This window comes from Leptopilina boulardi, unplaced genomic scaffold (assembly GCF_019393585.1).
Source record: "Leptopilina boulardi isolate dan_hultmark-lab unplaced genomic scaffold, ZJU_Lbou_2.1 LbouV2_169, whole genome shotgun sequence".
In the NCBI taxonomy this organism is placed as follows: Eukaryota; Metazoa; Arthropoda; class Insecta; order Hymenoptera; family Figitidae; genus Leptopilina; species Leptopilina boulardi.
Genome location: NW_026137717.1, coordinates 1,340,179 through 1,483,484, shown reverse-complemented (window position 1 = coordinate 1,483,484; position 143,306 = coordinate 1,340,179). Strand labels below are relative to the sequence as shown.

Genomic DNA, 143,306 nt, shown 5'->3' with positions numbered 1-143,306 from the left:
GTAGTCACCCATACCTGGACTGATTCTACTAACTTGGACAGGGTTGGGTAGGTCGTTTCACTAATAAAAATAATTTATTCCAGTAAAACGAAGAAAAAAAAATAATTCTATAACAGAAAAAGAGAACAAAAAAAGCGATGATCAATTGATGGGAGTATAAAACTTTTTGAATGATAGAATAAGATAATGTTACATCCCTTTTGTAAGGCATTCTTTCCAAGTTGTCAAGTAGTGGGGTACAAGGGTTTGGATGAGACCACTACAAGAGAGTCGAGGGTAAATGGTCTCCATTGTACTTTTAAACGCTCCCTCAAGTCTCCGTTTTCAGAAACCAGCACGATTATTCGACGATGATAAACGACTACCTCCTTCCCCCAAACCCCATCTCTCGTGCTCTTTTGCATCTTTTCCCACCTTCACGCTGCAAAACCAAGTTCCTATTACCTTCTACAATTCCGGTTATAGCCAAATGCTTTCATTGTCTTTTTTTTATTTTCTCTTTATTTTTTTCTCCCTAGCCAGCACTTTTCAACACTGATATAATATCCCTCTCTCTCTCTCACTCTCTTTTTCTGCTTTCATCTCCTTATATATTTTTGCTGCTAGAAGACAAATTGTCGAGGTCCTCTGTTCTAGTTGAGGCAAAAAGCAACCCCTTCAAGAAACTCCTAGAAAGAGAGAGAGAGAGAGAGAAAGACGGCTGAGGCAAATCGGCTTATTGCGTTAGGAGTTCTTTTACTGCGAAGTGGTGTAGAAAGTTGAACAACAAACGAAAAAAAAAATGAAGAAAGAGTTGTTGTTCTTTAAACAAGCATGTTTGAAGAAGTTCAAATCAATTCGAACAGTTTTTTTTGCTTAAATCGAATTTATTATCCGATAAAAAAAATTATACACTATTAGTTTAGATTCTGGTAACTATTGTAATACTTATGATTGCATTCCCTTTTAAGAATCCATTGTAGAGTGGGCTTAAACTATTGCCTAGTAAGCAGAGATGGGTAGCCAGGTATTGAGCCTTCACTTTGAGACATGATTTTTTTTCTATGCATATCTTACGTTTCCTTTTTTCCTTTCAAAAATTTATTGTAACCTGGACTTAAACTCGTGCCTAGTAAGATGGGAAGCCCATAGTTGGTTGCCATTAATCTCATCAACTACCGCACTCTGCTCTAGTAAAAATTTAGTAACTTTATAGTAACTTTTAATTTTAACAATAAAGTCACTAAACTTTCATTAGAGCAGGGTGCGGTAGTTGACAAGAATTATGACCAATGGCGAGTGGGGACTTTTTAAAATGGCGTCAAACCGAAAGCACAGCTAATTCTTTATTTAATCTACTCTTTTAAAGTTTGTCTTTTGAGGTTTTCTAAAAATACTTGGTTCCAGGTTCTAATTAAATTCGAGTTTAAGGTTTTCGAAAAACTCCCTGGTCACCGATACGTTTTTTTTAAACGTACTTTTGTAAAATTGTCTTTTGAGGTTTTCAAAGAAAAAATTGATTCCTGATTTCAGCGACTCAACCCTGCTAACTAATCTTCAATAATTAATTCAACTTCCATTTTATGTCTCCCAAATGTGACATAACCTCAAAAAAAACAAACACGCAAAGATAAAAGAAAAAACAACTCCCAACCTCATAAAGAATGTAAATCGTGTAAATCGGATTTGATTCATAAAGAGAGAGAAGAGAGTTTCTTGCGTCACAAATTTACGTTTTATTCGCGTCTGTTAAAATATAGTGGTAGTGTGTTGTAAAAGGTAAACGTGGAACAGACAGCTGGCTGAGCTCTCACGTATCGTCGCATTTACGAGTCCCCGAGTCATGCAACAGGGATTATCTCATCGCAGAGTAAAGGGTATATATATATATATATATATATATATATATATATATACATAAAGATATATATATATATATAGTGAAACGTGAATGATAGTTGGTGGGGTACGAGAGGATGACGCTTTGTGATAACATTCAGGGTTGGGAGTCACGATAACGTAATGTTGATGGCATATGGGAGTTGGGTTAGTCCTGAAAGAGTGGAAAAGCGTGAAGTAAAAAGGTGGGGGGGGGGTAAAAAACGAACTCCCTTTAAGAAACGATACTTACGATTTAGTCTATGCCATATAATTTATCTTCTTATCAAAGTCAAAATATCAGAGATTCTATTCATCAATCATGACTAAAGATGATGCTATTCAATATATATATATAAAATAATAATAATATTGGCTATAAAATATCATGATCTTTTTTCAAATATATAATAAAAATGAAATCTCTTTTTAGATTTTTACTTTTTTAAACTCGATTTCTGATTTTTTTTATCGCAAAAGAGCGATGCTTGAAGAAGAAAACTTGTATAGATAGGAAACTTGTCGAATCGATCGACGACTAGTCTTCCTCTCGTATTGAATCATTCAAAAGTGCTTGGAGGAATAGAGAAACGATTCATCCTTCACCCAACAAGCAACTAAAACAGAAAAAGAAAATTTTAAATAGAGGAAAAGACGTTAAAAAAGGGATTAAAAAAAATAATAATAATATAAAATCTTGAAGAGCCTTTAAATATGTAAATTCTTGTTTTAAAAATAAAATATGTATTTCTTTAAATCAAAGAAATCTTTTCGTATATATGTTTTTTTTTTTGATAATACAGGATTGTAGAAGGAACTTTAGGTTCCTTTATGATGAAAATGGTATATTGTAACATAGTGGGCAGCACTTTAAGCTCACTTAATCGAATATTAACCCTAATGCACACGACTAATTGTAAGTACAATTCAAACAGGAGCGAGAGAGAGAGAGAGAGATAGAGATGGGAATGGACCAAACTATTTCCACAACAGGTGTGAACATGAAGATCTAAAGTGGTATGATCAGAGATGCTAATTGTACCAACCTGTATACGTTTCTATGCTTTGGAAGAGGCTACACACTTTACTTTAAGGAGAAGGAGCAAAATGTACTTAAGACGAAATTCAGTCCACTCACCATTCTCTCCCTTACTCTCTTAGTTTCTCCCTCTCCCCCCTCTCACTCACTTTCTGTTTCTCCCCTATCTTGCCTCTACCATCTAAGACCCCGAACATTTCCGAGCATCGTGCTTCTCAGTGTGACGTGTTGAATTTACATCTTATTTCAAAACTTCCTCTCTCACTCTTTCCCTATGTTCGTCTCGTGCTTCTCCTCGAGAATTTAATTTACCTTCCACTACAAATTGAACCATTTTTTGTACTGCACAAAACTAAGTTCAACTACTTTTAAATTCAAGAAAATTCTACTGCTTGAATCCTTAAAAATATGTCCGTCATTAAAGATGGGAATAAATAAAGAGAGAAAAGGTAAATCAGTTAAGGCTGGGTCAATCGAATTTAGCGATCAAATGAAGGAAAAAGTATTTAAGAAAAATGTTTTATAGTTAATTTTTCAGTTTGAATTGGTAGTTTTGTTATTAAGATTGGAAACGATAGGCAGTGTCCGTAACTGGTCTATTGTAGACACGGTCTTAAAATTACAAAACAGGGTTGGGTAAACAACGTATTTTTGACAGTACAGTACTGGAACTTCTTAAATGTGAAGATAGTGACTTTTGGTACCCTAGTAACATTATACATTGAAAATTTTATTGAAAACCTCAAAAGACAATTTTACAAAAAAGTACGTTTAACAAAAAAAACGTAGTGGTGACCAGGGAGTTTTCAGAAAACCTTAAACTCAAACAAGATTTGGAACCTGGAACCAAGGATTTTTAGAAACCCTCAAAAGACAATTTTAGCATTTAAAAAAATGGTGACCAGGGAGTTTGCAGATTACTTTGAACTCATACCACATTTGAACCTGGAACCAAGGATTTTTAGAAACCCTCAAAAGACAATTTTATGATTTAAGAAAATGGTAATTGCTAAGTATTCAATAAGTCCATTGTTTTTATTGAAAAATAGAAATGTTTTTTAGAAAATCACAAAAGACAAATTTTAGAAAAGTAGATTCAATGAAAAGTCTGCTCTGTCCTTCCGGTTTGACGCCTTTTGAAAAAATCGTGACACTTCCATAATAATCAAAATAGTTTATCGTGTTACCAATGCACAAACTAGCCACAAATTAATAAAATTACAATTACAATTGTCACACGACTTTTAAAAATATCAAACCAGAAGAACAGAAAATAATTTTAAAAAACAATAAAAAAAAATTTATGGTCCACAATTCTCCATTCAGAAAAAAAGTATTCTCAATTCAGAAAGAGAGACGCAAACTGTGTTATTCTCTCTACTTTTTTTTTAACGGAAATTATCACCTGGTTTTCGGAAATAGAGTCCCTTGAACAAAACAAATATAACAAACAAAATTCAATTGTATTCACCAATAGAAACATTTCCAGTGCTCTTGATTCTCATTGTGTACAACCAATCAAATTTGCTGTTATTCGTATTCGTCGATCGGTAAAGGATCGAAGTGACAAAGGTATAAATATAACGCTAGAGTGAATCCAATTAATACTCATGTATAAAATATATATATATATATCCACTAGACTGGAATTTTTATCTCTTTTTTCATTTTGTTTTTTTTTTTGCAAAAAAAAATTATAAATATGGAAAAAATAATAATAATTTACGTTTAAAAATGAAATAAAAAAGAATATTTATACCAAATGGCATATTCTCGATGGGAGATATCAGCTATCAGCGTTAACGTGCGAGTGGACACAACGAGACGCTTGGTCCATGGATCGATAACGATGGCAACTAGTTAGGGACGAATGGTCAACTACACATATCGAGAATAATGGAAGTGGAGCGTGGTAGTTTGATTCCACTGAGAGAGGAAGGTCTATTAAAGGTCGTATATCGATAGATCGCAATTAAAACTGAGAGGGAGAGAGAGAGAGAGGTAGAGCAAAGAGAAACCACTATTAGGAACAAATGAACCGGAAAGTCACCCTCTCGTATCGTGACTCTTGATTCTACAGAGAGAGAGAGAGAGAGCTGCTTTTTTTGCACCCGCGATCAAGTAATTTTCCTCGAAATCCACCCGTTATTGTTTTAAACTTCGAAAGTCCACTTTAGTGGAGCATTTTTATTGACTCGAAATATCTACTTCATGCAATTTTCATTTTTATTGAAAAAATTAATGGAAATGATAATTTTTAATTTTATCTACTTTTTTTTAAAGTTACTTTTTGTAAAATTATTGTCTTTTGAGGTTTTCAAAAAAAATTGGTTCCAGGTTCAAACGTGGTTTGAATTTAAGATTTTTTGCAAACACCCAGATTCTTAAATCCTAAAATTGTCTTTTGAGGTTTTCTAAAAATCCTTGGTTCCAGGTTTCAATTAGATTCGAGTTTAAGATTTTCAAAAAACTCCCTGGTCACCGATACGTTTTTTATTAAACGTACTTTTTGTAAAATTGTCTTTTGAGGTTTTCTAAAAATTCCAGATTTAAATGTAGTTTGAATTTAAAGTTATCTCATCGCTTCTGTGTCCGTGTATCTCATTATTATTATTATAACCAGAGTGCCAATGTATCCAGAATGAATTCCCCACCACGTTTGCCTGTCACTGTTGGAATATCAAATAATAATTTTTGTTGAAAATAGCAGCGTTGGGTAATTACATGTCAAAACATTTCTCCGTTTCCAATTGGCTATAATAATATCCCTGATCAGCCAATTGGAAAATTCGAATGGTATTGTCACATTGTTGTTACCACTCAAACCCTATATGGTAAATGTTACAAAAATCCCATTTTCACAATAGATACTAGAATCATAAAAGCAGAGTTGGGTCGCACTAACAAACATTCCTCTATCAATAAGATTAATTTCACTAATGTTGTTGAATTCCAAAAAAAAAATCTCTCTTGAAGAGCAATTTTTTCTTCTCCTCCTTTTTTTTCCCCAAATACTGATAACAAGTTTATTGTAGACGATGCCAAGAAAAATCTATTGTTGTCTCGGTCATTCTCCTGTAAACTCAAGTCCACAATATCGACGGTCATTTCCGATGTCGGGTTAGTAGGGGTTGGATCTCGCTGCCAGGAAATGGGATAAAGTCTGGAAAGTGCGAGATAAACTAACCGAAGTCATATATGAACCGGGTATGTCTTGACAAAAATATATATATATAGAGTCTCGCGCGCCCTCTTACTCCCACATTTTAGAGAGAAAGTTTCATAGCCTCCAAAAATGAGGGAGCCGTACGGTCGTAAAAGAACATTATATGAGTATATTGTTGTCCAAAGAATATGATGAATGAATGAGGAAGCGATCCAGAAATGTTGAGGAGATGGTGGGAGGAGGTTCACGTCTAAACAGGATATGAGAATGATCCGCACCCGAGAAGTGGCAATGGATAAACTCGGTGTAATTTGTCACTTTGCCGCCACTAAAGAAGAGAGAGAGAGAGAGAGAGACACCTCCTTATACATTTTGTGACGCCCATTCTTCTCACAAGTACGTTCTCAATCGTTTTTATGCTTTTTCTTTATCACACTTCACTTTAGGTTTCATATATATCTCTAATGTCCTTGACGAATCCTCTTAATGATAATTTAATCTCTAATATACTCTTATTACCTAGCTATTTTGGTTTAGAATATTTTTCAACATTTTTATTTATTTATGTTTTCGTTTTTATAATCTATTGTAAGCTGGGCTTAAACCAATGCCCAGTAAGCAGGGCTGGGTAGTCAATTATTGACCAAAAAAAAGCAGGGTTGGATCGTTAAATATTCCTTAATATTGTAAACTCGGCTTAAACCAGTGCCTAGTAAGCAGAGATGGGTAGTCAAAAAACCAGGGTTCGATCGTTATATAATCCTTAAATTTTTTTTGGGTATAAAAAATGCAGTTTAAAAAACTTTTTTTTTAATAATCCTCCGAACAGTGTCGAACGCTAGGCAATGGGGGTGGGGGTAAAGTAGTTTAGCTGAGATTATCGTCTTTTCCTCTATTTGGTCGGAGTGTACTGTTCACGTAGTTGGAAATAATAGGGATGAAGTTGCGATGTGGTGCTTTAAGGTGAATCCTATTATCCGCAGTAGTTGTTTGACGATCGATTTTCTCTTTACTCACGATGCCCATTAGAGTCACGAAATTATTAACAAACATCAACATGGAAGTTGAGATGAGACTTTTTCTTTTCTTTCATTCTCTTTAGATTTTGAATTTAGACATTGAGAATCCCTTTCGGGGGTAATTTCTATGCATAACAAGAGTCCTCGTGCGCGCGATAGAATGAGGTTAAGAGTATTTCAGAAAGGAAGGTAGCAAAATGTAATTATAGATAAGAATAACAGGATTTTTGTTTACAAAACAGAATTAAGAGATTAAGAATATTTTATGATTGGTGAAGAAAGAGAACTAAGAAGCAAAAAATGGTTATTTGCAAAGTAAAAATAGAAGAAAAATAGGAAAAATAATGAGAAAGTAATTTTTTTTGACTTTTTTCTCTTTAGATTGCGATACATTTTGTTTAGGTTGAAAATTCTTTTTTTTATCTCCCGTTTTCCCGAGTAGATTTTTTATTTTCAAACTGTCGAATGGAAGTTATACAGCATCAGGGCTTTAATTCCACCTTCTAACGAGTTTGCTAAAACTCACTTGACGAACACGAAAGTCTCGTTTGACCATCGTACAGCCTCCTCAAATCTAATACCACGAGTTAGGAAACATTTGCTTTTCGAAATTAAATAAACAAAATTTATCATAATTTCCGTTAATTCTTATTTAGAAAATAAATTGTAAAATAGAAAACGCCACCTATTATCCAAATCGTACAAAAAAAAGGCCTACATCTACATTATATACTCTATGGTTATATTGACAGCAGTTGATTTGATTCTGTCAACCAATTTCTCATCCTTAAGATAGATGAATATGTTTCTTGCTTCCGCTGTTGGGTACATTGAATAATATGAATGCTTCTCGTCTCGAAGTTTGTCAATTTGATTCAAATGTAGGTGCACGTGTGCAAAGATGCAGAACAGCTCTCTCTGTGTAAATTCAGCCGAAGTTTGTTAACCTAATGCCTCGATCAAACATTGCAATTAAGTAGGTGCATCGTCTCGTATCTTGGTACTGTTTCGCATATCTATGCAGTTACATGCGTCGTGTGTATACTCAAGTTTGCATAAATTCAACTGCCGTACGTGCCATTCCCTCTCCCTGCTGATCAAAATCCAATACATGTCCCCGTAACACGTTGCTCTTGTGATTTAAATTATGATGCGAAATCCCTTCTATAGAATCGTTTCCCAACCCTGAAACCTAATTTTAATTCGAAATAGAAAAACAACCCACTGTAGAAGTGTGAAATTTACTGGACCTGGATATGTTTCAAGGATATAAATATATACATATATATATATATATATATATATATCGCAAGGTATACATAACAGTTTAATCCTCATCGTGTTAATTAACAACTCCAAGCTCTATACCCAACGATACAAAGAAGATTATGCACGTACTTGGACAATAAAAGTCAAAGCCGATTAACTGATTTACAATAAATACACGAGGGATAAGCTTTTATACTAAGCCAATGAGAAAGAGTTTTCACTGTAACTACATCCAGTTGTTGATAAGAGTCAAACTTTAACGGAAATTACAGTTGGTGATATTATAATCCGCCAATCGTTATTTGCATGTCACTGTCCATTCCTGTGTTCTTGTCATATTCGATTATTTTGAAACAGAGATCGCAACGTTTGGTTTCCAGTGACGCTATTTGTCATAATTTTCGTCCTCTACCGCACCCTGCTCTAAAAATTAAATTTTAGAGATATTCTTTTCGGAATACAACCAGAGTATTTAGAAGAAAGTTCTGAACAAAAAATGTATGGCGCACTTTTTGATTGGTCCAGCGGATGCTGAGCTACACTCAGATAAATTTTTTAAAAAATTTCGAAAAATTAAATTTGCGAGATAATTAATCGGGAATACCGCCAAAGTCTTAACCCGGGAGTCTCGAACAAAAAATGTATGGCGCACTTTTTGATTGGTCCAGCGGATGCTGAGCTACACTCAGATAAATTTTTTAAAAAATTTTGAAAAATTAAATTTGCGAGATAATTAATCGGGAATACCGCCAAAGTCTTAACCCGGGAGTCTGAACAAAAAATGTATGGCGCACTTTTTGATTGGTCCAGCGGATGCTGAGCTACAATCAGATAAATTTTTTTAAAAATTTCGAAAAATTAAATTTGCGAGATAATTGATCGGGAATATCGCCAAAGTCTTAACCTGGGAGTCTCGAACAAAAAATGTATGGCGCACTTTTTGATTGGTCCAGCGGATGCTGAGCTACACTCACTAAAACTAGGGAAAAATTTGCGAAAAAAAAAATTGCCAGATAATGACTCGGGAATAATGCCAAAAAATTGAGCATAAAGTCTCGAACAAAAAATGTATGGCGCACTTTTTGATTGGTCCAGCGGATGCTGAGCTACACTCACTAAAACTGGGAAAAAATTTTAGAAAAAAAAAATTTGCCAGATAATGACTAGGGAATAATGCCAAAAAATTGAGCAAAAAGTCTCGAACAAAAAATGTATGGCGCACTTTTTGATTGGTCCAGCGGATGCTGAGCTACACTCACTAAAACTGGGGAAAAATTTTCGAAAAAAAAAATTTGTTAGATAATGAATCGGGAATAATGCCAAAAAATTGAGCAAAAAGTCTCGAACAAAAAATGTAGGACGCACTTTTTGATTGGTCTAGCGGATTCTGAGCTACACTCAAAAAGATTTTGGAAAAAATTTAAAAAAATTAAATTTACGAGATAACTGCTCCGGAATACCGCCAAAAAAATAGGGAAAAAGTTTCGAAAAAAAATTTATGGCGCACTTTTTGATTGGTACAGCGGATGCTGAGCTACACTCACTAAAACTGGGGAAAAATTTTCGAAAAAAAAAATTTGTTAGATAATGACTCGGGAATAATGCCAAAAAATTGAGAAAAACGTCTCGAACAAAAAATGTATGGCGCACTTTTTGATTGGTCCAGCGGATGCTGAGCTACACTCACTAAAACTGGGGAAAAATTTTCGAAAAAAAAAATTTGTTAGATAATGACTCGGGAATAATGCCAAAAAATTGAGAAAAACGTCTCGAACAAAAAATGTATGGCGCACTTTTTGATTGGTCCAGCGGATGCTGAGCTACACTCACTAAAACTGGGGAAAAATTTTCGAAAAAAAAAATTTGTTAGATAATGACTCGGGAATAATGCCAAAGTCTTAACCCGGGAGTCTCGAACAAAAAATGTATAGCGCACTTTTTGATTGGTCCAGCGGATGCTGAGCTACACTCACTAAAACTGGGAAAAAAATTTCGAAAAAAAAAAAATTTGCCAGATAATGATTCGGGAATAATGCCAAAAAATTGAGCAAAAAGTCTCGAACAAAAAATGTATGGCGCACTTTTTGATTGGTACAGCGGATGCTGAACTACACTCACTAAAACTGGGGAAAAATTTTCGAAAAAAAAAATTTGTTAGATAATGACTCGGGAATAATGCCAAAAAATTGAGCAAAAAGTCTCGAACAAAAAATGTATGGCGCACTTTTTGATTGGTCCAGCGGATGCTGAGCTACACTCACTAAAACTGGGGAAAAATTTTCGAAAAAAAAAATTTGTTAGATAATGACTCGGGAATAATGCCAAAAAATTGAGCAAAAAGTCTCGAACAAAAAATGTAGGACGCACTTTTTGATTGGTCTAGCGGATTCTGAGCTACACTCAAAAAGATTTTGGAAAAAATTTAAAAAAATTAAATTTACGAGATAACTGCTCCGGAATACCGCCAAAAAAATAGGGAAAAAGTTTCGAAAAAAAATGTATGGCGCACTTTTTGATTGGTACAGCGGATGCTGAGCTACACTCACTAAAACTGGGGAAAAATTTTCGAAAAAAAAAATTTGTTAGATAATGACTCGGGAATAATGCCAAAAAATTGAGAAAAACGTCTCGAACAAAAAATGTATGGCGCACTTTTTGATTGGTCCAGCGGATGCTGAGCTACACTCACTAAAACTGGGGAAAAATTTTCGAAAAAAAAAATTTGTTAGATAATGACTCGGGAATAATGCCAAAAAATTGAGCAAAAAGTCTCGAACAAAAAATGTATGGCGCACTTTTTGATTGGTACAGCGGATGCTGAGCTACATTCACTAAAACTGGGAAAAAAATTTCGAAAAAAAAAATTTGTTAGATAATGATTCGGGAATAATGCCAAAAAATTGAGCAAAAAGTCTCGAACAAAAAATGTATGGCGCACTTTTTGATTGGTACAGCGGATGCTGAACTACACTCACTAAAACTGGGGAAAAATTTTCGAAAAAAAAAATTTGTTAGATAATGACTCGGGAATAATGCCAAAAAATTGAGCAAAAAGTCTCGAACAAAAAATGTATGGCGCACTTTTTGATTGGTCCAGCGGATGCTGAGCTACACTCACTAAAACTGGGAAAAATTTTTGAAAAAAAAAATTTGCCAGATAATGATTCGGGAATAATGCCAAAAAATTGAGCAAAAAGTCTCGAACAAAAAATGTATGGCGCACTTTTTGATTGGTACAGCGGATGCTGAGCTACATTCACTAAAACTGGGAAAAAAATTTCGAAAAAAAAAATTTGTTAGATAATGACTCGGGAATAATGCCAAAAAATTGAGCAAAAAGTCTCGAACAAAAAATGTATAGCGCACTTTTTGATTGGTCCAGCGGATGCTGAGCTACACTCACTAAAACTGGGAAAAAAATTTCGAAAAAAAAAATTTGCCAGATAATGACTCGGGAATAATGCCAAAAAATTGAGCATAAAGTCTCGAACAAAAAATGTATGGCGCACTTTTTGATTGGTCCAGCGGATGCTGAGCTACACTCACTAAAACTGGGAAAAATTTTTGAAAAAAAAAATTTGCCAGATAATGATTCGGGAATAATGCCAAAAAATTGAGCAAAAAGTCTCGAACAAAAAATGTATGGCGCACTTTTTGATTGGTCCAGCGGATGCTGAGCTACACTCACTAAAACTGGGGAAAAATTTTCGAAAAAAAAAATTTGTTAGATAATGACTCGGGAATAATGCCAAAAAATTGAGCAAAAAGTCTCGAACAAAAAATGTAGGACGCACTTTTTGATTGGTCTAGCGGATTCTGAGCTACACTCAAAAAGATTTTGGAAAAAATTTAAAAAAATTAAATTTACGAGATAACTGCTCCGGAATACCGCCAAAAAAATAGGGAAAAAGTTTCGAAAAAAAATTTATGGCGCACTTTTTGATTGGTACAGCGGATGTTGAGCTACACTCAAAAAGATTTTGAAAAAATTTTCGAAAAAAAAAAATTTGCCAGATAATGACTCGGGAATAATGCCAAAAAATTGAGCAAAAAGTCTCGAACAAAAAATGTATGGCGCACTTTTTGATTGGTCCAGCGGATGCTGAGCTACACTCACTAAAACTGGGAAAAAAATTTCGAAAAAAAAAATTTGCCAGATAATGACTCGGGAATAATGCCAAAAAATTGAGCATAAAGTCTCGAACAAAAAATGTATGGCGCACTTTTTGATTGGTCCAGCGGATGCTGAGCTACACTCACTAAAACTGGGAAAAATTTTTGAAAAAAAAAATTTGCCAGATAATGACTAGGGATTAATGCCAAAAAATTGAGCAAAAAGTCTCGAACAAAAAATGTATAGCGCACTTTTTGATTGGTCCAGCGGATGCTGAGCTACACTCACTAAAACTGGGAAAAAAATTTCGAAAAAAAAAATTTGCCAGATAATGACTCGGGAATAATGCCAAAAAATTGAGCATAAAGTCTCGAACAAAAAATGTATGGCGCACTTTTTGATTGGTCCAGCGGATGCTGAGCTACACTCACTAAAACTGGGAAAAATTTTTGAAAAAAAAAATTTGCCAGATAATGATTCGGGAATAATGCCAAAAAATTGAGCAAAAAGTCTCGAACAAAAAATGTATGGCGCACTTTTTGATTGGTCCAGCGGATGCTGAGCTACACTCACTAAAACTGGGGAAAAATTTTCGAAAAAAAAAATTTGTTAGATAATGACTCGGGAATAATGCCAAAAAATTGAGCAAAAAGTCTCGAACAAAAAATGTAGGACGCACTTTTTGATTGGTCTAGCGGATTCTGAGCTACACTCAAAAAGATTTTGGAAAAAATTTAAAAAAATTAAATTTACGAGATAACTGCTCCGGAATACCGCCAAAAAAATAGGGAAAAAGTTTCGAAAAAAAATTTATGGCGCACTTTTTGATTGGTACAGCGGATGCTGAGCTACACTCAAAAAGATTTTGAAAAAATTTTCGAAAAAAAAAAATTTGCCAGATAATGACTCGGGAATAATGCCAAAAAATTGAGCAAAAAGTCTCGAACAAAAAATGTATGGCGCACTTTTTGATTGGTCCAGCGGATGCTGAGCTACACTCACTAAAACTGGGGAAAAATTTTCGAAAAAAAAAATTTGTTAGATAATGACTCGGGAATAATGCCAAAGTCTTAACCCGGGAGTCTCGAACAAAAAATGTATAGCGCACTTTTTGATTGGTCCAGCGGATGCTGAGCTACACTCACTAAAACTGGGAAAAAAATTTCGAAAAAAAAAATTTGCCAGATAATGACTCGGGAATAATGCCAAAAAATTGAGAAAAAAGTCTCGAACAAAAAATGTATGGCGCACTTTTTGATTGGTCCTGCGGATGCTGAGCTACACTCACTAAAACTGGGGAAAAATTTTCGAAAAAAAAATTTGTTAGATAATGACTCGGGAATAATGCCAAAAAATTGAGCAAAAAGTCTCGAACAAAAAATGTATAGCGCACTTTTTGATTGGTCCAGCGGATGCTGAGCTACACTCACTAAAACTGGGGAAAAATTTTCGAAAAAAAAAATTTGCCAGATAATGATTCGGGAATAATGCCAAAAAATTGAGCAAAAAGTCTCGAACAAAAAATGTATGGCGCACTTTTTGATTGGTCCAGCGGATGCTGAGCTACACTCACTAAAACTGGAAAAAAATTTTGAAAAAAAAAATTTGGCAGATAATGACTCGGGAATAATGCCAAAAAATTGAGAAAAACGTCTCGAACAAAAAATGTATGGCGCACTTTTTGATTGGTCCAGCGGATGCTGAGCTACACTCACTAAAACTGGGGAAAAATTTTCGAAAAAAAAAATTTGTTAGATAATGACTCGGGAATAATGCCAAAGTCTTAACCCGGGAGTCTCGAACAAAAAATGTATAGCGCACTTTTTGATTGGTCCAGCGGATGCTGAGCTACACTCACTAAAACTGGGAAAAAAATTTCGAAAAAAAAAAAATTTGCCAGATAATGATTCGGGAATAATGCCAAAAAATTGAGCAAAAAGTCTCGAACAAAAAATGTATGGCGCACTTTTTGATTGGTACAGCGGATGCTGAACTACACTCACTAAAACTGGGGAAAAATTTTCGAAAAAAAAAATTTGTTAGATAATGACTCGGGAATAATGCCAAAAAATTGAGCAAAAAGTCTCGAACAAAAAATGTATGGCGCACTTTTTGATTGGTCCAGCGGATGCTGAGCTACACTCACTAAAACTGGGGAAAAATTTTCGAAAAAAAAAATTTGTTAGATAATGACTCGGGAATAATGCCAAAAAATTGAGCAAATAGTCTCGAACAAAAAATGTATGGCGCACTTTTTGATTGGTCCAGCGGATGCTGAGCTACAATCAGATAAATTTTTTTAAAAATTTCGAAAAATTAAATTTGCGAGATAATTGATCGGGAATATCGCCAAAGTCTTAACCCGGGAGTCTCCAACAAAAAATGTATGGCGCACTTTTTGATTGGTCCAGCGGATGCTGAGCTACACTCACTAAAACTGGGAAAAAATTTTAGAAAAAAAAAATTTGCCAGATAATGACTAGGGAATAATGCCAAAAAATTGAGCAAAAAGTCTCGAACAAAAAATGTATGGCGCACTTTTTGATTGGTCCAGCGGATGCTGAGCTACACTCACTAAAACTGGGGAAAAAATTTCGAAAAAAAGAATTTGCCAGATAATGACTCGGGAATAATGCCAAAAAATTGAGCAAAAAGTCTCGAACAAAAAATGTATGACGCACTTTTTGATTGGTCCAGCAGATGCTGGGCTACACTCAAAAAGATTTTGGAAAAATTTTCGAAAAATTTAATTTTAGAGATATTCTTTTCGGAATACAACCATAGTATTTAGAAGAAAGTTCTGAACAAAAAATGTATTGCGCACTTTTTGATTGGTCCAGCGGATGCTGAGCTACACGCAAAAAGATTTTGGAAAAATTCTCGAAAAATTAAATTTGCGAGATAACTGCTGCGGAATACCACCAAAAAAACAGTCAAAAAGTTTCGAACAAAAAATGTATGGCGCACTTTTTGATTGGTCTATGTTCGACATGGTATCTTTCTTCAACTTTTAAACTTTGATAAAGCCAATTTTCAAAACAAATCGTTTATTTTAGTTTATTGCTACATGTGTTTCACCTATAAAATATTTCATTAACTATAATTCAGCTAACTAATGCAACAATGATAGTCTTACATGAACGTGAATTGGCGTTGTTTAATCTTTTTCCATATTATATTATTTTTGATAATGATTATTATTTAACTTATTTTCCTGTGCACTTTTTATTAATATTCAAATCATTATTCAACTCACAAACTATTATTTAACCCATAAAACAACTTCAACCCTAAAAATAATATTCAAACCTCTTTCTATCAATTTAAATACTTTTCCAAAAGCCAGCATCCTCTATTATCAAACAGTCAATATTTTTTTAATATCGAAATATATTCAATACCAATGTTATGCAATATCATATTTTATTATCCTCAAAAACCAAATATCTTTAATGCCAAAATTATCCAATACCAACAAATTTTTCCAAAAGCCAGCTTCCACTATTATCAAACAATCAATATTTTTGAGGCATTATCAAAATATATTCAATACTAATATTATCCAATATCTTTTTTTATCCTCAAAATCGTAATATCTTTAATGCCAATGTTATCAAATACCAAAAAAACTAAATGGATTGAAATGTTTTTTATATGAAACATTTAAGACAACCAAAGGAAACAAATATCTTCTATACCAATATTATGCAATATCCATATTTTATGCATAAAAAAATTATTCAATAATCAATGTTTTATCTTCAAAATACATATATAATTATTAATACTATACAAAAATAGGAATATATTTTTTGGGCCAAATACAAAAATGAAAAAGACAAATATAATATAAGAAGATTCAACACATGCAGTAAGTTATTGATCGACAAATTGCAGAAAAATATTATAAACTATATAATAATCAAGTTAAGTTACCTGAGACTACTAGAAGCTTTTTTAGCGACACTACTACAATGTTGTTGCAAAGGTAGACTTATATCAGCATCTTAAATCAGCAGTAGCCGTTTCACTCCATTGAGGAGAAGTGTTATACCCCCACTCTACCAATCCGGGCCTATGTTAAGTTCTCGCGTGAGGCAGATATTACGATAGGCCTGAGTGGCGTCCTCGGGGATAGAAGTTGGTAAGTTAAGTATGGATACATCACTTCCACTCACGGGGTATTAAACGGTTATCATCTATATCGCATATACAATAGTAAAAAAAATTTCCCTCAACCCAAGGCTGTTAGGACGATTCGACGGATCACGGATTGGGTTCTAAAAAGGGAAGTGGTATATCCTTACTCTATCGGCCTGTCCCGGGCTCAGACCTCGTGTAAGTCAATTACAGCGGGGGCCTGTGTGGCGTTCACGGGCTTAATGACAATATTATTTTATGACGCTTAATGAGTTTTTCAAAAAAATTATAAAATTTTTAAATATAAACATTGTTAAATTTATTTTGACATATTCGTTTTCCTCATAAGTTCACGATTACTGGAATTATTTAAGGAAAGGAAATAAAAGTGCTGCCACCTACCTTCTAAAAAGCGCTGCTCTATTGATTTTATCGACAAATGTTAATTATAAACTGTATTATAGATTGAAATTAATAAAAACATTAAATTTTTATAATTATTTAACAATAATCATCATAAAAACATTAATCTTATTGTTTTAATCATTTAACTATATATTTCAGCATTTTTTATATATTTAAGACAAAATTTCAATCTCAACCTCGTGTTCCACGAATGTTCCACCAATTTCATGGAGCATTCGCATCATACAATCCGCCAGTGACACTGTTCACATTTTTTTTCATTTTTTTGTAGCATCAGGTTTGACTTTCGGCAGGTCCTACTCTCTAGTTTTTCAATATTACAGTTTTTTGGCCATTTGCCAAGTCCTGTGAATGTATCTATCTCATTCTTTTGCCTTTGAGGCTTGTCCTGGGATTTCTTTTAATTTGTACCATTTTGTGTGTTTTACCCTATATAGTATATATATATATATATATACATTGCTATTTCACGTTTCATTCGAACCAACACAAAACTATGTCTTATCGAACATTTACACAAGTTCGATAAGTAATTACGCTTCAATCAAACTGTAAAGGTAAACTCATCAATGGCCGAGCGCGCGCGCGCATGTCCATTAAAGAAAGAAGGAAAACGAAAAAAAAACCCGAAAAAAGTTTGTAACTAAAAAAATTTTGTTCCTAAGTAAATATTAACTAACAAAATATAGTACGTACTTTTTTTATCAATAATCGAGAGAGAGAGAGAGATTATCAAATTTTTAATCTGATATTTCGAGGTAATAGTTAGTACATTTTTAAGCTCTCTGGAAAAAGTTTTAATATTAAAGTTGAAAGTTGTTGAAAATATAAAAGTTAAGAATCTACCGGAGCAAAAAAGAAGGAAAAAAAAACACTAAGAAGTGTTGGAAAAAAAATTCAATAATAGAAAAGATTTTTTTTACAAGTTCTAATTTTAAAATGCGACTCTTAATTGAAAAGTAATAATTCTTGGCGAACGTCATTCTTTATTCGAATGAAACAGTTTCCGAAAGGTATGAAGCCCCAATCCCTTAAATCTCTACGCTCCTCTCTACGTGATGAATGAGTTTCCAAAAATGGGAGTGAGAGGGCGGCGCGAACTATACCTAAGTGAGGATTTATCTCCCTCACATTGGCTTTTGAGAAGGACTTTTTCCAACTTATTCGACAGAGAGAGAAGGAGAGGAGGGGTTCTCGTAAAGGTATTAACCTTTATTTGAGAAGTTCGTTTATTTCTGACTTTTATTACTTGAGACTTGAAGGAGGGACTTTCTACAAGGCGGTAGTGCATTTCACAATTTCAACCATATTGCGGATTTCTTAGTACAAGAATACTTCTGGAATCTGGACAAAAAGTATTTACGAAACATTGCAATTCTTTGAACGTAACCTCTCGTAACTTTTTGAGAGTCTTTAAATGATTCTTAGCGTATTTACTTGATACACACAGTAACTCCCAATTTTTTATTTGTTTTCTTTGAAGCAAAAGAAAAAACTACCTGAAATTGTTAAAATTCGAAATCTTAATAGTTAAAAAAAATATCACTATAGTTGTCAGTCTATAGTAATTTATAAACAGACTTACAAAAAAAAGCAGTGACATGCGAGCAGTGTTGGGTAGCAAAAAAAACTCCCCATTTGCTAATTGGTTGAATTTTCATCCAATGAGAAAGTTTAGACATTTTGTAACCCAACTCTTGTGTCAGTCTAGTAAATTTTCCTTTTTTACATTTAGTATTACCATTGTAACAAATGAGTAGACTAATAGTAATCCACAGTGGAGAAACATTGGAATTCTTGATTTTGTCGAAATTTCACATGCTCGACAATGTAAAATTTATGTTGAGGTGTTCTTGTGTCTGGAATACCACCCACTTTGTCCTCATCCCTTCTCTCCTAACCCCATTTTCATTTCACTTCTTTCATTCCCCCTGTGTGTTTCTTATTCTTGATCCTTTCCACAATTTCTCTCTTCACTTTTCTTCTCTCAAAAAAGAGAAAAAAGAAAAAAACCCTATAGAAATCTCGAACGGCCGCTCTTAAATAATCGAGCGACGTGCATTCAATCGTGGCACTTTGCTTCGAATGGCAGCACGCGTTTTACCTTCACAACCTTATATTGCGCGCAAGTTTTATGAGGTTCCCCACACAGCGGTTACCAGAATGCGTTCAAAAAAAAACCTCAGGGAATCGTAACATTCTTTGAAAGAAAGTACACATATATTTACTGCCATTTACTATTTACTCGTAGAGAAAGATTTTTCATTTAAGTTTAAGTGGAATTTTCCAATAAAATAGTGTTTTAATTATTTTTATAAGTTCGAAAATATTTCTTTCCCCTCAGAATAAAATATTTTACTACTAATAATAATAAGAATAATCCATTTGGAAAAACTGTCACATTTCAGATGTTCCAGAACAGAACACTATGAGATAGAAAAAGATGCACATCTATAGCTTTGTTCTTTTCTAGCAGACGCTGAAAATATTAAGGACAAGGCACAATAGTTTCCAGATAAGTGAAACCTGCCAAATATGACAACTTTAATTGACACATTACCCTATTGTAATGTGACCAAAGTTTTTCTTTGAAAACCTCAAAAGACAATTTTTCCATTTTGAAAAATGGTAGTTTAATGGCACCACTGAACACTAAAACAAATCGGATCAGTGACCATTTGTTATTAGAAACAATATACAATAGCTTTACGAAAGCGTGATGCATGAGATAGAGAAGGACATACATGTTTCTCTGTCCGCTTCACGTTCAGAAACTACTTTCGCAAAACTATTTTGCTTTGACCTTTATTATATTACATCGTAAAATAATTTGGTTGAATAGTTTACAAAGTATATCGTAATGTGTGCATGCTCGCCACTCCATTAACTTTACTACATCATGAAATGTTCCTAAAGTAACTATAGTCAAGTCCAACGCACATGAGATTCTTGAAAGTCAACCCAAACATAAAAGTTAAATCACACGAAAGGCGAAAAGCGTCAAATGTAACTAGACCTAGCTACACACCTCTACTTACTAGGCACTGGTTTAAGCCCAGCGTACAATGAATTCTTGAAAGGAAACGCAAACATGAGTTAGAGAAGGAGAGAGATATGTATTCATTTTTCTAACTCATATTTATGTTCTCTTTCAAGAATCTATTGTCCACTGGGCTTAAATCAGTGCCCAGTAAACAGAGATGGGTCATTTCAATCAATATATTGTTTAAAAAGAAAAAGATCTAAACTGTGGAATGGATTCTAAAAACTTCCTGGTCACGGAAACGTTTTTTTAACGTTCTTTTTGTAAAATTGTCTTTTGAGGTTTTCTAAAAATCCTTGGTTCCAGGTTCAAACGTAGTTTGAGTTTAAGGTTTTTTTGCAAACTCCCTGGTCACCGATACGTTTTTCTAAAACGTATTTTTTTAAATTGTCTTTTGAGGTTTTCAAAAAAATTTGGTTCCAGGTTCAAATGTGATTTGAGTTTAAAGTTTTCTGAAAACTTGTTCCCCGATACGTTTTTATTAAACGTACTTTTTGTAAAATTGTCTTTTGAGGTTTTTAAAAAAAATATATCAATATTGTTGAAGTAGAAAAAGATCTAAACAACTGTATGGATCTTTGTTTGCTATAAATCTTCGCTCGCTTTTGAAATTTTGAACACTACAAAGCAGCTGTTACCAGTTGAGTCAAAGTCGGAATTTTGTGGTATTAGAACATCGACACTGCAAATGCGACATGTAATCCGGTCTCTTCAGTGAGCGTGGCTGCCAAATGCAAGAGGTGGTTTTAGGAAAGTGAAGGCGCTCACTACTATTGCAGCTCAACGGATTGTGGTCATGGTTTTGAGAAAATAGAAGATAAAATCCCCACTTCTCGACATTGATCTTCTCTTCTGCTTTTGATACTACTTCCTAAATTGTAAGAACTTTTAACTTCTATAATATATAAAATTCAAATTTTTTCAAACATTCTCAATCAAGGCAGATCTGAAATTATAGGAAAATAAATTAATTATTTTAATAAAAAAATGTTTCTAGTTCTCTAGTTAATTTTTTTTCCATGAAGATTTACGTTTGATTTTTTTCGAATCACATTTCTCAAGAAACCATTAGTAGGACTAAGAGTAAAACTCGGGAGAGTCTCCTAAGATGAAAATCTCTCCTAGTATCAAGGGATTTGCTCGACCGTGAATTATCGGCTGGTCAACGACACTTGAAAGTTACATTAGATTTATTTCTCTCGACGCAAATCCGGAATTTAATTCCGTAACTCCTGAAGTAACGATCCCTTAAACAAAGCCAATATGTCTTTTTTTATCGACAAACAAAAATCAGTTTTTTTCACTTGAACCCTCTTCTAACGGAGGATTATTTTGTATATTTAAATTTTTTGTTTCCTACAAAGCAACAAATATATATTTATAGGAATAATTAAAACACATTTGGCAATAAAAATAACTGCAGCAAATACGACATTCTCTCACATACTCTAATAACATAAATAATAAATGAACAAAAGTTATATCTGTATAACTTTTCCTATGTATAGAGAGATAAATTTACATTTATTTGAATTAAAGGCAAATATATAATGCCTAATTAATTCAAAGGTAGAATGTTGCAATTCTGAACCAATGAGTTACGTCTCTCTACACCAATTAGTGTACAAAAGCATTTCATGCCAGTCATTCCGTTGAAATTAACCACAAAGGCTATCACTCATGCCACAGTTATCTAATGAATTATTTTTAAATTAAATTTTTATTGTTTTATCATTCTGATACACACCTTGTTTCATATTATTGAATAATCGTTTAATCCTCGTTCATTCATGTTATTTTTTGGGAATGAAGTTATTTTTTCGCATAAAAACGATGGAAAAAAATTTAACTACTATATAATTGAGATATGTAATTCTAACCTGTTTGTTGCTGTAAATTTGGAGGGAAAATAATTATTATTATTATTCAGGGTTGGATTACTTTAGTGGGGTTATTGTTAATTGTAAACAGGGTTGGGTAGGTAATTTTAGAAAATTATTTCAAAATAAAGGTACGGTTACACTATCTCATACATGCAGAAATACTTGTCCGGTCACACTTCAACGAAATTTAGTGATAGGTTAGTAACTTTCTAGTTATAACCGAAATTTGTTGGCAAATTACTAGAAAGTTATTAACATTCACTAGATTTCGTTTAAGGGCAATTTTTTTGTCATCTCCTTTTCTAGTTTGTCTTTTGAGGTTTTCAAAAATCATTGGTTCCAGGTTCAAATGTGAATTGAGTTTAAGGTTTTCTAAAAACTCCCTGGTCACCGATACGTTTTTTTAAACGTACTTTTTGTAAAATTGTCTTTTGAGGTTTTCAAGAAAAAATTGGTTCCAGGTTCAAACGTGGTTTAATTTAAGATTTTCGGAAAACCCCCTGGTCACCAAAACGTTTTTTTTTTGTAAAATTGTCTTTTGAGGTTTTCAAAAAACATATTGTTATCCCATTTTGTCAATGGGTTATGTCGTACGCCATAAACTGATAAAATTATTATAGAAGTGTCTCACGACTTTTCAAAATGTCTTCAAACCGAAAAAATAGAATTGAGTTTAAAAAAAATTAATGTCCATAAAATACAAAAATATTTTATTAATTAGACGGAGGACGAGTTTGATTTTCCTCTGCAATCGATCCATCCACTATCTTGTTATACAGTGCCATCTTCGTCCAACCTTTTTAAATAAAAAAAATAATATTTGATATTTTACCAAAAAAAGGAACATTTCTTAAATTTCAATAAAATATGCAAATATTTTTAAATTAAATTTTTCATTATGAGTGTAACAGAAAAATTTACAATAGTGTTAAAAAGAATTTCGCAAATCCATAAGAAACATTTTTATCTCTTTTATTTTTTTTCCTAAATATTTTATTTTATGAAATAAAATTAAAATAATTAATAAAGTAAAAGAATTTTTTTTACAAACCAATTTCGTATAAAAATAAAATATAAGACTATTTTTGTTTAAAACAAAACAAATATTTACGATAGACAATAATTTAAAGCTAAAAGGAATAAAAAAAATAACGTTCAAAAAATATTTTGCAATCAATACATTTTATTTTAGTAGGTAAGCTATATATATATGTGTGTATATGTATATCTGTCTGTATATTGAACCGGACTCGCTCAGCTGATCGACCTTTAAGAAAATGGGGTGAATTTAAAATAGGGAAACACCCCAAAACATCATCTGCCATCTTACGGCGAAATCCAAAAGCTTTAAATGGTTGCGCAGAAGCGCTCACAAAATGTGAACGTTATTGACGTTTTCTGTTTTAGCTTCGTGCAATAAATAACTAGATAAGAGAGAAAAAAAAAAGTTAAAACAATATTTGGAAAATTTAATTATAATAATAGTTAATTAATTAAACATTAAATTCTAGTAAAATAATACGATTTTCTAAAAATTATTTAAATATTATCTTAATTTTATTAAATTGTTATTAAATTTTGCGAAGAAATTAATTTTAATATAAAATGATTTCATATTTAATTTTAACAAATTAATTTTACGCTAAAATTTAATAATAATTATTAAATTAAGTAATATTAAATAATAATTTTACGAAATCGTGTTATTTTACTAAAATTTAATGTTTAATTAATTAATATTTAATATTCTAATTATAATTAGAGGCAAATAAATATTTTTTAATAATTATTAATTGTATATTATTTATATAAATAGATAATAATAATTTTTACTATTATAATTATGTAACAAAATAAATTTAATTTATAATAATTTAAATTTATTTATTTTGTTATATAATTAAAAAAAATACTTGGTACGTATTTTTTAAGTAATTTTTTTTTAGTATTTATTATTGTTTTGTATTTATTTTTCTAAATATTTCATATATATTATTTTAAAACTGTGGAAAAATAAACAAATATTTAGTTAATTATTTAATATTATTATTAATTTTTACTGAAAAATAATTTCAAAAAGAGTGGAAAAATATTTCAAAATTCTAGCGCGCAATAGTTTCAAAGCGTCGCTGATAGAGGCGTTCGCATAGCATTCACAATTTTACATTAAATTTTTCCCCTCTCTTTACATCATTTACATTCATTGCTCGTCAATAATTCTTGGCTTGCTCTACATTGGGGCTCTTTATACATATTCGATTATATCGTAAAAAAGAAAAAGTTTTGTTTTACCGATATTAATAAACCGTGAAAGTATATCTCAACTGTTTCTGGTTTTTTTTTTTTTTTCCTTTCTTTACCTATTGTTGTCGCTTGAGAGGGACGTGATCCGGATTCCTGTTGATGTCTCTCGCGCATACAACACAGTAGTGAAAAAAAAGAGTGATTTGTTCGCTGAAAAATGCGAAACTCCCAGTTGCCGTGTTAACTAAAAAGTGAGTGTCGCAATTTCGTTTAAAAAAAAAAAAAAAAAAAAAAATAGTCCTTGAACGTGTCTGTGAAAATATCACCCTCTTTTTAAAATATAAATTTACATAATTAAAAATTTATTCAGTGTCTTTTTACAAAAGTACCAAAAAAAAAACGCCCAACATTTGCATGGACGGTTTGACCTATTTTTATACTTTTTTTCTCCCCCATCTTTTTTTTGCAATATATATGTATATATATATATATCTTTCTCTTACTCTCGACAAAATAAGATGTTTCTATTCATTTCACAAACAGTGCAAGGCTATTGGCTGTGTACCAACGAATGAAAAAAAAAACACACACAAAACTTATAAATACTTGGAATTCGGTTCGTGGTGTTATTCTTGAATTCTTGGAAATTATTTTTTCCGAATTCAAAATCGTTTTTAAAATTCCGAGACGCGAAAATACTGGACATTTTGTGAACGTGTTGACGCCCGGTTCGATTATTTGTTTTTTCTTTATTTTTTTTAACGGTTTTCTTTTTTTTTTTTTCTTAGAAAAATTATTTGTTTTCTCTCTTTTTTTGTGTTGCCAGCCGTTATTAAATTTCTCGGAAATTTTCGTTCGTCGGAAATGATTGTCCCAACGATTTTTGGTACTCGGACAGTATCAACGGTTATTGTTCCGATATTTTGGGACAATCATTCATTGTCAACGGTGACAATGACGATAATAACGGAAAAATTACGGAAAGAAAAAAATTATTTATCAAAAATAATGTTGCGTTATTTCGTTTTTAATGAAATTCGTTATCGGTTTAAAGGGCCGTATATCGCGCGGTGGGGCCCTGCGGGTTGAAAAAAAAAAAATTCTCTTTTCTTCAATGAAACGGTTAAAAAAAAAAACGAAGAATTTGATTTGAAAAAATAAAAATTTCGTTCTTTTGTGTCCACGTTCACTTTGCCAGTTCTCGGTGAAAAAAAATTCGTAAAAAATGATCTTGTGTTTGATAGTAAGAGAAATTAAAAAAAAAAAATGTACGATTTCACGTTTTCGGCTATTGTTCGTATTTTTGAGAACTAACGTGTTCACTACTCTCGCAGGAGTGCGGATCTCTTCGTATTTAGGCTGAAAAAAGAACTTCAGGATCCTTAGCCGAGAACAACAGGTAAATTAGGAAAAAAAAAAATTTTTTTAACTTTTAAGTATTTTTAGCATGAAAAAAACCCAACTACTAACCTAACCTATAAAAAAAGAATTCAGATACGGTGAAGGGATCTTAGTTGCAGAAAAAAAATTTTTAGGTTATGTTTAGTGATACTTTCACCATTAAGTACGTTTATCCATGGAAATGCAAAACTCCGGAAAAAAAATAGTTAATTAACATTTAAATAATTAAAATCATAATTGTACTTTCTGAAAGAAGAAATATCAATTTTCAAGAAAAAAAAATTTAATCTTAAAAAGGGACGCATTATCCCATAAAAATCATTAGTTAAAATTTTTATTTTAAAGTATTTTATTATACGAAACTGAAGTACGCAACGTTTATGATAAACGATTTTTAAAAAAAATAATTTTTTAAAATGAAAAATTCTATAATTTTTTGCCAAAACAAAATATTTTTTAGACAAAAAATTATGGAATTTTTCATTTTAAAATATTATTTCTTTAAAAATCGTTTATCAAAAAAAGGTTAACATTTAAAAAGAATTTCTTTTTAAACACAAATTTTTACTTAACAGAATTCTTATTGAATTTTTATTAGAATTCTTAAAACGCCGAATTTTTATTTTTCCGAAATTGCAAATGGCCAAAAAAAAAAAAAAACAATCGATTTCGGCGCGATGTTTAAAATTCACCAATCACGAAATTTCATGACAACTTTTTGATTGGTGAATTTTAAACATCGCGCCGAAATCGATTGCTTTTTTTTGGTCATTTGTAATTTTGTACAAATAAAAATTGGGTGTTTTTTTTTTTTTTTAAGAATTCTGTACAATAAAAATTCGATACATAAGAATTCTGTTAAGTAAGAAAGTCGCATAACCTAAAAATAATTTGCAGCTAAAGTCCCTTAAAGCATCACAACGGTACAACAATATTTTTATTTCTGAGATTGATTTGGGTGATTACTTTAACGTTTTCGACGCTGAACACGAATCCGTAAACAGAATTGCTCCATCACCCTAGAATTTCAAGAAGTTTAACATTGAAAATTGAAAAAACACTGTTTTTTAGGATCCTTTTTGATTATTTCGAAATAAAATTTTGTTTGGTTCTTATGCGTATTTGGAAACCTTAAAATTTTCTAAAAAGTATTCTAAAAACAGGATTTTTTCAATTTTCAAGGTCGAATTTCTCGGAATTCTAGGTTGATGGAGCAATTCTGTTTACGGATTCGAGTTTAGCGTAAAAAATCCAGAAATCACCCAAACCAAACAAAAAAAAAAAGAGGAAATTTTGTTGTACCATTTAAGCTAAATCTTGAACCTAGAGGTATTTTTTAAGGCTCAAGATAAGCTTAATTTAAAAACCATAATCTTTTGTCCCCCAGAGATGTCACGCGACTACGAGAGCCGTCGAAGAGGAGGCAATGGCAGTGGATCGAGTAAAATGCGAATGGACACAAATTCATCGCAATCAAGACCACACGGTGAATCATCATCGTCGTCGACTCGTAATAAACGTAAGGAGATAGACAATGTAATGCGAAAAGCACGTGAATCACAATCGAGCTATTGGAACAAAAAACTCCTCGAGGTTGAGGAACGCGATCCAAATAGATGGCGTCACAGTGGCTACAAAGAATTGTACGTTGGAGGTGGTGGTGGTGGTGGTGGTGGAGGCGCTGTAAACGAACAAGGTAGAGGAGGAGGAGGACATCCACGAAGTCCACGTAGTCCAAGACCAAGAAGTCCACCGCCAAGAAGTCCAAGGCCACGTAGTCCACGTCCACGAAGTCCACGGCGTATTCCAATGTCACCGTGTGATCGTCCTCATACACGTAGTGGACGAGCGGCACGTAGTCCAAGTTCAAGTAGCACATGTTCGGATGGCTCGTGTTCGGTTTGTTCGCCAAGGGAACGTCGTCGACCAATGCCCACATCAAGATCGCGTTCGCGATCAATGACGCCGCCGGTAAGATCACGAGCGCCACCCAAGGATGTTGTGCCATCGAGTTCGAGGGCGCCACAACAACGTGCGAGACCACGTTCACCACCTCAGCCACGTCCACGAACACCGCCAATGGCACCGCAACCACAACGTCATCAAAAGGAATTCAATAAAGTCAAAGAGATGAAGAAACGCAAGGATAAACCAATTTCACGTGTTCCTGAGGATCCAAGAATTCCCGATGGTATGCCTATGGTGAGTTTGAAACAATTGGAGACTCCGGATTTTAAAAGGGCACACATACGCCATTCACTGAACATTGCGCATTTGACTTTTTTAAAATCCGGAGCCTCAATTTTTAATTTAAATTGCTTTTTAGTTTGAAAGATCTGATTTTTAAATAATTTATTTCTTTTCCAAAATTTTTACAGATGCATAAACGTATTAAAGTGGAGAAGCACACGGGTCATAATGATTCACCGCCAATAATTCATCATCCACGTGAATCATCGCCCAGTGATGATAGTGATAGTTCCTCAAATGCATCACACGTTGAACCACCAAAAATGACACTTTCCGAGAGGTATAAAACCGTTTTTTTTTTTTTGGGTTTTGATTCGTTAAAAATTATTTCACTTTGCTAAATATATTAAATTTTTTGTCAGTTTTTGAGATTATTTTCAGATTACAAAATCACTTTTGTTACTTGGCTATTATTCAAATAAATATTCATTTTCAAATTTGAATAATTTTTAACTGTGGCAAATAATAATTATTTGATAGGAATAAATATTTATTTATGATAATAGTCAAGTAATTCTATAGCATCGCAAGCTAATGACAGAGGAGAAAAAGGAGAGAGGTTGTGTAGAGTATGTGGATATGAAAATTTTAAAAAATTGAGATCTGAAATCAAGTGGAAATGTGCTTCTTGATTTTTTTTTATCTCTTTCTTCAGTATTTTAAAGAAGAAACAAAACTAAAAATGGCTAACATATAACAAGGAATAGAAAAAAATAAATTGTGTAGAGTTTGTGGATTTGATAATGAAAATTATAGCTAAATAATAACAGAACTGACGCTTAACCAAACAAATAGTATTTAAATTCGAATGTTAAATAATAATTACAGGCCTCGGATAATAAGACTTTTTCGACTTATTTTACTAAGATGCGACTTTTTTGACTTTTTTTTTCTTACAAAATTTTTAAACAAAATACGTCTTGAAATGGTATTTCAATAGTCAAAAATTTAATTATAAAATTATTATAAATTAATAAATATTAAAAGTAAAATAATATCGAGAAATGAATTAAAAACTAGATAAATTGAATTTCTGGAAATAATAGAAAAAGAGAGAGGAGATATCTATAGATTATTAATTTAATTTAAATTTAAAGATTTTTTTTTAATAGAATAAAGAAGTTTTATAAATTATTATTAAATAAATAAATTTTATTTGATATTTTTTTTAATATTCAGAAAATAAAATAATAAAAATTATTTTATTGTGTTTGCTAAAATTAATTAATTATTTTTTAAAATTTCAATGAAATTCTATACAAATTCAATTATCTTAAATTATTTTCAATTCAATTAGTTTTAAAAAAATATTATCTAAAATTTCTTTGATAAATTATTTTTAATTCTGTAAAATTTTACAAAATCTTTTGAAATTCAATTATTTCTAAAAATTTCAACTGTAACTCATCCAAAATTCAATTATTGTTAATACTTTTAATATTTCTTTAAAAATTCAATTATTATTTTTAATAATTTTAATATTTCTTTAAAAATTTAATTATTATTTTATTAAATTATTTAAAAAAGCTTCAACTTAATTATTGTTTTCCGAAATTTTTTATTTCTTTTACTATTAAAATTAAAAACTATGCAAAAATTTTAAATTCAAATTATTTGCATAAAACAGACTTTCAAAAAAAATTTTTTTTAGAAATTTCTCATACTTAATTAAAATTTTAATAAAATTTGTCTTAGTTTAGTTTTGAAATATTCGAAATAAATTTTCTTGATAATATTCTTATTAAGGAATGAAAAAATAAATTAAATAATATACAATAACATATAAGAGATTTAAATTAAAATATTTATTAACTAATTAAATTTAATTATAATAAAAAAATTGACTTTTTTTGTAATGTAAATCGACTGAAACAACTTTTTTTGCGCCTCGATACAAGGCCTGTAATTAACGTAGGTCTTTTGCTTTATTTACTAAATATTCAATTTTTATGATTCAGCATAACAATAATTCCATCGGAAATGACTATTCCAGTTTCTGGGTCTGACAAAATCCAAATTTTTTTTTTATTTTATAAAAAAAAACGAGAAAAGCCATAATATTATGAATATTATGATTAATGAACTAAGAAAATTCTTATGTTTAACATATTTCGAAACGAAATTTTTTAGAAAATTTGACCGTAACCGTTCTCAAACGAAAGTCAATGCCTATTATTAAATTCAAATTAATTAATTAACGTTAAAAGAATTCTTAAGGGGCGGAACCGGTGAAATTTCAATTCATCGAAATTAATATTATTAAGGGGTGTCTTTATTCTGGCCTTATTTGGGATTTAAAATTATTATAAATTATCAAAATTTAAAAAAAAAATTATTTTTGACCATTTTAGAAATTTTATTCTTTAAAAATATTAAAATTTGAAAAAAATCGATTAATTTGTTTTTCAATTTTCCATACTATATTACAGTTTTAAATACTCAATATTGTCAGAAAAAAAAATTAACCTTAAACGGCCTTAATTTCGAATGGTTGAAATTTCAACGGTCGCTCACCTTAAAATTAAGTTTTTTTTTGTTTCTTAATTAAAAGAATATTATTATTATTATTCAAAAATTAGATGAAATAAATTGTAACATTGATATAGGGTCAAGGAAACATTTATTTGAATTAAAGAAAAAATTTCTTTGAAACGAAACAAATCTTTACGGTTCATTAGATTTATAATTTTGAAAAATTTGAAATAAATATTTTTCTCTTTTCCTCGATAGATTTGGCAAAATGGCCCAATGGAGTGTGGATCGAAGAGATACGGAAAATATGCGTATAACAAAAGACGGTGAAAATGCAATGAAGGTGGTGATCGAGGGTGAGGAGAGAATTGCCCGTTTGGGTTATGATTCACCACCACCCGGACACTATCCTGAATCACTTCTCACACAAGGACCAAGGGGTCTTGAATGTTGGGACGATGTACGTGTACGTTATGATTATTATAAAGCGCGTGGTTATCTTCGCGATTTAAGTCTAGACGATTACGTCAAATGGGAAGAATGGTGGTATAAATATCAAGAATGGTTAGAGGCCGAACGCTATTATGAACAGTGGGCGACAAGTCGAGCCACAGGCGGTGGTGGCGGTGGCCGTAAAAGGCGTGGACGAAGAAATAATGCCAATCACTAAAAAAAAAAAAAAATTCTATATATATATAAATATATATAATTACAAAAAATATATATATGCATATGTAAATATAATTATATATTTACATATATATATATATATATATTCTATCAGCCTATTAATATATTGTACTCAACACAATTCTATTTTTTTTTCACAAAAATTAAAATTTTAATTTGCTTTTTTAAAAAAAATTAATTGCGCTTTTTTTTAAATTTAGAAAAACAGAGAAAAAAATCTAACAAAAAAATGATTGTGTTAAGTTCAAAAATAATTATGTATGATATACATAAAAAAGAAAAGAAAGAGTGATAAGTTTATCATGGAGAAAACGAATTCATTTTAATTTAAAAAAAAAAAAAAAAAAAACATGATGAGAGTGACATTTTTTTGTTTAAGTGGTTTAATGGTTGAGAGATGACTTAAATTAACAATTATTTTATTTAGAATGTATGTAAGGCGTTTCTGAAAAAAAAGAAATGACAAGAATGCAGTTTTTTTTATTGTGATATAAGCACGAGTTACACTCTCACTAATGCTTTTATCTTTATTTTCCTCTTTTTTTTTTTTTTTAATTTTTTTTCTTTCTTCATCTTCATTTATTTTTTAATTTTAGATTTAGTTTACAGTCTGATACTTCCCTCGACTTTTTTAGTTGAGAGTTCTGGTGACAAATGTGAAATATAATGTACATGACAAATAAAAAAAAAAAAAAAAAAAACCGAAAAAAAGAGTAATTTTATTTTTATCCAATTCTCGATTTTTGTTTTAGATTGGAGAAAGAAATTTTATAATTTTCAGATTCAGCAAAACTGCACGAAGGAAAAAAATCCAAAATATGTTTTTCTTACTCAAAAAACACCTATTAATCGAGAAAAAAAATGTTTCGTTCGATTGGCAATTTCACTGTAAACAAATGTTATTGAAAGTATATAACATTCAAGCTTCTTTCTCATGATAGAGAGAGTATATAATGAGAAGAGTCTTTTAACACCGTAGAAACAATTTAGTCTAGAATAGATATTTTATTTATTTTTTTTTTTTTTTGAATTTCAAAAAAGGATAATTTAATTTAAAAAGATAAAAAATAGTATATTATGTGGCAAGCACGTAAAGTAATACTTTTTAGGTGAGGATGTAATTTTCAGTACGAGCTGTCGTTAGTGCGACGTAGGTGAGTCGAGTTGAGCCGAAAGCGAGCTAAGTCGAACCCGTGGTCGAACCGAAGTCGCACAGACAGCGAGTATTGAAATAATCCGAACCTAAAAATTACTACGTGCGAGCCACATACGCTATTTTTTTCGCCATTGTTATGAAAAAGTGAAACAATTTTAAAGAAATATAATTATATATTATAAATATATATATATATAATATTTATATAATATATATAATATAATATATATGAAATAGTACATAAAATAAAATAATAAAAATTGTTAAATAAAATAAAAGCAAAACAAAAATTATGCAAAAATTAACAACTGCCTAAAAAAGACTTTATAGGGCAGTTTTCTGCCTTAAAAAAGTCTTTTTTAGGCAGTTGGCCCAAACTGCCTTAAAAAGTGCTACTTTATCTGCCCAAAACAGGCACAAAAAAGACACTTTTTCAAGTCAATGGCGAAAAAAATTTATTTTAATTTTAATTTTTTTACTTTCTAACAATGATTTGAATTTTAATTAACGTTTATTTTGTTTACATTGATAAATATTTTATAATATTAAATTTTTTAAATATATTTATAAAAATAAATTTAATATTTCAAAATTTAACTTTATAGAATATTTAATTATTTTCCATTTTTTTTTTTCGTTTATATTATGAAATCAAATTCTTACAAATTTTTATAAATTTAAAAAATTTCGAATTAATTTGTTAAATATATAATTTTATTTTATATTGTAAAATAAGAACAATAGTTGCAAAAAAATTTCATTATTAAATAAGAAGGTGGTAATTTTTTTTTTTTTTTTTTTTTTTTTTAAGTTCAATTGTGAAGATTTACGCCTTCGTTTTTCTTTGCTGTTGCTGCTGTTGTTGTTGTTGAAAAGTTTGTTGTAATTTTTCCAAATTTGCACGTAACGTCTCTTGTTTTTTGTCCAAAGTCGAAATCAAATCATCTGTACGTTTTCTGTAAAAAAAAAGAAAATTTCGAAATCAAAAAGTTTTGTTTACTGAAATATTTTAAAATATCCTTTTTTTTTGATGAAATTCTTACAATTCAGATGAAATATACGACATTCGTTTGGCAATATTTTGTTTAGCTTCCTCCAAATCTTGTTTAACTAAAACGGGTCCAATAAGTTTATAGACATCATTTTCGGCTTTTAAAAGATCTAATTCTTCTTTAACTGTTGTATTTTCATTTAATTGTCCATCTAATTGTTGTCGTTTATTTAGCGCCTTGTGATATTCTTTTTGAGCTTGTTTGAATTTATCAACTTCATCTTGAAGTTTTTTTGAAATTCCTTGACTCATTTTCGGTCTTAAAAAAAAGTGAATGAATTTTTAACGGTTTTTTATTGATTTTTATTTTCAAAAAATTTCGTATAAAAAAACATAATTTTTAAAATTATTTTTTTTTAAACCAATTAGGTAATTATTGTTCTATAAATTATTATTATTATTATTATAAGAATTACATTGACGTTACTAACTGATTTAATGTTTATATATTTATTTTTTTTTTAAATAAATTTTAAAAATTACACGAAACATAACCTCTATAAAATTAATAAAATCGAAAAATGAAATTTTCTTTATTTAAAGGAAATTTTTTTAATTTTATAATTGTAAATAAATTTAAAAATTATAATGAATAAAAATTTTTAAATGTAAAAATTATTATTTTTTTGTTTTTTACTACAAAAAAGTAAAATCGTAAATCTAAGAAAAGAAAAAATGAATATTAAATTAATTTTCACTTACATTTGTATAATAAAATGTTTTTCTTTCCTCTAATAAACAAAACGACCGTTATTAATAACTTTCATTCAAAAATTTTAAACACCAAATTTGGTTATAATGTAAAATTTTAACAAGACAAAATTATATATTTGTAATCATAGAATAATGAAAATAATAGAGTGGAAAGTTTATTATGAGAAAAAACTGTTTACAACGCTCTCTTTTGATAATATTTGGGAAACAAATTTCCCGCCATAAAGCGAACATTAAATTGTAATTTAAATAATAATTTAGTTATTTTTAAAATTTATACAAAGAATAAATAGAAAATTCGACAATTTTATTAGAAAAAAAATCATATTTCAATGTTTTTTTTTTTTTTTATTACAAAAACTGTACATTTTTACACATGAAAATTTATACATAAAATAATAATAAAATATGTACATTAAAAATAAAGGAGATTTAAAAAAAAATAGAATTATTCCTATCGCAAATTAGTGACTAGACGAAAAATCTGATGAATTTAATCTGATAAATCTTCTTCTTTAATTGGTAAATAAAATTCTTTTACGGAAATTTGATTTTTTTTCAACGTCTCACTTATCATATTCTCAACTTGTTCTACTGTAAAATTATTAATATAAAGTTTCGATGTTTTTTGTCGAACCCAAGTTTTAACAATTTGTAAATTTTCATAAGCCTCAGAGGCGGTTATTTTTAATTCCTGTTGTTTTGGTAAAATTAAATCTGTACTATTTTCACTATCAGTTACTAAAATATTATCATCATTATCACTATCGTAATTATTATTATTATTATAATTATCATTATTTTCATTACAATTATCATCATTATCATTTAAATTATCATTATTTTTATCTCTTTTTTTCAAATTTTGAACAAAATTAACAATATCATCATCAGACATTGCATCCCAACCACAATCATAACTATCATTTTCAAACCAATTACGAAAAATAATTTCTGATAATTCAATTTTAAAATTTGGCCCCACAAAAATACGTTGTAAATCATTTAAAATTTCTTTGGAAAATTTAACATCATCATCATCATCAATTGATGATTCAATTTTAATTAATTCGTCAATTTCTAAATCATCATTTGATAATTTTTTATTTACTTGTAAATTATTAATATCACCTAAAAATGATGACCAAACATTTTGTAATGTTAAACATTGTAAATTATTCCATGCATCGTTTAATAGTGAAAAACAATTGTGATAATTAAAATTTTTTAAATATTTATATCCATCCTCATTTTTTTGATCGCTAATTATAAAATTTGTTAATAAATTTTTTTTATAATTCTTTTTTACAAATTCTATTGGTTTTTGTGCAATTGGTTGTATCAATGCCGATAAATTTATTGGTAAATTAATAATTTCGATATTTTCATTAATTGAATTTAATTCATCGATATCAGAATGACATGGTGCATTGTCCAAAATTAGGAGAATTTTTCCATCGATTCCCGTGTAACGTTGAAAATTTAATGCACGTGGAATAAAAATTTCCTCAAACCTAAAAATTTCAGAAATTGAAAATTTTAATTTTTAAAAATTTAATAAATTTGGAATTTTTTTTTTTAGTAATTACCAGTGTTTGAATATCCTCTGAGTCATTCGTAGGTTTTCATCATTATTTGCATAAATAACGCCAAGTGATGGTATTTCTTTTAAATAACTATTTTTCTCTTTGTCTGGTATTAAATTTTTCAAACAAATTTCTTCATTGGATTTTCCAATTATTAAAAGGGGAATACGATTATTACCACTGGCATTTGTGCATAATAAAGCCGTTATAAAATCATTATCTTCATAATTGGGAAAAATTTCACTATCATTCGGAATATTTTTCAAAATATCCGAAACAATTGTTCGCCAATAAATACCAGCCTCATCGGCATTGTAAATATTTTCCAATGATAATTTATCAGAAATAATTTTTTCCTTTAAACTATCGGAAAATTGTTGTAAACAATATAAATTTCCTCCAATTCCATTGGTTTCAGCTAAACGAATGTTGAATCTTTTTTTAAATTTCGTTAACCAACCACTGCTTGCCTTAAAAAAAGGGAAAAATATATTTGTTAAATTAAAATTAAAAAATTTTGAAAATAATTGAATTTTAATTAAATTTTTTTAAAATAATTGAATTTTAGTTTATTTTAAATGGAAAATGATGAAAACAATTAAATTTTAGTTGATTTTAAATTGAAATTTTTTAAAATAATTGAATTTCAATTGATATTGAATTCAAATTTTGAAAAATAATTGAATTTCAATCGAAGTTTTAAAAAATAATTGAATTTTATTTGATTTTGAATTGAAAATTAGAAAAATAATTGAATTTTAGTTGTTTTTAGATTGAAATTTTTGAAAAAAATTGAATTTTAATTAATTCAGAATTTAACATTTTGAAAAAATTGATTTTTAGTTAATTTGGAATTGAAAGTTTTGAAAATAATTGAAATTTTTTTTAAATAATTGAATTTTAATTAATTCAGAGTTGAAATTTTTCAAAACAATTGAATTTTAGTTGAATTTAAATATAAAAATTTGAAAAGAATTGAATTTTAATTGAAAATTTTAAAAAATAATTGAATTTTAGTTGATTTTGAATTTTAATTTTTGAAAAAAATTAAATTTTATTTAATTTAGAATTTAACATTTTGAAAATAATTGAATTTTAGTTGATTTTGAATTAAAAATTTTGAAAAAAATTGAATTTTAATTAATTCAGAATTGAAAATTTTGAAAGTAATTGAATTTTAATTGAAATTTTTGAAAATAATTAATTTGGAATTGAAAATTTTGAGAATAATTGAATTTTAATTAATTTGGAATTGAAAATTTTCAAAATAATTGAATTTTAATTGAAATTTTTTGAAATAATTTTAATAAATTTTAATAAATTTTTCGTTATCGTGATTTAAAATGTTTTTCAAATATATCTCCTATTATATTAAAATGTTTAATTTGTCGTTCTCGTGACGTCACTTTTGGACAAGAATTTTTCTTTTTCACATCGTTTTTTAATCATTTCTGTACAGATATGCTTCAAAATTAAAATTTACACATAGATTAAACATATGAATTAGAAAAAATTCACATTATAAATTTTTTTTGCTATTTTTTGTAAAAAAAAAATTGTTTTTGCAACTTTTTAAAAAATTTTTTCAGCAATTCACATGTAAAATGCGTCTCAATTTCAAATCTCGTTAAAAAATATTCATTTTTTTTAAATTTAAGGTGATTTTAAAATTTTTTGAAAATATCTCCTAATAGCCTTATATTAAAATGTTTATAATTTTTCGTCCTCGCGTAAATAAATAAAATACTTACTTTAAAATTTCGTGGTCCATTAAGTTTATCATTGAAAATTTTCGCTTTTTCACGAATCATTGTACCTGTTACTAAATCTCCCCTATCTCTTATTTGTTGATACCATTTTATAACAGCGTCATCTAAATATTCATTTTTTAATTTTTTAAATAATCGACGATGTTTATTTTCTGGTTTTTTCAATGTATTCATAATTTCCGTTTCTTTTCTCATAAATTTATAATATGAACTTTCACCAATTTCATATTTACGTAAAATTTCATCCTTCTCGACACCGATTTTAATTTTTTTCAAAACCTCTGCTTTTGTTTCGATGTCTAAAAAGGTTCTTTTCATTTTTCGATTCATTTTTTTTTTTTTAAGAAATAAAATGAAATTAAAGGAGAAAAATTGAAGATTTTTGTTTATATGTCACAGTTTGTGTTTTTAACATGGGTTAGGTTAGGTTATAGGTTATGTTAGGAAAATTGAGTTCTGTATGGCGCGTTTTCAACATTTGTAGAAACCGACCTTAAGGTATAACGGTCTTTTTAAAATATATAATTTAGCGATAAAAACAAGTTTATATTATTTTTTTGTTAACAAATTATTATAAAAAACATTATTTCTTTGTTACATTGATATCATCGACATAAACCATACTGAAAAAATAAACGTGTACTTTACACGTGTAAGAAGTTTATAAAAGTTTCGAAAAATATCAAAGCAAATTTGAATTCTATAGTTATTATTATATATAAAATTATTAATTGTCTTTTCTGGTTTTTAAAGAAAACCTTTTTACTTACCTCCTTTCTATATATATATACCCTGGCGAATTGTATGATGCGAATGCTCCACGAAATTGGCGAAGCATTCGTTTTTTTAATTTTTTTCCTTTCTTTAAATTTTTCCAGTATTTTTTTCTTTTTGTATCAAAAGCAAATCTTTTATCTGTTAAACTGAAATATTGGTCAAAAAAATGTATTATTTTAGGTATCAAAAAAATTAATATTTTAATCAAAAATATTGATTTAAATAAAATATTAATTCTTTTCACCAACAATTTTTTGATAAAATGATTGATTTTTTTTCAGCCATATTTTTGATAAAATATTTTTTTTTTCATGAATATTTCATTTAAAAATTAATCTTTTTTTAGCCACATTAAAAAAAAAATTCTCATTTTTTTAACAATATTTAAGATAGAAAAAATTAATGTTTTCAACCAATTAATTCTTTAAAAAAATTTATTTTCCATTAATACCAATTCTTTATTTAGAGAATGGAAGAAAATATGTTTAATTTAAAAAAAAAATTAATTTTTTCTCCATTTTTAATTTTTGACGCCATGAATAAAAAAATCTTTCTTAATAGAGAAAAAAGAAAACGCATAATTATTAACTTTCTTTTTTTCTTGTGGAATAAATTTTTAAAATTATCTGTAAAATAATAGTGTCACATCTTTTTATATATAGTAATCTTAATACGTCATTTAACGATAAAAACTAGCATATTATTTATTTAGCAATTTTTTATTTAAATTTAAATTTTCTATAAATTTTTTAGCATTAATTGCGTAATTAATAAATCAATTTTTATTGTTTTTTTTTACATATTATCAATAATAAATGGACAGCAGTCCATTTTGTTTTTAAAAATTATTTTTGTATTTAGAACTTTTTCTAATATATAATAAATTGGAGAAATATAATTCACTTAAGGCAGCACTTTAATTTCTCTTTATATGCATTAAGGCAATAACTTGTCTTACTGACTTTTGCACCAGAACAATCAGGCGTAAATAATGTTTTACAATATCCCTTGCCACCAGCACATTTTTCACCTAAAGACAAAAAAGAAAAATTAGTTTATTTCTTAAGGCGCGCACTCACACATTTTTGGCTGCCTGCAGGTTACCATGGCAACGCATGAGAGTGAGTGCGACAGAAAATTTAAAAATTTGAATATTTATATTTTCTGTCTCACTCACACTCGTGCGTTGTTATGGTAACCTGCAGGCAGCCAAAAAGGTGTGAGTGCGCCATTAATGCCGTACAATTACGAATCATAATTTTAAAAAAATGTAAATGTAAAAAAAATTTCCTTTTTTCAAAATATTTTTCTATTTCTATAATTATTATTTTTCACTTTTACATTCATGTGTATTAAAAATTTACTTAACCTATAACAGATGCAATAGCAATATATGCCAAAAAAAGGCAAAATGTAAGAAAACGCATAATTATAAATTTTCTTTTTTTCTTGCGTAGAATAAATTTTCAAATTGACTGTAAATAATAAAGTGTCACCTCTTTTTATATTGTTATATTATATATAAAATGGTCATTTAGCGATAAGTTAAAACTAGTATTTTATCTTTTGTTCAAATTATTATAAAAAATATATATTTTTTAATTATACATTATGCGTTATATCAAAAAAATATCCATATCTAAACCGTTTCCTAGTTATTATTATATTTTTATTATTTTATTTATTTCTATTTTTTTTACTCACTGCAAAGTACGAATTATTATTTCTTATTAATTATATATTAATAATAATAATATTAAATAATAAATAATTATTAATAATGAAATAAAAGTTTTGATAATTTTGGCTTAAGTCGTCGATGATGTTAATTGTCTTTTCTGATTTTCAAAGAACCACTTTTTACTTACCTTTTTTTGTATGATTTCTCAACATTTATAATTTTAATACACTTCGTTTTTTTTATAAATTTTTTTATTTAATTTTATATGTTTTCTATGAATTTATCAGTTTTCATTGCGAGTAATTAATAAATCAATTTTTATTGATTTTTTTTTATGATTTTAATTTTCAAATTATAGTACATTACAATTTTGTAAAATTACAACAATATTTTTGCAGATCTTTTGATAGTATAATAATACATTATGGAGAAATAATAATTTAGTGGAGACAGCACTTCAATCTATCGCCAAATCCATTAACGCAATAACTGTTCTTACTGACTTTTGCACCAGAACAATCTGGCAAAAATAAAGTTTTACAATATCCTTTTCCGCCATCACATTTTTCACCTGAAAACAAATGAAAAATTTTTTTTTTATTATTTCTGTTTTTCCTCTTTCTATTGAGTTAAAAAAAGAAATTTTTTTTAATGGTATGTATTAAATATATGACAAAAATTTTTGTTTTTAATTAAAATCAACTTACTTGACACAAAAGTAACAATAAATGTTAAAAAGAGGCAAAAAACGATTTTTGATGATAGATAACGCATTCTGAATTAGTTTTCTTTAAGTATTGAAATTGCATCCACTATATATAAATATGTATATAACGTTTAAAAAAACAAAAAGTTGTACCGGTTTTTAAATAAGTAACCTACAATTACCCTTATCGCATATATATATATGAACATTTAAAAAAGAATTATCTGTTTTCGCATATATACTTGTCATACGTAATTGTAATAACAATTATTGTTGTTGTCTTGAGGCTGCCTTGATATATTTTAAGGTTATGTTGAAATTACAAAATTATATTGTTGACCCATGATCCCCAGGCCTCTTGAAATTTAAATTTCATATATAATAAAAAAAAATAAAATTCAATTATTTTTTTTATCAAAATTCTTCGTCCGTTCCCGAACACAGTTTTCCTAAAAGTTTCAAATTGAGACCAAAAATTGCATCAAATCTTTGCAACGTTTTGATGCACATAAGTTATATCAAAAAGAGATCGTTTTGTGTATCATTTTTAGAAATGATACACGAAACGGTCTCATTTTTTGATGCAAAAAATTTAATCAATTTATATCAATCATGGCCGAATTGAATCGACTCAAAATTGAACGAATTTTTTTCAGATATTTTGGTAATAGTACAATTGCGGAGACCATTGCACTATTTAATTTGAATATGAAAATAACAGAAAATCAAAGACAATGTGCAATTCGATAATTAAAAAGTGACAGCTTATAAACATAACCTAAAATGCATGAGAAAAAATTTGTCGATAAAATCAATATAGCGGAGCTTTTAAGAAGGTAGATGGCAGTTTTGCTTTTTATAAAAAGGATTCAGAAAAAATTTAAAGAAAGAAAATAGATGAGTGCTGCCATCTCGATTAATTAAATCTTGGCTTAAAAAGAAATTTACATTTCTAAAACTACAATAAAATGTTTTGTAGAAAACCTCAAAAGACAATTTTACCATTTAAAAAAATGGTAATTTAATTTTTTTTATTGTCTCGCATTAAAAAAATGGTGACCAAAATTTTTATAGAAAACCTCAAAAGACAATTTTTCAAAAATTACATATAAAAAATTAAACCACTGACCAAATATTCTCAGAAAACTTTATTAATTTTTGTTTGCATATTTTTTAAATAAATAATTATTATATTCAACCATTTTCAAAATAAAATTTTTTTGATGGGTGCAAAATAATATGCTATTGAAATTATTTTCTTTAATTAATTTATTTTTTATTATTTATTATTCTTTTTTTTATTATTTCACCCCTCATATTTTTGAACACGCTGTTTGGGCTAGTTTTAACAGTCAGATTATCTCCTACCGCCGTTGTATTTATATGGCCTGAGTCTCTGAAGTGTTTCACCTGTTTATAAAATTATAATGTAAATATAAATATTTGTATTAAATATTAGATTTAAAGTTTAAATTTAGTAAATCATTAAAAATATATTATTGTAAAAGTTAAAATATTTAATATATGTATATATGAATAAATTTTTTATTTTTTTAAAAATAAAATTTGACTTACTTGACGCTAAAATAACAAAAAGAAATATTAAAAAGAGGCACAGTACAATGTTTGATGAAGGACAATTCATCGTGTCAATCAATTTTTTCTATTTAGTTATTCTTTAAATTTAAATTGTATAAAGTTTCAAAAAAAAAAAACTACTTTTATAGTCCTCATCACGTTTATAAAATATTTAAAATTACCATTATCATGAACGTTTAAAATAATTTGTTTTTTTAAAGATAATTTTTACACGCGTAATTAGGTCAAAAACAACGCAATTATTTCGTATTTCAAAACAGCGCTTAAAATTAAAACTGTAATTAAATATTTGAATATTGATAAATTTATTTAGTTTTGTCAATGATGAAATTAATTATTATATATTTATTGAATAAAATATCTTTATTGGGAAAAATTTATTTATTTAGTTTTTAATATATTGTTCTATTTTGTATCATTAAATTCAAAAATAGTTTGTTTTGTGTACTCTCCTTGATAAATTTGCGTGCGTGTAAAACATGCTTAATAAAATAATTAAGATGAGAGTGACATTTTGAATTTTATTCTTTTAATCAACCTCTACATAATGGAAACTTGGACATTTTTATAAAATAATGTTGTTTCCTCTCTTTTAAATATTTTTGTTTCATGACCTTTCAATGTGTGACATCCTCGTAATAATGTTTTTGTTTTTTTGATTTCAGATCCTGTCTCGATTTTTAGCGTGTCCACAGAAAATCACTTTTTTTAAAGGACTCAAGGAATAATTGTTTATTATTATTTTTTTTATAAAAAAAATAGTCAGTTATTCTTTAGATGCCAAATAAAATGATTTTCGAAAACCTCAAAAGACAATTTTTCAAGAAGTACGTTTTTAAAAAAAACGTATTGGTGACCAGGGAGTTTTTAGAAAACCTTAAACACAAATCACATTTCAACCTGGAACCAAGGATTTTTCGAAAACCTCAAAAGACAATTTTTCAAAAAGTACGTTTTAAAAAAAAAACGTATCGGTGACCAGGGAGTTTTTAGAAGGGAGAATGATGATAAAAACTGTAAACTCGGTGGTATTTTCTTTGTTTCTCTCTCTCTCTCTCTTTCTCTCCTTGCGAAGAACCTTGTTGCGCGCGCAGCATATCAGACCACACACTTTTTCCACTATCCTTGGCGAACATTCTTGTCTACTGTTTTCAGCAGTAGTTTGACTTGTTTGGATTTTTATCAAGAGAATATTATTAAAATTAAATAGTCATTCAATAGAAAATTTATTAATTATTATTATTTTTATTATCAATGCGGCTGTATAAAATTTTTTCGATAATTCAGTCCTACGTTTTCATTGATAATTTGCGACAACTCTTATTAATTTTTAATTATATAAACCGTGTTAACGCAATAACGTGCCAATTCAGAAACAGAAACAAGAAGGTCCCTATTTTGAAAAAGGGTCAAAAACGTGCCAATTTAGAATTTGTATTTTTCTTATTAATTTTTAAGTTGGCAACATTGTCAATATTTCACTATTGATTGCTTTCTCTTAATATTAAAAATTGCGTAGTACAATACGACATATAGGTTTTGAAATATATATGGTTAGTTATTTTCTATACATAAATTTCTTTGAATAATGTTTTCATGCATAATTTTATTTAAAGCAAAAAAATCATATTGCTTACTAGCTTTGATTATTATTGTACAATTTTAATTCTTTAAATGATTATACTTTCTTAAGTTTATTATATTTTTAGTTGCGATTCTAATATCGCCAAATCAACATTCGTAGATACCAAAAATGTATATTTCATTTTAATCATCTATACATCGCCAAAGCAAATTTGCAAATTAAAAAAAAAATTAAAAAACAAAAATTCTTGTCCAAAAGTGACGTTACAAGGATGATAAATTAAACATTTTAATATATAATAGGAGATATTTGAAAAAAAAATTTTATAATCACGATAACTTTTTAAAAAATGAATATTTTTTATTGAAATTTAAAATTGAGACGCATTTTACATGAAAAATATAAAAAAAATTTGCAAAAAAAATTATACTATGAATTTTTTCTAATTCATATGTTTAATCTAAGTGTAAATTTTAATATTGAATCATATCTGTACATAAATGATTGAAAAATAAAAAAAATAAAATAATTTACTATAGGTTAAGAATTGACTCGCGTATTCCATTATAATCTATTATGAATATAAGGCGGGAAATTTTGAAATAGTAATTCAATATTTGTGGAATTTATTGATTTTCCTTATCTTCTATTTGTCTAGGAAAAATCAATATTTTCTTTTTACAATAAATAATTTTTTTTTTTTTAACTAAATGTTATAAATGTATTACAAAGAAATTTAATTATTTAAAAAATTTTCTACATTACCAAATAAAATGGAATTAATTATTATTAATAAAAAAATAATTTTTATATTACTTTTATCTAAGTCTGTTAACATTTTTTCATGATTTATATTTCTAGTCATCTTCATGCACTTTAGTTTACCTCGGTCATTCCGAACAACTATATCGTCGGTACAAGTTTTAAAATATAAATTGTATAATTTTGATTTTTCTCAGACGCTTAATTCACAATTTCTAAAACTAGGTAATAATTATTAATTTTATATAAAAAACATTTTTTTGTATTTTCTACTAAAAAAAACTGTTTATTATAATATTATATATGTTAATTTTTAATTTGTTTAATAATTTTTGTTATATAAAGTAGCTTGATTTTGGCAGTAAACAAAGTAACCGAAACGTTGCCAAATATAAAATTGAACCCGGTCTCAATTAACAAATATAATATAAAAATAATAATTACAATTTAAATTAAAATTAATTTAAAGTTTAAATTAAATTAATACCTATTTCATAAAAAAAATTCATATATTATAATAAATAAAATATTAAAATAAAATTACGATTTTTTAGCTTCATTGATGATTATATCACTTTGCTGTAAATTTTGTGATTGTAAATTATTATTTTTTTTCCTCTTGAATACCATTTTTTCCAAAACCATAATTGGTGATTCAAAAAGTATTGAGAAAAAATAAGCCAATATTATTGTCATTGATAATTCACTGAGAAAGTAGAGGAACTAAAACAAATATTGAATTTTAATATACAAACGCAATAATTAAAGTAAATAAATTAATTTTTGAATTTTTAATATTATATTAAATTAATTAATTAAAAATAAATTTAAAAATTAAAATTTTTTTACCATTGGAAATTCAGAAAAATAATCAGCAGTTTTAATAGTGTTGACTTTTGCAATTTGAAATGTTGCATGAACAATGTAAATGCAATAGGAAAGTTTACTAAAAGGGGCAAAAATTGGAAGTGATAGAAATTTTGTCACGAAACCTGCAAAAAAAAAAAAAAAAAAGAAATTAAATTTTCCCTAAAGAACTAAATGTATAAAGGAAAAAAAATCGTTAAAAAAAATTTAACCACCCCCTATTTTTTTTTGTTTCTAATTACATACCACCGTAACCAAAAATTGATGTAAAAATAATCCATGAAATTCCAATTGCCCAAATTGGTCGTGAAAACATTCCAAAAGTCACTTCGAATGTTGAACTATATTTATATGTTTCTTCTAAAACAATTCTTTGTCCAATTATACAAAATGTAAAACATCCCAAAGCGCCTATCCATCCGAGATACGAAATTTTCTTCAAAAAAAAAAATTATTTTCAATTAAAACGTTTTTTAAATTAAAATATTATTATTATTATTATTATTATTATTATTATAAAATTACCTACGTTTTTTTATATAATTATAAATTTTTTTAAAAATAATTATATAATTATAATATAATATAACAATTATAATTTATTTATATACAAATCTTTATTTAAAAAAATATAAAGATAGAAATATATTTTTTTAAGTTAAAATTTATTATTTAAAAAAAAAAACTCAAAAACCTTGTTGAGAAAATTCGGTTTCAAATGAACAACATAACCTAAAAATATTCCCACGAGCCAAGAACTTGCTCTGGTATGTGAGACAGTGTAGAAAAATCGAAAAGACGTTGCCACCTTATCTAATCTATAGATATTTAATGAAAAAAAGACGATAAAATCTTGTTAATTGCAAAAATTATTGTTAATTTGTTATAATTTAATATTAATCGAATAATATTTAAAATAAGTTGCAGTGAAACCGCGCAATAATAATTGTCAAAAATTTTTTGAAGTATTAAAAAAAAAATTAATTTTATTTAATTAATTTTTTAATTAAAACTTATTTTATTTAATTAATTTTTTTAATTAGAATTAATTTTATATTTAATTAACTTTTTAATTAAAATTAATTAAATAAAATTAATTATTTTTAAAAATTTTTTATTTAAAATTAATTAAATAAATTTATTTTTTTTTTATTTAAAAATAAAATAGAAAAAATAGTTGCGGTATATTGTTTTGAAATTTTTTTTTTTTCACATAATTATAAATTTAATATATTTAAAAACTTACGTGACACTATTTGAATACAATGTCGAAACATATCCATTTATTGATATTAAAATACCAACAATCATTAGTGAAATAATAAATAATAATCCCAATATAATGAGACCAAATTTTGGTTTTTTTGCCAATGGAAGTAATATTATTGGTGAGAGCCAATAAAAATGCATATCTGCCGCTAAATACCAAGTGTGACCTAAACACTAATAATTTTAAAAATAAATTAAAAATTTTATTTTAAAAATTCATACGAATTTATAAAGGGAACGTTATTATTTTTTTTTTTTTTAATTATATAGAAAAAATTTTCTATACCTCGATATCAGATCGAATATAATTTTGCATATAAATTAAAAGTGTCCACCATTTTTCTCTACATGTATTTGATAACATTTTATTAAGTCCTCTTTCCCACAATGGACCAGATCCCAAATGTGGAAGAATGAAAATTGTTATTAATAATAACATCACTACAACTGGTGTTAATCTTTAAAAAAAATATTCAAATATTATTATGATTAATATTGCCAGCAATGTAGAAATTTACATTACCTACGCAGTTAGTAAAATAGAATTTTATGGTTAGTTACCGACTGCAGGTAATGTTGAAATCTATATTACCAATAGTCGGTAAAGTAGAGTTCCTGATTAACTAATTACTGACTGACAGCAATTTAGAAATATACATTACCTATAGTCAGTGAAATAGAATTTTTTGATTAATTACCAACTGTAGGTAATGTAGAAATCTACATTACCTACAGTCGGTAAAGTAGAGTTTCTAATTAACTAATTACCAACTGCGAGCAATGTAGAAATTTACATTAACTACAGTCAGTGAAATATAATTTTTGTGGTTCATTACCGACAGTAGGCAATGTTTTAATCTACAATACCTATAGTCGGTAAAGTAGAGTTCCTATTTGAATATTTTCCGACTGTCGACAATGTAGAAATGTACATTACTTGCAGACAGCGAAATAGAATTTTTATTAGTTATTTACAAAGAGTTAAAAAACAGATTTCTACTTTACCATTAGTAGGTAAAAATAGATGTTTATTGTACTGACAGACGGTAAAATAGATTTCTACAGTAGCGGCAATCGGTAAAATAGATTTCTACTGTGCTGACAGGCGGTAACGTAGATTTCTACTGTACCAACAGTCGGTAAAGTAGATTTCTACCTTTGTAAGGTAATATACCGCAGATTTTTCACTTTCCTCGTAAAAATATTAATAATTATTATATTTACAATTATTATCAAAAAAATACCTTATGTAACGATGTAAATAATATATAAATATATTAAATCTTTTGCCATGTGACAATTCCTTGAGAACAAGATAAGTCATCAAAAATCCACTAATAACAAAAAATGTATCAACTGCAAATGGTGCCAGAAAAATATACAAACTATTTGGATATGTAAACCACTGAAAGAAAAAAAAAATTTTTTTTTCTTTTAATTTACTCTAATAATTTGCAAAAATTAATTTTTTTTTAAAACTTACTCTATATTTGTACAATGAATTGACAAATGGTGTAAATAATCGTGCAGTAAATGAATGACCAAAAATAATCCAAAAAATGCTTAATGTTCGAATTCCATGAATCACAGGCAGTGAATTATTATTATTACTATAATTGCGTTTTATATTAAATATTCTTGCACTACTTTTGATGAGGGAAAATTTTGCTAAATTTTTACTACATTTGGAAATAAATTTCAAATTTTTCTCAGCATAATCAAAAAAGGTACAAATTAGTAGGAAAAAAATAATTATTACCAATATGACACTGAAAAACAAAATTTTTTAATTTGAAAATTTTTTCTGCAATTTAAAATTTATAAATTAAAAAATTTTTAATTAAAATTTTATAAATTTACTTAATTAATTACTTACATTGTGACAATAGTTCCAAATGTTATTTCTCTATTACCAACAATCGAACAAGTTGCAGAAAAATCTTGAATTGTGAAATTTGTAAAATTTTCCGTTTCATTAATTTTTTTATTTATTTTGTCAAAAAGAAATTTTAAATCCTGTTCATGACAAGACGAAGGAATACAAATGGCAAATGTCAATGGAAAAGGAAATTTTTTTAACTTAAAAGAATATAAACAATGACGACCTTGAATTTTTTTTTCGTTTTTGATTTTTAAAATTGAAATACATTCATCGAACATTCCCAAATCAACCAAATTTCCCGTTAAAAAACCAGATGGTATTTTTGTACTCGAATCCAACACTTAAAAAAAATAAAAAATTTTTTTAAATATTTTTACTAAAAATTAAAATAATTATATTAAACAAATTTCATTTTTTTTTCAAAAAACTTACTTTTTAATGCCCAAATAGTGTTGAGATTAGTTGTTGAATTTTTTATTTCATTAATTACAAACGAAATATCATTAATGCAATTGGAATTATTTTTTTCACTTATAAAAATTTCCATTAAATTTTTGGGTTTGAGAATTTTAAAAAAACTTTCAATTTCATTTGTTTTTATTGACGATGATGAAATTAATTTTAATAGTGTTAGAAAAATTAATAACATCTTCCAAAAGGTATTCATGGTAACTTGACGAAAATTTTTTTTATTGATAAGAAAATAATAATTGAGAGAAATTTTTTTTCTGTAGAACAAGAGATAAATCACTGATTATGATAATAATGTTGTATGTACAAAAATTCCAAAATCAATGAATCGATTAAATGAAAATTATGTCTTATTAAACGACAATAAACAAAAAAAAAAGTTTTATCTCTCACAGGAAAATAAATTTTTTATCTTTTTTTAAATTATTGAAATTATTTCCTTTAATTATCATTTATATATTGGTCAATTTGTTTATTTATTACGTCATTATTGTTTATATATTTTGGTAAGTTAAAAATCTACTTTATCGACAGCTGGTAATACAGAACCCTACTTGAATTTTTATGTTACTCTCTACTTTATCGACAGTTGTTAATACAGAAATTATCGTCGGTAATTTAATGAAACTTTTTTTTCAAAATAATAGAATTAAAAATAAATTTAAAAAAAAATCAATAATTTTATTATCAATATTATTTTTTACGCAAAAATAATTAAATTTTACTAAAAAATTAATCCAATAAATATGTTTTATATTGAACTTGATTAATATGAAAATTATTGATAAGATAATAATATGAAGTTGACAAAATGATAAAATTGTTCATTTTATATAATGCATTGTTGTCTATACTTTAGTAGGATTAAACAGATTCAATAAAAATGATCTTTTCTCATAAGAATTTTTCAATATTAATAATCATAAAAATTATAATAGTTTTTTGTCAAATAAAAAATTCATTATCAATTTTTCAAAATCAATTAAATATTACAAAAGTGCAAAATTTAATTAACATTGTACAACAGCATCAACAACGCATTTCATCATCATCATCATCATCATCATCATTGACAAAAGAAATTGAAATAAATTTTTCTAATCCATGTTATGAGGAACTTTATCAATTTACAAAATCATTAAAGAAAGGCGAATTATGGACATATCAAAGTTAGTAAATAAAATTCTAATGAAATAATTAAAAATTTTTTTATTGTTATAGTAAAAAATAGTAAATAATAAAAAAAATGTTCTGCATTAACAACTGTCGATAAAGTAGAAAGCCAACAATAGATAATAATTTTTTCAATTCTTTTATTACCGACTGATGGTAAAGTAGTTTTCTATTTTAACAGCAGTCGGTATAGTAGGGAATTAATAATCAATAGTAGATAATAATAAGCAATTTTATTACCGACTGATGGTAAAGTAGTATTCTATTTTAACAGCAGTCGGTATAGTAGGGAATTAATTAAGCAATAGTTGATAATAATAATAAACAATTTTATTACCGACTGATGGTAAAGTAGCGTTCTATTTTAACAGCAGTCGATACAGTAATAAAAATAATAATAATAATAATAGGAAAAACGACAATAATAATATTTATAATAGTGAAAATAATTTTAAAAAAATTATAATGAAAGAAATTTTTAATTCAGTGGCAGATGCAACTTCAAAATTACAACCGGGAATATTAGTTGGCAATATTATCGATTTGGGAATGTACGACGAGTGTTTGTCAATTAATGTAAATAAAAATGGATCATTAATTCGTGGACGTCATTGCATGTACTCACTTTCTACAAATAAAAAAGAAATAATGCCAATGCTTTCAATTTGTGTTCCGTCAATATGCAATGCAACAGATATTAATCGACTACTAAATTTAATAATAAATAACATAACAGATATTCATGAATTTGGAATTGAATTAAAATCAACGACATGCTCGAGAATTGATACACTGGAATGGTCAAACGGAAGTATAATCGCTTTGTAAGATGATAAAAATTAGATTGCTAAGTAACCAGTGGTCGATAATGTATATTACCCTTTTTTTGCTTTTATTTAATTTCTTTTATTATTGACAATTTTTTTACTATAATTAACGGGTTTTTTTTATTACCGACTGATGGTTAAGCAGCTTCCTACATTACCTGCTGTCGGTAATGTAGATCGCTAACTAACCAGCGGTCGATAATGTATATTATCCTTTTATTTGCATTTATTTAATTTTTTATTACCGACCAATGGTTATGTAGAAACCTGCAGTAACAACTGTCGATAAAGTAGATCGTTCACTAACCCTAGAATTACTTGTTTTAGATCATTCATTGTAATTTACGTTTTAATTTTAATTGGATGTACCATTCTCGATATATTTTATGCGACGAGAGATTCAAACAATATTTTTGTAAAAACTTTAATACCATTCTCATTACGTCGAACTAGTTGGAAAATTTTAAATACAAAAGTAAATAATTCCTCAATACCGGTACTTAATGGAATTCGTGTATTGAGTATTGCATGGGTTGTAATGGGTCATACCTATGCTACACGTGTAATGACAATTGTTAATAAACTGCACGCCCTAGAGGTTAGTTACCGACGGTAGGTAAAGTAGACATGATTTAACAAATAAATAAATTAATTTTTAAAACAATATTCTAAAAATTTTTAGTGGTTTGCCAGTTGGGATTCAATATACATGGTACTGGCACCTTATGCAGTTGATAGTTTCTTTACAGTTAGTGGTTTTCTAATGGCATATCATTTTTTGAAAAAATTTGAAAAAGTTGGAAGTACTAATATTTTTGAATATTACATTCATCGTTATATTAGGTAAGAAGTTTAATTATTTTTATTACCGACTGATGGTAAAGTAGATTTCTATTATAACAGCCGTCGGTATAGTAGGAAATTACCAAACCAACAGTTGATAATAGTAATAATTTTGAAATTATTTTTATTGGCGACTGATAGTAAAGTAGAGTTCTATTTTACCAACCATCGGTGTGGTAGGAAATTACAAAGCCAATAGTTAATAATTATAAATTTTAAAGTGAATTTTCATTTTTTCTCAATAAGATTAACACCAGCTGTGGGAATGCTTTTGGTTTTTACAATATTTATTGTGCCACACATTGGTTCTGGTCCACTTCGTGAAAGTTATGAAATTTATAATCAATGTGACGAGTGTTGGTGGACAATTCTTTTATATTTGCAAAATTTTATCAACAGCCACGTAATGGTATAAGAAATTTTAAATTTTTAAAGTTCCAATGCCTTTTAAAAAATTTTTGAAAATAAAAATATAATTTTCTTTATTGAAAATTAATAATTATAATTTTTTTTTGTAACTATAATTAAATTTTACAAATTTTATTTTCAGTGTTTGGCTCACTTGTGGTATTTGGCAGTTGATATGCAATTATTTTGGTATTCACCAATTATTTTATATCCATTGGCAATAAAACCAAAAATTGGATTATTAATTTTACTTATTAGTTTTATTGCAAATTTAATTACAACTGGAATAATTATAGGCGTAAATGAATATTCGTATAATCTCATGGCGGAAAGAAAGTACGTAATTTGTATCTTTTTAACAGTAAAGTATATAAAAAGTGGTATTTAAAAGAAATCTTCATTACCGACTGATGAAAAAGCAGCAACCTTTCTTACCGACTGTTGGTAAATCAGGAAACTGTTACACCAACAGTCGGTAACCAACAGTAAACTAGGTATACGAAAAGGAGTATTTAAAAGAAATCTTTATTACCAACTGATGATAAAGCAGAAAACCTTTTTTTACCGGCTGTCGGTAAATCAGGAAACTGTCATACCAACAGACGGTGATCAACAGTAAACTATGTATACAAAAGGGGGTATTTAAAACAAATCTTAATTACCTACTGATGGTAAAGCAGAAACCTTTCTTATCACCCGTAGGTAAAACAGGAAACTGTTATACCAGCAGTCGGTAATTGAAATTTAAAAATATTTCACCATTTTTTTAGTATGGAAATGTTTGAAGCCGTTTATAGAGTGCCTTATACAAGAGCCGGTCCTTGGCTTGTGGGAATTTTTTTTGGATACTTAATTGTCAAACAAAATATAAGATTTACAAAGGTATTGAAAGTTATATTTTAGCCTTAAGAAATTAAATTTTAAAATAAAAATTTAAAAAAATTTTTTTTTTTAAATTTAAATATATAATAATAATTGTATAAATTTATTAGAAAATTGAAATTTTGGGTTGGATTGGAACTGCTGCGAGTTTTATATTTTGTACTCTTGGCGTTATTTATTGTCAAAGAAAAGATTACAAATACAATATAAGTTTTGAAATAATTTTTGGAAGTATTGCCCGTTCAATTTGGGGTTTAGGAGTGTCTTGGATTATTTACACGTCTATTAATATTCGTGGAGGTATGTAATTTTTTTTTTAACTGGAAAAAAATTTTCAAAAAAAATTTTTTTTTTTATTTTAATTTAAAAAAAATTTTCCCTTAGTTAAAAGCAAATTTTCATTATTTTCTAGGGCCAATAACAAAATTTTTATCGTTGCCAATTTTTGTACCATTGGCAAAATTATCGTATTGCATCTATTTAGTTCATGCTTCGGTACAATTATTATTGGAGAGTACAACACGAGTGAATGTTTATTTTTCAGATATTCAATTTGTAAGTATTTTTTACCGACTGATGATAATCAGAAATCTACCTTATCGACTGCTAATAAAAAAGATTCCTAAAAACTTATTTTTTGAAAAAAAATTTCTTTTTTAGATTTCCATTTCTTTCAGTGATTTTATACTATCAATTCCACTTGCTTTTATCTTCAGTTTATGTTTTGAATCACCAATTTTAGTTTTGGAGAAAATGATACTTGGAAGGAAAAGAAAGTCACAAACAGAATTACAAAATAATGTCAATGGTAAAGAAAATTTAGAAGACTTTTCAACATCTCAGTAATTAATAATTAAATTTTTTCAAATTGACAAAACATATATATTTTTACTATTTTTTTTATAAAACTAATTTTATTAATTAAAATGAAAATTAATTGTAACTATTTTGTAATAAATAGCAAAAAATAATTATTAATAATTAAATTATTTTCAGTGAATAATGAATATTTTCACAAAATTCGTTGATTTTGAATTTAATTTAAATAATTGAATTAGGTATTGGCATGGGATACAATATTGTTGACCATTCATAAATGTTGAGACTTTCAACATATTTCCAATTAATTCCATCATTATTTGCAATATATTCAATCCAATATGGTGTAATATTTTTATAATTCACGATTTTCCACATCTATTTTTCAAATATTTTTAATTATCCATTTTATTAATTATTATAATTGATAAAAATAAAAATAATTTATAAAGGACAATATACAGTTCAAATAACAAAAAAAATTTATTACCAACTACAGATAAAGTAACAACCTACCTTATCGACTGTCCGTAAGGTAAGGAACTTAACATATTTGCAGTTGGTAATAAACCGTAATAGTGCTTGCTACGTTTTTTAAATGAATCGATAAAAATAAAAAATAAATAAAATAATAATAAATAATAATAAAAATAAATTAAAAATATAGTTCCAAATAACAAAGAAAAATTAGTACCGACTGTAGATAAAGTAACAACCTACCTTGACAACTGTCGGTAATGTAGGGATTTAATATATCTATAGTCGGTAATAAACCCTAATAATTATTAATATTATTACTATTAATAATATAGTAATAATAATACTATTATTATTATTATTATATTAATTAATAAATGTTACCTTTTCGTTTTGGATTATCCAAGCTAAATCCATGTGATTACCATATTTTTTCGCCAACTTTTTAGCTTTACATAAATTTAAGGTTGTTGAAAGTTTTTTATTTTTTATTAAACATAAATAAGCTTTTAATAGATGTAATCGTGGTGTAATGAAAATATTTGTTTCTGTTTCATTTTCTAGGAGTTTTAGGATTTTTGCAATTTTTTCAGTTAATTTATCAGCTTCTAGATATTTTCCAAGATTAATGTAACTTGTTAAAGTCAATAAAAGACACTCGAGAATCTAAAAAGGATAAAAGTATTAAATATTTATAATTATTAATTAAACAATGTTTCATAATTACTAATAATTATTAATTAATAATTGATAACCAATTAAATATTTAATGCAAAATAATTCAGTTTGGAAAACAAAAAGAAATCTTCATTACCGACTGAAGATAAAGTAGCAACCTTTCTTGACAGCTGTCGGTAAGGTAGGAATTTAATTTATCTACAGTAGGTAATAGAAAATGCAGTAAAAAACAATTGATTTGTGAAATAATTACTAAATTTTTTTTATTTTTCATACCCTACATGTAGTTATAATTTGAGATAATTCATCAATTTCAAGTAGATTTATGTAAGTTTTCACAGATTGTGACAAAAATGCGTTGACAGTAATTCCACTGAAAATAGTAATTAAAGCGTTAACCGAAAATTTAAAATAGACTTGTATATTACAAAAATAAACAAAAAAATACAATTAAATTTTTTTAAATGAACAATTTACTTTCTTAATTGCCAAGTTCGTATTGAAACAATTAGACGCTTTTTGCCCTCAGGATCTCTTACAATAGGAAATATTTTGTCTAAGGCAAAATCATATTAAAATTTTATTTTAAAAATTCCATTTAAAATTAATAACAAAAATATAAAATATTTATAAAATATTTATTTTTTTCATCTGCATTTAATAAATTATATTTTCAAAATAAAGTAGTTAAAAAAAAGGTACCAATTATTTTTTCAGCGAATGTTAAACAATTTTGATATGATTCTAATGTGATACCAGCATCCAAAACAAGATCAACAGAAAGAGCGTAGTACCAAGTAAGAGACGATTTATCACTGTCAGCCGGTGATAAATAAAAAAGTTCATGCATTAGATCCACAGTTTCATTGAATCGTTTAAGACGCATCTGAATAAATAAAATTTTAAGAAATTAAAAATAAATGTCAAAAATTAAATTACCGACTGAAGGTAAAGTAGAGTCCCTTCTTTTCAGTAGTCGGTAAAGTAGATTTTCTCCGAAATTTTATTATCTACAGGTATATAGATGAGAAATCTTTACTACCAACCGAAGATAAAAGAGAATCCCTGCTTATCAGCAGTCGGTAAGGTAGATTTTCCACATCATTGTATTATCTACATGTATGTAGAGGAGAAATCTTTATTACCGACCGAAGATAAAGTAAATACATGACAAAAATTAAGTTACCGACTGAAAATAAAGTAGAAACCCTCCTTTTCAGCAGTCGGTAAAGTAGATTTTCAACGTTATTTTTTAAATCTAAATATAAATTCTATATTTTTACATATTATTTGAAATAATAAAATAAAAATAACTTATTACCATTGATTCAATAATTAAAGGAAGTGCAATAAGCTTTATTTGATATAAATGTAAAATATTCGTCAGTCGTAAAAGTTTTGTACCAATTGCTACAGTTTTTGCAAAGTTTCCTCGACGGAACCTATAATTTGGATAAAATGGAATTGAATTAATATAATTATTATAATATATAATTTTAATTATATACATATGTATATATATTATAAATTAATTGTTTTTTATTTTATTTACTCGATTTTAATTATGGCAAAAAAAATATTTGCCAGGACAATTAATTCCTCGACATTACACCAATTTTCTTTTTGTCTTATCATTAGAAAAATATTTTCAATTAATATTTCTAGAAGTTGGTAATTTTTTAATTGTTCTAAATTTTTGGCAACTGATAAAAATAATTGACATTTTTCATAAAAATTCCATGGGTTTGTATTTGTAAAACCTAAATTTAGACTAATTTGACAAGTTTTTAGTGAAGAAATTTGTTTTCCTTCCATCTGTATAAAAATGAAAAAATAAAATTTTAATACATTTTAAAAAATGTAAATTAATAAAAAAAAAATTTTTTTGAAAGAAATTTTATATTTTTTAGTTACCAATAGAGAAACTGAGAGCAAATGTAAAAATTCAGCGACTTTCAATGAATCCTTGGAAATTTTTTTCGAGCTTGTCAACATAAATCTTTTAATAAATTTTTGTCGTAGAAAAGTTTCTAATTTTAAATTCCATTTTAACAGAATATTTCCGGTCTGGTATTTATAATTATAAACTGACAATCCTTGTAGATAATTTTTTGTAGCCAAATGGTATCGACCCAAATTAATGCAAGCGTTTCCTTATAATTAATTAATTAATTAATTAGTTAATTAATTAATATTAAATTATTTAATTAAAATTAATTTATTAATATAAATAAATTAATAATTTTATTTAATTGTTGTAAATAAAATATGGGTTTGATCTAAGCTATTTACCGACAGTCGGTAAAATAGTTAATATTTCCGTCGGTAAAAAAGATTCCAACTTTATCAATAAAAAAGTAACCCATTAAAGAATAAATCTTTATTTTCCAATGTTACCTCTTTGAAACTTTTAAAGTACGGTTAATTATTGAACGTCGTTAATGCAGAACTCTACTTTACCGACTGTAGGTAATATAGATTTCTACATTATTGACAGTCGGTAATTAATAAATATCAACAAAAAGGATTCCAATTTTATCAATAAAGAAACTAACCCATTAAACAATGAATTGAAGCTTTGTTTTCCAGTGTTTCTAATTTGAAACTTTCATCTAAAATAATCTAAAATTGATTTTTAATTAAAATTATAAATAAATTTTTGAAACAAATTTAACTTTTAAATAGTTAAAAAAAAAATTTTTTTTAAATAAAATAATAAAATCTTAATTCCAAAGAATAATTATTTTTTTATAATTAATAATAAAAATTGTCACCTTATTTTTTTCAAGGGCCAATGTGAGAATTTTAATTCCATAACCAAATTCCGCATTTTCTACTAAAGCTGCGCCAATTTGTATTAAAAATCTTATCAAGAAAATATTATTTTCACCTAAAAAACAATTTGTTAATAATTAAATAATAAAAAAATAAGAAAAAAAAAATATTTTTCACCTTGATTAAAATGTATTGGGAAGTTCCAAAAAAGTGAATTTATGATAATGTTACATTGACAATTTCGATAGTCAATGTGACTGAATTTTTTTATCTGTAAAAATCCTTCTTGAGGTTCAGGTTCGATGGAATTTTTTTTGACTTCACGAAAAAATGAATTTGAATACTAAAAAAGAAAAAAATAATTAAAATGTTGACTTTTTAATTGAATTTGGATTCAAGATAAATATAATTTTGATTTCGTTATCGTCAGTCGATAAAACAGATTTTGTGTTTACCGACAAAAATGAATTAAATCTACTTTATTGACTGATGGTAACTGAGAAACTGTCGATAAACACGCAATCTACTTTACCGACTGATGGTAAATGACACTAAAAATTATTTCAGTCATACAAATTTAATTTCTTTAGGAAAATAATAATAATTGATCAACCTCTATTGGATAATTTCTCAAAAATTTCCCTTCTCCGCATGCCTCACATTTTCGAAAATTATGTTCGAAAATTTTTACAGTTTTTTGCAATAATTCTTCTTTTTCCTCAATCGAGAGAAGGGAACAAATTTTTTCACGAAAAGCAGTAGATTTAAATTCTAAAAATTTACAGTAAGCACGCCGAGGCATATTTTTTGTAATAAAAACTTCTAAATTCGAAAAAATTAAAAAAGAAATTAAAAATTTTTTATTTAAATTTACATAAACAAATGTTTTTTTAAAGACGTTAGTTTACGTTTAAAAACAAAATCAAATAAATACCAGTTTGATAGCATCGACATTGAATTAAATGATGTACATCGGAAAAATTTCTCTTACGAAAAGTGGAAAATGTCATCATTCCATTTGTGGAAATAATTTTTCTTCGAATTGAAGCACATTCGAGTATTCTAATGCGAATCATTGATTCTACTGCTCTTGCCGCATTAAATGTATTGCATTTTTTCATAATATGCATCACAGTATCACGTGAAAAAACATCATTGATGGATGAAGCGGATTTTATTAATTTTTTTTCATGTGGTAGCATTCTTTTAAAAATTTGTTCTTTTATATCTGTTGATATACAAGGTAATAAGTATTTTTTCCTATATTTTTCGGAAAATTTGAAAAAAAGTAAATGCTAGCTGAGATTCCTACTTTACCGACAAATAAACTGTATAGAAATTGTAGAAAACTTCTTTACCATCAGTAGGCAAGGTAGAAAGACGCATTACCGACTGTTGGTAAGGCAGAAATATATTTTGCCGACTGTTGATAAAGTAGAAATCTATTTTACCTATTGTCGGTACATCAGGAATCTATTTTATCGATTGTCGGCACAGTAAAAATCTATTTTACCTACTACTGACAAAGAAATCTATTTAGGTTAAAATTAACTTTATTTTCTACTTCGTCAAGCTTGAATTATTATTATACCATCAATATTCAACAACGAATCAGAATATCCAGTAAATTTTTCATTTATCACGCAAACAAATAATTTATCCATATGTTTCCATGATTTCTTCGGAACCACTTCGTCTGAAAGTAAATCGACATGGATTTTCGAAACCATAATATTATTCGGAAAAATGAGATTTTTTGTTTTTGCTTGCTTTGGCGTTAATGTTAAAAATTTAAGACCACGTGATTGTAGAATTAACATTAGAAATAATTCACACCATTCTATATTGTTTCCACTATTTTTTATTAATAGCCTTATAGAAAAGAGAATTTTTTTTAATGCTTCAGTGAAAAGTAAAATTATATTTTTATTAAATAAAATAAATTTTTTTTTTGAATAAACCTTTCAAGCTGTTGAGGTATGGCATTGACATTAAGAAATTGACACGCAAAGGATGTGAGTGAATTTGATGGTAAATTCTCTAAAATATGTTTTTTTAATTTTTCACTATTCATGATATTTAATTGTACTTGTTGATCGTCTGTATTTTTTGTTTCAATCATTGTCATTGCAAAAATAATGTGAGAAATTTCCATTAATTTTATTAAATACTGCCATGATGTTGTGTCCATAAATTGTACGTTGTCTAATATTATGCACAGCCTTTCATTATTCTGGAGAAGAAATCGATCAGGAACTCTACTTTACCGACTGTAGGTAAGACAGATTTCAACATTACCTACAGTCGGTAATTAATCAATAAAAATTCTACTCCACTGACTGTAGGTAATGTTAATTTCTACATTGCTGACAGTCAGTAATTATTCAATCAGAAACTCTACTTTACTGACAGTAGGTAATACAGAATTCAACATTACCTACAGTCGGTAAATAGCCTCATTATGGTAAAATATGCTAAATTTTACCCTTTTTAAAATTTCTTCAACAATTTCAACTCTCTTAAAATGTCGTTCCAAATCGGTTTCAAAACAATAACGTTTCGATAATGGAAATTTGACTCTCATTAAACTATTAAAATAACAAAAATCATCAGCAATAATTACATTACATAATATATTTATCAAAACTTTTTCTCTCTCCTCAATTGTTTTACATTCCTCACAGTGAAAGATCTGTTTTTAAGAAAATAGATATTAATTATTGTAAAATTAAAAAAAAAAATTTATATTTTTATTTTTGAATAAAAAAAAACCTGTTCTAAAATGTGAAAAATAACTGAATTTGATTTTAATGAAAAAAAATAATTAATATCCAATTCAATTGTTCGTATTTGTCGTGATTTTGCTATTGTCACGTAAACATCGAGAAGTCTTGATTTTCCACTTCTACTCGATCCCTGAAAGAAAAATTAAAAATTTTTTTTACTATAATTGAACAAAATTGTTAATGACATTGTTATTTAAATTAATTGACATTTCGTTATTTTTTTCCTTTTTGTATTAAAAATAAATTTTTATTCAATTATTATTATTATTATTATTATTTTTACCACTAATAAAAGTCCAGCATACTTGCGACTCTGAACATTCATGTCATCAAGAATTTCAGAAAAAATTTCCATTTCTTGAAATCGATCTAGAATTGGATAAATAAAATCAAGAGTCTGCGGGTGTTGAATAAGCAATCCATTTCTAAAAAATGTTTTATAATTATTATTATTATTTATTTTTATTTATTTTTATTACTTTCAGTAATTAGTCAATTAGAATTCTACTTTACCGACTGTTGGCAATTTAGATTTCTACATTCCCCACAGTCGGTAATTAATCAATCAGAAATCTGCCTTACCTATTGTAGTTAATATATATTTTAACATTATTGGCAGTCGGTAATTAGTCAATCAGAATTTTACTTTATCTACTGTAGGTAATGGAGATTTCTAAATTACCGGCAGTAGGTAATTATATATTATTATTAACATATCAATATTTTCGATAATAAAACTTACTGATCACCAATATATTCAAACAAAAATTCTTTTGTTACATTATTTATTATTTTTAATCCTTTTGACTTAAATAATTCCTTTGGCATTTCACTGAACATAATTGTATCAGTATCACAACAAATCTAAAAAAATTTAAATTCGATTTTTCTATAAATTTCCCCATTTTTCAAAAAAATGTTTTAACAATTTTTTATTCTATTGTTTTTTTTCAAAAATTACTTTATTCACTGAAATACATGAAATTTGTGCAGATTTCTCAATTGGACTTCCAATAATTTCAAAATGCCTTCGAGATATATTACCAATTACACTGCAAAAAACTGTACCTATTTATAGAAGAAAAAATATAATAAGGATAGAATAATTTGGTTACTTTTTTTGGCTAAAAAATAATTGAAATTAATAAAAAATAACAATAAAATAAAAAAAATTACTTTTTGTAAAATTTTACTTTATCGACTGTGGGTAATATAGATTTTTACATTACCAGTAGTAGGTAATTAGTAAATATCAAAAACTCTTCTTTACCGACTATGGGTAATATATATTTCTACATTACCGGCAGTCGGTAATTAGTGAATATTAAAAACTCTACTTTACCGACTGTGGGTAATATAGATTTCTACATTACTGGCAGTCAGTAATTAGTAAATATGAGAACTTACTTTTGTAGCTGAAATCAAAATGAAAAAAAAGAAAAATTAATAAATTTTATTGACAGTATTTCACCTGTTGAAACTCCAATGGCAATTTCATGCAAATTTAAATTTGATTTAAGTAAATTTAAAATTTTACGTCCTAAAATTAATCCTAATTTTGCTGTACTGTCGAAACAATCGACGAGTCCAAAAATTATTTCGAAATTTGTAAAATTTTCTTGTAAATTAACGTTTATTATTCCATTATTCTCATCAATAATACTGGATAAAGAAAGAAAATTACTTTTGTTTTAAAAAAATGTTTTTTAATTGTTTTGAATTTAAAAACCATTTTTTTTAAATCAAAAATATATTTTCCTTGAAAAAAATAACAAAACAATACTTTGATATTTGAATGTAACAATCATCAATAAATTTAATTAATTCGAGAACTGAAGATTTAAGTGGATTGACGTTGACAGAAAGAATAGTCACTCTTTTAATTTCTGTTAAATTGTCAAGTGATTGATTATTTTCAATCTGAAATTGTATCAACAATTTAATAATAAAATAACAGTTTTTTTGTTCTATATAAAAAAAAAAATATATTAAATTAAAATTTATTATTTACTTCCTTAACAACAGAATTAATTATAAACAATTTTAATTTATCTCCAATTCCATTCTGAACAGCTTTTGTAATTCCTAATCGACCTGAAAATTTTATTAAATAATATTTTTTCCTTTTTGAAAATTAGTGTAGAGGCTTAAATATGTTATAAACACGGTTAATTATTAAATCTCAATAATGTAGAACTCTACTTTACCGACTGTAGATAATACATATTTCTACATTGCTGGCAGTCGGTAATTAATCAATCGGAAATCTACTTTACCGACTTCGGTAATATAGATTTCCACATTACTGGCAGTCGGTAATCAGTGAATTTTTTTTGCAAAAATAATAGTAAATTTAAAAAAAAATATTTTCTTTTTTACCTGTAAATGGTTTTTGATAATTATTCGCATTTTTGAAATTTCTAAAATTTGGCACAAAATGTGAAAATGTATCTTGAATTAATGTTTTAGGTATCAATCTAAGAGAAATAGAATTAAAATTTTTTTTTAAATCAAATAAATAATATGATTATTATTTGTTTATCAATTATTTTTGAGTAGAAAAAAAAGTTATAAATTATTTATATTATTTTACAAATTAGTTGTAAAGGAAGTTGAAAATTTGGCTTTTTTCCTTGACAATGTGTTGATTTCAAAAGGCATTTTTCTTTTTACAAAATTTTTTGTTCTTCTTCCTATAATCTATAAATAATAATAATAATATTAATAATAATAATAATAATAAAAAATAATAATAATAATAATAATAATAATTAACAACCAGAAAAATGTTTATTGTATATTTTTTTCAAAATTAAATAATTTAAATATTTTATTATTTGTAATAAAAAAAAATTTTCACTTCTTTACTTGAACGCTATTTTCAGCCTTAATAACATATTCATAATTCGAAGGTGCGCAATGTTCCCATGCGTTTGCAGTTAATATTAAATCGCCTGGAGTGCAATTGTTTTTTAAAGATTTCACTTCCATCACTGATGGACCAGCGACTATGATATGTCTACTTTTTTCGTTTCCTATTACTGAAAAAATTATGTGACCTGTCGAAATCACCGTTTTAACTAAAACAGAAAAAAAATAATTTAATTACCGACTGTCATCAATGTAGAAATCTGCATTACCCACAGTCGATAAAGTAGAGCTTCAATTGACTAGTTACCGATTTCCAGCAATGTAGAAATCTGTATTATCCACTGTCGGTAAAGGAGAGTTTTAATTTATTAATCACCAACTGTCGGCAATGCAAAAATCTTTATTACCTACAGTTGGTAAAGTAGAGTTCTGTATTAACGACATTACATAATTTAATCGTTCTTAGAAACGCTTCTGTACTATTTTTTCAAAAATGAAAAAAATTAATTCATTATATAAAATTTTCCGGGTGATTAGGAATTAAAAACTCTGTTTAGAATTAAATTAAAGATAAATTAAAATTGTTTATTTATTAATTTAATACAATTTTATAATATATAATTTAATTTAATGTGAATTAAAATTATTTAATTTTATTTATTTGTAATTTAATTTAATAATTAAAATTTCAAATTATTTGGACAATAAGAAAATGAATGAATGATAAATTTTTTTACCTTTTAAGTTTAATAGCGTTTCATTGTTAACGGATTTTAAAGTCTCATGAATGCTAAGTGAGCAAACAATGATATTTTCAATTAATTGAAATATTAAAATGTTCTTATGAACTTTCCACAAAACTAACAATCCATCTCCTAATGTAGAAATTAGAAAAAATTATATTTCTAAACAAAATATTAATTTTTCTTTTTTTTTTTACAATAATATTATAAATATTTCATGAAAAATTTTATAAATAAAATATGTTTAAATATTTATTACATTAATTATTAATTCATTATTAGAAATTAATTAATTAATACAATATTAATAATTAATTAATTAATACATTATTAATAACTAATTAATTAATATATTATTATTATTATTATTTAATTAATTTATTCATATTGTTTTTTATTATTTATAAGTTAATTTAAAATTATTAATTATTTTGTTTAAAATTGTTTCGAATAATTATTTATTAAATATTTTGTTTCTTATATTTATTAATCTGATTACACAGGCACACAAAAAATAAAAAGTTGTTTGGCCGAGACACTACACTAGTCTATTTTCATGTATTTTTTCACGCTGAATCCGAATCCGAAGTCAGAATTATCAGATTGGCTCTTATTTTTGAGATAAACTCAAAAAACTGCTCAGAAAGAAAAATAAAATCAAAAAGTTAAAAAATTTTTGAATGTCACTGCGACAGTGTAATTCCATGCATTTTTTGTCGCTGAATCCGAAACCAAAGTCAGAATTGTTAGATTTGCTTAAATTTTTGAGATAATTGCAAAAAAACATAAGTAACAAAAAACTCAAAATACTCAAAATCAGTTTTTTGGAATTATCTTCAAAATTTCAGCCAATCTGTCAATTCTGACTTCGAATTCGGATTCAGCGTGAAAAAATACATGAAAATGCACTATCGTAATGTTTCGGCAAAAAAAAATTTCTTTGAGCTAAAATCGCCAAAAACTGATAAAAATTCTGAATTAGGGGCACAGATAATTTTTTTTGCCGAAACACTACGATAGTGCATTTTCATGTATTTTTTCACGCTGAATCCGAATTCGAAGTCAGAATTGGCGGATTTGTTCAAATTTTGAAGATAATTCCAAAAAACTGATTTTGACTATTTTGAGTTTTTTGTTACTTGTGTTTTTTTGCAATTATCTCAAAAATTTGAGTGAATCTAACAATTCTGACTTTGGATTCGGATTCAGCGACAAAAAATACATGGAATTACACTATCGCAGTGACATTCAAAAATTTTTTAACTTTTTGATTTTATTTTTCTTTCTGAGCAGTTTTTTGAGTTTATCTCAAAAATAAGAGCCAATCTGATAATTCTGACTTCGGATTCGGATTCAGCGTGAAAAAATACATGAAAATAGACTAGTGTAGTGTCTCGGCCAAACAACTTTTTATTTTTTGTGTGCCTGTGTTATTAGATATAATATATCAATTCATTCATTAAATGTATCTTAAAATTTTCAAGGCTATATTGTATATGTATTTTGCGTATAATTCAATATTTTGCTCCTTCATACTTTTATATAACTTTATAATTTGTGTTTAGTACAGTCTGAGAATTCGTCTATCATTGACATCTTGCTTACAAATAGTTTTAGTTTAAAAAAAAAGATTTTATTCACAAATTAAATTTGACATCTACTTTTAAGGAATAAAAATATTTTTTTTCTTTTCTATTAATGTGTGTGTTTTTGTAAAAAAAAAAATGATTTGTGCCTTACTATTATTTTTGTTAACATGGTAAGTTTTATTTTTTTATTTATATTTCATTTTTTTTATATTTTATTTTTTTTTTTAATTTATATATTTTTTTTTTAGTTTATATTTTATATTTTGTTTATTTTTTATTTTTTATAAATATTAAATATTTTTTTGAAATTATTTAAACAATTTTTTTATTTAAATAAGAAAAATTTCATAAAATTTTGTACGTTAAAAAAAAATTAATTAAACTTTAAATTTAATTAAAATTAAAATAAATTAATAATTTTCAAATTAAAAAAAAAATTTAATCCTCAAAATTATTACAAAATTATATTATTATAAAAAAAATCTAAATTATTAGTATTAACATCTTACTTGTAAATTTAAGAATATCACCATTATGAAAATTAATTTGTTCAATAATAATGTTTAAATAATTATTGAAAATATTTAAAAATCCAAAACAACCACCATTTTCACCATCAGTGAAATTTTCAATTAATTTAAAAAAATCTTTAAAAAAAAGAAGTATTTTATTTACTTTTTTTTTTTGAAGTAGAATATTAAAATTTTATTATTAACATTGTAAATTTAATATGCATTATAATGTATGAGTAAAATTAAAAAAAAAATGACAATATTCAAACCTGAAATATCAACTAATAATAAAATTCCACTAAATTTACGTAAAATCTTCTTTGTTGGTTCAAATGACATTATAATTTCTTCGGGAACAAAAGTTGCAAGTGTTTTTGTTCGTTTAATTTTAAAATTTTTTTCTATCACCTTAAAAATATGAGAAAATTTTATTTAAACAAAATTATTTTTTATTAAATAATAATAATAATAATAATAATAAAAATAATAACAACTGTTATAATAAATAAAAAATAAATAAAAATAATAATAATAATACCTAATAATAATTAGAAAAAAAAGATTATTTTTCCTAATTATTAATTAATTAATTAATTTATTTATTATTATTCTTATTATAAAAAAAATAATAATAATTAATATTAATAATAAACAAAATGTAAAAATACTACCGCCATGAGGAAGCAATAATTAATTTATTAAAAATATAAATAATTGAAACCTGTGTAAAATTAATTGTTTTTCGATGCAAAAATGAGTTGAATAGTTCTGGATTTAAAATAGTCGTTGAATTATTCATTTTTAATATTTAAAAATTACAAAATCTTGTCCTTAAAGAAAAAATTAATTTATAAATTTTTTTTTATACAGATTGACATTTTATTTTACATATATAATGTCAATGTTAGGATTTTTTTTTTTTGATTTGACAGAAAACTTACTTCATACGCTTTTGAATAATTTTTAAAAACAAATGAATTTAAATAACCCCAATATAAAAATTAAATATATTAATTATAAATATGTAATTAAATAATAATTAATTACGTAATTAATTAGGTAATTAAAAAAGATAATAAATAATTAAATTAATAATAAATAAATAATTAATTAATATAATAATTAATCAATAATTAATTAATTTACTAATTCAATAATTATTAGTTAATTAATTAAATTAATAATTAACAATCAATTAATTAGGTAATTAATTAATAAGTAATAAATAGTTAACTAATTAGGAAAATAATAATTAAGTAATCAGGCAATTAATTCAACTAATAATAATCAATTAACAAAAAGTAAACAAAGTCGGTAATAGATTAAAGTCAGTGCCATCTATTGGATAGTCGGTAAACTAACTTTATTGTTCAGTCGGTAAAACAGATTCAAAATAATTTTTATTTTCACAAAATAAAAAAGGCAAATCATTATCGGCAATACACATTATAGTCAACGCCATCTATTGGGTGGTCGTTAAACCAACTTCCAATGTTCAGTTGGTAAAACAGTTTCCTACCTTATCGGTCTAGTTGTTTTTTCTGTTGAGACTCCTACCTTACCGACTGCTAATAAAGTATAAATCTGCATTACCGACCAAGCAATTACCGATTGCGAATTAAATTTAGTACAATTTTGTTTCTAACTTACCGACTGTTAATAAAGTAGAAAACTGCATTACCGACCGATCAATTACCGGCTGCAAATTAAAATTTTGTTTCCACCTTACCAACTGTTAATAAAGTAGAAATCTGCATTACCGACTGCGAATTAAATTTATTACAATTTTGTTTTGCAGCAAATATTAGTGTTAAATTTTAATTTTACTATATGCAAAAAAAATTTTGTAATAAAATCCTAATTTTTCTAATATAGATTTTTTTTCAAATAAATAAATAAGTAAATAATAAAAATTAAAAAATAAATAAATAATCAAAATGAAGAAATAAAATTATAAAAAGAAACTTTTTTTTGAAAATTAACTTTTTAAAGTAATAATTAAAATAAACAAATTAAATTTATAAAGTCATTGACATTGTCATTGAATATTTTGCAACTTGTCATTATTTAGATATTAGTTTTATGATACTCAATAAAATGGAATATACGCAACATATATATATATATATATATATATATATATATATATATATATATATTCTTTTTTTCATTTTTTTTTTATTCTTTTTTTTCTAACTGTATCTCTTATATTTGACTAACATCCCACTAATAAATCTATTATTTACACGTGATCCATTTGTGTGTGAGTATCGCTCAGTTTAAAATGAGAAATAATTGTTATATATTTTTCAGATGTGTTCGTTGCACAACAGTTTGAAATTACAACTGACATTTTTTTATTTTAATACTGTTAAAAGTTCTTTTTTAATCTAGCAAAAAAAAATTTGAAAAAACAAATTTTTTTTTTGGTGTTAACTTATTTTTTGTTTTTAATTTTTTAATTTATTTATTATTGTCAGTGAAGTGAATTATTTATTATTTGAAAAAAAAATAAAATAAAATGTATCAAAATAAAAAGAATCGTCAGAAAAATCCACAGGAGGGAATTAATCTTTTATCAAAATTAACATTTGCGTAAGTAATTGCAATTTATTGAAATATTTATTTAGAAGAATAAAATTTTTACTTGCAATTTTAATGTAGTAATAATATTTTTTTAATAAATCGTAATTTTAGTATAAAAAATTAATTCAATTTTTTTTCATTATTTTCTATGTATTTTTAATTCAAAATTGAAATATAAAAATAATAATTTTTTTTAAATTTTCTATAAAATAATATTTGAAAATTGCAATTTTAATGCAATAATATGTAAAAATTGAAATTGCAATTTTAGTGTAATAATTTTAAAAAAAATTGAAATTGCAATTTAAAAGAAAAATTTTTAATTTAAAAAATTGCAATTTTATATGTAATGTTGTTTAAAAGTTGCAATTTTATATGTAATATTTTTTTTTAAATTATAATTTAAGTGTTAATAATGTTTAAAAATTGAATTTTGAAATTTTATTAAAAATTATTTTAAATAAATTTTGATGATTGTTTAAAAAATTTAAAATTAATTAAAAATTTTATTTCTAATTATTTTTTTCTTACTAAAATGTGAATTTATTAATTTTTTTTATTTATTTTTTTTTTGTTATTGTTTCTTTTAGATGGGTTATGAAATATTTTCGTGAAGGTTTCAACAGAGATTTATTGGAGGATGATCTCTTTACACCTTTGACAGGTCATTCGAGTTATAATTTAGGTGAACATTTGGATAATGTTTGGCAATCTGAAAGAAAATTTGATAACAAAAAAAAAAGTTATAAACCAAGTATTTGGAAAGCACTTTTTAAATGTTTTGGATTTGAAGTATTTAAAGTAGGATTACTACAATTTTTCTCAGAAGTTGTCATAAGGTATTGTGTAAATTTTTTTATTTTCATTAAAATTTTTTTTTTTTAATTTTTCCAATGTTTTTATTTATTTGTTGATACATAATTGTGATTTAAGGACGGATTCTAAATCCGAATTTGATGTTAGATTCTCAAAATTCAAAATGGCGGTTCCAAAATGGCGACTGAAAAATTAAAAAATCATCAGATTTGCTTCAAAACTTGTCACTCGGAGGCCTTTGTTGTCAATAAATCCGAATTTGAGGTTAGAATTTCAAAATTCAAAATGTCGTTCCAAAATGGCGTCCGAGAATGTTAAAATTTTTCAGATTCACTTAAAATTTGTCAATTAGGGGTTTTTTAGGTTCCTGAATCCGAATTTGAGGTTAGAATTTCAATATCCAATATGGCGGATCCAAAATGGAGTCCGAAAATTATTAAATTGTTCGAATTCGCTTAAAAATTGTTACTTGGGGGTTTTTTGGAGTCACTGATTACGAATCTGATATTAGTTTTTCAAAATTCAAAATGGCGGATCCAAAATGGAGTCCGAAAATTTTTAAATTGTTCGGATTCGCTTAAAAATTGTTACTTGGGAGGTTTTTGGGGTCACTGATTACGAATCTGATATTAGTTTTTCAAAATTCAAAATGGCGGATCTAAAATGGAGTCCGAAAATTTTTAAATTGTTCGGATTCGCTTAAAAATTGTTACTTGGGAGGTTTTTGGGGTCACTGATTACGAATCTGATATTAGTTTTTCAAAATTCAAAATGGCGGATACAAAATGGCTAACGAAAAAAATTTAAAATCGCTTAAATTTGTTTCAAAATCGATATTAGGGGGTTTTTGAGGTCGCTGATCACGAATTTGATGTCAAATTTTCAAAATTCAAGATGGCGTTTTCAAAATGGCGTCAAAAAAAATATAAAAATTGTTCGGATTCGCTTAAAAATTGGCCTTTAAGGATTTTTGAGATCCCTGAATCCAAATTTGAGGTCACTTTTATAAAATTCAAAATGGCGTCCGCAAAATCTAAATATCGCTTAAACTCATTTAAAAATCGTTACTCGGGGGTTTTTAGGGTCGCTGATTACGAATCTGATGTTAGTTTTTCATAATTCAAAATGGCGGATCCAATATGACGTCCGAAAAATTTAAAAATCTCTCAAATTCGTTTGAAAATCGTTACTCGGGGGTTTTTGGGGTCGCTGATTACAAATTTGCTATTATTAAATGCAAAAAACATTCAAAATATGAGAAATTTTTTGTATTTTTGTTTTCTTTTTTGCTTTTTTAAACAAAATAATAATAATAATAAAAATTTGTTTCACAGACTACCGCCACCAATTTTTCTCGCAAAAATGTTAAGCTACTATAATGGTAATAAAAATAATATGTCAACCGATGAGGCATATTATTGGTCGACTGGTTTAATTTTATGCTTTCTTTTATCGGGACCATTTTTTCAACTTGGACTTTTTAAAATGCTTGTACTTGGAATGAAATTTAGAGTTGCATTGTGTGCTCTTATTTACAGAAAATTATTAAGAACATCAAATTCATCGAATACAGAAACTACAGCTGGTCAAGTAATTAAAAAAAAAAACATTTTTTTTTATTTATTACAAAACAATTTAAAAAAAAAAAATTTTAATATATAAAAATTTATTTTGAAGCAAAAAAAAAAATATTTCCCCCAAATTATTAAATCTGGATATTTTTTTTCATAAAAAATTTCTAAAAATTAGAAAAATATATTAAAAAAAAAAAAAAAAAAAAATAGAGGAAAATAAAAAAAAATTTAAATCTCCTTCATTCTTTAGATTGTCAACTATTTAAGTAACGATGTAATGGCCTTGGAATTAATTTTGGTTTGTTTCAATTACTTGTGGATTGGTCCAATAAAGACAATTATAATACTTTATTTAATGTACACGGAAGTTGATTTATCGGCAGTGTTTGGCGTAATATTTTTATTATTACTTGTTCCATTGCAAGGTTCAGTATCAAAATATGTTTCAAAATTAACATTGAAAGCAGCATCAAAGACAGATGAACGTCTTAGAATAATGAATGAAATAATAATGGGCATACAAGTTATTAAAATGTACGCTTGGGAAAAGCCATTTTCTTATCTTGTTAATAAAGCAAGAGAGTAAGTGTTTTAAAATAATAATAATAATTTCACAAATAAATAAATAATATTTTTTTTTATTTATTTATTACATAGGATTAGCGTTATTTTTTTTTGTATAGTTTAATTTTTTTTTCTCTATTTTTATAGTTTCTGGGAAAAATCATTAATTAAAAACTACAAGGTCATTTCCCCCACTCTTTTTATATTTATTTATTTTTTTTTTTTAATTTCACAAAAATATAAATTACGCTAAAAAAAATGCCACTAGTTTAAAATAAAAATATTTATAAAAATGCTAAATAATTTTAATAAAATTAATAACAATTATAATTGTTATAAATAATAAAATTATTATTATTATTATTATTATAAAACGATAATTGATTTTATTATTTATAAACAATTATAATTGTTATTATTATTATAACGGTAAAAAAAAATTTTTTTTAAAAAATAAAAATATTTAATACATATGTTTTTTTTTTTTATTTTCTTAGGCAGGAAGTAAAAGCGATAAGAAATTGTGCCTTTGTGGATATTGTCGTCATGTCATTTCAGTGGTATGCAGCTCGAGTTGGAATTTTCATCACAATTGTCGCTTACGTTTTTCTTGGCAATAAAATCACTGTCGAGAAAGCATTTATGATAACGGCATTTTACAATGAATTAAAAAATTGCATGAATATAATGTTTACATTTGGTTAGTAACAAAAAAAAATTTTAGTTATTTTTTTCTTTTTAGTTTTCCATTAAGCTAAGCATATATATATATTAAACCAAAAAAAAATTTTTTTTATTAAACAAAATTTTTGGCACTAAACTTTATTCAAATATTTGGCATTAAGCTAAAATTTTATTTAGCCAAATATTTGACATTTGGCTAATCTTATATTTGACCAAAATTGGTAGTAAACTAAAAATTTGTATTTAACCTCATTTTTTTATAAAGGTAAACTTTTATTTAAACAAAAATTTCTGTATTAAACTAATCTTTCATTTAATCAAATTTGTCATTACAAATAAATTTTTCATTTAACAAAAATTTTTGTCAATTAAGCCAAAACTTTTATTTAGCTAAATATTGGCTTAATAAAAATTCGGTTAATTAGAAATTTAGCAATATAATAATTCAGTTTCATAACTATTTGGTTAAATGGAATTTAAGCGAAACGAAATTTTCAGCTAAATAAAAATTTTGGCTTAATAAAAATTTGGTTAAATTAAAATTCAGCTAAATAATCATTTATTTTTGTAACTATTTGGCTAAATGAAATTTTCAGCTAAATAAAAATGTTGGTTTAATAAAAATTAGGTTAAATAGAAATTAAGCTAAATAATAATTTAGTTTTGTAACTATTTGTCTAAATGAAATTTGGCTTGACAAAATTTTCAGCTAAATAAAATTTTCAGCTTATAAAAAATTCGGTTAAATAGAAATTAAGTTTTGTAACTAATTGGCTAAATGGAATTTGGCTTGACAAAAATTTTCAGCTAAATAAAAATTTCGCCTGAATAAAAATTAGTTTAAATAGAAATGTAGCTAAATAAAAATTGTTTCACTGTTTATTATGGTAAATAACTACAGCTAAATGAATATTCGGTAAAATAAAATTTTTAGCTAAATAAAAATTCGGTTAAATAGAAATTTAGCTAAATAATAATTTAGTTTTACAACTATTTGGCTAATTAAGAATTTGACGTTACGAAATTTTCAGCTAAATAAACATTTCGGTTAAATAAAAATTCGGTTAAACATAAATTTAGCCAAATATCAATTTATATTTTATAATCATTTGGTTTAAATTAAATGTTGGCGAAACAAAATTTACAGCTAAATAAAAATTTTGGCATAATAAAAAATCAGATAAATAGAAATTTTTGGTGAAAAATTGCTTCATTGTTTAGTATTGTAATTAAATCTACAGCTAAATGAAAAAGTTCAGTGAAAACAAAAATTTCAGCTAAATAAAAATTTTGTTAAATGGAAATTTAGCTAAATATTAATTTAGTTTTACAAGTTTTTGGCTAAATGAAATTTTGACGAAACGAAATTTTTAGCTAAATAGAAATTTTGTCTTTTTAAAAATTTCGGCTAAATAAAAATTCAGTTAAATACAATATTTAGCCAAATATTTATTTAGTTTTATAATTGTTTGGCTAAATTTAATAGTTGTCGTAACAAAATTTCCCGCTAAACAAAAACTTCGGTTAAATAGAAATTTAGCCATATATTAATTCAGTTTTATATAACTATTTGGTTAAATGAAATTTGGCATAACAAAATTTCCAGCTTAAAAGAAATTTCGACTTAATAATAATGTGGTTAAATGGAAATTTAGCTATATATTAATTTAGTTTTACAACTATTTGGCTGAATGAAATTTTGGCGAAACGAAATTTACCGCTAAACAAAAATTTTGGTTAAATAAAACTTTAGTTAAATACAATATTTAGCCAAATATTAATTTAGTTTTATATAACTATTTGGTGAAATGAAATTTGGCATAACAAAATTTCCAGCTTAAATGAAATTTCGGCTTAATAATAATGTGGTTAAATGGAAATTTTGTTAAATGAAAATTTAGCTAAATATTAATTTAGTTTTACAACTTTTTGGCTAAATGAAATTTTGACGGAACGAAATTTTTAGCTAAATAGAAATTTTGTCTTTTTAAAAATTTTGGTTAAATTGAAATTTAGCTAAATAATAATTTAGTTTTACAACTATTTGATTAAATGAATGTTTGGCGTAACAAAATTTCCAGCTAAATAAAAATATTCAGCATAATTGAAATTTAGCTAAATAATTTTTTAAGTGCGTTTTAATTTAAATTTTGTGTAATATATTCAAAAAAATTTTTTTTAAAAAATTCTAATTTAATTTTTCTTTTTTAGCCATGCAACGTCTTGCTCAATCAACAGCATCAATTGAACGTATTCGAACTTATCTTTTAAGTGATGAACTTGGAGAAGAATTACAAGAAATTTCCAACAATAATTTACAAGAAAAATATCCCTCAAACGTTGTTCTTTCATTAAAAAATATTTCAGCCAAATGGTCATCTTCTGATTTACAAGAGTCAAGAAAATATACATTAAATGATATTAATTTTACCGCACTAACTGGTTCGTTAACAGCAATAATTGGTCAAGTTGGCGCTGGTAAATCAAGTCTTCTTCATTTAATAATTGGTGAATTACCAATAAAACAGGGACAATTTCATATTGATGGTAAATTTATGTACGTCAGTCAAGAACCATGGATATTTGCCGCAAGTATTAGACAAAATATTCTTTTTGGTCGTGAAATGAATAAATCGCGTTACAATGATGTAATTAGAGTTTGTCAATTGGAAAGGGATTTAACACTTTTTCAACACAGGGATCAAACAATTATTGGCGAAAAGGGTACAACATTGAGTGGTGGACAACGTGCAAGAATTAGTTTGGCACGCGCTGTCTATGCGGATGTTGATATTTATCTTTTTGATGATCCATTGTCGGCTGTTGATGCACATGTTGGTAGATCGATATTTAAAAATTGTATTTGTCAATTTCTCGATGGTAAAACGAGAATTTTAGTTACACATCAATTGCAATATTTACAGAATGTTGATAATATTTATGTATTAAATAATGGTTACGTTGAAATGAATGGTACTGTTAATGAATTGAAAAATTCAAATCATGAATTTTTATCATTTTTACAAAATGATGACAATAATGAATTAAATATTGTGAATGAAAAAATTGATGAAACTTTAAATCAAAATAATGAGACAATTATTTCTGAGGAGGAACGTGAAGCAATTGCAGAATATACACAAACTGGTAAAGTTTCGAAAAAAGTGTTTTACGATTATTTTAAAGCCGGTGGAAGTATTTGGAGGAGATTATTGGTTTTTTGTTTTATTATTATAATGCCATTGTTGGTTATTGTTGGTGATTATTTTGTTACATATTGGATAACAATATTGGAGGAGAATGATAGAAGGAAAGAATTGAATGGTACTGATTTTGGAAATAGTGAAACAATGGGAGAAATAACAGAAGGAAAGAAAGAAGAAATTGACAATAATGATGATGTTTGGTTTGTTTATGTTTATTTGGGATTAATTTTAGCGACTGTTGTTGCGGTTTATATGAAGTATTTTATGTTTATGTCAATGTGCTTGAAGGCGTCGAAAAATCTACATGCTTCTGTTTTTTCGAATATCACTAGAACAACGATGACGTTTTTTCATAATAATCCATCGGGAAGAATTATGAATAGGTGAGTTGGGGTTTTTTAATTTTGATAATAGTTTTACGATGCTACATTTTTTTTTTTTTTTTTGATGATTTAGTGTTGATGAAGTTTTTAGAGATGCTGTTTTTGTAGGTGCCTTTGGAAATTATGTTATGCAGATGCTTTCGCTGATTTTATTTTCCAAATGCTTCCGGAGATTTTGTTTTGTAGGTACCTTTGGAAATTATGTTCCGCAGATGCTTGTGGAGATTTTTTTTTACAGATTCTTTCGGAGATTATGTTTAGCAGATGTTTTAGAAGATTATGCTTTGCAGATGCTTTTAGAAATAATTTTAGATTCCTCTAGTGATGTTCTTCAAGAAATTGTAGAAACATTTTTAGGATATTTTACAGATGATTTTGTAGAGGATGTTATGGATGATTTTCAAAATGCTTTAGCAGTGCTTTGGAAATGCTATAAAAATGCTTCAAAATTACAGATGATTTTAAGAATACTTTGGAGTGGCTTTAGTAGATGATGGTACTGATGATTTTAGGAATGCTTTGAAGATGCTTTGGAGATCCTTTAGCTAAGAATGGTACTGATGATTTTAGAAATGCTCTGTAGATGCTTTTGCAGATGTTGGTACAATGATTTTAGGAATGCTTTGGAGATGTAATTGTACAGATGATTTTACTGATGCTTTGCAGCTGCTTTAAAATTAGGTTTTAAGTACTTTGAACAGAAGGTTTTGCAGATAATAGTTTTGATGATTTTAGAAATGCTTCGGAGATGTAAAAGTACAAGTGATTTTAGGGATGCTTTGTAGCTTTAGCAGATGATGGTACTGATGATTTTCGAAATGCTTTGGAAATGCATTTGCAGATTTTGATAATACAGATGATTTTTGGAATGCTTATCAATTAAGTTTCAAATACTTTGAACAGTTGCTTTTGCCGCTAAAAATACAAATGATTTTAGTAGTGTTTTGCAGATTCTTTGGAATTAGGTTTTATAAACTATAAACAAATGCTTCTGCAGATGAAGCTACAGATAATTTTAGCGATGCTTTAGGGTTTCAAATACTTTAAACCTACTTTTGTAGATGATAGTAAAATTGAAATTAAAACCAATCTTGTAAATTTTTTGTTACATCAGGTTCTCCAAAGACATGGGCATAATGGACAAATTACTTCCCCAAGCACTAAACGATGTGTCATCATTTTTCACCTACATGATGGGAATTGCAATCATGACAGTTGTAATAAACTACTGGATGTTAATACCCCTAATTATTTCACTTATTTTTCTCACAATGTTAAAGGAAATTTACTGGCGTACAAGTCGCAGCGTTAAGAGACTCGAAGGATTAAGTAAGTCCTCTAAAATAATCATTTCATTACAACTAATTTAATTCTTGAAATTAATTGGTAATTTTTGTACTGTTTCAATTTATTCATTGTATTAACTGTTACGAATTTAATTTTTTCAGCTAAATCACCAATGTTCAGTCATTTAAATGCAACAATCCAAGGAATAACAACAATAAGAGCCTTCAAAGCAGAAAATTTAATGATCAAAGAATTTGACGAGAGTCAAGATTTAAATTCATCAGCGTGGCTTCTATTTGCAGCATGTGGTCGTGCATTTGCATATTACGTTGAAATATTGTGTACAATTTATTTAGCAGTTATTATCTATATTTTTCTTTTATTTAAAGATATGAGTTCAGCGGGTGACGTTGCATTAATTATAACACAAACAATATCAATGACAATTTTGGTACAATGGTGTATGTTTCAAGTTGTTGAAGTACAAACAAATATGACATGCGTTGAACGTATTTTGGATTATAATAAAATTCCCCAAGAACCGCCATTTGACAGTGATCCAAAAGTAAAACCAAAAAAAGAATGGCCTGAATATGGAAAAATTGAATTTAAAAATGTTTCATTAAATTACAATGATAGTGATAAAGCGGTATTAAAGAATTTATCATTTTTGGTGGAATCAAAGGAGAAAATTGGTATTGTTGGACGTACTGGTGCTGGTAAATCATCAATGATTGTTGCATTATTTCGTTTAGCAAATTTAGAGGGTGAAATTAAAATTGATGATATTTCTATTGAAACATTGGGATTACATGATTTACGTTCAAAAATTAGTATTATACCACAGGAACCATTATTATTTGCCGGTACATTGCGCGCTAATCTCGATCCATTTGATGAATATTCTGATGATGAATTATGGCAATCTTTAGCTGAAGTTGAATTAAAAAATTATGTACAGGATATGATTTCGGGTCTATATGGTAAAGTAACGGATGGTGGGGCAAATTTTAGTATTGGACAAAGGCAATTGTTGTGTTTGGCAAGGGCAATTGTGAGAAAGAATAAAATTTTGGTACTTGATGAAGCAACAGCGAATGTTGATCCACAAACTGATAATTTAATACAAAAAACAATTAGAAGTCGATTTCAAAATTGTACAATTTTAATTGTTGCACATAGACTGAATACTGTTATGGATTGTGATAGATTTATTGTTATGGATGCTGGTGAAATAGTGGTAAGGGATTTAAAAAAATTTTTGTAATAATTTTTCAAAAATTTTTGATTGAAAAATTAAAAAAAAATTTTTCTTTTTTTTTATCCCTATAGGAATTTGATCATCCACATTTGTTGCTACAAAAGGAAAATGGCTATCTACAAGAAATGGTTCGACAATGCGGAAGTGAGACATCATCTTCATTGAGAACAATAGCGGAAGTGGTAAAAATTAATTTATTATTTTTCATAAATTTTTGGAAAAACAAAAATTTTTTGTTAAAAATTCAAATTTACTATACAAATTAAAAAAATGCAATTGTAGATTATAAAAATTTTATTTTTTCCTTACAGAGTTATCAAAAACGAAGAAAGTACCTGAATTCCAAAGAAGAAAAAATTGAAACATAACTATAGTGGAAAATTAGGCAAAATATTTTTTTTTTTTTTTTTTTTTTAAGTATCTTGTAGTACATTAAATTTTAATTATCTAATTAATAATATTTTTAATAATTGTTAATAATTTTATAAAAAATTTTATTTATTTAACTATAATGTAATTTTTACTATATGTAAATTGTGAATGCAAAAATTATATTTTAAAAAGCGAAATAAAACGATTATTTGTAAATAGTAAAATAAAAATAATTTTAATAAAAAAAAAAAAAATGTAAAAAGAAATAATTTATTTTAAGTTCAGTCCCTGAATCTGAATTTGATGTCTGTTTTTCGAAATTCAAAATGGCGGATCCAAAATGGCGATTGAAAAAAATCTAAAAATCACTCAAATTCGTTTAAAAATCGTTACTCAGGGATTTTTGGGGTCACTGATTACGAATCTGATATTAGTTTTTCAAAATCCAAAATGGCGGATCCAAAATAGCTAACGAAAAAATTTTAAAATCCCTTAAATTTGTTTCAAAATCGTTATTCGGGGGTTTTTGAGATCGCTGATTACGAATTTGATGTCAAATTTTCAAAATTCAAAATGGCCGATCCAAAATGGCGTCAGAAAAATTTAAAAATTGTTCGGATTCACTTAAAAATTAGCATCTAGGGGTTTTTGAGGTTTCTAAATCCAAATTTGAGGTCAAATTTTCAAAACTCAAAATGGCGAATCCAAAATGGCGTCTGAAAATGTAAAAATTGTTCGAATTCGTTTAAAAATTATAACTTAGGGGTTTTTGAGGTCACTGAATTCAAATTTGAGGTCAGATTTTCAAAATTCAAAATGTCGAATCAAAAATGGCAAAAGAAAATTTAAAAATTGTTTAGATTTGTTTAAAAATCATTACTCGGCGGTTTTTGGGGTCGCTGATTACGAATCTGATGTTAGTTTTTCAAAATTCAAAATGGCGGATCCAAAATGGCGACCAAAAATCTAAAAAAATGCACAGATTTGTTTAAAAATCATTACTTGGGGGGATTTTGGGGTCTCTAATTAGGAATTTGATGTCAGTTTTACAAAATTCAAAATGGCGGATCCAAAATGGCGTCTGGAAAAATTAAAAAATTGTTTAAATTCGTTTAAAAATTGTTGCTTGGGGGTTTTTGGGGTCGCTGATTACGAATCTGATGTTAGTTTTTCAAAATTCAAAATGGCGGATCCAAAATGGCGACCAAAAATCTAAAAAATGCACAGATTTGTTTAAAAATCATTACTTGGGGGGATTTTGGGGTCTCTAATTAGGAATTTGATGTCAGTTTTACAAAATTCAAAATGGCGGATCCAAAATGGCGTCTGGAAAAAATTTAAAAATTGTTTAAATTCGTTTAAAAATTGTTGCTTGGGGGTTTTTAGGATCGCTGATTACGAATTTTAGGCTATTTTTTCGAAATTCAAAATGGCGGAACCAAAATGGCTTTCGAAAATTCTAAAAATTGCTCAAAATCGTTTCAAAATGGTTCCTAGGGAATTTTCAAGGTCGCTGATGACGAATTTGATGTCTGTTTTTCGAAATTCAAAATGGCGGATCCATAATGGCGACAAAAAAAAATCTAAAAAATGCTCAGATTCGTTTAAAAATCGTTACTCTTGGGTTTTTGGGGTCGCTAATTACGAATTTGAGGTTATTTTTTCGAAATTCAAAATGTCGGCAAAAAACTAAAAATTCTCTTTTACTTTATCAATGGCATTATAATAGCACTTCAGGTTTTTGAAGAAATTGAAATTTAATGACTTAAACAAATATAAGATTATTTTTGATTACTATAATAAACTGATTATAATCTTGTAGTGGATCTTTACATATATATATAACTTTTTTTTTTTTTAATGAAATGTGTCAATCAATATTAATTTGAATGAGATTAATAGGAATGTGAAAAACATTTAAATAAATGTAAAACAATTTTTTTTTTTTGTAATTATTTTTTATATAAAAAATTTATATTAATTTATTATAATTTATATTTTTTATAAAAAAAATTTGGAAAAAAAAAATTTTTTTAAAAACATTTTTCCGAAAAAAAACGAGGAAAAATTGTTTGTCGTCACTTATATTACACGTGTCTATAAGTGAGATTAAAGAAATTGTCACATTAATATTTACATTTTATTTGTTTCCCATTGAGTTTAAGATAAGAATATATATATATACATATATATGTGTGTGAGAAAAATTTCCTTAGTTAACTTTGAAAATATAAGAAGAGTATATATATAATAATAATATCGTTAACTATTTTAATGACTTTCATTTAAAAAAAATTTTTTTTTTCTTATGTGTAAGTGTTTGTGTACATAATAAAACTTCTAAATTACACAATAATTGAGAATAGAAATTAAAGAGATAGACATTTTGAGATAGAATTGATAAGAGAATTTTTAAGATTTCTTCCTTATTGATACAGTATTAACTACCGTGTGAGAGATGCGAGAATATTTCGTATTCTTAGATTTTTATATTTTGCTTCTTTTTTTTAATAAATAATAAATGCCTATAAATTATTTTTATTATTATTTATTTATTAAACAAAAATTATTATATTATATTATATTATATTATATTATATTATATTATATTATATTATATTATATTATATTATATTATATTATATTATAGAATATTATATTATAGAATATTATATTATATTATATTATATTATATTATATTATATTATATTATATTATATTATATTATATTATATTATAGAATATTATATTATAGAATAAATTTTTTTTTGTATGGAAATATATTTTTTTTCGAATTAATCAGAGAAATGATATCATGTAATTTCCATCACGAACCGACTGCGAATAAGGCAGATTGAATCATAACATTACAATTAAAGATTAATTGTTTCAATTGAAAGCTGACATTTGTCCATTTATGGCAATTACAATGTATGTTTATTATGTTACTACATAGTTATTTGTCCAGGAATATTTCTTTTTACTTTCTTAAAAAATTATTATTATCATTATTTTTATTATTATTATTATTATTTTTATTATTATTATTATTATTATTATTATTATTATTATTATTATTATTATTATTATTATATTCAGTAAATAATTTCATGTTTTTAATAAATATTTTTATAATTTCAAATAAATAAATAAATAATAATAAAAATAGTAGATAATAATAATATTAAGAATAACAATAATTATAAATAATACTAAGTGATCATAAAATTTAACAAGATTTATTTTCCATTTTCTTTTTTCAATCATTTATGAATTAGCCATAAAATCACAATTAATAAATACTTATCAGATAATCGATTTATGATATTATTTCACACACACACACACACACACACACACACAATAATAATAACAATAGTAATAATAATATTTTCTAAATATAACTTTGTATCTTTTATATAAAAAAAAGAGAAAAAAATTTTCTCTGTTATTTTTAACAAAGTAGAAAATATAACTTTTCTTATTGTCATTTTTTAATTAGTGAAGCATGCCTAAGAATTTTTTTTTTTTTTTTTTTTTTTTTTTTTTTTTGAGTATACAATTTAAATTTTTATTAACAAAAAAACAATTGTTTTATGTTTCACTAAAAAATACACCCAAAAAACAAAAAGTATAGTAAACTAAAGTGTAGTGAATAAAATGCATTGAAGTGTACAGAAGTGAAGTGTATTAAACTGAAGTGTACTGAAATATAATAAAGTGTAATGTATTAAAGTGTATTCAAGTGTATAGTGTGAAATGTATTGGTGATGTGAATCAAAATTGAAGTGTAGTGAACTGTAATGTAATGAAGTGAAATGTAGTGAAGAATATCAAAGTGTAATGTAATGTAGTGAAATGTATTGATGTGTAGTGAAGTTTATCAAAGTGAATTGAAGTGAACTGAAGTATATTAAATTGAAATGTAGTGAAGTGTAATGCAGTGAAGTGTAATGTAGTGAAGAGTATCAAACGGTAATGTAAAGTAGTGAAGTGTAGTGAAGTTTATGAAAGTGTAATGTAATGTAGTGAAGTGTATTAAAGTGAATTGAAGTGAATTGAAGTGAACTAAAGTGAAATGTATTAAATTGAAGTGTAGTGAAGTGCAATACAATGAAATGAAATGTAGTGAAGTGTAATGTAATGAAGTGTATCAAAGTGTAATATAATGTAGTGAAGAGTATTGAACTGAAGTGTATTGAAGTGTAGTAAAGTGAAACGTATTGACGAGAATTAAAATCTGTTAAAGACAAATAAAGTGTAGTGTAGTGAATTCCAGTTAATTTTAATAAAAATGGGATGTATTGAAGTGTAATGTATTGAAGTGTGTTGATGTTATATGAAGTATGGAGTATTCTACTCAAATGTATTCAAGTATAGTATATTGTGAAATATATTAAATTGAAATGAAGAGCAGTAAACTGAAGTGTAGTGAAATATAATTGTATTGAATTGAAGTGTGTTAAAAAAAATAAAGTGTAGTGAATTCCAGTGAAATTTATGAAACTAAAGTGTATAAAAGCGTAATCTATTGAAGTGTATTCAAGTGTAGTATAGTGTAAAATGTATTGAAGTGAGATGAAGTGAGTGTATTAAATTAAAATGTAGTAAAGTGCAATGTAATGAAGTGAATGTAGTGAAATGTATCAAAGTATAATGTAATGTAGTGAAATATATTAAAATTTATTGAAGTGAAGTGAATTAAAGTAAAGTGTATTGAACTGAAGTGAAGTGAAGTGTAGTAACGTAAAGTGTATTGAAGTGAAGTTTAATGTAATGAAGTGTAATAAAGTTAAGTGTATTAAATTGAAAAGTAGTGAAGTTAAATATAGTGAAGTGTATTGCATTAAAGTGTATTTAATTGAAATGAAGTGAAGTTTAATTCAATGAAGTAAAATGTAGTTAAGTGTATTAAATTGCAGTATAATGAAGCGTAATGTAATGAAGTGAAATTTAGTGAAGTGTATTAAAGTCCAATGTAATGTAGTGAAGTGTATTAAAGTGAAGTGTATTAAAGTGAAGTGTATTAAACTGAGGTGTATTGAAGTGTAATGTATTGATGTTATTTAAAATATGTTAAAGACAAATATAAGGGTTTTGAACTATAGTAAATTCCAGTGAAGTTTATTAAGATGAAGTGTATAAAGTGTTACGTATCAAAGTGTCTTAAAGTAAAATGAAGTGTGGTGTATTGAAGTTTATAGAATTCAAGTGTATTCAAGTATAGTATAATGTAAAGTGTATTAAAGTGAGAAGAAGTGTAGTCAACCTAACTATAGTGAAGTGAAATGCATGGTAGGGAAGTGTATTATACTGAAGTGTATTGAAATGTAGTGAAATATAATTGAAGTATTAGAGAATATTGAAGGTTATTGAAGTGTGTTGAAGTGTGTTGAAGTGAAATGAAGTGTATTGAAGTGTGTTGAAGTGAAATGAAGTGTATTGAAGTGAAATGAAGTGTACTACAGTAATAATAATAGTAAAATAACAGTAATAAAATGAATGAAAGAAAAATTTTTTAGACACAAAAAATGAAAAAACGAAAAGAAATTTTTTTTTCTTGTGCAATAATATGAAATTTTTGGTTTGTCATTTTGTTTTTAATTTTTTTCTCAGAATAATATATATATATATATATATATATTTACTGTTGAAAATGTGGCAACCTTGCAAATGGGGGAATGGAATATGTATATAGAAATACAGTGTGTATGAGCAATACAACCCGCAGCTCAGCTGACGGTTATTTAGACTTGGCTTTAGTTGGTAAATTTCTATACGTGAGTCGACAGTATTATATATATATATATATATTGACTGAACTACCGCATAAGAAACCGGCAAACTCACATATTTATATATATATATATTTAAACAAATGAAAAGAAAAGAAAGAAATTTAACAAAAAAAAAAATTTTTTTCATTTTTATCAGTTATTTTTGAAAAAAAAATTTCACCTCTCTTTTTTTTGTAGAATTTACTGTTCCAAAGAAATTTCATATAAATTTTTTATTTATTATACCCCTTTTTTTTCGATTTCAAACAATTGATTTCATTGTTCTCGTGTTTTTTTTACCCATACTCTATAGATATATCTATATATTGACAGTATTACACAATGGTGCTCTTAATAATGAACAATTATTCATCTAATGTGATAAAGATATTTTAAGTGTTTTTATATTAAAAAAAAAAAAAAGAAAGAAACAATTTTTTTTTTTTTTGTTGAAATTTTAGCAGGAAACAAAATATAATAGTCATTAAATAAATATATACAGTGAGTGCTCATGGAAAAGAAAGGGTTTTAATTTTCTTAGTGTGTGAAAAATCAGAAAAAAATCAGTGATCAGTATTTTATAGTTTATACTTTTTTTTTTATTTTCCTTTTTTTTTTGCTGCTTGTGAGGGAACAAAAAAAAAAAATGAACAAAAATGAAAAAAGAGAAGCAAGAAATCCCCGTGAAGGAGCCAATCCATTGTCAATTTTATCATTTGCGTAAGAGAAAATTATTTTTTTTTTTATTATAATATTATTATTTATTATATTTATAATTTGCATTTTTAAAAATACAATAAAAAAAAAATTTCAATATATGAACAAAGCTTTGTCTAGTGTTTATTTTTAAATATTATTAATGACTTTTGTAAATTTTTTTTACTGGTTATAGTTTTTTTTTTTTTTTTTTTTTTATTTAAAATCTATAAGTGTCTTGCATAAGATTTCAAGATGCTTTTGCAAATTTTATAGACATTGTGCAATAATTATTATCTTCCTACAATATAGACATAAATATCAATTAATTTTTTCAATAGGATTTTTTTTCAAATAAAAAAAAAATAATAATAATGTAACTAAAATTATATTATATTATATTATATTATATTATATTATATTATATTATATTATATTATAATATATTATATTATATATTCCAAATTTGGAACTAAGAATTTAGAATTAGAAATGAAAAATTTAAAAATTTTTAAAATAAAAATTTAACAAAAATAATATACTTCATTATAATATGGAAAAACAAATGAAAAAAAACACCAAATATCATAAATTATAATTTTTATTTTCGTAACTGTTTTTAATTTTTTTTTTTTTTTTTTTTTTTTTTTTTTGTTATGTTTGTTTAATTAATTTTAAAAACAAGAAGAATTTTTAAAAAAAAATTTTTTTACATATATTATAACGATTATACACCCATATATTATATTTAGGCAAAGATAAAATGAAAATTTAGAAATCTATGTTTACAAATTTGCTGATAATTTTGAAAATAGTGTTATTTGTTTTCTCATGACATATATGAGTGTCTCAGGAAATGAGACATTTTTTTTGTTTACATTATTTTTCCCCGCATTTGTATAACTTTTGATCAAGAACTTCTGACACATTTAATGATAATTACATTTTTATAATTTACGCAATATTGCATGATGAAAGTTTATTAGGAATTTTGTTAATATTTTATCATTTTAGAAACAATGACAAAATATAATATAATATAATATAATATAATATAATATAATATAATATAATATAATATAATATAATATAATATAATATAATATAATATAATATAATATAATATAATAAAATATAATTTTTGTTATTATTATTATTATATTATATTATAATATATTTTACTATATTATATACTTCCCACACAGTTCCCTAAATTGGCAATATTTCCTGAATATATCGAACATTGCAGAAATATATTGCAGAAATATTGCAAAAAATTGTAGAAATATTGCTGCAATTTTGGATTCTGTGGAAAATTATAGTGAATTTTACTCGAATTTTTTTTTTTTTTTTTTTTTTTTTTTACATATATATTTATACAAAGAGGAAATTGTTAGGTCTTTAGCCTTAAGTAGGAATCATTAATTATGTCAGGCATTCTACTCAATTATCTATAACCTTTAAGAGAAGTATTTTATCATTATCTATACATATATAAAAGAGAAAAAAACACTTATAAACACCTTTATTTTAGTGTTGGTGTGTAAAAATAACTTTTCCTGAAATAAAAAAAAAAAAAAAAAAAAAAAAAAAAAAAAATTTTCAAAAAATAAAATTTTGTAATTTTTTTTTTCTAAACATTTATATTTAAAAATATTTTTTACTATATTTAAATAAGTAACTTTTAAGTAACTAATTTTTTAACAGTAAAAAATATTTTTCTACTTTATCAACTAAATACAAAAAAAAATTTTTTTCTATAATATAATTTTAATACAATTTTGTATAATACAAAAAAAAATTATATTAATTAAAAATAAAAAAAAAAATTTTTTTACTTTATTAAAAAAAAAATTTATACTGTATTAACAAAACAGAAAAAAATACTAAAATAATTACAACAAATAAAATTTTTTGCAGATGGCTCTGGAAAACCTTTAAAATTGGTTGCAAGAGAGAATTGGAGCAAACGGATTTATTTTCACCGCTCGATTCCCATGCGAGTCAAATTATTGGTGATAAATTGGAGAAACAGTGGCAGTATGATTCAAATAAATGTAAAAAAGGAAAGAAAAAAACAAAACCAAAATTATGGAAAAGTTTAGCAAAATGTTTTGGAACAAATATCATAGTCGTTGGAATAGTACAATTTATATTAGAATTTATTTTAACGTAAGTAAAAATAAGTGTTTCAAGACATTAAGATTTTTTTTTAACAACCTGACATTCAGCGGACTTAAATCTGCTAAAAGTCAGATGAAAATCAGCTGAAAGTTTAATTGTTCGAATAAAAAAAAAAAAAACACATCTTTCTAGTTTTTATGAGCAATCAGATTATCAGCAGATTTTCAGCGGATTTCGATCCGCTAAAAGTCCGCTAAAAATCCGCTGAAAGCCCACTGAAATTCCGCTGAAATTCTAATTGTTCAAAAAGAATATTAAATTGTCTTTATTTGTTTTAAATCAGCAGAATTTCAGCGGATATTCAGCGGACGTCGATCCGCTAGAAGTCAGCTGAAAATCCGCTGAAAGACCACTGAATGTCCGCTGAAAATCTGACGATTCAAAAAAAAAAACATAGAAAACTTAATATTCTTTTTGAATAACCAGAATTTCAGCGGACTTCGATTCGCTAAAAGTCCGCTAAATATCTGCTGAAAATTGGCTAAAAGTTCGCTGAAAGTCTTGTTATTCAAAAACAAACATATAGGCATCCTAATATTTCTTTGAACAATAAGATTCTCAGCCGACTTTCATCGGACTTTAATCCGCTAAAAGTCCGCTGAAAATCCGCCGAAAGTCTGGTGATTCAAAACAAACATAGAAATTTTTTATATTTTATATGTACAACCGGACTTTCAGCGGACTTTTAGCGGATATTCAGCGGACATCGATCCGCTAAAAGTCCGCTGAAAATCCGCTGAAAGTCTGGTAATTTAAAACAAACATACACAACTCAATATTCTTTTTAAACAACTAGAATTTCAGCTGATTTTCAGCGGACTTTTAGCTAATTCAATTCCGCTAAATGTCCGCTAAAATTGTGGTAGTTCAAAAAGAATATTAAGTTGTCTTTATTTATTTTAAATCAGCAGAATTTCAGCGGACGTCGATCCGCTAGAAGTCAGCTGAAAATCCTCTGAAAGACCACTGAATGTCCGCTGAAAATCTGACGATTCAAAAAAAAAAAACATAGAAAACTTAATATTCTTTTTGAATAACCAGAATTTCAGCGGACTGAAATCCGTTGAAATTTCGGTTGTTCAAAAAGAATATTAAAATGTCCATATTTGTTTTAAATCAAACATTTTAGTGGACTTTTAATGGATTGAAGTCCGCTGAAATTTTGATTGTTTAAAAAAAAAAGAATAAAAATTTTGTAAATACTTATTTATTTCTTATATTTCAGAATACCACAACCAATAATATTAGGCAAAATTTTACAATATTTTAATGGCACTGGCACAGTAACAAAAACAGAAGCATACTATTGGGCAGGACTATTTACTTTTCTATTTGCATTGAGAAGTCCATTTTTTCATCTCTCAGTACATTCTATGCTTCATTTAGGAATGAAAATAAGAGTCTCCTGTTGCTCTTTAATTTACAGGAAAGTCCTCAGAACTTCCAAATCAGCTGAAGCTTGTTCAAGTGCTGGACAGGTACATAAAAAAAATTTTTTTCTTCCATTTTTTTTTTTTTTTTGATTATAAAAATAAAATTTTTTTAAATCTGTTTTTTGTGGTAATTTTTCTTTTTTTTCTCTCTCTCTCTCACACAGATAGTGAATTTACTTACAAACGATGTGAATTCATTGGATTATGCATTACCCTTCTTCCATTATATTTGGATGTCGCCAATTATGTTAATAATAATTGCCTATATTATTTTTATTCAAATTGAATTACCAGCTTTGACTGGCATTGCATTGTATGTTCTTATCATTCCACTTCAAGGTATATTTCCCTTTTTTTTAAAAAAAAAATCTTATTTTACTCTAAATAAAAATAAATAAATATAATAATATTTGAAAAATTAATACAAAAAAAAAAAATATTCAATTTCTTTTCAAAGGATTACTTGGAAAATTTGTACCAAAATTGGCAATGCAATCTGCCTATCGAACTGACAAGAGACTTCGATTAATGAATGAAATTATTGGCGGTGTACAAGTGATAAAAATGTACGCCTGGGAAAAACCATTTTCTCATCTTGTTGACAAGGCTAGATTGTAAGAGGAAAAAAAAAAAGATTTTTTATTTTTTATATTTCTATCAATAAAGATAGTTTTTTTTGGCAAAATTATTGAAAATCTTTTTTTTTAATTTGCAGAAAAGAAGTAAGCGCAATTAGAAAAAATTATTTTATTGATGCATTTGCAATGGCCTTTGAGTCTTATGCCCCAAGACTTTGTGTTTATGTAACAATTTTAACGTACGCATTACTTGGAAATGCAATTGTTGCAGAAAAAGTTTTTATGATTGCTGCATTTTACAATGAAATGCGATACTCAATGAGCATTGCTTTTCCCTTAGGTGAGTTTGACAAAATTTTCATATTTTTCAGGTTTAAATACGAATTTTTTTCGGCCAATACAGAATTTTTTTGCGTTTTTAATAATTTTATTGTGGTTGCAAAATTTTCACTTCACTTCACTTCACTTCACTTCAATGTATCACACTTCACTGCATTTAAATTTACTACACTTCACTATTTTTAAATACACTTCACTACACGTTAATAAATTACATTTCACTTCACGGAACTGCACTACTCTTAAATAATTTTCAATTCGCTTCAAAAAATTACATTTCATTTCACTTCAACACACTTCACTATACTATAATACACTTCACTTAAAATCCATTTATGCATTATACTTCATTACATTTTAAAATACTCTTCAGTTTAAATGCTCTTTACTTCAATATACACTTCATTACATTCCATTTCATTACATTTCACTTCACTACACTTTAATAAATTATATTTCACTTCACTAATCTTAAATATTTTTCACATCAGTACAATAAATTTCACATCACTACAACACACTTCAACACACTTCAACACACTTCACTACAGTTGAATACTCTTTACACATTACATTACACTTCAGCACACTTCAACGTCACATTGAACTACATTGTATTTTACTACACTTTAATACTCCTAAATATACTTCTCTTCAACAATCTTTAATACACTTCACTACAATTCAAACAATTAACTAGATCACACTTCAAAATATATCACACTTCACTACACTTTGCTACTCTTAAATTCACTTTACTACATTTTACTTCACTGTGCTTCATTACTCCTCAATATTATTTACTTCATTTCAATACAATACATTTCACTTCAACTCACTTCGCTACAATTCAAACACTTTACTACGTTACACTTTACTACGTTACACTTCACTACACTTTAAATCAATTCAGTACACATCAATATACTATAATGCAATTCAATAAACTTCCCCACAATATACACTTCACTATATTTCACTTCACTACACTTCACTACTCTTATATACAATTCAATACACTTTACTTCAATATTTCGCACTTCACTTATCTTAAATACACTTCACTACACTTTAATACATTTCATTTTATTTCAACACACTTCAAGATATCACACTTTAATACATTTCACTTCACTACACTTCACTACCCTTAAATATTATTTACTACACTTCAGTTTATTACACTTTACTTTAACACACTTCACTATATTTGGATACTCTTCATTGTTTGTAATTAAAGATCACTATACTTCAGTACATTACACTTCAATTAAATATATCACACTTCACTACTTTTCCCTTCGCTACATTACACTTGGATACACTTTCCTACTCTTAAATGCATTTTCTTACAGTTCAATATATCACACTTTAATACATTTCACTTCACTGCACTTCAGTACTCTTAAAAACTCTTCACGATACTTCACTTCAACACACTTCAATAAACTCCACTTCAATATATCACACTTCAGTACTCTTATATGCACTTCACGACACTTCACTTCATCACACTTTAATAAACTTCACTTCAATATTACACACTTCACTACACTTCATTACTCTTATATACACTTCAATTCACTTCAATACTCTAAAATACACTTCACTACAATTCAATACACTTCAATACATTAAACTTCATTTCAACACACTTCAATATACTGCACTTCAAATAATTTTTATTTATCCATTTCAGGAATTCAACGATTAGCTAAAGCCCTTGCGTCAATAAAACGTATTGAAGAATTTATGGAATTAGAAGAAATTCAACAATCCCTTCTCGATGATTTGGCAAATAGTAATAATGGTTATCTTGCAAATAATAAAGACATTGTATTAACATTGGACGCAAATAATTTAACAATGGACAATAATAAAATTGACGATAAAAAAAATGAAAATTTCCCAATAACAAATGGAATGACATTAGTCAATAACAATTCACAAATAGTTGTCAATTTACAAAATGCCTCAGCAAAATGGGAACAATCATCCACGGAATTAAATTTAAAGTCAATTAATTTTACAGCTAAACGCGGTGCATTAACCGCCGTTGTTGGACAAGTTGGTTCAGGAAAAACAAGTTTATTTCATGCAATACTCAAAGAATTACCATTAACATCGGGTAATCTTCATGTTCAAGGAAAAGTTGTTTATGTTAGTCAAGAACCATGGATATTTGCATCAAGCATTAGGCAAAATATTCTCTTTGGTTCGCCAATGGATAAAAAACGTTACGATAAAGTAATTCGTGTTTGTCAATTGGAAACTGATTTTATGATGTTTCCACATAAGGATCAAACAATTATCGGTGAAAAAGGTATTAATTTAAGTGGTGGTCAACGTGCAAGAATAAATTTAGCACGTGCCGTTTATTCCGAAGCCGATGTCTATTTACTTGATGATCCATTGTCAGCTGTTGATACACACGTTGGACGTTCATTATTTGAAAAATGTATTTGTAAATATCTCAAGGGAAAAACACGTATTTTAGTAACACATCAATTACAATTCATTAATTCCGCTGATAATGTTTATATTTTAAATAATGGAAGTGTTCAAATAAGTGGAACATTTCAGGAATTAAAAAAATCAGAATTAGATTTTTTGTCAGTACTGCAAGCAACTGAAGAGGAGGAAAAAGAGAAGGATGACAATAAGGAAATGTCAATTATTAATGATACAATTGCCGAGGATATTACATCAGAGGAGGAACGTGAAGAAATTGCTGAACATCGTACATTTGGTAAAATATCGCATAAAGTTTATGGAGCTTATTTTAAAGCAGTGGGAAATTATTGGATTGTTGCACTTGTATTTGGAATTCTTATTTTATGTCAAATAATGTTGAGTGGTTCGGATTTTCTTTTATCAAAATGGGTTGACGCCGAGACACAAGAAATGAAAGTGAATACAACGATATTGCCACTGCCAACGAGTGAGAGGAATTTTTATATTTATATTTATAGTGGTCTAATTGGAGGTGCTGTTATTATTGTTTATTTAAAGTCATTACTTTATTTTGATATGTGCTTGCGATCGTCGAGAAATTTACATTCGAATATGTTTTATAATATTTTACGTGCTACAATGTCGTTCTTTCATACAAATCCAAGTGGAAGGATTATGAATAGGTGAGTTTTTGTAATTTTTTTTTTTTATATTTTAGGGATTGGAATCAGTATTAATTGAAATTGTTGGAATAGCTCTGGGATTATTGGAATGAAAATTTTCTATTGGAATACTTTCAAAATCATTAGAAACAAAACGATTTTGCTAGAACAATGTCAAAAATCAAATGTTTGTTGGATTTCATACGGATCATCCGAAACAAACTGATTTTAATAATGCTCTAATAAAAACGTTTTGTTTTGGATGATCTGAATGAAATTCAACAAAACATTTGATTTTCGACAGTGTTGTAGAAAAATTGTTTTGTTTCGGATGATTTTAACGGTGTTTCAACGGAACAATTTGTTTCTGAATGATTTTGACAGTACAAAAGAACAATTACGTTTGGTTGCTAATAATTTTGGAAGTATTTTGACAAAACGTTTTGTTTTAACGGTACCATCATCTAAAGCAGAGCATATGTAGCCTAACAATTAAAATCGTTCCTTAATAAGGTTTATTAGAATACCAACTATGGTATTTATGGCAAAATTTTTGGTTAGTATAGTATTAATAGTACCCTAAACAAAACCGTTTTGGATCCAGATAATCTGAACTAAATTTTTTTTGCTAGAATACTGTCAGTATTAGCAGAAGCGAAGGGTTTTTTTTGGCTTACTATCTGAATTATCAGAAACAAAACGGTTTGTTTAGATTACTATCCGTACCCATCAGAAGCAAAACGGTTCGTTTAGGATACAGTCTGTATCATCAAAAACAAAATGGATTTTTTAGGGTACCATCCGGATCATCCAAAATAAACCGTTTTGTCTAGGTTACTATCCGTATCATCCCGAAGCAAAACGTATTGTTTAGGATACCATCTTGATCATCCAAAAATAAAACATTTTACTTAGGTTACCCTTCGTATCATCAGAAACAAAGGGTTTTGTTTGGGTTACCATCCGAAGCAAAACGTTTTGTTTAGGTTACTATCTTTAGCATCAGAAGCAAAACGCTTTGTTTAGCATACCATTTTCATCATCCGAAACAAAACGGTTTGTTTTGGTTACTATCTGGATCATCCGAAACAAAACGATTCGTTTAGGATACCATTTGGATCATCTGAAGCAAAACGTTTTGTATATGTTACTATCCGTAGAATCAGAAACAAAGGGTTTTGTTTGGATTACCATCTGGATCATCCGGAACAGAACAGTTTGTTTAGGTTACAATCCGTAGCATCCAAAACAAAACGTTTTGTTTAGCAGTATCCAAAAAACGGTACGTTAATACTACCAAAATTTGCAGATTTTCAAAGGACATAGGCCAAGTGGACAAGTACTTACCCTTTAGTCTCAATGACGTTTTGGAAATTGCTGCCTTTCTAATTGCAGTCCTAACAATGACATTCAGTATCAATTACTGGCTGATCATTCCAACAGTTTGCATTGCAATAATTTTCTACTTTTTGAAAGCGATTTACATCAAAACAAGCAGAAGTGTCAAACGTCTTGAAGGAATAAGTAAGCATTAAAATTTGAAGCATTAAAATTTGAAGTATTAAAAATTCTAAATTCTTTCCTTCCTTCCTTTCACCAATAGCACGATCACCAGTCTTCAGCCACTTAAGCGCAACACTCAACGGCCTAACAACAATAAGAGCCTTCAGAGCACAACAATTATTAACAAAAGAATTTGATAATCATCAAGATGTCCACTCAGCAAGTTGGTATCTATTCTTCTCGTGTTCAAGAGCATTTGGCTACTATTTAGAATTGATTTGCAATATGTATGTTGCACTTGTAATTTATTCATTCCTCGTTTTGTCTGACGGTGATACTGTTGGTAAAGTTGGACTCATCATAACACAAACAACAATGTTGGCCGGTATGCTTCAATGGGGTATTGTACAAACAGCGGAGCTTGAAAATCAAATGACAGCCGTTGAGAGAATAATGGAATACACAAAAATACCTAAGGAACCATCATTGGAGAGTTCAGATGAAAATAAACCACCATCAATTTGGCCCGATATGGGTCGTGTTGAATTTCGTAATGTTTGTCTGAGTTATACACACGGTGGTGATTTGGTATTAAAACATTTGAGTTTTGTTGTGAAACCAACGGAAAAAATTGGCATTGTTGGACGAACTGGCGCTGGTAAATCATCATTAATTAATGCACTATTTCGTTTATCATATATGGAGGGTGAAATTTATATCGATGGAATTGGAATAAGTAAATTGGGTTTACATGATTTACGTTCAAAAATTAGTATCATACCACAGGAGCCATTATTGTTTGCCGGTACACTTAGAGAGAATTTAGATCCATTTGAAGAATATACGGATGATGAAATTTGGGATTCATTGGATGAAGTTGAATTAAAACAAGCTGTTGTTGATTCTGGCCTCTATGGTAAAGTATCAGATGGTGGGGCTAATTTTAGTATTGGTCAAAGACAATTGTTGTGTTTGGCAAGGGCTATTGTTAGAAAGAATAAAATTTTGGTACTCGATGAAGCGACAGCAAATGTTGATCCACAAACCGATGGATTGATACAAAAAACAATAAGAAAAAGATTTGAGAATTGTACTGTTTTTATTATTGCTCATCGATTAAATACTGTCATGGATTGCGATAAATTTATTGTTATGGATGCTGGTCACATGGTGGTGAGTATATATCTATTTTATTTGTTATTGCAAAACAAAAAAATAAACCAATTTATTTAAAATTTTGATTTATAACTTGTTATTAGTAAATTTGATTTTAGTTTTGCAAAATTCAAAATGGCGAATCCAAAATGGAGTCAAAAAAAATCTAAACATTGATCAGATTTGTTTAAAAATTGTTACTCGAATGTGAGCGATTTTTAAAAATATTGGTCGACATTTTGCATCCGCCATTTTTAATTATGGAAAACTGACATCAAATATGTCATAAACGACCCCAAAAACCCCCGTAAAATGATTTTTAAACGATTTTGAGCGATTTTTAGATTTTTTTTGGTTGCCATTTTGAAATCGACATTTTGAATTTTGGAAAATTAACATCAAATTCGATATTAGAGTCCTTGAAAACCCCCTAGTAGCGATTTTGAAACGATTTTGAGCGATTTTTAGATTTAGGAACGCCATTTTGGATCAACCATTTTGAATTTTAAAAAACAAACACCAAATTCGTAATCAGCGATCTCACAAACCCTTTAATACCGAATTTGAAACGATTTTGAGTAAATTTTATATTTTTCAACGCCATTTTGGATCTGCCATTTTGAATTTTCCAATTTTTATATCAAATTTGTTATCTGTTACACCGAAAACTCCCTAGTAACGATTTTAAAACGAATGTCAGATCAAAAATAGCGTTCGAAAAATTTCAAAATCGCATTACGGTTTTTCAAGGTCGCTGAATATGAATTTGATGATAATTTTTCAAAATTTAAAATGGCAGATCTAAAATGGCGGCAAAAAAAATCAAAAACCGATTAAATTTGATTCAAAATTGTCTCTCGGGGGTTTTTGGGGTCGCTGATTACGAATTTAATGTTAGTTTTTCAAAATTCAAAATGGCGGATCCAAAATGGCGCTCGACAAATCGAAAAATCGCTCAAAATCGTTTCCAAATAGCTATTAGGGGGTTTTCAAGGTCGCTGTTTACGAATTTGATGTCAGTTTTTTAAAATTCAAAATGTCGGATGCAAAATGGCGACCAAAAAATGTTAAAATCGCTTAAATTCGTTTGAAAATTGTTTCTAGGGGGTTTTTGGAATTGCTGATTACGAATTTGATGTTATTTTTTCAAAATTCAAAATGTCGGATGCAAAATGGCGACCAAAAATGTTAAAATCGCTTAAATTCGTTTGAAAATTGTTTCTACGGGGTTTTTGGGGTCGCTAATCAGGAATTCGTTGTGACTTTTTCAAAATTCAAAATGGCGGATACAAAATGGCGACTAAAAATATAAAAATTTCTCAAATTCGTTTAAAAATTTTTTACTCGGGGGTTTTTGGGGTCGCTGATTACGAATTTGATATTAGTTTTTTAAAATACGAAATTTTGTATTTTAAAATGGCGAATTTTTTTTTACATTCTTTGTTAATATTCTTAGAAATTAATTATATTTTTTTTTTCTTTTTTTATCTAATTACAGGAATTTGATCATCCATACTTATTACTACAAAAAGAAGAAGGTTACTTACACGAAATGGTTCAACATACTGGACCCGAAATGGCACTAGTACTCACAAAAATGGCCGAAGCTTCTTATAATACAATTAAACTTAATAAATCATAATTTAAAAATATTTTATTAATTTAAGAAAAAAGAAAATGCTTACTAGCAAAATGTTTTATTTTTTAAAATATTCAAACGTGATAAAAAAAAATACTTGTTTAAAAAAAAAAAAAATACCAAAACTGAGATTAAATCTTAAAAAGAAGAAAAAAAAACATTTTTTTCTATTAGTTTCAAAATGTGCCTTACTTTTGTAGGGTTATTTAAAAAAAAAAAAAATAAACAAAATAGTCAATTTTTAATATAAATATATACATATAAATAAAATTTCAAATTTTTTTTTTCCTACTTTTACTTGTTATGTGAAACAATTGTGATATAATGAAACATACATATATAAATATATTTTTTTTCGTCTATTAATATATAAATAAATAAATAGATTTTTGTTTTATTAAAATACATTTTACCTTTTTTTAGGGAATTATTTGTATTTTAAAGAATTGATATATATATAAATCATTGTGTGAAAAAAAATTATTATTATTTTTTTTTTTTGAGTTAATTACACATAGTTTTTGATTTTCATTTCCTTTTTCCCCAATTGTATAATAAAATTATTATTGTGAGAAGATTATTAAAAGTGATTTAAAAAGGAGGAATGTGACAATTTTCTTATCTTATCAAAATCTATGAAATTAAATTGCATTACACTTAAAAAGATAAAAGGACAATGTATTCATGAACATTGTGCAAAAAATTTGTCAAATCTTAATTGTACTTAGTTTGAAACAGTTCAGTATTTAAAAAAAAAAAATTAAAATTAAATAAAATTATTATTCTAATAATAGTAAAATAAAAATAAATACAATAGTAAAATTTTATGTACAATTAATTTTTTGTCAGCTAAGAATAAAAAAAAATAGTGATACATTAAAAAAATGGACCAACAAAATACAAATACATTTAAGAAAATTCGAAAAAATCCAAATTTTCTATCGAAAATTACATTTGCGTAAGTTTAAAAAATAATTTTTCACATTTTTAATAATTTTCATTTTAATTTTTAAAATTTTTTTTAAATTTTGAAACATTTTTCAATTTAATTTTTTTTTCAAGAATTTTCCATATTAATAACAAATTGTTGTCAATTTTATTTAGCGAATAAAAAAGATTGATATTAAATTTTTATTTGTAGAAAAATTTTTTTTAATATTTTTTTTTTATTTTGTTTAATTTTATTTTTTTTTATTTTTTATTCAAAAAAATTTTTTTTGTCTTCGGTTGGCTTTTTAAAACATTTATCAGAGGCTATCGTAAGGAATTACAAGAATCAGATCTTCCCTCACCACTTGTTGAGCACTCATCGCATTTAATTAGTGAAAAAGTGGCAAAATTTTGGAACAATGAGAAAATTAAGTTGAAGAAAAAAGGAAAAAATGGCCCAATTTTGTTTAAAGTGCTTGTTAATTGTTTTTTGCCACAATTTTTATTTTGGACATTTATTCAAATTTTGAAAGAATTCGTAGTAAAGTAATTAAATTTATTTTTCAACTAAGTATTCACATTTATTAGTTTATTAATTAATTAATAACAATTCGATAAATATTTATTTAATAACAAATTAACTAAAAATTAATTATTAACAATTTTACTAATTAATTAATAACAAATGTATAAATTAATTTATAACAAATTAACTAATAACAAATTAATAACAAATTAACTAATAATTAATTAATTAGACAACGATTAATAAATAATTAATAACAAATTTATAAATAATTAATTTATAACAAATTAATAACAAATCAACTATTAATTAATTAATTGGACAATGATTAATAATTAGTTAATAACAAATTCATAAGAAAGTAATTGATAACAAATTGATAATTATTTATTAATAACAAATTGATAATTAATTTATAACAAATTAATAAGAAAGTAATTAATAACATATTGATAATTAATTTATTAATTAATTAATTAATAAGAAAATAATTAACAACAAATTAATTATATAATTAATTAATTAGTAACAAATTATTAATAACAAATTAAGTAGTTAATAATTATAACAGAAATTAATAAATAATTAATTAATTACAAACTATCTAATAATTAATTAAAAACAAATTAATTACTTTTCACAGAATATCAAAGCCAATTATTCTTGGCAATGTTTTAAGTTATTTTAATGGAAAAAATGAAGTTTCCGGAAATGACATTTATTTTTGGATAGCTGGACTTGTTTTCAATCTTTTGTTACAAGCATTTTTTGAAACGCAAATTTGGAGTAATATGCTGTATTTAGAGATAAAAATAAGAGTCGCATGCTCGTCATTAATTTATAATAAAGTTTTGAAACTTTCAAAAACTGCCTTCGAATCTGAAACAACAGTTGGACAGGTATTTTGGCAATTTATTTATTATTATTAAAAAAATTATTTTATTTTCATTATTACTTTAATTTAATTTTTAAACAATATATTTTATTAAACCAAATAAATTTTTTTTAATTAAATAATTACTAATTAATAATTAAACATTTAAATGTTATTTATTAATTACATAAATTATTAATTTAATTATTTTATTAGTAGTTAAATATAAATTAATTAATCATAAATAAATTAAATTAATAATTAATTCCAAATATTATTGACAATTTGAATTATTTATTAAATATAATGTTTATAGATTTTTAAAGTATTATTTAATTATTATTATTTAAAATTAAAAATTAATTAATTATTTTTTAATGTTATTTAAATGAATTCTCATAAATAATTAATTGATTTTAATAAATAATTAATTTTATAAATAAAATATCAATAAATAAATTAAAATTAATAAACAATATTTTTTTTATAAACAATGTAGATTATTAATCATTTGAATAATGATACAAAATGCATTACTGAGGTGCTTGCCTGTATTAATTATATATGGATTGGTCCAGTTCAAACTCTATTAATTGCATATTTAATTTACAAAAATATTAGTCTCACTGCTGTAGCGGGAATTATCGTTTTTTTCATTACAATTCCAATACAAGGTAAAAAAAATTTAATATTTATAAATAAACAATTAATTTTTAATTAATTAGTTAATTAATTTATTAATTAACTATTTAAATAATTTACAATTTGCTAGTAAATTTAGTGTTTAATTAGTAAGTTAATTTATTTATTAATTATTTAATTTGTTTATTAACAATTTCAATAATTAATTTATTTGTTTATTAACTATTTCATTAATTAGTATATTTGTTTATTAAATATTTAATTAATTAGTTAATTTGTTTTGTTAACCATTTTATTTATTAGTTAATTTGTTTATTGACTATTTAATTAATTTGTTAATTTTTTTTATTACTATTTAATTAATTAGTTAATTTGTTTATTGACTATTCAATTTATTAGTTAATTAATTTATTAAAACATGAATTAATTTAGAAACAAATTATTTTGTAAATTAACTAATTGGTGGTTTAATTCATTAATAAATTATAAATTTCTAATTGCAAATAAAAATTTTTTAAAAAAATTCCCAATAAACAAAATATTAATAATTTTTTAGGATATTTAGCAAAAATTGTACCGCGTCTCTCTCTAAAAGCAGCTGCAGAAACAGATAAAAGACTTTCATTGACAAATGAAACTGTAAGCGGAATACAAATAATTAAAATGTTTGCCTGGGAAAAATCTTTCCTCACTCTTGTTGACATCGTAAGAGCGTAAGAATTTACATTAATTATAATATTCTTTTTTTTATCATTCTTTAATCAGTAATTTTTTTTTAAATCCAATAAAATTTTTTATAACAATTATAAAACATTAAATTGAGGAGGAATTAAAAAAAATATACGCGTAATACCAAAAAAATGCGTTTACGTTTGAGGAAAAATGATTGTAAAAAATAATAATTCTTTTTTTTCATATTCTTTTACAGGAAAGAAATGACGGAAATAACAAAGATAATGTTGGCAAAATTTGCAGCAATATCGTGTTATATTTTTAATTCAAGAATCTCACTTTTTGTTAGTTTAGTGTTTTGCGTTTTATTTGACAAAAATTTATCAGCCGAGAGCGTATTTATTCTCACAATGTATTTTGATACAATTCAAAATAATATGAATGCAATGTTTCCATTTGGTAAGTTTTATAATAATTTTAAATATTTATTTGAGAAAAAAAAATAATTTTGTTGTGAACGATCCTTTATATTTATTCTCTTGTGAATGGTCCTTAATTTTTTTTCCAATCAACTACAGTTGTGAATGGAGCTTAACATTCGTGAATGACCCTTAAACTTTTTTCAATCCAGTTCAGTTGTGAATGAACCTTAATATTTTTCAGTTGAATTGTGAATGACCCTTAATCTGCTTGCAATCCATTTCTGTTGTGAATAAACCTTCACATTTTCTTAGTACAATTGTGAATAAACCTTAATTTTTTTGCAATCGATTTCAGTTGTGAATGGAGCTTAACATTTATTTATTCTATGATTATCACTTTATTGCTATAAATTCATTGAGGTTTCGACAGTACAATTGTGAATGACCCTTAATATCTTTGCAATTGATTTCAGATGTGAATGGAACTTAACATTTATTTTTATCTCCATAGAGTAAAAAATATTAAGTAATATTCACAAGTAAACTCTGTCATGGAGTAAAAAAAATATAAAGGTTCATTCACAATTGAACTCGATTTCGAACAGTTTAAGGGTCATTCACAATTGTACTGAACAAATGTTAAGGTACATTTACAAGAATACGATTCCAAAAATATTAAGGGTCATTTACAATTAAAATAAAAAATCTTAAGCTCAATTCACAACTGAACTGCTTTTACATTGACTTACAGGACTACAACGAGGAGGCATGTGGTTGGCGTCAATGAAGAGAATACAAAAATTTCTCGAACAAAAGGAGACTCAACATTTTCACAATGTAACTGAAAGTAATCATCATCATCAAGAAAATTCCGGAGAAAGCGTCAGATTACAAAACGTATCAGCAAGATGGTCATCAAAAAATATTGATAACACCCTGGAGAATATAAATTTTTCAGCAAAATTTAACAGTCTTGTTGCAATTGTTGGACAAGTTGGTTCAGGTAAAACAAGTTTGCTTCAAGTAATTCTTCAAGAGCTACCAGTAATGAAGGGAATCGTCAAAACCGTCGGTCAAATTGCCTACGTTAGTCAAGATCCATGGATTTTTTCCTCAAGCATAAGGCAAAATATCATCTTTGCCAAACCAATGGACAAGCAACGTTATGAAAATGTAATTAAAGTTTGCCAATTGGAAAGAGATTTTGCCCTATTTCCCCATAAGGATCAGACAATTGTCGGTGAAAAAGGAATCAATTTAAGTGGTGGTCAACGTGCAAGAATTGCCCTAGCTCGAGCAGTTTACGCTGATGCCGATATCTACCTTCTAGATGATCCCCTATCAGCTGTTGATGCCCGAGTTGGAAGACTCATCTTCAACGATTGTATTCGCAGTTTTCTTAAGAACAAAACCTGCATTCTTGTAACTCATCAGCTTCAGTATTTGAATCAAGTTGATTATATCTATGTCCTTGAGAATGGTCACATTCAGGAGGAAGGCACCAGTAATGATTTACAATCAGGAAAAATCACCTTAAATAGATTCCAAATTTCTCAAGAGGAAGAAGACATTCAACCATTGGAAATTAATTATCAAGAATTTTCATCCGATCAACAGGAAGAGGAAGTTGCCGAACATCGAACAATTGGCAAAGTTTCAAAAACATCCTACATCTCCTATTTTAAAGCCAGTCAATCCACATGTCTTGTGATTATTGTTTTTCTTTTGGCAATATTTCGACAAATCATCAGTTCAAGTGGTGATTTTTATATTGCCCGTTGGGCTGAAGCACAACAATCATGTTCAGACGATACAACAAGATTTATTTGCAGTGCATCATTTAGTGACAATATTCCATACATTAGCATTTATGGAGGATTAACACTGCTACTTATCATCCTCGTTTACAGTTATATTTTTACTTTTGCTAAAATGTGCAAAAGATCATCGCAAAAGATGCATTTTAATCTTTTTGAAAGAATTGTACGAGCTAGAATGGGATTCTTTTATGATCATTCATCGGGCAGGATATTAAATCGGTGAGTTGAGGTGTTTTTAATTTTGATTTTGTAACGTAAAACCTACATTATTTATTGGTGTAAAACCTAGAATAATTTTGATTACAGATTCTCCAAAGATATTGGAGTGATTGATAAGGAACTACCGGTTCGTTTGTATTTTACAAAAATTTCCTGGATGCAAGTATTGGTGATTATTGGAATGACAATTATTCTTAATTACTGGCTGGTGATACCGACAATTATTGCCGGTTTTGTCATGTATCTGATTTTGCATGTCTACATCAGGACGAGTAGAAATATCAAACGTCTAGATGGAATTAGTAAGTCCACTTTTTATTCGGAGACTTTTAGGATTAAAGCCTTAAACCTCCAATATTGATCAGATTCGAAGACTAAAAGGGTCTTAAACCTTCAAGCTTGATTAGATTCGGAGATTAAAATGGCCTTAAACCTCCGAGCTTGATCAGATTCGAAGGCTAAAACGGTCTTAAACCTCCAAGCTTGATCAGATTCGGAGACTAAAACGAGTAAACCTCCAATCTTGATCAGATTCGGAGATTTCAACGGCCTTAAACCTAAATTCTTGATCAGATTCGGAGACTAAAACGCTTAAACCTCCAATTTTAATAATATTCGTAGACGAAAACAGCTTTAAACCTCCAATCTTGATTAGATTCAGAGAATTAACCGCTTAAACTTCCAATCTTTATCAGATTCGGAAACCAAAACGGCCTTAAACCTTCAAGATTAATCAGATTCGGAGACTAGAACGCTTAAACCTCCAATTTTAATAATATTCGGAGACGGAAACAGCTTTAAACCTCCAATCTTAATTAGATTCGGAGAATTAACCGCTTAAACTTCCAATCTTTATCAGATTCGGACACCAAAACGGCCTTAAACCTTCAAGATTAATCAGATTCGGAGACTAAAACGCTTAAACCTCCAATTTTAATAATATTCGTAGACGAAAACAGCTTTAAACCTCCAATGTTGATCAGATTCGGAGACTTGTCCTCGGGTTTCATTCCTTGTTGCTTGGGTTCCAGAAGCGTCCCTTTCCCGCTTTCTTGCTTTTGGGAACACTTTTTCCAAACCTTTCTTGGCTGAAGAGTCTTAAGTCCGTCCTTAATAGTCCTGATGACATACTCGGTACTGAATTAGCAATTCCACAAAAATCCCACTTTAAACCGCTGCTAATTAAATTATTAATTTCAGCTCAATCGCCCGTCATCCGTCATCTTTCAGACACACTCCAAGGTTTAGAATCCGTACGAGCCTTTGGCGCTGAGGATCTTCTTATCAAAGAATTCCAAAAACATCTAGATCTCAATACTTCCAGTTCATCAATATTTCTCGGTTGTGCACAATGTCTTCAGCTCTATGTTGAATTGGTCTTTGGTATTTACATTGCAGCGGTTGCATACATTTTTCTCCTAATGAATAATGAGAGTACAATTGCAAATGTTGGTTTAATAATTACACAAATTATTATTCTTGCCGATACAATCGCATGGTCAATATTTAATACAACAGAAACGGAAACACTAATGACATCAGTTGAACGAATATTGGAGTACAGTAATATTGAACAAGAACCACCATTGGAGAGTGCTGAAGGTTGCAAACCATGTGATGGATGGCCCAAAAAAGGTTGTGTTGAATTTAAAAATGTTTCATTACGCTATCATGTGAATGGAAAGAATGTTTTGGAGAATTTAAATTTTTCACTGAGAGCAGAGGAGAAAATTGGTATTGTTGGACGAACTGGAGCTGGAAAATCGTCATTAATTGCTGCGCTATTTCAAATGTCACCAGTTGAAGGTGAAATTTTTATCGATGGTGTGGCAAGTAGTTGTTTAGGATTACATGATTTGAGATCGAAAATTAGTATTATTCCCCAACAACCATTATTGTTTGCCGGTACATTGAGGAGAAATTTAGATCCATTTGATGAATATTCGGATGATATTCTTTGGCAAGCATTGGAAGAAGTTGAATTAAAAACAACAATTACTGGTTCAAGTGGTAATGGTTTAAATAGTTATGTATCGGATGGTGGTTCAAATTTTAGTATGGGTCAACGACAATTATTATGTTTGGCACGTGCAATTGTGAGAAATAATAAAATTCTCATTCTCGATGAGGCAACGGCGAATGTTGATTTGGAAACTGATTTTCTAATTCAATCAACAATAAGAAGAAGATTTGAAAATTGTACAGTATTAATTATTGCACATCGTCTAAATACCATTATGGATTGTGATAGAATTATGGTTTTAGATGCTGGAAAAATTGTGGTAATTATATTTCATTTCTTTTTTTCATTGAATATTTTTTTAATTTGTCAATTTTTTTTTCATGTAATTTTGTTTAAACTAATTAATCATATTTATTAGTTCATTGGTTAATAAATAATGAATAGATTAATAACTAATTTATAACAAATATCTTAATTAATTAACAACAAATTAATTAATTTATAACAAATGGTTTAATAATTAATTAATCACAAATCAAAGAATAATTAATTAATAACAAATTAATTAAAAAATTATTAACAGAATAATTAATAATTTATTAACAAATTAATTAATAACAAATGGATTAATAATTACTTAATTACAAATCTATTACTAAGAAATTAATAACAAACTAACTAATGTTAGATAACAAATTAATTATTACCAAAGTATTTTATAACAAATGAATTTATAATTAATTAATAACAAATGGTTTAATAATTAATTATTACCAAATTAATCCATAACAATTTAATTAATAACAAATGGATTAATAATTAATTAATAACAAATGGTTTAATAATTAATTATTACCAAATTAATCCATAACAATTTAATTAATAACAAATGGATTAATAATTAATTAATCACAACTATATTAATAAGAAATTAATAACAAACTAACTAATGTTAGTTAACAAATTAATTATTACTAAAGTATTTTATAACAAATGAAGTTATAATTAATTAATAACAATTGGATGAATAATTAATTAATAAAAATAAATGAATAATTAATTAATAAAAATAAATGAATAATTAATTAATATCAAATTAATTACAAATTAATTATTAACAAATTAATTCATAACAAATTAATTAATAATTAATTATTAACAAATTAATTCATAACAAATGGATTAATAATTAATTCATAACAAATGGATTAATAATTAATTAATTTCAAATTGATTAATAATTAATTAACAACAAATTGTGTAATAATTAATTATTTACAAATTAAGTTATATCATTTGGATTAATAATTAATTAATAACAAATAAAACAATAATTAACAACAAATTAATTAATTATTTTTAAATTAAATGATTAATTAATTAGTAACGAATTAATTAATTAATAATAAATTAATGAATAATCAATAAAAAAAATAATTCTATTCATTGGGTGACGCTGTAAAAAATTATTTTCTTATTTAAGTTTTTCTTTTTCGAATAGGAATTCGACTCACCATCAATATTAATGGGCAATGAGGATGGATTATTTTTCGACATGGTACAACAAACGGGACATGAAAATGCCAACAATCTAAAAGCAATGATGGGTGGTACTAAATTATAAATAAAATAATAATAATAATTAACACTTATTTATATTTATATTCTATTTTTTACTTGTAAATTATTATTTTTTTATAATTAAATTTTTTTTTGTATTTATCATTTTTATATTTATTTTTCAAATAAATTTTGACTTACATTTTGAAATTTTTTAATTCTCCGAAATTAACCTTGTTCATCATTAAAAAAAAATTTCTTTTTTTTAATTTATATGTAAATTTTCATTAAAATATTTGCTTTTTGCAAATATACCTCATTTTTTTTTGAATGATGAAATTTCTTTTTAATATTGTGAAAAAAAATTAGACTCGACAATAGTTTTTCAGTGGATAAAGAAAAATTATTTAAACACTTGTGACTGTTATGTGTTTAATAAAAATAATATTTACACAAATGAATCTTCGTTTGTATAATTGAAGGTTTTTATAATTCCACGTGACAAAAAAATTTAACAATTATTAATTTATTATTACCATAATTTTTATTTTTATTATTAATTTTTTTATTATTATTATTAATATTATTATTAATATTATTATTATTATTATTATTATTATTATTATTATTAATTTTTTTTTTTTCATTGTCACATTTTTTTATTACATCTATTATTTATAAATAGAAGAAATGTTGAATTTGAAAAAAAAATAATTTTAAAATGTTATTAATTTTCTTTAAAATATATTATTTAAAAAAGAAAAAGAAAATTTATTCATTTTTTTGGAAATAACAAGTTTCATTATTTCTCATACTCAATACTGTATAATATTCATGATTTACATAAAATTCTATTATATTTATCATTTGAACAAATTCAATAACTAGAAACACAATTAAACATGTGTCAATATTATATTTTATGTAAAACATAGAAAAAGAACAAATTTTCTTCTATATAAGAAGAAAAGAAAAAACAAAAAATTATTATAACATAATAAATTAATATATGTATATAAATTTTTGTCATATATTCATTTTGATATAGATAAAAAAAAAAATTTTTTTTTGTTTTTATTTTATGTGACAAAATTAATTATTTCTCTTTATAATAATAAATTATACGTCATTGTAACTGACTAATGGTAAGTAAAATTTACAATAGTAATAGAAATAAAGAAAAAAAAATTTTTTTTTTCTGAAATTTCAATTTAATAATAAATACAATTTTTATGATTTTCTTAATATTAATCTAATATTTAATAACGTTCATTTGAATTTAATTTGATAAAATAAAGAAAAAACATTCATTATATTGAATACATTATTTTGAAATTTATAACACTGACATAAGAATTCGTTATAAGTGACATCAAATAATCCCGAGTTATTATTTTTGATCTGATATTTTGAATTTTGAAAAACAAACATCAAATTTGAAATCAGTGACCCCAAAAATCCCCGAGTAACGATTTTTTAACAAATTTGAGCGATTTTTAAATTTTTTTGGTCGACATTTTGGGTCCGCCATTTTGAATTTTGAAAAACTAACATCAGATTCGTAATCATGCGAATTTAATAAATTTTCTATTATTAGTTAATTTTTACCAATTTTTTTTCAATTCTAAAAAAAATGTTTAATAAGCAAATTCGATTTTGAATCTTGAGAAAAGAAGTAGGGGAAAATTTTTTTTTTTCACCAGTATTATTTCTCAAAGAAAGCCTCCAATTATCTAAATAAAATTTAATCCTATCGAAAAATATTAAGGAAAAATTATTTTGTTTCAGTTTTTATAATTACAATTCAAAAATGGACGTTTTTTCATTGAACACCATTCAGGAGACAGTTCATCTTGTCTCAATGTTCAGCTACATGAACACAATGAGTGATTTTTTATTCTCAAAACATTTTATAACTGAAGAAGAGAAACTCCAATTGTTACCAGTTGCAGAAGGAATTTATCGCTACCTAGAATCACCAAATGAAACACCAAACAATATTAATAAGAAGAAAATTATTCTCATCAAGGAAATAATTAATGGAAGTGATATTTACGGAGGTAAACCAAATGAATATCCCGATCCAATATTTGTCAACGAATTATTTAAAAGAATAATCACTTCAATGGTTTTTGATAAATATGGAAATATTTATGGATTTATTCTGAACGTAACTCGGGAATCAGAAACAAAGGATGTAGGAGAACTGATCCAAGAAATGAAAATAAGATTGAATTCCACATTACCGAAGATTGTTTTCGAAAGGGTATTTAACGATTATTTGCTTCCACTGTTTCCATTACCAAATCATAATATTAGTTTAACATCCGTAGAATTTATTTACGCACAAGCTGGTGCAATGTTTATACTTTCGGGTTCATCGCATGATAGTTTTAAAGAAATTTTTGAATCTAAAAATTCTGATACCAAAGAAACAAATAAATTCGAGGAATATTTAGGTTTAGCACATGCAATTGAGGAACTTATTAATTCCAATGAAATGGATAAATCCCTTGTTCAAATATTTACACTACCTGCATTACTCTATTATGTCACCGAAAATAGAGATAATGATGAAACAACACAAAACATTGTCATTAATCCCGAACATGTGACAAAAGCTTTGGAATTATTGTTCACCCATTTGAAAATGACAATTACTAAAGCGAGAATAGCACAACAAAAGGATTCACGTTATCAGTATTTACTTCTAATGTCGGGCTATCAAAATCGTACACAAATAGCTAGAAATTTAATAGCAAGAAACTGTTTCGAATTGAAGAAGGATTTCGAGGATGAGGTAATTAGGTACAAAAATAATCCGGATGAATTTTCATGCCTCAGTGGAAATTTAACCCAGAAGTTACCAAAGCTAAACAAATTATTTGAACAACAAAATAGAAATATTGCTGATAAATATTTCCAATATGAAAAAGATACAATTGAAGATTTGTTTGGTGAGGAAATTAAAAACCAAGAAATTGTGGAAATTTCCAGTGGATTGTATAAAGCTTTTTATGCAGGTCCGGGAATACTCGGAGCAGGAGAAACACAACAATTAAGAGATTCTGATGATCTTCTAAAATTTCACTATCAACGAACTGGTGACATCGTTTACTATGCTTTAATTCGTAACAATAATACCATAAGGCTAATACATAAAACTGATGATTATAAATTTCGTCAACAATTGGGTTTATCAAAATGGGAGCAGTTTCGCGACAGAGATTTTAGAGAGATAAAAAATGCAAGGGAGAATTTTACCAATTTTATAAATCGAATAGCTGGTGATCGTAAAGAAAAGATGTTGTCACAATTGAATACCGAAGGTTATGATGCAACGAGAAAAGAATGGTGGATTGATTTTGGACTTAATTTACTACCATTCTACACGTGTGTTCAATCATTTACGAAAAGAAATCTTGACATTGCACCGGGATTATGCACAATGGATGGATTAATGGCTGTGAATTTTTTTTCTGAAATTGGAATGGTTGTAAATAAATTTCTCTTACGAAGCACAGCATTGGAATTAGCAAAACAGGAAATTAAATTCTCAACATTACTTCTACGTGAATCGGTGTCGCAGGTAGGAGAGAAGGGAATTATCGACATTTCCTTTAAATTACAAAAAGAAATGTTGAGTGAAATTGCAGTGGCAAGTGTTCGTTATATTGATCCGGGTTTTGGATTTATTTTCTCCCTTGCTAAATCGGCTTTTCGTTCACTTGGCCACCTAATCAATAAAATCGGAAAATCTATTAAATTCAATATCGTCAATAAATTTCTCATTAAATTCGTTAATATTTACAGTAATGCTTATACTAAATATGAAAAATTATCCGGCAAATGGATTTACTATCGAACAATTGATGACAAAAGTTTTGGATATGGTTACAAATTCATCAAACTTGGAAATAATTATCCTCAATTACGATCAGTCACCGAAACCGAATCTGAAATTCCAATTGTCATGACACAAATAAAAAATAAAAAATCTTACAGAAAAATTAATCTTCTAAATGAAGACACAAAACAAGAAGTGAATCTACAAAATCATTTTCCATTTGAACGTTCAGAGAATGCAGAAACAAAAATCCAAATCATCAGTGACAATGGTTTTTGTGAAAATACAAGAATCAAAAGATCACCAAATTCTTTTTGTTCACGACTAATGTCACTTATAAATAGAGAGAATAAACAAAATAATGCAATAACAATTGCGCGACAAAAAAAATATCGTCTACCAAATAATATTCAAGATATTTTATTTACCTATATATTTAGCAATCAAAAAAATGAAGAAGCATTTATTATCGATTGGATAAATGCCGATAAAGAACCAATAAATTGGTCACATATGAAAATTAAAAATCCAGAAGAATATTATAATCTATTGTATTTAGACATACTTGACAATCCATATTTATCCGAATGGGAGGCAAATCAACAAATTTCATCCAGTTATGGATCGAATGATAGAAAATTAATTGAATTATTTAAACCAATAAATAATGTACGCGATGAATTTATACAATATCGTGCCTATGAATCAATGAGTTTTATTGATTTTTATTCATTAGAAAATTATTTACATCGAGGATTTAAAAGAATTCAATATAATACAAACGAAGCAATATTAATGAAACAAGCAATATATCGTTTGGCAATTAGACAAACTCAAAGTACACAAGTAAAAGTTTTTAAAAATTTATTTACAACTGAAATTAAAAGTTTAATTGACATTGAAAATATAATTCAAAATAAAAATAAATTTTTTATTTTACCAAATTTTACACCAACAATGACAGAAGTATTATCAGCAATGGAACAAGTTAATTTATTAAATGATCATGGATATGTTAAAGTACTTTATCAATTTAAAATGCATACACCCTATATTTGTGCTCGTGTTAAAAATGTTTTAAAAAATAATGTCGAACAACATATTCTATTGCCGGGAACTAAATTTAAAATTGGTGAAATTAATGATTATACTATTGGTGATGAAACTGTTAAATTAATTGAATTATCATATTTTAAAGATGTAACTAGAGAAAGAAAAATAAAATTAATTATGGATCAATTACATGAATTGGAAACTAATAGGGAATTTTTAAATCAACCAAATGAGATTTTATAACTACCCATGATGATTTTCAAGAAATTCCAAGAAATATGTAAATAAATAATTATATTCAATAAATAATCTAATAATATAATTTCGCTTTTTTATTTCATATAATACGTGTATTATTTCCACAGGAAATTACTTTTTTTTATGAAAAACAAAAAATAATTAGTAGAATTATTCTTCCACGTGGATTCTTTTTTGAAACAACTGAATCAACAACTATGTGAACATTTTACAATAATTTCGAAAGAAAAAAAAATTTATTCAATTTTGAATGTCACGTTCACATAAATTATTTATAAAATGTAAATTCAACTTTAGTTAAAACAAATTTGCAAACTATCTATTAAATTCGTAGAAATATTTTCGACAGTTACTATTTAAACATATAAGTTTCGAAAATCAATTTCATATTTGAATTAAAATTTAATTAATCAATGTAATTAATTAATTTAATTAATCAATTTAATTAATTCAATTAAATTAATTCAATTAAATTAAAAATTATAATAGTAGGAAATTGGTATCCATTCATACGATATATTTTAATTTATGAAAAGAAAAATTTATGAAGAAAATTAATTTAAACATTAATGGTAATTAATGATTAATTAATGGTAAGTTTACATTATGTAATTTTTTTCTACTTACCTGTTCTGTTATTTCTATAATTTGTTTGCTCTCTTTTATTCACGGACAATTAATTTTCAACGCAATTAATTCAACATTTAAAGCGCTAATTCTTTATTTATACATTTTCAATCAAACGTATTCGACTACATTTTTTTTTATTTAACGAGGGAAGTGGAAAATCTGCATAACCATTGGTATCCAAGGCAGATACCTGGAGCCCTCTTCCTTCTCGGTGAGAAAATCCGGTTCGTTGATCTCCATTGTGAACCTTCTATCTAAGATCTCCTACGATTTTTATAAGAAAGTCTCCGTTTCACGTAGAAGTACCAATTTCTCCAGTATAACCGCTTTTTATTCTGTGACTTTTGCGTTTTAAGCCTTAAACCTCCGAGCTTGATCAGATTCGAAGACTAAAACGGTCTTAAACCTCCAAGCTTGATCAGATTCGGAGACTAAAACGGCCTTAAACCTAAAATCTTGATTAGATTCGAAGACTAAAACGGTCTTAAACCTCCAAGCTTGATCAGATTCGGAGACTAAAACGGCCTTAAACCTAAAATCTTGATTAGATTCGAAGACTAAAACGGTCTTAAACCTCCAAGCTTGATCAGATTCGGAGACTAAAACGGCCTTAAACCTAAAATCTTAATTAGATTCGGAGACTAAAAGGGTCTTAAACGTTCAAACTTGATTAGATTCGGAGACTAAAATGGCCTTAAACCTCCGAGCTTGATCAGATTCGAAGACTAAAACGGTCTTAAACTTCCAATCTTTATCAGATTCGGAAACCAAAACAGCCTTAAACCTTCAAGCTTAATCAAATTCGGAGACTAAAACGCTTAAACCTCCAATTTTAATAATATTCGGAGACGAAAACAGCTTTAAACCTCCAACCTTGATTAGATTCGGAGACTTAACCGCTTAAACCTCAATTTTTGATCAGATTCGGAGACTAAAACGGCCTTAAACCTCCAATCTTGATCAGATTCGGAGACTAAAACGGTTTTAACCCTCCAATCTTGATTAGAATCGGAGACTAAAACGGTGGGTTTTATTCCTTATTGTTTGAGTACCAAAACCTTCACTTTTTTGCTTTCTGGTTTTTTGGGCACTTCTTGCAAACTTTATTGCACTTCTTCTTCCTGGGTAAGACAATCCAGGTCGTGGATCTTTAATGTGAACCTTAGATGTAGTATCCCAATGCTTCCAAACGCTTTTTGTGACCTCTACAGTAAATGCCTTCTTATTGGAGTCTCCAACTTTGATCAGGAAGTCTCTGTTTCTCGTAGGTGTACCAATTTCTGTGGTATGACCGTTTTTTATTCGGTGACTTTTGCGAATAAAGCCTTAAACCTTCAATTTTGATCATATTCAGAGACTAAAAGGACTTTAAACTTCCAATCTTGATCAGATTCGGAGACTAAAACGGGTAAACCTCCAATCATGATCAGATTCGGAGACTTCAACGGCTTTAAACCTCCAATCTTGATTAGATTCGGAGTCTATAACGCTTAAACCTCCAATCTTTATCAGATTGGGAGACTAAAACGGCCTTAAACCTCCAATCTTGATCAGATTCGGAGACCAAAACGTCGTATTTTATTTCTTATTGTTTGGATACCAGAACTGTCACTTTTCTGCTTTCTGGCTTTTTGTGCACTTCTTGCAAACTTTATTGCACTTCTTCTTCCTGGATAAGACAATCCAGGTCGTGGATCTTTAATGTGAACCTTGGATTTAGTGTATGACTAAAGTCCGTATTCACTTTCCTCCGAAGTTTTTCTTTTTGTTTGTCTCGTTGTCTAAGTCAGACGAAATCAAACTTATTTCGTTGCTGCGACTGGAAGCGCTTAAATCACTTTTTCCACTATGTCCGCTTTTCTGATTCGGTGACTTTTAGATTTAATTTAATGAAATATAATAAAGAACCAAAGAATTGGATGAAATTAAAATTACAAAATTCCGAAGAATTTCATGCACTAATTGTATTGGGAATTTCTCGACAATCCGTATTTATCCGAATGGGAGGCAAATAAATTAATTTCCACAACTTATTCTAATAATAATAAAGATAGAAAATTCATTGAATTATTGAAACCAATTAATTTTGTACATCAGGAATTTATACAACAACGTGCCTATGAATCAATGAGTTTTCTTGATTTTTATTCATTGGAAAATTATTTACATCAAGGATATCATAGAATTGGTTCAAATGCAAATGAAGGGATATTAATGAGACAAGCAATATATCGTTTGTCAATTAGACAAATTCATATTACACCATTAAAAATATCAGAAATATTATATGCAACTGAGGTGAGAAATGTAAATGATTTTAAAAAATTATTTGTCGGTAAAATTGGTAAAAAAATTTCTTTACAAAATTTTATATCAACAACAAATGAATTATTACCAGCAATGGAACGTGTTCATTTTATGGGTAATAATGATGTGAAAATTGTTTATAAATTTAAAATAAATGATTCATATATAAGTGCAAGGGTTAATAATATTTTATTAAATAATATTGAAGAAAATATTCTTTTGCCATATATGGTTTTTAATATTGATTATGTTAATGGATATTATCGTATTCGTAATGAAAAAGTGAAATACGTTGAATTAACATTTTTTCAACCAGATACTAAGGAAAATATAATGAAGTATATTATAGATAGATTATATATATATTGGAGGATAAAAGAAAAAAGATTTGAAAAAAAATTAAAATTTTAATTTTTATCTATCTCTATAATTGAATGAAATAAAATGATATTCTGTCTTAATTTATCGCCTTTTAATTAATTTTTAATTTACATTAGCATTTTTTTTTTAATTTCTATATATTTTTTTGTATCTCCATTTTTTATTTTCTATATTTCTTTCTGTTTCATAATATATTTCTTTTTGTATCTTTTTTTTTATCTCTTTTGATTTTTTATTTTCAATTTTAAATGAAAGTTCATAAATAAGTCAATCAATTCATTTTGTAAATTATGTTTCGAAAAAAAAAATTGAATATTAATAATTATTTCAATAAAAAAAAAAAAAAATAATTAACATTGTTAAAAAAAATTTTAAACACAATATAACCAATACGGAATCTATTTAAAAAAAAAAAAAAAAAAACATTTACATTTAATTACATAATTTCCAATTATTATTGGATAATCAAATTGAATATTAATTGAAAATTTATAAAAAAAAAAATAAATAAAATTTAACCAGTTTTACAAATTCTTTCGAGGTAAATGCGATTATTATTGGAAAATTTATTATTATCAAAATTCTTTTAGATTTACTCATGTACATATTATATATACGTATATAAATGTAATGACGGCAAATTCCTGATCTACTTCTTTATTAATATTAGCAGATCTTCCCTTCTCCTTCAGCGATATATGATAATAAAAGGCATCTCATTTCAATAAACTGGTTTTTCTTTTTTTTTTTTTTTTTTTTTTTTCTTCTAAACAGAAAAAAAACAATAAATTTATTCAAATCATATGATGATATAATTAGTGGCATTTTATTCCTCATCTAAACTTCGTCTAGGTAAGATTAAAAAATTATTAGTTAAAAATCATTTTTTTTTTCTATTTTTCTTGAAAAAATTTTAATTTTTTTTTTTTCTGGAAAAATTTTTTCATATTTTTTAAAAAATGTTTTTCTTTTGGTACTAAAAATGATTTTTTTATCAAAACAACAAAAATAATAATAATATTATTATAAAAAAATTGATTAATTTTTAATCAAAAAAAAAAAAAAAGTACATTCCATCATTATTTATAAATAATTACAACTTTGTTTTATCATTTTATGACATTCTTTCATTATTAGTGTTGTTAATAACTTGTTTTTTAACATGTGCAGTGATCTTGAAGCATAGGTTTCAATTTTAAATATTTTATTTAATAAATAATCAGTGATGGTGAAAAAATTTGTTTAATACTAAAAATAAATTTCATTATTATTATTATTATTATTATTATTATTATTATTATTATTATTATTATTATTATTATTATTATTATTATTATTACTATTTTACTGACAATTGTAAAATTATTTCAGAAATGGACAAAAATGAAAAAAAGGAAGTCAAACACCCTAGAGAAAATGCAAATATTTTTTCAGTTCTCACCTTTTCGTAAGTATTTATAATATATATATATATATATAGAGATATATATATAAAAAAAAAAATTCGTAATGAAATGACCCAATTAATTTTAATATGGAATGACCAAATTTGTATAAATCTATTAACCCAATAATTTTCTATCTGAAATTATTAAAAAATATAATAATTTTTTTTTATTTATACAAAAGAACACTCGATATGGAATGACCCACCCTAGCCCATTCCATATAAAGTGTTTTATCGAAAAAAAATTACAAAATTTGAAAAAAAAATTGTTGCTTCTATATTTTTGTAAGAATATAATGAAATTGAAATATAAATTAAAATAATAATAATAATAATAATAATTAATTAGTTTTCTAATTTTCATATTATAGATGGTTGTATAAAATTTTTTTTCTCGGAAATAAAAAAGAATTGGAGGTAACTGATCTTTATTCACCACTTAAAGAACATTCTAGTCATCGTTTGGGTGATAATTTATTAAAAATATGGAACAATGAGGAAATAAAATGTCAAAAAATTGGCAAATCAAAACCAAATTTAATTAAAATACTTGCAAAATGTTTTGGTAAAAGAATAATATTCATTGGTTGCTTTCAAGCGTTCACTGAAATTGTCGTGAGGTTAGAAAAAAATTGTTTTTTTTTTTTTTTTTTTTGAATTTTACTCAAAAAAAAAAAAAAATTTATTATAATTATGAAAATAAAATTTTAATTTTTGTAGAATATGTCAACCGGTATTTTTGGCAAAATTATTGACATTTTTCAATAGTGGCGAGGCATTTACAAATAGTGAAGTTTTTTATTGGGCAGCTGGTCTTGTTTTATGTTTAATTATTCATTGTATAATTTTTAATCTCGCACTACATGGAATGACCCATATGGGCATGAAAATTCGTCTTGGTTGCAGTACATTGGTTTATAGAAAAATTTTAAGATTATCCAAAGGTACAATTGACGAAGGTACAACTGTTGGTCAAGTAAGTTAAAAAATCAATAATAATAATAATTATTATTATAAAAATAATAATAATAATAATTTTCACTTTACCCTTCGCATAAAAAAATAATAATAATAACAATAGTAAAATAATTAGGCATTATAATAACAATAATGAAATTTAAAAAAATTAAAATATTTTATATATGTATGTGAAAAAATGATAATAAAAATATTGTCTGTAATTACAGATTGTTAATTTATTAAGTAACGATGTTCATAGTTTGGATTATGCATTAAATGATTTACATTATTTTTGGATATCACCAATTCAGGCAATTATAATTGCCTACATTATGTACACTGAAGTTAAATCTGCAGCAATTTATGGAATTTTAATACTATTTCTTTTAATTCCAATTTTAGGTATTTATTCATATATATTTATATATATATATATAATTACAAAAAAAAAATTTACAATAATAAATGTACATTGTTATAATTAATTACGATTAATAATAATTAATTAATTACAATTGTAAAAATAATTAATTAATTAATTACAATTGTAAAATTAATTAATTGAGTACTATTTAAATATTAATTAATTAAGTAATATTGTACATTAATTAATTAAAGGCAGTTAATATTAAATATTAATTTGATATAATTAAAAAAAAATTTTTTTAATACAAGCAAATTATCAATAAAGTTTTCATAATATTGACATTTTTTAGTTTCGATTGGATTACACGTTCCAAAAATAACGATTAAATCCTCATTCAAGACTGATGAAAGACTTCGTTTGATGAATGAAATAATTAGTGGAGTACAAGTAATAAAAATGTATGCCTGGGAAAAACCATTTTCACATCTTGTTAATCAATTGAGAGCGTAAGTTTCCATAACTTTTTATTATTAATCAAACAATAAAAAAAACAGTACATAATTAATTTCACCCATATAATTATTAATTAATACTTAAATAACACTGATGAATGAATTACTAATTATTGCCTATTAATTATTAATTATTACTCAAAACTTACAAATTAATTAATTTGAAAAGAATTACATTGTAATTAATTTGCAAGGAAATTCTATAATAATTAATTTATTTACTAATAATTACATAATAATTAATTAATTTGGTAAGAAATACATACTAATTAATTAATTTGATAGGAATTCTTTAGGGATTAATTAATTTACTTGTAATTACTAATTATTGAATTAATTTCATTAGAAATACTTAGAAATTAATTTAAAAAGAATTAAATAGTAATTAATTAATTAATTTGATAGGAATTCTTTAGGAATTAATTAATTTAGTAATGATTATTAATTATTGAATTAATTTCATTAGAATTACTTAGAAATTAATTAATTTACTAGGGAATTCCATAGTATGTAATTAATTTGATAAGAATTAAATAGTAATTAATTAATTTGATATACATTCTTTAGTGATTAATTAATTTACTAATAATTATGAATTACTGAATTAATTTCATTAGAATTACATAAAATTAATTAATTTGATAAGAATTAAATACTAATTAATTAATTTGATAATAGTTTCTAAGAAATGAATTAATTTCATTAGAATTACTTAGTAATTAATTAATTTGATAAGAATTACCTAGTAATTAATTAGTTTACTTATAATTCCCTAGTAATAAATTAATTTACTAATAATTATTTAATAATTTGATAATTAATATCTAATAATTAATTAATTAGTAACTAATAATAAATTTCCCCTTAATTTTAATTTAATTATATCCTATTTAATTAATCACAAATCAAATGGCAATAAATAATAAAGTAATTTATTAAAAATGATTTAATTAATTTAACTATTCTAAGGTTATTTCATTAATAATAATAATTATCTTTGAAATACAGAGAAAAAGAAATATTTTTTATATAATTTTTTTTTCGAATAGCTGAAGCATTTATAATTGATTGAATGATTATTATTAACGATCAACTTGAGAGAAATTTATTATCTAGCCAGCTCAATAGTAATAATTATTTCATCAGAAATTGTTTTTATCTCCTTTTTTTTGAACAGGAAGGAAATTAGTGCAATTAAAAAATGTTCATTTGTCGATGCCGTTCAAATGTCCTTCGACTCTTACATCCCTCGTTTATGTCTCTTTGTGACAATTGTTACATATGCCTTAATGGGAAATCCTTTATCAGCACAAACTGTTTATATTATAACATCATATTACAATAATATGAGATATTCCGTGAATATCTGCTTACAATTCAGTGAGGATTTTTTCTATTTTTATAATAATTAATAAATTAATTAATTAATTTAATCACAATTAGAAAAAAAATAGAAATTTAATTTAGAAATAATTTTTTTTCATCAAAATTTTTTTTAGGTGTTCAAAGAATTGCAAAAGCAATGGCTGCCATTAAGCGTCTTGAGAATTTTTTAAATTCTACAGAAATGGAACATTTAAATAATTCCACTGATAAATTAATTACAAAGGAAAATATTGTCGAATTAAAAAATGCATCGGCAAAATGGTCAACAATATGTAAACGTGATACATTAAATAAAATTAATTTTAAAGCCATGAATGGTTTAATTACAGCAGTTATTGGTCAAGTGGGTTCGGGAAAATCGAGTTTTTTTCATGCAATTCTACGTGAATTGCCACTAACTTCAGGTAGTCTTTGTGTTAAGGGAAAAATTGCCTACGTGAGTCAGGAGGCATGGATTTTTGCCTCAAGCATTCGACAAAATATTCTCTTTGGTCGTCCAATGGAAAAAAAACGCTACGAAGCTGTCATCAATGTTTGTCAATTGGATCATGATCTTGCAATGTTTCCCGATAAGGATCAAACGCTAATTGGTGAAAAAGGTTATTTTATTTTTTTATCCATTTACCAAATTAACATAGCTGGTAATCTTTTTTGGCTAAAGATTTTGGAATTGCTTTAGTACCAAGTCTCCGAATATTGGAAATTTAGTAACAAGTCTCCGAATGTTGGGAATTTGTTACTTAAGGAAATTCCAAAATCTTTTGGTAGCAAATTACAAGCTTTGTTAATTTTTTATTTTTATCAAAAATTTACCCGAAAAATTAACAAAGCTGGTAATCTATTCTGGCAAAAGATATGGGAATTGGAAAATTAGTATAAAGTCTCCGAATGTTGGGATAAAATCTAAAAATTAACAAAGCTGGTAATGCTGCTGCCAAAGATTTTGGAATTTGCTTTAGTACCAAATTTTCAACATTAGGAAACTTGGTACTAAATTCCCAACATTCGGAGACTTGGTACCAAAGTAGTACCAAGACTTAGTACCAAGTCTCCGAATATTGGGAATTTAATTTTTTCCAGGTATAACATTGAGTGGAGGACAACGAGCTAGAATTAATTTAGCACGAGCTGTCTATTCAGAGGCTGATATTTATCTCCTTGATGATCCCCTATCAGCCGTTGATACACGAGTTGGGAGACTTATTTTTCAACAATGTATCAATGATTATCTTCGTGGTACGACGAGAATTTTGGTAACCCATCAGTTTCAATATTTGAAGAATGTCGCCAAAATTTATGTCCTCAATAACGGATCCATCGAAGCTAGTGGAACTTTTCAAGAACTTCAAAATTCAAATTTAGATTTAATGAAAGTTTTACAAGCAACTGATGATGTTATTGATGAAACGGATGACAATTTGGATAATCCGCCATTGATAACTGATGATGATCCATTGGAATTGAAGATACAGGAACAGGAAGCCGAGGAATTGGGTGAACATCGTAGTTTTGGAAGAATATCCGGAAAGGTCTATTTTTCATATTTCAAGGCCGTGGGTAGTTGGTGTTTTGTGATAATGATGTTTGTCATTAGTATTTTGAATCAAGTTGTTGCCAGTGGTGGTGATTATTTTGTTGCCGTTTGGGTGAATGTTGAGGAGAAATTAAATAAATCAATTATTCTCAATGGAAGGAATGACGATGGATTTGATAGATATTGGTATATTGAGATTTATGGAATTTTGATTCTATTGACGATTATTATGGTCTTTGTGCAGGTGTTTGTGTTTTATGAAATGTGCATGAGGGCATCGCAGAGATTGCACGCTTCAATGTTCTCAAGAATTATTAGGGCGACGATGGCATTTTTTCATAACAATCCTTCGGGTCGAATTCTAAACAGGTGGGTTAATTTTTGATATTTAATTAGGATATTATTAATAACGTAATTAATTTTGATATAAGTACTACGTAATTAATTAATTTGCTAGGAATTCATAGTAATTAATTAATTTACTAATAATTAAATAGTCATTAATTATATTGATTGGAAATAATTCTTTAGTAATTAATTAATTCGTTAAGAATTACCTAGTAATTAATTAATTTATAAAAAATTGTTTAGTAATTAATAAGTAATTAATTTGATTGGTATTCCATTTGAAATTAATTAATAATTATTAAGTAATTAATTAGATTGAAATTACATAGTTAATAATTAATTTGGTAAGAAATACATATAAATTAATTAATTTGGTATCAATTACTTGGTAATTAACTAATTTGATTAGTATTCCTTTGAAAATTAATTAGTAATTATTTACGTTAGAATTACATAATAATTAGTAATTAATTAATTAGATTGGAATTACATAGTAATTAATTAGTTTGGCATTACATAGTAATTAATTAGTTTGGAATTACATAGTAATTACTTAATTTGTTAAGATTTACATAGTAATTAATTAATTTGATATGAATTAAAAAGTAATTAATTAATTTGCTAAAAATTATATAGTAATTATTTAACTTGAATAGAATTACGTAGTAATTAACTTGATGCGAATTTCGTACAAATTAATTTAATTGCTAAAAATTACATTCTTCTAAATTAATTTTAATATATAATTATGAAGGAATAATTTAATTTTATTAGAATTACTTACTATTTAATTAATATGATAAGAATTACGTAATAATTAATTTATTTCAAAAAGATTAAATTGTTATTAATAATTTTAATAGAAATTCTTGGGAATTAATTAATTAAATTAGAATTACTTGATAATTAATTAATTTAATAAGAATTTCATAATAAATAAATTATTTGATTAGAATTATTTAGTTGTTCATTGATTTCATTAAAATTATTTACTAATTAATTAATTTAATAAGAATTACGCAGTAACTAATTAATTTGCTAAAAATTACATAGTTAGTAATTAATTTTAATAGAATTTCGTAATGAATAATTAATTTGCTAAGAATTACATAGTTAGTAATTAATAAATTTAAATAGAATTATTTATGAATGAATTAATTTGATTAGAATTAATTACTAATTAATTAATTTAATAAGAAATACGTAGTAATTAATTAACTTGCTAAAGATTACATAGCAATTAATTAATTTAATACGAATTTCGTAATAAGTAATTAATTTGCTAAGAATATAATAGTTTGTAATTAATTTAGTTGAATAGAATTACTTAGTTGTTCATTAATTTGATTAGAATTACTTAGGAATTAATTAATTCCATTAGAATTACGTAGTTATTAATCACAGTTATTTTTGGGGTATCAAAAAACGTTGCAGATCATTTTGATTCCAAAAAGAGATCAAAATGATCCAAATTTTGTCTCATTTTAGTGGAAAAATGTATGTCAATTGTTTATTTTAAAATGTCAAAAAATCTGTCAATTTTTTAGGTTTTGTCCAACAGTTTTTAAAAAAATATTTAAGTCAATTTACTGTTTTCATCACTGAAATCGTTAAAACCATTTTATTGATCAGATTTGGAGTAATCTAATTTTGTTGACATTGAAACAAAGTTGGTTGTTTCAACCAAATACTAAACTATCAAATCAGGCTTTTTTAAAGTGAAAATTGTTTTAAACGTGTGAGATCATGAGAATTTAAAATCATTTCTCAATTTTTAAAGAATTTTCAGGAATGTGTAAAAAGAAAAATATGTATTAAAAGAATGTTTTTCACGTAACTGTCGAAAAATTGTAGTGACTTTTTTTCTTTAAAATGTAATAAAATTAACACTGGGTTAACAAAAATTTTTAATTTTTCTTTATTTTATAATACCTAATGGGTTAACAAACAATGGGTTAACAAAAATAACAAATTTCAACAGTTAAATTCAAACACAATTTTTAGTAAATAAAAAGCATTATTTAAAAATCACGATTATATTTATTATTTTAACAGCTATATAATTTAAAAATTCTTGAGAATTTTCTTTTACGATCGTAACAGAATCCGAATATTTTATATGGACATTTTATTACGGAAGTCCGGTGATTCCCACAAATATAAATAAATAAATAAAAAATAAAAAAAATAAATACATCACAAAAATATCCTCATTTTGAGAAGCCGATAGATAATTGTAGGAGATCCGTAAAATACTTTGAAATATTAAACATTCCAAAAGCGAATTCAAATCTATTTGCATAATTTAAAAAATTATGCTAATGACCTTAATTTTTGCGAAATCGACAAGAGCTTTGAAATAATTTTTTTTATTTATCCAGTGGATTCGTTGAGTCTAAGTGTTCAGCATTCAGGTATTTTCATTGCAGACCATTTGTATCGACTGTTATTATTATTGGTGTTTTCAAATGAAGAGATGATAATTCCTAAAATAAAGTAATAATTACATTAGGTATTAAAATGGAAAATTTAGCATGCCGCGTTTTTTATTTTAATTACTACAAGATAATTCAGAAAACTTTGTTTCGATCGACTACAATTTGGTTAGGCCAAAACGGATCAATAAAATGGTTTTAATGATTTCAGTGATGAAAACAGTAAATTGACTTAAATATTTTTTTAAAAACTGTTGGACAAAACCTAAAAATTTATTGACAGATTTTTTGACATTTTAAAATAAACAATTGACATACATTTTACCACTAAAATGAGACAAAATTTGGATCATTTTGATCTCTTTTTGGAATCAAAATGATCTGCAACGTTTTTTGATACCCCAAAAATAACAATTTATTTCCTAATAATTTAATAATTAATTTGTAATTAATTAATTTACTCATAATTAACGACTGCTTATATTCACAACGGTTTTTAATGTAGGAGTTACCATATGGCAACGGTTGCTATGTTAATACAAACTATCATAGCAATTAATTCTTCCCTCAAAATTTATAAGAATAATTTTACATTAACAGATTCTCAAAAGATATTGGAGCAGTTGATAGGCTTCTGCCAATCAGCATGTTGGACGTTATACAAATTGGTCTACTCTTGCTGGCTGTAATCATTATCACAACAAGTGTCAATCAATGGCTACTTATTCCCACCATAATTATGGGTTGTATTTTCTACATTCTTAAGGAAATCTTCATCAAAACGAGCCGCAGTGTTAAACGCCTCGAAGGAATAAGTGAGTCAATACTAATTTTTTTATCCATATCAGAGAATAACTAGAACATATGTATCATAACCTCAAAATTTACAGCTCGTTCACCAGTTGTCAATCATTTGAGTGCAACACTTCATGGTCTTACGACAATAAGAGCATTTGGTGCCGAAAAAATATTAACCAATGAATTTGACAATCATCAGGATCTTCATTCATCATCGTGGTATATTTTTTTCTCATGTACAAGAATATTTGGCTACTATCTTGAATTTCTTTGTGCAATTTACGTTGGTATTGTTGTCTATTCATTTATATTGGTCGACATTGGTGAAAATACGGGAAATATTGGTCTTGTCGTCTCACAATGTATACTACTCTCGGGTATGTTGCAGTGGGGAATAATGCAAACGGCAGATATGGAAAATCAAATGACTTCAGTTGAACGTGTTGTTGAATATACAAAAATTGATGTCGAAAAATGTCTCGAAAGTGGTCCTGGTAATAGAATTCCTAATGATTGGCCCAAGGAGGGTGGAATTGAATTTCGTAATGTCTCGTTGCATTATAATCCAACAAAGGAGGCGGTGTTGAAAAATTTAAATTTTACAATTCAACCAAAGGAGAAAGTGGGAATTGTTGGAAGAACAGGTGCGGGAAAATCGTCATTAATTACGTCACTATTTCGATTGGCACACTTGGAGGGTGAAATTTACATTGATGGAATACCAACAAGTAAAATGGCACTCTATGATTTACGATCGAAACTCAGTATTATTCCACAGGAACCATTATTATTTGCCGGAAGTCTACGAATGAATTTGGATCCATTTGATAAGTTTAATGACGAGGAACTTTGGAGGGCTTTGAGTGAAGTGGAATTAAAGGAGACAATTGTCAAAATGGAGGCTGGTTTGGAGGCGAGAGTTTCAGATGGTGGAGCAAATTTTAGTGTGGGACAGAGACAATTACTTTGTTTGGCAAGGGCCATTGTAAGAAAGAGTCGAATTTTGGTATTGGATGAGGCTACGGCTAATGTTGATCCACAAACTGATGATTTAATTCAAAAAACAATTAGAAAACGATTTAAAGATTGTACTGTTCTCATTATTGCTCATAGATTGAATACAGTTATGGATTGTGATAAATTTATTGTCATGGAAGCTGGATCCATTGTGGTGAGTGATGAAAGTTCATATTTTAGTAAATAAAACAGTTTTCTTAAAGACAGTGTGAATGCACCTTTACGCCTAACTGCTACTCTGCTGTTATAATTTCTACCGACCCAACCGTGTCAAATTTCACGTTTAACTATCGCACCCTTGTTTATACTTCATCACAGTGACAATTAAACTAAAAATTATAATATCAATTCAATATTAAAATATTTTTATTATAAAATTAATTTTTATAATAAAAATTTAAAAAAATTTTCTATTTTTTCAGGAAATAAATCATCCTTTTAGATTATTGGAAAGAAAAGAAGGACACTTGTATGAAATGGTTCAACAGACTGGATTCGAGATGTCACAAGTGCTTACTAAAATGGCAGAACAAGTTAGTATTTTGCCATAATTACAAAAAATGGTCATTTTCATGCAATTATATTTATTAATAAATAAATACAAAATTTTTTTCAGAGTTATTTGGAAGAAAATAGGTGAAAAGGAAGAGAAAAGAAAAATTAGAAGACAAAATATAAGTACTCAATTGAAGTCATTTAACAACAGTATTTTTACAAAAAAAAATTATTTTTTTATATTATTTTAAGATGTTGAATAGATTATTTTTTTAAGGTATACAAATATTTTTATCTTATATAGAGAATACAAAATATAATTGCTAGATGAAAGTTTTAATTGTATTTTTAATAAAAATTATTAATAAAAAAGATAAAAAAAATACTGACTATTTATTGTGTTTGAAAAAGAGTTTTTTGAAAAATGGAAAAGACAAATTTTATTCAAATGGTATTTACGTCAACGACAAAAGTATAAAGTAAGTAAATAATATTGTTTTAAAATTAATAATTTAAATTCAACATTAATTAATTATTACATAACATATACACATATTTATATACATTTATTACTATTATTTATATATAAATATATAATATTTAATAATATGTTTGTATATAATATTTCATATTGTTACACTATAATTAATTGTTCTTTTAATTACATTGTTATGTAATGTTAAAAAGTAAAAGTGAGTTTTCAGTAGATTTCAAAAAACAATATTGTTTTTTTTCTAAATTAGAAAAAACTATTTTTATTTTTTCATGGGTATGAATAAGATCATTATAAATAATGGCAGTCCCTTTATTTTTTATTAAAACCATTGTTGATTGTTTTTATCCTCAGTTCTCGTCTAACTTTTAAAAAAGCATGTTATAATATATAATATATATAATATATAAACCACCATTAAGTCAAACCCAATCATGAAAAAATTTTCAAAAAAATTCAATTTTTCTTAGGCAGACGATTTTATTGCAATTTCTTGCATAAAATACACCTAAAAGTGTAGAAAAAAATTGACAGCCAAATACGAGTAGAGGAAGACACCTATTACCACCAAAAAGTCATCCGACCCAAAAATCCAAAATCACAAAAAAGTTCCCAAAAAAATTCAATTTTTCTTAGGCACAAGATTTTATTGCAATTTCTTGCACAAAATACACCTAAAAGAGTAGAAAAAAATTGACAGCCAAATACGAGTAGAGCAAGACACCTATTACCACCAAAAAGTCATCCGACCCAAAAATCCAAAATCACAAAAAAGTTCCCAAAAAAATTCAATTTTTCTTAGGCACAAGATTTTATTGCAATTTCTTGCACAAAATACACCTAAAAGAGTAGAAAAAAATTGACAGCCAAATACGAGTAGAGGAAGACACCTATTACCACCAAAAAGTCATCCGACCAAAAAATCCAAAATCACAAAAAAGTTCCCAAAAAAATTCAATTTTTCTTAGGCAGACGATTTTAATGCATATTCTTGAACAAAATACTCCTAAAAGTGTAGAAAAAAATTGACAGCCAAATCCGAGTAGAGGAAAATACCTATTACCACCAAAAAGTCATCCGACCCAAAAATCTAAAATCACAAAAAAGTTCCCAAAAAAATTCAATTTTTCTTAGGCACAAGATTTTATTGCAATTTCTTGCACAAAATACACCTAAAAGTGTAGAAAAAAATTGACAGCCAAATACGAGTAGAGGAAGACACCTATTACCACCAAAAAGTCATCCGACCCAAAAATCCAAAATCACAAAAAAGTTCCCAAAAAAATTCAATTTTTCTTAGGCAGACGATTTTAATGCATATTCTTGCACAAAATACTCCTAAAAGTGTAGAAAAAAATTGACAGCCAAATCCGAGTAGAGGAAAACACCTATTACCACCAAAAAGTCATCCGACCCAAAAATCTAAAATCACAAAAAAGTTCCCAAAAAAATTCAATTTTTCTTAGGCACAAGATTTCATTGCAATTTCTTGCACAAAATACACCTAAAAGTGTAGAAAAAAATTGACAGCCAAATCCGAGTAGAGGAAGACACCTATTACCACCAAAAAGTCATCCGACCCAAAAATCCAAAATCACAAAAAAGTTCCCAAAAAAATTCAATTTTTCTTAGGCAGACGATTTTAATGCATATTCTTGCACAAAATACTCCTAAAAGTGTAGAAAAAAATTGACAGCCAAATCCGAGTAGAGGAAGACACCTATTACCACCAAAAAGTCATCCGACCCAAAAATCCAAAATCACAAAAAAGTTCACAAAAAAATTTAATTTTTCTTAGGCAGACGATTTTATTGCAATTTCTTGCACAAAATACACCTAAAAGTGTAAAAAAAAATTGACAGCCAAATCCGAGTTGAGGAAGACACCTATTACCACCAAAAAGTCATCCGACCCAAAAATCCAAAATCACAAAAAAGTTCCCAAAAAAATTCAATTTTTCTTAGGCACAAGATTTTATTGCAATTTCTTGCACAAAATACACCTAAAAGAGTAGAAAAAAATTGACAGCCAAATACGAGTAGAGCAAGACACCTATTACCACCAAAAAGTCATCCGACCCAAAAATCCAAAATCACAAAAAAGTTCCCAAAAAAATTCAATTTTTCTTAGGCACAAGATTTTATTGCAATTTCTTGCACAAAATACACCTAAAAGAGTAGAAAAAAATTGACAGCCAAATACGAGTAGAGGAAGACACCTATTACCACCAAAAAGTCATCCGACCAAAAAATCCAAAATCACAAAAAAAGTTCCCAAAAAAATTCAATTTTTCTTAGGCAGACGATTTTAATGCATATTCTTGAACAAAATACTCCTAAAAGTGTAGAAAAAAATTGACAGCCAAATCCGAGTAGAGGAAAATACCTATTACCACCAAAAAGTCATCCGACCCAAAAATCTAAAATCACAAAAAAGTTCCCAAAAAAATTCAATTTTTCTTAGGCACAAGATTTTATTGCAATTTCTTGCACAAAATACACCTAAAAGTGTAGAAAAAAATTGACAGCCAAATACGAGTAGAGGAAGACACCTATTACCACCAAAAAGTCATCCGACCCAAAAATCCAAAATCACAAAAAAGTTCCCAAAAAAATTCAATTTTTCTTAGGCAGACGATTTTAATGCATATTCTTGCACAAAATACTCCTAAAAGTGTAGAAAAAAATTGACAGCCAAATCCGAGTAGAGGAAAACACCTATTACCACCAAAAAGTCATCCGACCCAAAAATCTAAAATCACAAAAAAGTTCCCAAAAAAATTCAATTTTTCTTAGGCACAAGATTTCATTGCAATTTCTTGCACAAAATACACCTAAAAGTGTAGAAAAAAATTGACAGCCAAATCCGAGTAGAGGAAGACACCTATTACCACCAAAAAGTCATCCGACCCAAAAATCCAAAATCACAAAAAAGTTCCCAAAAAAATTCAATTTTTCTTAGGCACAAGATTTTATTGCAATTTCTTGCACAAAATACACCTAAAAAAGTAGAAAAAAATTGACAGCCAAATACGAGTAGAGGAACACACCTATTACCACCAAAAAGTCATCCGACCCAAAAATCCAAAATCACAAAAAAGTTCCCAAAAAAATTCAATTTTTCATAGGCACAAGATTTTATTGCAATTTCTTGCACAAAATACACCTAAAAGTGTAGAAGAAAATTGACAGCCAAATCCGAGTAGAGGAAGACACCTATTACCACCAAAAAGTCATCCGACCCAAAAATCCAAAATCACAAAAAAGTTCCCAAAAAAATTCAATTTTTCATAGGCACAAGATTTTATTGCAATTTCTTGCACAAAATACACCTAAAAGTGTAGAAAGAAATTGACAGCCAAATACGAGTAGAGGAAGACACCTATTACCACCAAAAAGTCATCCGACCCAAAAATCCAAAATCACAAAAAAGTTCCCAAAAAAATTCAATTTTTCTTAGGCACAAGATTTTATTGCAATTTCTTGCACAAAATACACCTAAAAGTGTAGAAAAAAATTGACAGCCAAATCCGAGTAGAGGAAGACACCTATTACCACCAAAAAGTCATCCGACCCAAAAATCCAAAATCACAAAAAAGTTCCCAAAAAAATTCAATTTTTCTTAGGCACAAGATTTTATTGCAATTTCTTGCACAAAATACACCTAAAAAAGTAGAAAAAAATTGACAGCCAAATACGAGTAGAGGAACACACCTATTACCACCAAAAAGTCATCCGACCCAAAAATCCAAAATCACAAAAAAGTTCCCAAAAAAATTCAATTTTTCATAGGCACAAGATTTTATTGCAATTTCTTGCACAAAATACACCTAAAAGTGTAGAAGAAAATTGACAGCCAAATCCGAGTAGAGGAAGACACCTATTACCACCAAAAAGTCATCCGACCCAAAAATCCAAAATCACAAAAAAGTTCCCAAAAAAATTCAATTTTTCTTAGGCACAAGATTTTATTGCAATTTCTTGCACAAAATACACCTAAAAGAGTAGAAAAAAATTGACAGCCAAATACGAGTAGAGGAAGACACCTATTACCACCAAAAAGTCATCCGACCCAAAAATCCAAAATCACAAAAAAGTTCCCAAAAAAATTCAATTTTTCATAGGCACAAGATTTTATTGCAATTTCTTGCACAAAATACACCTAAAAGTGTAGAAAGAAATTGACAGCCAAATACGAGTAGAGGAAGACACCTATTACCACCAAAAAGTCATCCGACCCAAAAATCCAAAATCACAAAAAAGTTCCCAAAAAAATTCAATTTTTCTTAGGCACAAGATTTTATTGCAATTTCTTGCACAAAATACACCTAAAAGTGTAGAAAAAAATTGACAGCCAAATCCGAGTAGAGGAAGACACCTATTACCACCAAAAAGTCATCCGACCCAAAAATCCAAAATCACAAAAAAGTTCCCAAAAAAATTCAATTTTTCTTAGGCACAAGATTTTATTGCAATTTCTTGCACAAAATACACCTAAAAGTGTAGAAAAAAATTGACAGCCAAATCCGAGTAGAGGAAGACACCTATTACCACCAAAAAGTCATCCGACCCAAAAATCCAAAATCACAAAAAAGTTCCCAAAAAAATTCAATTTTTCTTAGGCACAAGATTTTATTGCAATTTCTTGCACAAAATACACCTAAAAGTGTAGAAAAAAATTGACAGCCAAATCCAAGTAGAGGAAGACACCTATTACCACCAAAAAGTCATCCGACCCAAAAATCCAAAATCACAAAAAAGTTCCCAAAAAAATTCAATTTTTCTTAGGCACAAGATTTTATTGCAATTTCTTGCACAAAATACACCTAAAAGTGTAGAAAAAAATTGACAGCCAAATCCAAGTAGAGGAAGACACCTATTACCACCAAAAAGTCATCCGACCCAAAAATCCAAAATCACAAAAAAGTTCCCAAAAAAATTCAATTTTTCTTAGGCACAAGATTTTATTGCAATTTCTTGCACAAAATACACCTAAAAGTGTAGAAAAAAATTGACAGCCAAATCCAAGTAGAGGAAGACACCTATTACCACCAAAAAGTCATCCGACCCAAAAATCCAAAATCACAAAAAAGTTCCCAAAAAAATTCAATTTTTCTTAGGCACAAGATTTTATTGCAATTTCTTGCACAAAATACACCTAAAAGTGTAGAAAAAAATTGACAGCCAAATCCAAGTAGAGGAAGACACCTATTACCACCAAAAAGTCATCCGACCCAAAAATCCAAAATCACAAAAAAGTTCCCAAAAAAATTCAATTTTTCTTAGGCACAAGATTTTATTGCAATTTCTTGCACAAAATACACCTAAAAGTGTAGAAAAAAATTGACAGCCAAATCCAAGTAGAGGAAGACACCTATTACCACCAAAAAGTCATCCGACCCAAAAATCCAAAATCACAAAAAAGTTCCCAAAAAAATTCAATTTTTCTTAGGCACAAGATTTTATTGCAATTTCTTGCACAAAATACACCTAAAAGTGTAGAAAAAAATTGACAGCCAAATCCGAGTAGAGGAAGACACCTATTACCACCAAAAAGTCATCCGACCCAAAAATCCAAAATCACAAAAAAGTTCCCAAAAAAATTCAATTTTTCTTAGGCACAAGATTTTATTGCAACTTCTTGCACAAAATACACCTAAAAGTGTAGAAAAAAATTGACAGCCAAATCCGAGTAGAGGAAGACACCTATTACCACCAAAAAGTCATCCGACCCAAAAATCCAAAATCACAAAAAAGTTCCCAAAAAAATTCAATTTTTCTTAGGCACAAGATTTTATTGCAATTTCTTGCACAAAATACACCTAAAAGTGTAGAAAAAAATTGACAGCCAAATCCGAGTAGAGGAAGACACCTATTACCACCAAAAAGTCATCCGACCCAAAAATCCAAAATCACAAAAAAGTTCCCAAAAAAATTCAATTTTTCTTAGGCACAAGATTTTATTGCAATTTCTTGCACAAAATACACCTAAAAAAGTAGAAAAAAATTGACAGCCAAATACGAGTAGAGGAAGACACCTATTACCACCAAAAAGTCATCCGACCCAAAAATCCAAAATCACAAAAAAGTTCCCAAAAAAATTCAATTTTTCATAGGCACAAGATTTTATTGCAATTTCTTGCACAAAATACACCTAAAAGTGTAGAAGAAAATTGACAGCCAAATCCGAGTAGAGGAAGACACCTATTACCACCAAAAAGTCATCCGACCCAAAAATCCAAAATCACAAAAAAGTTCCCAAAAAAATTCAATTTTTCTTAGGCAGACGATTTTATTGCAATTTCTTGCACAAAATACACCTAAAAGTGTAGAAAAAAATTGACAGCCAAATACGAGTAGAGGAAGACACCTATTACCACCAAAAAGTCATCCGACCCAAAAATCCAAAATCACAAAAAAGTTCCCAAAAAAATTCAATTTTTCTTAGGCACAAGATTTTATTGCAATTTCTTGCACAAAATACACCTAAAAGTGTAGAAAGAAATTGACAGCCAAATACGAGTAGAGGAAGACACCTATTACCACCAGAAAGTCATCCGACCCAAAAATCCAAAATCACAAAAAAGTTCCCAAAAAAATTCAATTTTTCTTAGGCAGACGATTTTAATGCATATTCTTGCACAAAATACTCCTAAAAGTGTAGAAAAAAATTGACAGCCAAATCCGAGTAGAGGAAGACACCTATTACCACCAAAAAGTCATCCGACCCAAAAATCCAAAATCACAAAAAAGTTCCCAAAAAAATTCAATTTTTCTTAGGCACAAGATTTTATTGCAATTTCTTGCACAAAATACTCCTAAAAGTGTAGAAAAAAATTGACAGCCAAATCCAAGTAGAGGAAGACACCTATTACCACCAAAAAGTCATCCGACCCAAAAATCCAAAATCACAAAAAAGTTCCCAAAAAAATTCAATTTTTCTTAGGCACAAGATTTTATTGCAATTTCTTGCACAAAATACACCTAAAAGTGTAGAAAAAAATTGACAGCCAAATCCAAGTAGAGGAAGACACCTATTACCACCAAAAAGTCATCCGACCCAAAAATCCAAAATCACAAAAAAGTTCCCAAAAAAATTCAATTTTTCTTAGGCACAAGATTTTATTGCAATTTCTTGCACAAAATACACCTAAAAGTGTAGAAAAAAATTGACAGCCAAATCCGAGTAGAGGAAGACACCTATTACCACCAAAAAGTCATCCGACCCAAAAATCCAAAATCACAAAAAAGTTCCCAAAAAAATTCAATTTTTCTTAGGCACAAGATTTTATTGCAATTTCTTGCACAAAATACACCTAAAAGTGTAGAAAAAAATTGACAGCCAAATCCGAGTAGAGGAAGACACCTATTACCACCAAAAAGTCATCCGACCCAAAAATCCAAAATCACAAAAAAGTTCCCAAAAAAATTCAATTTTTCTTAGGCACAAGATTTTATTGCAATTTCTTGCACAAAATACACCTAAAAGTGTAGAAAAAAATTGACAGCCAAATCCGAGTAGAGGAAGACACCTATTACCACCAAAAAGTCATCCGACCCAAAAATCCAAAATCACAAAAAAGTTCCCAAAAAAATTCAATTTTTCTTAGGCACAAGATTTTATTGCAATTTCTTGCACAAAATACACCTAAAAGTGTAGAAAAAAATTGACAGCCAAATCCGAGTAGAGGAAGACACCTATTACCACCAAAAAGTCATCCGACCCAAAAATCCAAAATCACAAAAAAGTTCCCAAAAAAATTCAATTTTTCTTAGGCAGACGATTTTAATGCATATTCTTGCACAAAATACTCCTAAAAGTGTAGAAAAAAATTGACAGCCAAATCCGAGTAGAGGAAAATACCTATTACCACCAAAAAGTCATCCGACCCAAAAATCTAAAATCACAAAAAAGTTCCCAAAAAAATTCAATTTTTCTTAGGCACAAGATTTTATTGCAATTTCTTGCACAAAATACACCTAAAGGTGTAGAAAAAAATTGACAGCCAAATACGAGTAGAGGAAGACACCTATTACCACCAAAAAGTCATCCGACCCGAAAATCCAAAATCACAAAAAAGTTCCCAAAAAAATTCAATTTTTCTTAGGCAGACGATTTTAATGCATATTCTTGCACAAAATACTCCTAAAAGTGTAGAAAAAAATTGACAGCCAAATCCGAGTAGAGGAAGACACCTATTACCACCAAAAAGTCATCCGACCCAAAAATCCAAAATCACAAAAAAGTTCCCAAAAAAATTCAATTTTTCATAGGCACAAGATTTTATTGCAATTTCTTGCACAAAATACACCTAAAAGTGTAGAAGAAAATTGACAGCCAAATCCGAGTAGAGGAAGACACCTATTACCACCAAAAAGTCATCCGACCCAAAAATCCAAAATCACAAAAAAGTTCCCAAAAAAATTCAATTTTTCTTAGGCACAAGATTTTATTGCAATTTCTTGCACAAAATACTCCTAAAAGTGTAGAAAAAAATTGACAGCCAAATCCAAGTAGAGGAAGACACCTATTACCACCAAAAAGTCATCCGACCCAAAAATCCAAAATCACAAAAAAGTTCCCAAAAAAATTCAATTTTTCTTAGGCACAAGATTTTATTGCAATTTCTTGCACAAAATACACCTAAAAGTGTAGAAAAAAATTGACAGCCAAATCCAAGTAGAGGAAGACACCTATTACCACCAAAAAGTCATCCGACCCAAAAATCCAAAATCACAAAAAAGTTCCCAAAAAAATTCAATTTTTCTTAGGCACAAGATTTTATTGCAATTTCTTGCACAAAATACACCTAAAAGTGTAGAAAAAAATTGACAGCCAAATCCGAGTAGAGGAAGACACCTATTACCACCAAAAAGTCATCCGACCCAAAAATCCAAAATCACAAAAAAGTTCCCAAAAAAATTCAATTTTTCTTAGGCACAAGATTTTATTGCAATTTCTTGCACAAAATACACCTAAAAGTGTAGAAAAAAATTGACAGCCAAATCCAAGTAGAGGAAGACACCTATTACCACCAAAAAGTCATCCGACCCAAAAATCCAAAATCACAAAAAAGTTCCCAAAAAAATTCAATTTTTCTTAGGCACAAGATTTTATTGCAATTTCTTGCACAAAATACACCTAAAAGTGTAGAAAAAAATTGACAGCCAAATCCAAGTAGAGGAAGACACCTATTACCACCAAAAAGTCATCCGACCCAAAAATCCAAAATCACAAAAAAGTTCCCAAAAAAATTCAATTTTTCTTAGGCACAAGATTTTATTGCAATTTCTTGCACAAAATACACCTAAAAGTGTAGAAAAAAATTGACAGCCAAATCCAAGTAGAGGAAGACACCTATTACCACCAAAAAGTCATCCGACCCAAAAATCCAAAATCATAAAAAAGTTCCCAAAAAAATTCAATTTTTCTTAGGCACAAGATTTTATTGCAATTTCTTGCACAAAATACACCTAAAAGTGTAGAAAAAAATTGACAGCCAAATCCAAGTAGAGGAAGACACCTATTACCACCAAAAAGTCATCCGACCCAAAAATCCAAAATCACAAAAAAGTTCCCAAAAAAATTCAATTTTTCTTAGGCACAAGATTTTATTGCAATTTCTTGCACAAAATACACCTAAAAGTGTAGAAAAAAATTGACAGCCAAATCCGAGTAGAGGAAGACACCTATTACCACCAAAAAGTCATCCGACCCAAAAATCCAAAATCACAAAAAAGTTCCCAAAAAAATTCAATTTTTCTTAGGCAGACGATTTTAATGCATATTCTTGCACAAAATACTCTTAAAAGTGTAGAAAAAAATTGACAGCCAAATCCGAGTAGAGGAAAACACCTATTACCACCAAAAAGTCATCCGACCCAAAAATCCAAAATCACAAAAAAGTTCCCAAAAAAATTCAATTTTTCTTAGGCACAAGATTTTATTGCAATTTCTTGCACAAAATACACCTAAAAGTGTAGAAAAAAATTGACAGCCAAATCCGAGTAGAGGAAGACACCTATTACCACCAAAAAGTCATCCGACCCAAAAATCCAAAATCACAAAAAAGTTCCCAAAAAAATTCAATTTTTCTTAGGCAGACGATTTTAATGCATATTCTTGCACAAAATACTCCTAAAAGTGTAGAAAAAAATTGACAGCCAAATCCGAGTAGAGGAAAATACCTATTACCACCAAAAAGTCATCCGACCCAAAAATCTAAAATCACAAAAAAGTTCCCAAAAAAATTCAATTTTTCTTAGGCACAAGATTTTATTGCAATTTCTTGCACAAAATACACCTAAAGGTGTAGAAAAAAATTGACAGCCAAATACGAGTAGAGGAAGACACCTATTACCACCAAAAAGTCATCCGACCCAAAAATCCAAAATCACAAAAAAGTTCCCAAAAAAATTCAATTTTTCTTAGGCACAAGATTTTATTGCAATTTCTTGCACAAAATACACCTAAAAGAGTAGAAAAAAATTGACAGCCAAATCCAAGTAGAGGAAGACACCTATTACCACCAAAAAGTCATCCGACCCAAAAATCCAAAATCACAAAAAAGTTCCCAAAAAAATTCAATTTTTCTTAGGCACAAGATTTTATTGCAATTTCTTGCACAAAATACACCTAAAAGTGTAGAAAAAAATTGACAGCCAAATCCGAGTAGAGGAAGACACCTATTACCACCAAAAAGTCATCCGACCCAAAAATCCAAAATCACAAAAAAGTTCCCAAAAAAATTCAATTTTTCTTAGGCAGACGATTTTAATGCATATTCTTGCACAAAATACTCCTAAAAGTGTAGAAAAAAATTGACAGCCAAATCCGAGTAGAGGAAGACACCTATTACCACCAAAAAGTCATCCGACCCAAAAATCCAAAATCACAAAAAAGTTCCCAAAAAAATTCAATTTTTCTTAGGCAGACGATTATAATGTATATTCTTGCACAAAATACTCCTAAAAGTGTAGAAAAAAATTGACAGCCAAATCCAAGTAGAGGAAGACACCTATTACCACCAAAAAGTCATCCGACCCAAAAATCCAAAATCACAAAAAAGTTCCCAAAAAAATTCAATTTTTCTTAGGCAGACGATTTTAATGCATATTCTTGCACAAAATACTCCTAAAAGTGTAGAAAAAAATTGACATCCAAATCCGAGTAGAGGAAGACACCTATTACCACCAAAAAGTCATCCGACCCAAAAATCCAAAATCACAAAAAAGTTCCCAAAAAAATTCAATTTTTCTTAGGCACAAGATTTTATTGCAATTTCTTGCACAAAATACACCTAAAAGTGTAGAAAAAAATTGACAGCCAAATCCAAGTAGAGGAAGACACCTATTACCACCAAAAAGTCATCCGACCCAAAAATCCAAAATCACAAAAAAGTTCCCAAAAAAATTCAATTTTTCTTAGGCAGACGATTTTAATGCATATTCTTGCACAAAATACTCCTAAAAGTGTAGAAAAAAATTGACAGCCAAATCCGAGTAGAGGAAGACACCTATTACCACCAAAAAGTCATCCGACCCAAAAATCCAAAATCACAAAAAAGTTCCCAAAAAAATTCAATTTTTCTTAGGCACAAGATTTTATTGCAATTTCTTGCACAAAATACACCTAAAAGTGTAGAAAAAAATTGACAGCCAAATCCGAGTAGAGGAAGACACCTATTACCACCAAAAAGTCATCCGACCCAAAAATCCAAAATCACAAAAAAGTTCCCAAAAAAATTCAATTTTTCTTAGGCACAAGATTTTATTGCAATTTCTTGCACAAAATACACCTAAAAGTGTAGAAAAAAATTGACAGCCAAATCCGAGTAGAGGAAGACACCTATTACCACCAAAAAGTCATCCGACCCAAAAATCCAAAATCACAAAAAAGTTCCCAAAAAAATTCAATTTTTCTTAGGCACAAGATTTTATTGCAATTTCTTGCACAAAATACACCTAAAAGTGTAGAAAAAAATTGACAGCCAAATCCGAGTAGAGGAAGACACCTATTACCACCAAAAAGTCATCCGACCCAAAAATCCAAAATCACAAAAAAGTTCCCAAAAAAATTCAATTTTTCTTAGGCACAAGATTTTATTGCAATTTCTTGCACAAAATACACCTAAAAAAGTAGAAAAAAATTGACAGCCAAATACGAGTAGAGGAAGACACCTATTACCACCAAAAAGTCATCCGACCCAAAAATCCAAAAACACAAAAAAGTTCCCAAAAAAATTCAATTTTTCATAGGCACAAGATTTTATTGCAATTTCTTGCACAAAATACACCTAAAAGTGTAGAAGAAAATTGACAGCCAAATCCGAGTAGAGGAAGACACCTATTACCACCAAAAAGTCATCCGACCCAAAAATCCAAAATCACAAAAAAGTTCCCAAAAAAATTCAATTTTTCTTAGGCAGACGATTTTATTGCAATTTCTTGCACAAAATACACCTAAAAGTGTAGAAAAAAATTGACAGCCAAATACGAGTAGAGGAAGACACCTATTACCACCAAAAAGTCATCCGACCCAAAAATCCAAAATCACAAAAAAGTTCCCAAAAAAATTCAATTTTTCTTAGGCACAAGATTTTATTGCAATTTCTTGCACAAAATACACCTAAAAGTGTAGAAAAAAATTGACAGCCAAATACGAGTAGAGGAAGATACCTATTACCACCAAAAAGTCATCCGATCCAAAATCACAAAAAAGTTCCCAAAAAAATTCAATTTTTCTTAGGCAGACGATTTTATTGCAATTTCTTGCACAAAATACACCTAAAAGTGCAGAAAAAAATTGACAGCCAAATCCGAGTAGAGGAAGACACCTATTACCACCAAAAAGTCATCCGACCCAAAAATCCAAAATCACAAAAAAGTTCCCAAAAAAATTCAATTTTTCTTAGGCACAAGATTTTATTGCAATTTCTTGCACAAAATACACCTAAAAGTGTAGAAAAAAATTGACAGCCAAATCCAAGTAGAGGAAGACACCTATTACCACCAAAAAGTCATCCGACCCAAAAATCCAAAATCACAAAAAAGTTCCCAAAAAAATTCAATTTTTCTTAGGCACAAGATTTTATTGCAATTTCTTGCACAAAATACACCTAAAAGTGTAGAAAAAAATTGACAGCCAAATCCAAGTAGAGGAAGACACCTATTACCACCAAAAAGTCATCCGACCCAAAAATCCAAAATCACAAAAAAGTTCCCAAAAAAATTCAATTTTTCTTAGGCACAAGATTTTATTGCAATTTCTTGCACAAAATACACCTAAAAGTGTAGAAAAAAATTGACAGCCAAATCCAAGTAGAGGAAGACACCTATTACCACCAAAAAGTCATCCGACCCAAAAATCCAAAATCATAAAAAAGTTCCCAAAAAAATTCAATTTTTCTTAGGCACAAGATTTTATTGCAATTTCTTGCACAAAATACACCTAAAAGTGTAGAAAAAAATTGACAGCCAAATCCAAGTAGAGGAAGACACCTATTACCACCAAAAAGTCATCCGACCCAAAAATCCAAAATCACAAAAAAGTTCCCAAAAAAATTCAATTTTTCTTAGGCACAAGATTTTATTGCAATTTCTTGCACAAAATACACCTAAAAGTGTAGAAAAAAATTGACAGCCAAATCCGAGTAGAGGAAGACACCTATTACCACCAAAAAGTCATCCGACCCAAAAATCCAAAATCACAAAAAAGTTCCCAAAAAAATTCAATTTTTCTTAGGCAGACGATTTTAATGCATATTCTTGCACAAAATACTCTTAAAAGTGTAGAAAAAAATTGACAGCCAAATCCGAGTAGAGGAAAACACCTATTACCACCAAAAAGTCATCCGACCCAAAAATCCAAAATCACAAAAAAGTTCCCAAAAAAATTCAATTTTTCTTAGGCACAAGATTTTATTGCAATTTCTTGCACAAAATACACCTAAAAGTGTAGAAAAAAATTGACAGCCAAATCCGAGTAGAGGAAGACACCTATTACCACCAAAAAGTCATCCGACCCAAAAATCCAAAATCACAAAAAAGTTCCCAAAAAAATTCAATTTTTCTTAGGCACAAGATTTTATTGCAATTTCTTGCACAAAATACACCTAAAAGTGTAGAAAAAAATTGACAGCCAAATCCAAGTAGAGGAAGACACCTATTACCACCAAAAAGTCATCCGACCCAAAAATCCAAAATCACAAAAAAGTTCCCAAAAAAATTCAATTTTTCTTAGGCACAAGATTTTATTGCAATTTCTTGCACAAAATACACCTAAAAGTGTAGAAAAAAATTGACAGCCAAATCCAAGTAGAGGAAGACACCTATTACCACCAAAAAGTCATCCGACCCAAAAATCCAAAATCACAAAAAAGTTCCCAAAAAAATTCAATTTTTCTTAGGCACAAGATTTTATTGCAATTTCTTGCACAAAATACACCTAAAAGTGTAGAAAAAAATTGACAGCCAAATCCGAGTAGAGGAAGACACCTATTACCACCAAAAAGTCATCCGACCCAAAAATCCAAAATCACAAAAAAGTTCCCAAAAAAATTCAATTTTTCTTAGGCACAAGATTTTATTGCAATTTCTTGCACAAAATACACCTAAAAGTGTAGAAAAAAATTGACAGCCAAATCCAAGTAGAGGAAGACACCTATTACCACCAAAAAGTCATCCGACCCAAAAATCCAAAATCACAAAAAAGTTCCCAAAAAAATTCAATTTTTCTTAGGCACAAGATTTTATTGCAATTTCTTGCACAAAATACACCTAAAAGTGTAGAAAAAAATTAACAGCCAAATCCAAGTAGAGGAAGACACCTATTACCACCAAAAAGTCATCCGACCCAAAAATCCAAAATCACAAAAAAGTTCCCAAAAAAATTCAATTTTTCTTAGGCACAAGATTTTATTGCAATTTCTTGCACAAAATACACCTAAAAGTGTAGAAAAAAATTGACAGCCAAATCCAAGTAGAGGAAGACACCTATTACCACCAAAAAGTCATCCGACCCAAAAATCCAAAATCACAAAAAAGTTCCCAAAAAAATTCAATTTTTCTTAGGCACAAGATTTTATTGCAATTTCTTGCACAAAATACACCTAAAAGTGTAGAAAAAAATTGACAGCCAAATCCAAGTAGAGGAAGACACCTATTACCACCAAAAAGTCATCCGACCCAAAAATCCAAAATCATAAAAAAGTTCCCAAAAAAATTCAATTTTTCTTAGGCACAAGATTTTATTGCAATTTCTTGCACAAAATACACCTAAAAGTGTAGAAAAAAATTGACAGCCAAATCCAAGTAGAGGAAGACACCTATTACCACCAAAAAGTCATCCGACCCAAAAATCCAAAATCACAAAAAAGTTCCCAAAAAAATTCAATTTTTCTTAGGCACAAGATTTTATTGCAATTTCTTGCACAAAATACACCTAAAAGTGTAGAAAAAAATTGACAGCCAAATCCGAGTAGAGGAAGACACCTATTACCACCAAAAAGTCATCCGACCCAAAAATCCAAAATCACAAAAAAGTTCCCAAAAAAATTCAATTTTTCTTAGGCAGACGATTTTAATGCATATTCTTGCACAAAATACTCTTAAAAGTGTAGAAAAAAATTGACAGCCAAATCCGAGTAGAGGAAAACACCTATTACCACCAAAAAGTCATCCGACCCAAAAATCCAAAATCACAAAAAAGTTCCCAAAAAAATTCAATTTTTCTTAGGCACAAGATTTTATTGCAATTTCTTGCACAAAATACACCTAAAAGTGTAGAAAAAAATTGACAGCCAAATCCGAGTAGAGGAAGACACCTATTACCACCAAAAAGTCATCCGACCCAAAAATCCAAAATCACAAAAAAGTTCCCAAAAAAATTCAATTTTTCTTAGGCAGACGATTTTAATGCATATTCTTGCACAAAATACTCCTAAAAGTGTAGAAAAAAATTGACAGCCAAATCCGAGTAGAGGAAAA

At 27.0% G+C, this 143,306-nt stretch overlaps 13 protein-coding genes and 1 long non-coding RNA gene across 23 annotated transcripts; 7 read left to right on the top strand and 7 right to left on the bottom strand.

Annotated features, from left to right (window-relative positions):
* Positions 1 to 24,146: 24,146 nt before the first annotated feature.
* LOC127277448 (serine/arginine repetitive matrix protein 2) lies at positions 24,147 to 31,027 on the top strand. 2 transcript variants are annotated; one of them, XM_051298561.1, is made up of 5 exons: positions 24,147 to 24,451; positions 25,535 to 25,599; positions 26,989 to 27,803; positions 27,980 to 28,131; positions 30,582 to 31,027. In XM_051298561.1, the coding sequence occupies exons 3-5, from the start codon at positions 26,991 to 26,993 to the stop codon at positions 30,991 to 30,993; spliced, it is 1,377 nt and encodes a 458-aa protein (XP_051154518.1). In that variant the 5' UTR covers positions 24,147 to 24,451; positions 25,535 to 25,599; positions 26,989 to 26,990; the 3' UTR covers positions 30,994 to 31,027. The 2 variants fall into 2 exon arrangements, with proteins under 2 accessions (XP_051154518.1, XP_051154519.1); XM_051298562.1 differs by lacking the exon at positions 25,535 to 25,599.
* A 1,834-nt stretch (positions 31,028 to 32,861) lies between these two features.
* On the bottom strand, positions 32,862 to 34,070 carry LOC127277449 (prefoldin subunit 6). Its single transcript, XM_051298563.1, has 3 exons — positions 33,923 to 34,070; positions 33,213 to 33,479; positions 32,862 to 33,125 (listed from the first exon to the last, which is right to left on the bottom strand). The coding sequence occupies exons 2-3, from the start codon at positions 33,470 to 33,472 to the stop codon at positions 32,996 to 32,998; spliced, it is 390 nt and encodes a 129-aa protein (XP_051154520.1). The 5' UTR covers positions 33,473 to 33,479; positions 33,923 to 34,070; the 3' UTR covers positions 32,862 to 32,995.
* A 243-nt stretch (positions 34,071 to 34,313) lies between these two features.
* Positions 34,314 to 37,736, bottom strand: LOC127277472 (jerky protein homolog-like). The gene is made up of 3 exons (XM_051298628.1): positions 37,272 to 37,736; positions 35,524 to 35,990; positions 34,314 to 35,448 (listed from the first exon to the last, which is right to left on the bottom strand). Exons 1-3 carry the CDS (start codon positions 37,617 to 37,619, stop codon positions 34,428 to 34,430), a joined length of 1,836 nt encoding a protein of 611 aa, XP_051154585.1. The 5' UTR covers positions 37,620 to 37,736; the 3' UTR covers positions 34,314 to 34,427.
* A 3,850-nt stretch (positions 37,737 to 41,586) lies between these two features.
* Positions 41,587 to 43,068, bottom strand: LOC127277471 (uncharacterized). The gene is made up of 2 exons (XR_007842371.1): positions 42,029 to 43,068; positions 41,587 to 41,863 (listed from the first exon to the last, which is right to left on the bottom strand). It is a non-coding gene; the product is annotated as an uncharacterized LOC127277471 (long non-coding RNA).
* Positions 43,069 to 44,383: 1,315 nt separating this feature from the next.
* LOC127277468 (O-acyltransferase like protein-like) lies at positions 44,384 to 54,175 on the top strand. Of its 3 annotated transcripts, XM_051298623.1 has the most exons (11): positions 49,741 to 50,057; positions 50,549 to 50,885; positions 51,216 to 51,486; positions 51,571 to 51,731; positions 51,978 to 52,140; positions 52,282 to 52,475; positions 52,910 to 53,021; positions 53,132 to 53,321; positions 53,434 to 53,576; positions 53,682 to 53,829; positions 54,018 to 54,175. In XM_051298623.1, exons 1-11 carry the CDS (start codon positions 49,772 to 49,774, stop codon positions 54,047 to 54,049), a joined length of 2,037 nt encoding a protein of 678 aa, XP_051154580.1. In that variant the 5' UTR covers positions 49,741 to 49,771; the 3' UTR covers positions 54,050 to 54,175. The 3 variants fall into 3 exon arrangements, with proteins under 3 accessions (XP_051154581.1, XP_051154580.1, XP_051154579.1); XM_051298624.1 differs by lacking the exons at positions 49,741 to 50,057; positions 54,018 to 54,175 and adding an exon at positions 44,384 to 44,624 and having other exon boundaries at positions 53,682 to 54,007; XM_051298622.1 differs by lacking the exon at positions 54,018 to 54,175 and having other exon boundaries at positions 53,682 to 54,007.
* On the bottom strand, positions 44,654 to 49,069 carry LOC127277469 (O-acyltransferase like protein-like). The gene is made up of 10 exons (XM_051298626.1): positions 48,850 to 49,069; positions 48,412 to 48,757; positions 48,019 to 48,304; positions 47,780 to 47,940; positions 46,822 to 46,993; positions 46,513 to 46,709; positions 45,961 to 46,084; positions 45,513 to 45,702; positions 45,249 to 45,391; positions 44,654 to 45,122 (listed from the first exon to the last, which is right to left on the bottom strand). The coding sequence occupies exons 1-10, from the start codon at positions 49,064 to 49,066 to the stop codon at positions 44,940 to 44,942; spliced, it is 2,019 nt and encodes a 672-aa protein (XP_051154583.1). The 5' UTR covers positions 49,067 to 49,069; the 3' UTR covers positions 44,654 to 44,939.
* On the bottom strand, positions 54,042 to 57,610 carry LOC127277470 (uncharacterized). The gene is made up of 9 exons (XM_051298627.1): positions 57,551 to 57,610; positions 56,910 to 57,148; positions 56,548 to 56,810; positions 56,317 to 56,437; positions 55,698 to 55,881; positions 55,473 to 55,551; positions 55,272 to 55,368; positions 54,702 to 54,983; positions 54,042 to 54,218 (listed from the first exon to the last, which is right to left on the bottom strand). The coding sequence occupies exons 1-9, from the start codon at positions 57,552 to 57,554 to the stop codon at positions 54,063 to 54,065; spliced, it is 1,425 nt and encodes a 474-aa protein (XP_051154584.1). The 5' UTR covers positions 57,555 to 57,610; the 3' UTR covers positions 54,042 to 54,062.
* On the bottom strand, positions 57,590 to 58,584 carry LOC127277588 (uncharacterized). The gene is made up of 4 exons (XM_051298843.1): positions 58,384 to 58,584; positions 57,948 to 58,113; positions 57,770 to 57,885; positions 57,590 to 57,607 (listed from the first exon to the last, which is right to left on the bottom strand). The coding sequence occupies exons 1-4, from the start codon at positions 58,570 to 58,572 to the stop codon at positions 57,590 to 57,592; spliced, it is 489 nt and encodes a 162-aa protein (XP_051154800.1). The 5' UTR covers positions 58,573 to 58,584.
* A 3,460-nt stretch (positions 58,585 to 62,044) lies between these two features.
* LOC127277575 (adenylate cyclase type 10-like) lies at positions 62,045 to 107,077 on the bottom strand. Of its 3 annotated transcripts, XM_051298822.1 has the most exons (9): positions 66,993 to 67,141; positions 66,541 to 66,679; positions 66,269 to 66,406; positions 64,165 to 64,302; positions 63,425 to 63,636; positions 63,150 to 63,256; positions 62,936 to 63,033; positions 62,568 to 62,650; positions 62,045 to 62,476 (listed from the first exon to the last, which is right to left on the bottom strand). In XM_051298822.1, the coding sequence occupies exons 1-9, from the start codon at positions 67,068 to 67,070 to the stop codon at positions 62,294 to 62,296; spliced, it is 1,176 nt and encodes a 391-aa protein (XP_051154779.1). In that variant the 5' UTR covers positions 67,071 to 67,141; the 3' UTR covers positions 62,045 to 62,293. The 3 variants fall into 3 exon arrangements, with proteins under 3 accessions (XP_051154779.1, XP_051154780.1, XP_051154781.1); XM_051298823.1 differs by lacking the exon at positions 66,269 to 66,406; XM_051298824.1 differs by lacking the exons at positions 64,165 to 64,302; positions 66,269 to 66,406; positions 66,541 to 66,679; positions 66,993 to 67,141 and adding an exon at positions 107,007 to 107,077.
* On the top strand, positions 65,789 to 79,252 carry LOC127277573 (probable multidrug resistance-associated protein lethal(2)03659). Of its 2 annotated transcripts, XM_051298819.1 has the most exons (11): positions 65,789 to 65,929; positions 68,585 to 68,866; positions 69,448 to 69,696; positions 71,008 to 71,263; positions 71,498 to 71,829; positions 72,309 to 72,511; positions 74,707 to 76,084; positions 77,199 to 77,413; positions 77,533 to 78,611; positions 78,704 to 78,814; positions 78,944 to 79,252. In XM_051298819.1, the coding sequence occupies exons 2-11, from the start codon at positions 68,793 to 68,795 to the stop codon at positions 78,998 to 79,000; spliced, it is 3,954 nt and encodes a 1,317-aa protein (XP_051154776.1). In that variant the 5' UTR covers positions 65,789 to 65,929; positions 68,585 to 68,792; the 3' UTR covers positions 79,001 to 79,252. The 2 variants fall into 2 exon arrangements, with proteins under 2 accessions (XP_051154776.1, XP_051154777.1); XM_051298820.1 differs by lacking the exons at positions 65,789 to 65,929; positions 68,585 to 68,866; positions 69,448 to 69,696 and having other exon boundaries at positions 71,113 to 71,258.
* LOC127277572 (ATP-binding cassette sub-family C member 4-like) lies at positions 84,758 to 97,808 on the top strand. The gene is made up of 10 exons (XM_051298818.1): positions 84,758 to 85,501; positions 87,398 to 87,649; positions 88,887 to 89,139; positions 89,259 to 89,433; positions 89,552 to 89,708; positions 89,810 to 90,012; positions 91,711 to 93,148; positions 94,437 to 94,651; positions 94,731 to 95,803; positions 97,284 to 97,808. The coding sequence occupies exons 1-10, from the start codon at positions 85,428 to 85,430 to the stop codon at positions 97,425 to 97,427; spliced, it is 3,984 nt and encodes a 1,327-aa protein (XP_051154775.1). The 5' UTR covers positions 84,758 to 85,427; the 3' UTR covers positions 97,428 to 97,808.
* On the top strand, positions 98,673 to 107,253 carry LOC127277574 (probable multidrug resistance-associated protein lethal(2)03659). The gene is made up of 9 exons (XM_051298821.1): positions 98,673 to 98,900; positions 99,524 to 99,779; positions 100,254 to 100,428; positions 100,953 to 101,109; positions 101,325 to 101,527; positions 102,242 to 103,529; positions 103,617 to 103,831; positions 104,730 to 105,811; positions 106,994 to 107,253. Exons 2-9 carry the CDS (start codon positions 99,672 to 99,674, stop codon positions 107,114 to 107,116), a joined length of 3,351 nt encoding a protein of 1,116 aa, XP_051154778.1. The 5' UTR covers positions 98,673 to 98,900; positions 99,524 to 99,671; the 3' UTR covers positions 107,117 to 107,253.
* Positions 107,254 to 108,060: 807 nt separating this feature from the next.
* LOC127277571 (uncharacterized) lies at positions 108,061 to 112,274 on the top strand. Its single transcript, XM_051298816.1, has 2 exons — positions 108,061 to 108,197; positions 108,841 to 112,274. The coding sequence occupies exon 2, from the start codon at positions 108,863 to 108,865 to the stop codon at positions 112,193 to 112,195; it is 3,333 nt and encodes a 1,110-aa protein (XP_051154773.1). The 5' UTR covers positions 108,061 to 108,197; positions 108,841 to 108,862; the 3' UTR covers positions 112,196 to 112,274.
* A 355-nt stretch (positions 112,275 to 112,629) lies between these two features.
* LOC127277568 (probable multidrug resistance-associated protein lethal(2)03659) lies at positions 112,630 to 127,212 on the top strand. 4 transcript variants are annotated; one of them, XM_051298805.1, is made up of 15 exons: positions 112,630 to 112,803; positions 114,938 to 115,138; positions 116,303 to 116,380; positions 116,900 to 116,975; positions 117,347 to 117,595; positions 117,696 to 117,951; positions 118,163 to 118,337; positions 118,652 to 118,808; positions 119,992 to 120,194; positions 120,314 to 120,799; positions 121,281 to 122,103; positions 125,118 to 125,332; positions 125,408 to 126,486; positions 126,755 to 126,865; positions 126,949 to 127,212. In XM_051298805.1, exons 4-15 carry the CDS (start codon positions 116,902 to 116,904, stop codon positions 126,970 to 126,972), a joined length of 3,852 nt encoding a protein of 1,283 aa, XP_051154762.1. In that variant the 5' UTR covers positions 112,630 to 112,803; positions 114,938 to 115,138; positions 116,303 to 116,380; positions 116,900 to 116,901; the 3' UTR covers positions 126,973 to 127,212. The 4 variants fall into 4 exon arrangements, with proteins under 4 accessions (XP_051154762.1, XP_051154764.1, XP_051154763.1 ...); XM_051298807.1 differs by lacking the exon at positions 117,347 to 117,595; XM_051298806.1 differs by lacking the exons at positions 112,630 to 112,803; positions 114,938 to 115,138; positions 116,303 to 116,380 and adding an exon at positions 116,666 to 116,714.
* The last annotated feature ends 16,094 nt before the right edge of the window (positions 127,213 to 143,306 follow it).

What these genes read in the sequence shown, in the direction of transcription:
- LOC127277470 (XM_051298627.1), bottom strand. An exon ending in CGAACTTGGCAATTAAGAAA is followed by an intron (nt 55,369 to 55,472) that starts GTAAATTGTTCA and finishes TACTATTTTCAG; the next exon opens with TGGAATTACTGTCAACGCAT. An exon ending in AAATTATAACTACATGTAGG is followed by an intron (nt 54,984 to 55,271) that starts GTATGAAAAATA and finishes TATCCTTTTTAG; the next exon opens with ATTCTCGAGTGTCTTTTATT.
- LOC127277449 (XM_051298563.1), bottom strand. Translation starts at nt 33,472, where the DNA reads ATGAGTCAAGGAATTTCAAAAAAACTTCAAGATGAAGTTGATAAATTC. An exon ending in TCGTATATTTCATCTGAATT is followed by an intron (nt 33,126 to 33,212) that starts GTAAGAATTTCA and finishes TTTTTTTTACAG; the next exon opens with AAAACGTACAGATGATTTGA.
- LOC127277574 (XM_051298821.1), top strand. Translation starts at nt 99,672, where the DNA reads ATGCTGTATTTAGAGATAAAAATAAGAGTCGCATGCTCGTCATTAATT. An exon ending in CTTGTTGACATCGTAAGAGC is followed by an intron (nt 101,110 to 101,324) that starts GTAAGAATTTAC and finishes ATTCTTTTACAG; the next exon opens with GAAAGAAATGACGGAAATAA. An exon ending in TAGATGCTGGAAAAATTGTG is followed by an intron (nt 105,812 to 106,993) that starts GTAATTATATTT and finishes TTTTTCGAATAG; the next exon opens with GAATTCGACTCACCATCAAT.
- LOC127277571 (XM_051298816.1), top strand. Translation starts at nt 108,863, where the DNA reads ATGGACGTTTTTTCATTGAACACCATTCAGGAGACAGTTCATCTTGTC.
- LOC127277468 (XM_051298622.1), top strand. Translation starts at nt 49,772, where the DNA reads ATGATCTTTTCTCATAAGAATTTTTCAATATTAATAATCATAAAAATT. An exon ending in ATAAACTGCACGCCCTAGAG is followed by an intron (nt 51,487 to 51,570) that starts GTTAGTTACCGA and finishes AAAAATTTTTAG; the next exon opens with TGGTTTGCCAGTTGGGATTC. An exon ending in AATCTCATGGCGGAAAGAAA is followed by an intron (nt 52,476 to 52,909) that starts GTACGTAATTTG and finishes CCATTTTTTTAG; the next exon opens with TATGGAAATGTTTGAAGCCG.
- LOC127277472 (XM_051298628.1), bottom strand. Translation starts at nt 37,619, where the DNA reads ATGAATCGAAAAATGAAAAGAACCTTTTTAGACATCGAAACAAAAGCA. An exon ending in ATGGACCACGAAATTTTAAA is followed by an intron (nt 35,991 to 37,271) that starts GTAAGTATTTTA and finishes CCTTTTTTTAAG; the next exon opens with GCAAGCAGTGGTTGGTTAAC. An exon ending in CAGAGGATATTCAAACACTG is followed by an intron (nt 35,449 to 35,523) that starts GTAATTACTAAA and finishes TGAAATTTTTAG; the next exon opens with GTTTGAGGAAATTTTTATTC.
- LOC127277572 (XM_051298818.1), top strand. Translation starts at nt 85,428, where the DNA reads ATGAACAAAAATGAAAAAAGAGAAGCAAGAAATCCCCGTGAAGGAGCC. An exon ending in GAGCATTGCTTTTCCCTTAG is followed by an intron (nt 90,013 to 91,710) that starts GTGAGTTTGACA and finishes TATCCATTTCAG; the next exon opens with GAATTCAACGATTAGCTAAA. An exon ending in TGGATGCTGGTCACATGGTG is followed by an intron (nt 95,804 to 97,283) that starts GTGAGTATATAT and finishes ATCTAATTACAG; the next exon opens with GAATTTGATCATCCATACTT.
- LOC127277568 (XM_051298805.1), top strand. Translation starts at nt 116,902, where the DNA reads ATGGACAAAAATGAAAAAAAGGAAGTCAAACACCCTAGAGAAAATGCA. An exon ending in CTTGTTAATCAATTGAGAGC is followed by an intron (nt 118,809 to 119,991) that starts GTAAGTTTCCAT and finishes TTTTTTGAACAG; the next exon opens with GAAGGAAATTAGTGCAATTA. An exon ending in AACGCTAATTGGTGAAAAAG is followed by an intron (nt 120,800 to 121,280) that starts GTTATTTTATTT and finishes AATTTTTTCCAG; the next exon opens with GTATAACATTGAGTGGAGGA.
- LOC127277448 (XM_051298562.1), top strand. Translation starts at nt 26,991, where the DNA reads ATGTCACGCGACTACGAGAGCCGTCGAAGAGGAGGCAATGGCAGTGGA. An exon ending in TTCCCGATGGTATGCCTATG is followed by an intron (nt 27,804 to 27,979) that starts GTGAGTTTGAAA and finishes AAATTTTTACAG; the next exon opens with ATGCATAAACGTATTAAAGT. An exon ending in AAAATGACACTTTCCGAGAG is followed by an intron (nt 28,132 to 30,581) that starts GTATAAAACCGT and finishes TTTCCTCGATAG; the next exon opens with ATTTGGCAAAATGGCCCAAT.
- LOC127277573 (XM_051298819.1), top strand. Translation starts at nt 68,793, where the DNA reads ATGTATCAAAATAAAAAGAATCGTCAGAAAAATCCACAGGAGGGAATT. An exon ending in GAATATAATGTTTACATTTG is followed by an intron (nt 72,512 to 74,706) that starts GTTAGTAACAAA and finishes TTTCTTTTTTAG; the next exon opens with CCATGCAACGTCTTGCTCAA. An exon ending in TAAGAGACTCGAAGGATTAA is followed by an intron (nt 77,414 to 77,532) that starts GTAAGTCCTCTA and finishes TAATTTTTTCAG; the next exon opens with CTAAATCACCAATGTTCAGT.
- LOC127277588 (XM_051298843.1), bottom strand. Translation starts at nt 58,572, where the DNA reads ATGCCTCGGCGTGCTTACTGTAAATTTTTAGAATTTAAATCTACTGCT. An exon ending in TGAGAAATTATCCAATAGAG is followed by an intron (nt 58,114 to 58,383) that starts GTTGATCAATTA and finishes TTTCTTTTTTAG; the next exon opens with TATTCAAATTCATTTTTTCG. An exon ending in CCCAATACATTTTAATCAAG is followed by an intron (nt 57,886 to 57,947) that starts GTGAAAAATATT and finishes ATTGTTTTTTAG; the next exon opens with GTGAAAATAATATTTTCTTG.
- LOC127277575 (XM_051298822.1), bottom strand. Translation starts at nt 67,070, where the DNA reads ATGAATAATTCAACGACTATTTTAAATCCAGAACTATTCAACTCATTT. An exon ending in AAACAATTAATTTTACACAG is followed by an intron (nt 66,680 to 66,992) that starts GTTTCAATTATT and finishes CATATTTTTAAG; the next exon opens with GTGATAGAAAAAAATTTTAA. An exon ending in AACGCTATTAAACTTAAAAG is followed by an intron (nt 63,637 to 64,164) that starts GTAAAAAAATTT and finishes TTTCTGTTTTAG; the next exon opens with TTAAAACGGTGATTTCGACA.
- LOC127277469 (XM_051298626.1), bottom strand. Translation starts at nt 49,066, where the DNA reads ATGTTATTAATTTTTCTAACACTATTAAAATTAATTTCATCATCGTCA. An exon ending in ATATTCGATCTGATATCGAG is followed by an intron (nt 46,710 to 46,821) that starts GTATAGAAAATT and finishes TAAAATTATTAG; the next exon opens with TGTTTAGGTCACACTTGGTA. An exon ending in AACCGAATTTTCTCAACAAG is followed by an intron (nt 45,703 to 45,960) that starts GTTTTTGAGTTT and finishes TTTTTTTTGAAG; the next exon opens with AAAATTTCGTATCTCGGATG.